At 42.8% G+C, this 143,159-nt stretch overlaps 3 protein-coding genes across 11 annotated transcripts in view; 1 reads left to right on the top strand and 2 right to left on the bottom strand.

The window, feature by feature from the left end:
- The window catches only part of FZD7 (frizzled class receptor 7), a 10,534-nt gene extending 9,594 nt beyond the window's left edge, over positions 1-940 (bottom strand). For both annotated transcript variants that reach the window (XR_011680349.1, XM_071434666.1), the window contains exon 1: positions 1-940. This exon is cut by the window's left edge. Coding sequence is in view for 1 of the 2 variants with exons in the window: in XM_071434666.1 (XP_071290767.1) it covers positions 1-292 (292 nt within the window). In the remaining variant the exon portion in view is untranslated.
- A 59,194-nt stretch (positions 941-60,134) lies between these two features.
- CDK15 (cyclin dependent kinase 15) lies at positions 60,135-100,512 on the bottom strand. 5 transcript variants are annotated; one of them, XM_071434661.1, is made up of 13 exons: positions 100,339-100,512; positions 99,070-99,167; positions 98,425-98,504; positions 95,137-95,231; positions 94,287-94,349; positions 92,174-92,297; positions 91,488-91,608; positions 86,447-86,540; positions 81,494-81,557; positions 74,461-74,509; positions 71,703-71,842; positions 66,264-66,401; positions 60,135-63,929 (listed from the first exon to the last, which is right to left on the bottom strand). In XM_071434661.1, the coding sequence occupies exons 1-12, from the start codon at positions 100,456-100,458 to the stop codon at positions 66,292-66,294; spliced, it is 1,158 nt and encodes a 385-aa protein (XP_071290762.1). In that variant the 5' UTR covers positions 100,459-100,512; the 3' UTR covers positions 60,135-63,929; positions 66,264-66,291. The 5 variants fall into 5 exon arrangements, with proteins under 5 accessions (XP_071290762.1, XP_071290764.1, XP_071290763.1 ...); XM_071434663.1 differs by having other exon boundaries at positions 92,198-92,297; XM_071434662.1 differs by lacking the exon at positions 66,264-66,401.
- Positions 100,513-101,951: 1,439 nt separating this feature from the next.
- On the top strand, positions 101,952-139,068 carry ALS2 (alsin Rho guanine nucleotide exchange factor ALS2). Of its 4 annotated transcripts, none has more exons than XM_071434660.1 (34): positions 101,952-102,074; positions 106,224-106,313; positions 108,218-108,372; positions 108,847-109,763; positions 112,103-112,463; positions 113,321-113,489; positions 113,952-114,048; positions 114,449-114,526; positions 115,483-115,659; positions 117,246-117,417; positions 117,798-117,978; positions 119,699-119,764; positions 122,208-122,370; positions 123,161-123,292; positions 123,528-123,656; positions 123,956-124,026; positions 124,381-124,447; positions 124,736-124,938; positions 125,079-125,144; positions 126,544-126,642; positions 127,140-127,304; positions 129,437-129,548; positions 129,845-129,922; positions 130,035-130,168; positions 132,088-132,255; positions 132,518-132,635; positions 133,163-133,320; positions 134,056-134,178; positions 134,675-134,851; positions 135,235-135,280; positions 135,783-135,844; positions 136,455-136,604; positions 136,864-136,960; positions 138,329-139,068. In XM_071434660.1, the coding sequence occupies exons 2-34, from the start codon at positions 106,294-106,296 to the stop codon at positions 138,365-138,367; spliced, it is 4,950 nt and encodes a 1,649-aa protein (XP_071290761.1). In that variant the 5' UTR covers positions 101,952-102,074; positions 106,224-106,293; the 3' UTR covers positions 138,368-139,068. The 4 variants fall into 4 exon arrangements, with proteins under 4 accessions (XP_071290761.1, XP_071290757.1, XP_071290759.1 ...); XM_071434656.1 differs by having other exon boundaries at positions 132,067-132,255; XM_071434658.1 differs by lacking the exon at positions 101,952-102,074 and adding an exon at positions 102,111-102,372 and having other exon boundaries at positions 132,067-132,255.
- Positions 139,069-143,159: the final 4,091 nt, after the last annotated feature.

Raw genomic sequence — 143,159 nt, 5'->3', positions numbered from 1 at the left:
ACTGCACCTTGACCAGCGGGTAGAACTGGTGCACCTCCAGCCCTGCGTCCTCCTGGTTGGTGTGGCCCAGCAGGTTGGGCAGGATGGTCTGGTTGTAGGCGATATCCGTGCAGAGCGGGATGGAGATGGGTTGGCAGAAACCGTGGTCCGGCACGGAGATGCCCTTCTCGCCGTGGTACTGCTGCGCCGTGGCACCCGCGGGGGTCCCCAGCAGGGCGGCCAGCAGCGCGGCCAGCCCCAGCAAGGGGCAGCCGGCGGCAGCCGCTCCGCCGCATTCTCGTCCAGCCTGCATCGCCGGGGCGGCCGGAGGCCTGAGGAGCCTCGGGGAGTCTTTCAGAGCCGGCCGGCGCGGCGCCCCAGGGGCATCAGCGACCAGAGGGCGGAGGCGGGGCCCCTTCGGTGGGGCAGGAGCGCGGCGACGGGAGGAACGCGGCTCCGCGCTGGACCTCCGCGACTTTTTTCCTCGGCTCCGACGCGGTGGCGCTCACAGAGCGGCGGCGGCGCTAGTCTAGGCGAAAGTTTCCGGAGCTGCTCTCCCCGGAGAAGGCGGCGGCGGCGAAACAGGAGGCGCGAGTGTAGCCCGGCGACGGCTCTGGCCAGCTCCGCGCAGGGTCCCGCGGCGGCGGCGGCGAGGCGGAGGCGCTGCTCCCTGCACGACTGCACGGCCCCGGGGATTTAGGTTACGGCTAAATGGATTATTACCGCGCCCGGCTGAGCCGTGTATTTTACTTCGGGGCTTAAATAACTTTCAAAATCCAATTACTGCGCGATCCTCCCCGCGGCTTGGCTGCGCTCCGCTCCCGACGGACACCGCTGCGGGCTGTGCGTCCGGGGTAGCCGTGCGCCTCCCGGTTCGGCTCGTTTGGCTCCGCTCCGCCCGCGGCCCCGCCGACACCACCCGCTCCGCGACTCTCGGCCCGCGGCCGCCGGCACACAAAAAAGGCGCAGCTCCGCGCGGGCCCCGCCCCCGCCGCCGGCCCCATTCACAAACCGCGCCGGGGGCGGGGCCCCGCGGCGCCCGCCCGCCAATCCGCGCGGGGGGGGCGGGGCCGTGCTGGGGGAGGGGAGGGGGAGGAGCTCGCACCAAGGGGGGAAAAAAAGTTGGGAACAACTTTTCCCATCCCCGCCGGGCCCGGCCGGGAGGAGCCGCCCGGGGCCCCCACCCCCCGCGCTGCCCCGCACAGCCGGGAAGGCGGGGGGTGGGCAGCTCGCTCAGGGTGGCCCGAGCGAACTAAAATTAACTGGCTGCTTTCTGAGCAGGCTTTGAAAATGCGAACAGCTGCCTGTGCCCGGAGTTATTAAAAAAGAAGGAAAAAAAATAGAGTAAGGGAAAAAAAACCTCCAAACGCAGCGCCCGAGTACATTTGCAGAATGATCCTGTTGCGTAGTTGGGATGTTCGTGTCTGTGCGCCATCGCCTCCCCAGCGTGGGGGGTTTGATTTGTTATCACAGCATGACCGTTGCTTTTTGCTGGCGAATAAATGCTTTATTCATGCAGATCTAAGCCCTAGCTGGGGGAAGGCAGCTTCTTTTTTAAACGTCCAGTGTTACCTAAGCAAAGAGGAGAAATTTTAAATCCCCACTTGCACTACTGCGATTCTTTAAGAGTCTCAATTAAACAGTGAAAACCCAGGAGTTCCTCTGTGAAAGTACCCTGCCTGCAGGAGAGAAAATGGCATAGGTGGGGAGACCCCTGTTACTGGCCTGCTAGGCCAAGAAGATCTAGAACTAGGCAGCAGCATACATTTGCTAAGGACAGGAATGTGGGGTTTGCAGCATAGCTGTGTTTTGGGGTGCGCTGCCAAAGCACAGGGAGCTGGGACCGTCCAGCCTCTGTGTAGGCAGAGCATGTCTTCGGCAGCACAGTAGGGCTGTGCTTGATAAAAGCTCTGCAACAAGGCCTGCTTCTGCTTCACTGACCCATGAGAGTTTGTGCTCACACACAGGCCCAAGCTAAGTATTATTCCACTTACCCTATCCTTCCCTTTGAGGACAGAGGTCCCCCTGAACTGCAGTACTCAAATTCTTACTTTCACTCCTTTGCTCAGGATTGTGCTTCTGTTAGCAGCTAAGCAAAGACAACGATCCGTACCATCCTCCAGGGCAGTTAAAGAGAGCAGGGTTTGGCTGTTTGGCTCAGGGAGCTCCAACAGCAATTGTTGGACAAATGTTTTCCATATCCTCTACTGCTCATGAACAATGTGTCCTCATGCCAATAAGACCATGGTGCTGCAGCTTTTGTTACATTTCTTAAGAGAAGTTGACAGTTATAAACGGGCTTGCTAAAATGAATTTACTCCTCTTAATGGAGATGTTTTTAAAAATAATACTGTGCATATAAAAAAATATATATGGGAGGGACTAGCTAGTCATGGCTGCAACAGCTCTTTCTGGAAAAGAAACGTCTTCTCCACTCTCTCAGTTTTAGCTGTTTAAGAGTGCCTTAGAGGAACTTCACTTTTTCAGATTTTTAAGGCTTTTTATCAAAATTTCTTGCTTTCCTACACCTATTCACTGAGAATATTTTTGTGATACTCTTCACCTAAATAACCATGCATGGGACATGAATTTGTCTGCTTTGTTGTTTGGTTTTTGGCCACTAGTAGCTTTCAGTAAAATTATTCTTTCCATAGTTTTGTTTGGGGTTTTTTGGGGGTTGGTTGCAGTTTTTTTGTTTTGATCTGGTTTGGCTTGGTTGTTTGGTTTGGTTTTGGTTTGGTTTGGTTTTGTTTTATTTTTTGGTTTTTGTTGGGTCTTTTGTACATTTGTTTGGGTTTTTTTGGTTTGGTTTGACTTCATTTGTTTGCGAGGGGGGGGGGTTGGTTTCCTCCTTTCCCCTTCTACCCCCTCAATCTGTAATAATCACCTAAAAGCCTCTCTTTTTTGCTTTGGTTTATATGACTGTCTTCTTCTACAAAGCATTTTGTGATATTCACTAGGAAAAACATTGGATGATAGATGTTTCACTGGCAGGCAATGACAATGCAGAGAAGGTAAAGCAACCTCTAACTTTCTGCCCCCATGGATTCCTCATTCTGATTTCTGTATGTAAAGAAACTCCTCTCAGCAATGGGGAGACAGTGACAGGAACTATTCAGAGTAAGGTGGGTCAAATCAAGTGGCAAGGCTTTAACTGCACGTTTATTTACAAGACAGGGCAAAGGGCATCAGTGACTCCCTCAGTTTTTGTTTGAGTTGTTCGTCCAAACCATGGAATGACCAAAATGATGACTGTGATCTCTGATACGTGCTACAAACACATCCTTTACACTTATGAATATAATGTAGAATCAAAGTGGAGCAAAAGGGGGAAAAAGTGAAAAGGTAGGCAGAAAGGAAGAAGGATAATGTCCTAGATTATTTCTTAGGGAGAGAAGAGAGTAAACTTTTCACATGGAATGATGCTGCTAGGGCATCCCAGATGGCAGGAATGTGCAACAGGATTTACTAAAATGGATGAAGAAAGTCTCTTGGGTATGTTACCAAATTCCAAGATCTTTTTTCTGTTTAGACCCACGGGGAGATGGGAAACAATCACAGAGAGAGGCAATGGCAGTTGCCTCACAATAACACACTGTGGTATAAGAAAATCCCAAACTCCTATATTGATCTAAGACATCCTGACAGATTTCAGGGGACAATAAAGAGAAGGGAGAAAAGAAAAGAAAAGAAAAGAAAAGAAAAGAAAAGAAAAGAAAAGAAAAGAAAAGAAAAGAAAAGAAAAGAAAAGAATTCATGATTCTGGAACACAGGTTAGTCCAAAGAATCCAGAACCTCTGTAAGTACCATCAACTACAGTTCAAACAGCAACCTGCAAAATTACTTAAATTTTCTCACAACAGGAGGGATCCTCGTCAGCACAGTAAGCACAGCAGCCGGGTTATCAGTCACCCAGAACAAACACACTGCACAAGACTTGCAGCATCTGACAAGTTGTCTATTGCAACCACAGAGCAATTCAGAAAGTTTTCTCTAAAAATCTCCTAACTGCTAATGTTCTAAGTACACTGCATGGTCTGCCAGCAGTAAACCTTCACAAGCAAAATCCTGGCGTGTCCTAGATTCCAGAATAAATTTACAGTCTCTGGTGTTGATACCAGCTCTGGAGTTGTCTGACTAGACTACTGTGCATAGGGAGGAATTGTTAGGAACTAACAATTATCTGTCTTTTTACTCATTTAAAAATAAATCCAGTTCAACTTCCAAGCTAAGTCAAAGTGAGGAGTGGCATCCCTACATGATGTCTTTTCCTGCTCTTTTAAAGCCTCCTTCGATGGTGCCAATATAATTTTCATTGTTTCCTATCCCATCTGATAGAAAACTCTTCCCATGAGGGGAGGGAAATCAAAACAAAACACCCCCTCCCTGCCCCACCACTTATTTTGTGTGCCTGAGGGAGAACATTTTCAGACTACCTGTTGCAAGGCTTTCAGTCCTCCTTGCCCTCAGAAGAACAAAGGCCATGGTTTCCCCTTGTCCTTTCCACCCACTGAAACTTGCTGGACCGAACCTCACTTGACCTCCTGCTAACCAACACTGCCAAAGTGTGGTGCCACCGCCTGAGCTGTGAGATTTGTCCAGTTACTTTTAGTAAATAACTTTTATGACACTTTTAACCTCGACATTTTGAAGCATGCTTACATACAGTCTTACATGATCAGACAGGCTATTGAGCTAAGAACATCAAAATTTGCGCTCCCTAAAGCTTACTGGAGAAATGCCTGGAGCCTGGGGGGGAAATTATGCACTTGCCTATTTTACATAATTATTTGCATAATGAGAAATAAAATAAGTTCACAGTATTATATCTGCTTGCATTTCTATCAGTCTGATAGATTAGTCTAAATTACATCTTGTCGGAGCTCATCAAAGAAATCCAGTCTTTCTGTAGTGAAACGGGAGAGCCTCGTATTTCATGGGCAGGGAGTGGGAAAAGCAAAACCTTGCCGCCCACCACGGAACCCTTAATTTGAAATTAGATGGAAGACATAAGAAACTGATTGAAAAGAACATATGGGGAGGGCACAGGTGACAAAAGGAAGGGGATGCTGCTGGAGGCGATGTGGCTTCCCACAGCGAGAAAGGTAAAAGCCCTTTGCATCACGGATTTATGAAATAATTATTAGTTTATGAAGTAGTATCCCAAAGGATACAGGGAAGTAGCACTGTCTTCCACATTTATGGTCACACGGGGGGGCGGGGGGGGGAAACTTTAGAAAGCATTCACAAGGATGAGCTATCAGGCTGATGATTGCCTTTATCTCTAAGATCCGTGAATAAGAAAACAAAACCTGATCTGCTCATCCCCCACTCAGCAGTTCATTGAGGACATCAGTTACATTTTAACCCTTTCATGATACTTTGAAATCCCCCGTTTCTTTAAACTGAATTTAATGTGCTTTCTCAGGGTTTAGGGCTGCAGAACGCCTTTGGTATAGAGCCCTAGAAATCCCTCCCTATGTCAGTTTCTCAGGCTAGGTGCTTTTTGAACAAGACAAATTCTCTATTGGCAGCAGTATTACCCACCAGGCCCTGTCATCATTATGTCTGGGTGCAATATACAGCAGTATGAAGAAAGGAAGATTCCAGAAACAGTTGGAAAAGATGACATTTGTGTCTGCTGTCGTCTTTCCATCAGCGAGGAAGATCCTGCTTTACAAAATCTGGATGTAGCATAGGCACATGCAAACTTGCTTGCTGATCCTTTAAATCTTAAAAGGTGTTTCTGACCTAGTGTGTTGGCTAGACACTTTCTAGTCTGCTGTAGCTGATTTTGGCCAATTCTGTATGCACTGGGATATGTGATTTATCAGCCTGGGCAGCACCAGGAGAAGAACTGCTTGGGATGGACCTGCCCCAGGCTCCCTGGGCTGGCCACCTCCTCTTGGTTTCTGCAGGAGTCTCAGTCTCATGGATGCTCCAGTTTATCCTGAGCTTCTCCCAGTGTCTGTGAAAATGACTCACAGATATGCAAAGGTCTCTAGCAGAGGCACTCCTTGCTTTATAATTCTAAAACTAATAGAGATCCAAGCAAAAATATATATAGCCATACCTACCTGCTCTCATAGCCATGCAATGTGTTTCAGGATGCTAACTAATGTCTTTGTGGTTGAGGCTCCTCTTCCCAGAACAATATTCCCTCAGATATCTTGTCCATACTATGGATCCTTGACCTAGTCTGGACTATCTATCTAACATCCCTTTTTCCTCCAAAACCCAGTGATTTTGCTCCTTCTGTGCAATTCCACCTTCTATAAACCCCCCTTCAGTTTCTGAGGCCAAAGACAAATGCTAACACTTGATCTCTATGTCCTTCCTGAAGGAGCTGCACCATTACAAAACCCTGCAGAAAAGCTAAAATAAACTGGTTCTCCTTCCCTGGGGCAACCAGTTCCATAGAGCTGTCTCATTTGTCAGCTGCCATTGAGGCAACCAGTCTCTTACCAGGGAGCATTTCTGTGTGCAGCTCTAGCAGTGTAAGGCTGATACAACTGAGGTATGTAAAACTTTAATGAAAAACAGCCAAGTCCCTCAAGTTTATGCATAAATTTTCCCAGCTCACTGCAGATGGTGCCACAATATTTTTGAACACTGAATTGTGTATTGCTTCTAGCCCCATAGCTGGTGTGGACCTAGTGACTGGTTGCTCTGATCACTGTCCTGTTGATAACTTTTGGTTGTTAGGGCTGCTGCAATGGTCAGATGCATTGTGATATGTCTTTTGTCATTCATGCCCAACCTGGGTTTCATTTTGTCTTTCTATAGATTCATCTATTTGAGGTTATATTTTAAATCTTCTTTAATGCACAGACTGAAGGGTTGCAGTTCCTGTTTGAGTTTTCAGTTGTTTCAATGGAAACAGCAGGATACTCATCAAAGCCTGTCTTTGTTGATGTAGGTAGAAGACCTGGATTTAGCCAAAAATAAGAGATGAGAAAGATCCATTATATCTTTTAGGTCCTGCTATTGCTATGATAGTGGTATAATTAGTCTAATTTTAAATGCCTGGAATAATGGTACTCTTGTCATCTCTCTTGGGATGTGGTTCTACCATCTAATAATCATACAGGCAGGAAGCCACTGCCTGATGTTCAAACAAATGGTTTATCTTTGCTTGGTTAAGACTCACTAAAGATGAGTGCAGCCTCCAAAAACATGTTGTTTCCAAAGCTTAGAAAACAAGAGAAGAAGAGCTGTTATTCAATACAGAATCTGCCAGATGTCTAAAGAGGCTGAGGAATTCCTAAGCCTCTGTTTACAAAATCCTGTCTCCTCCCATGAATGCTTAAATTACCAATCACTGCTACCATCCTATGTTTAGGGTGAAATTTCCTTAACGACTCCACTTTCAAAATTGGATTGGAAAGAGAAACAAACATTTTAATTACTTTTCCCTCTTCTTAATGGGCTTGTACAAATGAACCCCTGTTCTCCACAATTACATTAAACTGTTATAAAGAATTATTTTTTCCTTTGGTCGCAGTCATACTTAGAGACCCACTTGCTGTGGTGGTTCTCTGTTTCCAGGGCACTTGAAGGTTGGCTATGTAGGGCTACTGCCTGCTGCATCCCTGCAAAGCCTGGAGATGGATGATGCTGCCATGTGGAGAATTTCCCTTTCCACAGGGGCCCCCAGGCTGCAGTGACCCAACTGCATTTCAGTGTAGAGATGCTGTTTAAGGGCAAGGGGCAGAGGGGCTAACACCAATGTTCACAGACAGCTCTCCTGAGAAACTGGGGGATCCTGGGGTTTATGGTCCAGCATCAAATGCTCTCCTTTACCTTTTTTTTTAATCACTTGCTTTCAAACTATGATTTCTACCATGGTATCAGCCTGCACTGACTGCACTCTCTTGGAGCTGGGACCACTGGTACTGTGACTGGTGCTGGAGATATTCAGCTGATTTCCTTCCATGGAGGAAGGGGAACCAGAAAACAGCGCTTCAAATAAGTTCCCTCCTCATGGAGTCTCTGCAGGGAATGAGGGCCCATTTTCTTAATTACATGTTCATTAGTATGTTTAGTGCTCTCCTCCCTCTCTTCCCCCAGCCCTGCCACCTGGGAGTTCCTACTATGTTACTGGAAAGCCACAGAGGTTTATTTAAATACCACATAGTCAGATTGGAATGAAAAGCTATGAAGCTTCCCCTCTTTAATACTTTTTGAAATTATTTATGGGCTATGCTTCTTGCCTACGTAGAAGGTGCCTTCTAAGATTCCTGCAAGTCAATGCAGAAATAGCTGTTTGAATTGAGCAATAATTAGAAGCAGATGGAGCAAAGCAAAGCATCACAGAAATCCCATTCTGCTAAAGAAACAGTGCTGTCTGAAATAGATTTCCGCTGCATGTAACATTTTCTCATATGGGCTCATATGTCTGGTTTGCACCTACCAAAGCTGGGAAATTCAAAGTAACATCTGCAATTCTGCTCTGAATTCAGTCTCAATCTGCATGCTGTTTGCAACCCTACATCTGCCTGTACCACAGTTACAATTTCTTTTCTTTGCTTGGAACAATGGGCATTCAGTTACTTTTTGTGAATGTGTGTATATTTGTATTAGGTTTTTATCTCAATCTTTGGAGGATTTCGGTGGTTGTTTTGTTGTTTGGGGTTTTTTGTTTTGTTTGTTTGTTTTTAAATTATATAAAATTCTAGGAAAATACTTGTGACTTAAAACACATTACAGTATTTAATAATCCACAGACTCAGTCTGGAGAAGGTAATCAGAGCTCTCAAATCCGAATTTGCTGCCAAATTCTTATGTGCTTGATGTAGTGGATTGTTTCACTCCTGACTTCTAAAAATAACACATCCTGCTCTCATTGCTCTCACAGCTCATGCCCTTAAGTTTAGAGAGAACTGAAAACTCACAGCATCTCAAAGACAGCTGTACAGCTCTCAAGCTCAAATTTTAACTGTTTCTCATTTGCTTTCCTTACATGAGTGCAGCTGGATGTGGTTTGCTGAGGGGCTTTTGTTGAACTATGTTGTTGGGGTGAGCTGATTTTCTTTCAATGATTATAGCTTATTGACCTGATAGAAAGTCATAAAGCCATATATTGGTCAGCTGCTACACATGTCCAGTAAAGCCATGATTTTAATGGTGGACTTGTTCATAATTATATTGAAATTTTCAATAGGCAGGGATCCATACTACAAAGTGAGTCTTCATGAGCCATTTTAGAAAGCAACAGTTTTAAAATTGCAAAGATATGCACTCACTGTCTCTGAAAATATTCATATTGTAGCACTCCAAAGTGTTCTAAGCTTGTGCTACTCGAGAGTATTTAAAAACAGGATTGAGGGTTTCATCTGGAGCCGAAGTTACCCCTAGAAAATTAAAAAGGATTTTGAAGGAAATTATAAAGGTTGGCAGGTTGCTGTTTCCTTTCTGATGTGAGTGAGCAGGCATGTGCTGGTCATGGCAAGGCCGGCGGGAGAGCCTGTCCCCAGTGCCGCTCCCGGGTTCCCGTCCCCAGTGCCGCTCCCGGGGCTGCACTCGAGGGCATCGGGCATGTCGGGCAGGGGCGGGTCTCACCCGTGGGGCGAGGAGTGAGCATCGCGGCCGGACCTGTGCTGTAGGAAGTGGTGCTGGGAACAGCAATATGTGGCATCCCTCTGTTTGACCCTGCCTCCCAGCTCCGTGCTGCTGTAGGTGCAGGATTTTGCCTGGGGTGTGAAAACTGAAATTCCAACTGCTGATAGCTATTAAAGTGCAACTGCTGAAGGAGAAATGTTAATTCTGGTGTCTTTGCCAAACTCCTACTGGTTTATTTTCATAAAGGCTGTTGCTGGGGGGTGGGAGGGAGGGGATAATGTAGGGAAATGAGGTCTAATATTAAAATAATTACTTTCTGGGCAAAGCAAACAAGTCCTCCATTAGCATCCTGAAGCTGCCCCACATGGTGTGTTGGGTGATGGTGAAGGAGTGCTAATTCTGGAAACTCTGTATGGACATTTGTAGGGGAATAGAAACAGGTAAATAAAGGTAGTATAGAAAGTAATCTTATCCCCTAAAGAGTTGCAGCTGGCTTAATTATTAAAGATTAGGAGCAGGCCTGATTTTAACAGGCCACACCTGTTGCCAATAAGAAGAGTGTTATAAAAGAGTAGATTGGTTGGCTGCTGTAAGAAGAAGGAGGAAGAGGCAGGTGCCTAGAGGAGCTGCCTACAAGAAACATCAAGGAGGTATGAAACTAGCAACATGGAACCTTTGCAATGTATGACAACAGACATTGATAATATTTTTTTAAGGTTGCTGATCTCTGGGAATTTGTGGGGTGCTATCAATTGTTTTTACATGAATTTGAATGAGGCAGCATCACACCAGTGGCTCCTGGCTTGGGAGACAGTAGACTTTTAAAATGCACCATTGCATTATTATCATTGTTATTATCCAAGTGCAGTGTCATCTTTGGTGCTTTCCTAGGCACAACAGTAAAGGCATTTTCTGCCTAGTGAGATTTATTAATGCAAGTTATTGTAGAGAACGATGATGATTAATGAAACAGCCTGTGTAAAGATGAAATGGTGACTGTCCCCAGACATCCCTGCCCTGTGCTGGAGATCGCTTTCTCCAGAGTGAGAACATCTATGCTCAGCTCAGAGCCTTTGTAGGACTGTTGTTTTATGCCTCACTGTATTGGAGCAGTTCAGATTTGGCACCAGGTTACTCCCCTTCTTTGAGCTGCAAACTGAGGTGATTCCTGGAACCACATTATTTTTGGCCCAGAGATCCCTGCAAGAGGGGCAGCCACTTGCAGAAGGGGTGGCAGGGCGAGGTGGTAGGAGCTGCAGCAGCCATCTGATTTCCATCTGTGTCTGTGACTCAATACTCTCCCTGACCACAAGGGTCAGCTCTTTGTGAATGAAGTCTATAGGCATTGGTCCCTAGGTATTGCACAGATATGGTGACTCTGGGCTCTCTGAAGCAACCTGAGCAGCTGAATAATAGCTATTCACCAGACCCCAAATTTGCTAAGCAGAATTCCAGAGAAGTGCTCTGTTTACCAAGAATGTTTAGGGTAGTTGGGCTTAAGACATCAAAGATCTAAAAAAATTAGATTTGCTTCAAAAGCATGTCTTAAAACCGGTCCGTTTTTGTTGTTTGTTTTTTTTAGCTAGACCAACTCTCCCTTTAAGATGCTCTCAGATTCTGGGTGCTCACCACCAGGGCTGTGGGTGGTGAGGAAACCTAGGCCACTTCCAAGCTTTTTCAGAGGCACTTACCAGCTCCAGGGAAGCTGCAGCTGAAGCCGGGCAGTTGAGAGCCAGCACAAATGGTATTTTGCTAAATAATTCCCTAGGGTTTGAGAGCTTGTTTCCTAACAGGGCCAGCAAAAAAAATCCAAGAGCTGGCATGGGGGTTGTATAAAAATTTATTATTGCTTTTGTCCATCTTTACAAGTATTGATTTAAAAAAATACGTGGTTTTCATTACATTTTTATCAAAATCACTTTTGAAAAGAATTACTTGTTGAAAGCCTTTTCAAGAAAATTCAGTTTACTGATAGTAATTGAAGTCATCTGTTTTTCAAACATGATGAAAAAAATATAATTGGGATAGGAGCTCATGTGGAAGCATCGTGGGAGAAAACCCGAAATGTTTCTGAAAAATAGTTGAAAGCAGTCTGTATGTGATAGTCTCTTCCTGCTCACTAGCATACAGCTAAAAGAAGAATCAAGTCTATTTTTAATGCAAAGGTGCCAAGTGTTTGCCTCTATAAACAGAAACAAAACCAAAAGCTGGGTAAACCTAAATTGTATAGCCAAGGAACTCAAGCGCCCCTTGCCTAGAGGAGGAATTAGTGGCTTGCATAATCAAGCCTGGGGAGCTCATTTTGTCATGCTCAAAGGGCTGCAATGGTGCAACAGTAGGGGTGGAGGGATCAGCAAGCACCAATAATGAATTCCCTTCATTTTTCCATTTTAAGGCCTGAGTAGAGGAAATGCAAAGCTCTTCTTTTTTGCTCTTTCCCCCCACCTTCTTTTTAAGGGTAGATGAAAAGAATGAAGCAGTAAAGAAGCCAGGTTGACACCTGTATCTGTGACAGCTCAGGCAAGGAAAATAGTGGGAAAGGAACTGCTGGCAGCAATTTGAAACTGTCCCCTTCCTGACTGGGAGGCTTTGACTGATGGTGCAGCTTTGTGCAGCCATATGGTCGAACATCTTGAAGGGCTGGCAAAGAGAAGCTGGTGCCAGCATTGGGAAGGGGAACCAAGTCATTATTGGAAACCAGATCTCAGAGAGAGGAGCCATTAATACCAAATTTTGCTTCATGCTTTACTGTTCTCTCTGTGCATGGGACCCAGTGTAGCGCTGCAGGAAGGCCAGGCCTTGCCTTGGCTGCCAGCCACAGCTGTGCTGAGCCATGGTTAGGAGGAAAAGCTTCTTCCTCAGTGCTTAGTGTGCAGTGTGAGCTCTTCACACTGCAGCGTTTCCCTCTTTGCACACTCATTCACACCCTCCCGCTTTGTTATAAGCTGCCACATTGTTTCTCACTGTGTTGTAGCACCAGGAGGATAAGGTCTGCTCTTCCAGGCTGCAAGAGAGACCCAAGGAGAGCTGAGCTCCCTGACCAGGGCCCCGGGCAGCACTGGTGCCCATTAATGTAAAGCAGCCCCAGGGCCGGCACGATAAGAGTTGTAATGACCACCGTGGGTTCCTGCTTTCCCTTTTATTACTTGGTACATTACATTTGTTTCCAGCAGAGAAGAGTTTGTGTGTGGCTGCATTGGTTGTGTTGGACTGAGCTCCCTACATGGTTATGTGGATGGACTCCAGGGACGGAGCTGCACTTCCCCTTAATAAGCTCCTCGCACCACATTAAAGATAAAAGGGGAAGGGAAATATTTATATTCTGACAAAGCAGCTCTTCCCTTCAGGCTCTTGTTTTATTTATTAGCTTGCTCTGTCCCTCTCTTGCAGTTTTTTCTCTCTGTTTCAGTGCCTGTACTGTCTTTTTCTCCTTTATTCACTAATTTCGTCCCTGGGAGACAGTGACAGTGAAACTTAAGAATCGCTGCCCAAGACATCAGAATCAAATTGTGTAATTCCCAGTTGATAACTACAACTCTCCCCCATCTTTGTTTTTTAACACAAAGTAATGATTTATAGTGCTTAAACAATTGAATACATTATATCTAGTTTACTCCAATTGCTTTAGATGAAACTGTAGAAATAGGGTGAGCTGGGTTTCTGATGGTTATTTGTTTGTTTTTTATTGCATTGCAACACAGATGCTGAATAGCCTCCCTTGTTTGTGTAGGCAGTGGAAACCACTATCATTCTTGTCTGGAGAAGCCCTTACTGAGGCATGACACAGCTACATGGAGACCTTTTTAACCTCATTCATCAAATGCTTCCTTTCCTCTGAGGCCTTATCCTGGGGGACCATTCCTTCAGCTAATATGGCATACAAAAGGAATCTTGGGTAGATTCCTGCATCTCAGTCTAGCTCTGAATTTGTGCAAAGGTTCAAGAAGACAAGCAAAATGTGATATTCTTGTCTTCTACTTCTTTTGCTCCTTCTCTCACATTACAGAAAATAATGATCTAACTTACAATGCCAGGGGACACCAAAGTCCATGTTAAAATTATTTTTAGAGTTTTTTGTTTGGTTGGGGGTTGTTTTGTTTTGGCTTTTTGTTTTTGGTTTTTTGGGGGTTTTTTTTGTGATACAATCAAGTACTCTTCTGCTAAGAGCGAGGCAGCAAAATTAGAGACTTGGTGCCCATAAGCTTCATGTCTCTGACTTTGTTTCAGCCTCTTGTCATAGAACTGCAAAATATCTGCAAAACACAGCCTTTACACCAGATTAAGTGGTGTAAACTGCAAACTGCGGATGAATGAACTGTAGCTGACTGGGAGAGTGAATTGGTTTTTTACTGTTCTCAATGCTGCCTTCCAAAAAGCACCACAGCTCTGTTTCCAGACTGATCAGGAAGGTAAAAGAATTTGTTAATTGATTTTTCTCCCTCCCATATCAATTAATGGAGCCAATCTAGTGAGATGTGTGCTCTTCTTTCTTAGTTAATTAATCCTTTTCCTTTATCTTCACAAATAATGGCAATAAAGCAATTAGCAAAGGATTTACAGGGTGTGGAGTAGTGAGAGATTCCTCTGGCCCCTCTGCAGCTCAAGCTGTTCAGCAGTGCTGCAATTCAGGCTCTCTCTAAAGGGATTTGTGTCCCCCACCCTTTGCGGTGTGGCTGCTGAAAGCCCAGCCTCCTCAAGATGTGAAATCCCCAGCTCGCCATCCCCTCAGGGAGAGTTAACAGCTTCGGTGCCAGTCCCTGGGACAATGGCACCCGGCCTCAAAGGCGGCAGACACCGGCTGCTGGTGGCACCACTGTCTCCATAGCCCCTAAGCCTGTGGCTCCCAGGGAAGGTGTGACGGGGCAGGGAATGCTGAGCAGCTCCATCCCCTCAATCCTGCTAGAAGAGCAGGCCCCGTGCCCTCCCTCTGCTGTCCTGGCCTTGTCCCACACTCCAGGCCATGGCCCTGGCTCCCTGAAAGCCCTCAGTGAGTGGTTCAGCTCTCCCAGCCAGGAGAAGAGGAACCCACCTAAGCTGTAAACCCTGCAGGAGAGGAACACACAGGAGGAGGAGGGAGCTGCCTCTCCTCTCCGTGACAGGGGGGTGTTGAATGGGTTTTGCCATTCTCCCCAGATGTTAGGGCTCATCTGAACAGCTGTCTCCATGCTCCCTGGCACAGCTGCCTGGATGGTGCATGCCTTTAGTGTAAGGACAGCAGCTGCACAGTGGGGTTGCACTGGTGGAGAGAGCAGCATCTCCCTATGGGCTATTCACACCCTGACAAGGCCTCTGTCCCTGAGCTCATCTGCTCAAGATAGCCTTTGTCAGTGACTCTCCTAGGTTGCTTCCTTCCCTTGGAGTGTGCAGCTGAGTCCTGGTCACCTTTGTCCAAGGCACCAATGAAGACCATACAGATTCCAGCCTCAGAGTAGAATAAGGGCATCACTGACAATTTATATTTTGAAATGTTCATGTTCTGGGTGGTTGAGCTAAGGCAAAGCTCCAAGATTTCAAGTACTTTTTAGGCATGATTGGGAACCCGGTGTTTTGTAGTTTTTCTGTGTATTAAGGGTGTTGTGACCTGCTTCTGCTCACTTACCCCTCCACACCCCTATGCAGGACTTGGCATGGAGGGTGTGAGAATTGGGCCCACAGCTGGTAGGACATCACCCTTTACTGGTTTTGATAATTTAATTTAGTGGTTCTGAATTGTCATTTCTTATTATGTCTATAAAAAGAATCATAGAATCCTTTAGATTGGAAAAGACTTTTAAGATCCTAGAGTTCAACCATTACCCTAGCACTACCAAGTCCACTGCTAAACCATGTCTTGAAGTGCTACACTACATGTCTCTTAAATACCTCCAGGGATAGTGACTCCAGCACTTCCCTGGGCAGCCTGTTCCAATCCTTGATAACCCTGTCAAGCAAAGAAATTTTTCCTGATATCCAACCTAAACCCTCTGGTGCAACTAATGTAATTAGTCAAAGAGTAAGTTTGCTGATAATATCTCATTTAAGAGAAGCTTTACAGGGTATTATTTTTTCCTGCTGCTTAAGGAAATTACCAGCATGTGAGAATAAGCAACAAGTCCTGAAGTGCTGCAGCAAGAACCATCCTCGTGTTCAACCTCCTCCTTTCTGCCCACAGTTGCCCCTGTGCCTTCTCATTAGCTGCAGTGATGTGTTGCTGGAAGGCCCATCTCCATCCTCCTGCAGGTACAAAGTGCTGGAGATGAAAATCTCTCTTCTGTGCCTCTAGCTATGGAAAGTGGAAGCCTTTTTGGTTCCCTGAAAGACATGGTGGCCTCAGAAAGGCAAGCAGATCCCAGCAGCCCTGTTTATAGTGGTCAGTCCCTGCTGCGCCTGAGGGAGCAAGCACTGGGTTCTGAGCACCACCAGCCCTTGCTGGCACTCAGGCTTTCGAGACAGAAAGAGGAAAATGTGTGAATTATCTGCAGCCAAACTCTCAGCTGGTGGCCCCTCCTAGGTCTTAGACTAGATGTTGAAAAATGAATCAACTGACTGCAAGAACCTAAAGAAATTGTCTGTGGGTGAAGGAATGTGTTTAGACAGGAAAGTGTCCAGCTGTCCTTCAGCCAAGATGTTTTCCCTCAGTGAAAGGTGTGGCAAGGGCAACATATTTGGTTGCCCCTCAGCCTCCTGTAACCATCCCAGCCAGCCTGGTTACTCTGTGCTGTTGTTGTGTGTCCTGCAGGTTTTGTGAATTGCCAAAAATCTGTGAAAATGTTGGTGAGTCTAGAAAGTGTATTCTCCTCTGGGCTGCTTAATTAGACTAATTTCCTACCTCTCAACTTAGACTCCACAAGAATAATATTTTGATGTAATATATGTGATTTTAACTACAAGCCACTAAATATTTCTGGCTTGGGTCAATCTTTCTGTCACTGTGAAGAAGTGTCTTGGGTTTTTTCCTATTTTGTTGCTTGCTTTCTTGCTCACTGCTGCTGTGCTATCTCTATTTTAAAGTGTAAACTTGCTGTGCCACTGTCGAGTGCCAGTGAAGAGATGTGGATGTTCTGTGTGACAGTGTGTATATAGTAGATGCATATTTGTCCTTAAGGCGAGATGCAATGCTTCATCCCGAGGGAAAGAAGAATGACCTTTAGTCTGTCTGGATATTTTACAATATGTCCTTCCTTTTCTGTTTCCTGTGAGGTTAAAGACCTGCTGGTGATGATTAAAAGTCCTGCAGTTTCTTCTCTCTCTAAGTGGCTTTTTGAGTTATTTCAGAAGCAAGAAAGAGGCTAGAAAGGTTTAGTTGCATCTTCCTTTTCACCCTGATGTCCACCAAAAATCAGATTCTGCAGCATTTTACTTTCTAACAAAAGTGAAACTTGGTAACCTTTTCTTTCTGTTCACATCCATCAGCTAAACATCCCCTATCCATCCCAAACAGATTCCCAGAAGGATATTTTTTGTAGCCTTCATATCAAGCTAGCTTTCATGGTACCAGCATGGGATTTCTAGCCTGAAGCTTCTGGCACTTCTGGGTGCGTATGTACTTACATTGTAGCTGTTAGGACCCAAGCTTAGAAATATTTTCTTAATTATAGCAAAAATAGTGGCCAGGGCTCATATCAGATCTTTTTCCTTGGGCTCTTTTTCTAGTCCAGAACTACTGTATGTATTTCTGCAGAATGCTGGCAAAGTATTGTCAAGAAAAAACATAACAAGATTTTGCCAGAAGATCATCTGTGCATTGCACAGATGGTCTGCACGTGCACCACAAGCCCACTGGTTTGGGAAACATTGAATTTACTTTGCCCTGGCTTCACAGCTGATTCCAACTTGCACCACAAGCCCCTCTGACACTTGTGGGAAGTGTTGGACTCGCTTGCAGGGTCTCCACAGCTGATCTGTGCAGATCCTGTGGAAACATCTGTGGTTTTTGGACACTGAGTTACCTGGGGTTGCTACCACGTAGCAGTTCCAGCTGGGTATTGGACCTGTAGAAATCCCACATAAATGTGATAAAGGTCCTCAGAGTCTCCCTTCCTTCCAGACAAAATCTGTGGGCAGAAGAGGGCATGTCCAATTAAACCCAGACGTGTTAGCCATGCTCTAATCTGTTTGCTGGATGTCTGCAAGATGCAGAGAGATCAGGCAGAAGATGAATGGTGTGGCAGTCTAAAACCACGCTTTGCTGTGAGTAATGTTAGCATATTGATGCAGCCTTTCATTCTCAGTGTTTGTCAAAAGTAATTAGTGTAAAGGTCTTCACAGGATCAACATCTGAAATACTTTTCCCACTCTGTGTTCTCTTTTTTCCCAGTTTATAGTCTCCTCTTAAGTCACTGTGTTTGCTTAGTGGCAAATTTGTATGTAAAAGTTTCATTTATTTGCATTCAAAGTATCTGGGACTCTGAATTCTCTTACTGAAACTGATCGGTTCCAAGTAGCGAGGAGATTGGATCAGGCCAACCACCCAGCATCCCAGCATTGAAACTTCCCTAAATGAGAAGGATTTAAAAAAAAAAAAGGCACTGTCACCTGTCCTGGGCTCCAGGGTAGGGCTTTCGGCTACTCAGTCAGAAGGCACTAAAGGAATCTCATTGGGCTATGGTGTGGCTGCTTGCTGGAATTACAAATCAAACAACAATGACAAAAAAATCAACATTTCCAGCCCGTTGTTGTTCTGCAGTCAGCCTGCAGCCCCACACAGCGACTTGGCTGCCAGAGACAGGGCATTCCTACAGGCTCCCCAAAGTCCTAGCTGCTAACTAGGAGGGGTGAGTACCTTCCCAGGGCTGGAATGCCCTGCTCTTAGTTCATGTCCTCTCAGATAAGTGGTGACATATCACCCACTCAAATTAAAAATCCTGCATGAAATATGTCAAAGAAGAATTTCCTGGTTAAAATGCCTCTGGAAGTCACTACTCCTCTACATTTTACATTCAGATCACAGCTGGGGCTTTCAAAAAAGAGAACTTGAATGAACAGCTGTGGGTCATTCAGAAGGGGAGGGCCTGGCTTTGTGGCTGCTGCCTGGAGCTGGGGTGCCCTAACTTGCCCTTCTTGCCAGAGTGCTGCCAAAGAGGTCCCTGACCCAGACCCCTCCACTGTCTCTGAGGAATGTACCACCTTAAGTCTCTCAGAAACAGAGAAAAATCATATTCCAATTATTAGATTAATTAGTGATCGGGCTGGAAAGGCATTCTGCCTTCAGTCTGTTCCTTCCTCTCTCTGGGCAGCTCTGTTCAGGTGTAAACATTACTTTCTGGTGGAGTTTTGGCTGGCTTTGTTCTGTACGTGATTCATTCACCCAACCTCCCTTTCATCCCTGCAGATGGCTACTCTCAGATCATGAGTGTTCTGCTTTAAGACAATGGAAATAGAGCCTTTTGTTTCTCAGCTTTTCTTCTTTGTAAGAAGGACAGAGGTTTCTGTAGGCAGGAAAAGATGAGGATGATCAGTTCACTGGAGATCACCTTCCAATCAAAAAAATCAAAGTGCTTAGCTAGAGCCCAGCCTCTTACAGAAGTGTGTGGAATTGGAACAAAGCTAAATCTGCATTCCTTTCTCATCCTTGTGTAAAATTGATATCAAGAATTGACCTGCCTTAATGACATTTTGTAGGGACAGCATTATGTTCTCCAGAGTCCATTTTTACATTTTCACACTGCTGGTCACTGGTTGAGTCTATGACATGCAAAGCCCTTGTTGTTCTTGTTGAAATCATCTGGATGTACAGCTTTTCTGCACCAAAGAGAGGGAGGCTCTTGAGTATCAAGATGTACAGACTCATGTGAATGAAGTAACTGTATGTAGCTTAATAGGATCACGTCCCTAGCTCCCTGGGACTGAAAGAACAAGGACTATTATTTTTGATTCTTCAGGTAACGTGTTTATAACAGGTCTCTTACCTGGCTACCATTCTATTGCCTTCCGTTACTGGAATTAAGCTGCTGAAATCTATAATATAAACACACACCTACCTCTGCTATACTATGTAATGTCCCAGCCTTCTAAGAGCAATGTACAGTATAATAATGCAGTAAATATAGGTCATCTTCAGCAGATTGTAGCTTTTAGCAACTGGAACAATCCAATATGCAAAAAAGGAAAAAGAATTCCCTGTGTGGGCATCAGATCTGTTCATGTGGCGTGAACACACATGCTTGAACTGTGTAAACACACAAAATAGTGGGGGTATGATGAAGAACTGCATAATAGCTGAAGAAATATTTGCAGTATTTTGTATTAAATAATAACTGAAGCTAACTGAATTTTCTGGGATGTCTTTATTATCCCATTTATGTAATAATAGTTGGAAGAAAATTCTCTGCCTTCCAGAAGAACAATTCTGTCTCTGGTGCAGTGTTTTACTTTTTACATATAAAGTCTGACATTGACAAGTGACTTCTTTCTAAGTTATGAGAGGGAGGAAAAACAACCATTTTGAGTGTGGACTTGAATGGACTGATCAGCTCTCTGAATCACCACAGGTGCCACAGCACCAGAACCTGTCAAAGACCTTTCCAAGCTGATTTTGAAATCAGCTTTTAAAATCACATTGAATTTCACCTTTTCCTTTTTATTTCATGGCAAAATGATAGTGTTCCACTACTAATCAAACAGAAAATATGCAGCAAAACTCTAATTTTAATAAATTTATTCAGGATTGGCAAAACATGAAAAGCCAATAAGAATGCATTATCTGTTTTCATAATATGACCAAAACCTTGTGGGTTTAAGTGAAAACTTTTTATCACATCAGTTCTTTGTTCAGTCTATAGTTTGGAAATTAACCTCTGAGTGTCTAATCTGCTGCACTTTTCCTCATGACTTTGTGTAAACACTGATTTATTTGTTATACTTTGGCTGTAGTAATTTGCTGTGAGCTGGAATAACAGCTCTGGAACTGTTCATTAGGGAATAGTAAACACTTGGCATCTTTTGAGTCAGTCAGGCTGTGTCTAAAGTTATTTACTGCAACATGAGTGGATCAGTACACGGAAGCTACTTGGTCCCAAAACCCTTCATCTGACCTGTTGGCAGTTTGGGAGCTTTTCTTTGGATGAGTGGTCTGGTTGCTTGAACCAAATGTTCCCACCAAGGCTGTGTTTTGAAGCTCTCCAAAGAACCATGCATTGACTCAGATGCCCAGGTTTCCATTATGGCCTGCAGCTTATTCAGTTGTGCATCCAAACCAGCTCTGGCTTAGCATTCTCCATGAGCAATTGGGCTGGTGCACACCAAAACTACTCTGCAAAGTAAACCAGTTCCTACTCACTGGGGTGCACAGGGGATTTGCATTTGCTGCTCTGGACCGCTATGCTACCATAGACACTGGAGTATAAATAAAATACAGAAAAAAAAATTTTCCATTTTTCTGTTACCTAAAAGCTGCTTTGGTTGGTTGGTTGGTCTGTTTTGACATAACATTGTAAGTTTTTTGGGGGGTTTTTTTTGTGGTTTTTTTTTTTTTTTTTTTTTTCTGAGAATAGTTCCTTAGTGACAGGATTTTCCAGTGTTGAAAATGAAAATTTTTACACTGGCCAGATTCACAGAAAACCCCCTTGAGGGCTAGTTTTTAAGGAGTCAACATTTCTAGCTAGATCCAGATCCCCAGCCATTCAGATTTTACTTAGTCATGCACCCAAGGCAGCCTCTTTGGTCCATTGCACTGAGCTCTTTTCACCTCACTGCAACTCACACTAAATACTTCAGTATAGCTTGATAAGGATCTTGTCTGGCCACAAGTCCCATGTAAATATATATATTTTTTTGTCTGTGTGTATATTGTTCAGTCAGCTTTGATGATAGTGAGTAAGAAATTTTTGCACCACAATAGGATTTGAATCAGATCTCATGCCTTGGTTCATGCGCCCTCCTGATTTACCAGCTTGTTTAGGCCAGGCTTGTTTGGGTTAACCTAATCTCCCTGTCCTGACTAGAGGCTGGACCACCATCTGTCAGGATGGGTTCAGTTCCTGCTGAAGTTGTGTTGTCTGTGATTACATATAGAGTCCTGAACAATGGTCTATTATCTCTTTGTCTTGTCCTTTGAGTTTCTGCAATTCTTTGTTGGTGACAATTCTTGCAGAACACCACAGCTTTTTTTCACCTGGAAGGAGTCTTCCATGACAGCACTCTCTTTCCCAGGAAGACTTGTGTACTTGGAGGCAGCCTGAGCACAACAGACAACAGCATTCCTGGGAATTTGTTTCAAGTTTCCAAGGTTTCTTTTCTGAACAAGCACAAGAATTGAATGTTTCTCCTGAGACTTCTCTCATGCACAGTCACCAAAATCATCATCTTTTCCTATCAGAGGGAGCTTTCCTTTGTGCCCAAGAAGCATGTGGTAGGAAATAAAAGCTGCAGCTCTTGTTCACACAGCTCTGGCAGAATTCACTCTCCCCAAGCCCCATCTCTCTCTCATTTGTAGCAGCACTCAATTTTTGCTTCTTCAAACTCAGTTCACATATTTGATTTTATCAGATGTTCTTCTAATTGTATCACTTTTAGATATACTGGTATAAGTTGAGATTTCTTCCTAGAATAATTTGTATCAGGCTGAAGTTTTCAGGGAAAGATCTTTACTTCCCCAGAAAAAGGGGTAAAATTCTGTTAGTGTTTTTGTTTAATAATGAGCCAGATACTTGATAAGCCTAAAAAAAAAAGTTTGTGGCAGATACCAGTACACAGACACTACTGAGCGGTTTCTTTTGTTCATGCAAGCAGCTGGCTCAGTATTGCACCTGAAGAGGTAATTATAAAGATAAGTTGGTATACTAATTTGCAACATTCAGGCCTTCCCTGGGAAGGTATTGCCATGACAAAAGAAAATAAAGGAACTCACAGTCAAGAACAGGGGTGCTATCCACCATTTTTCACTCTCACTGGCAGCTCTAGGTAACCTTTAACCTCTTCCCACCAGCCTCCTCAAAGAAGCTACAAGATGCAGGAGAGTAAAGGAAAAGGGTCTGGTCTCCTCACAAAATGCCCTGTGCATTTATTCTTAGAACAAATGTCTTTTGTTCTGATGCCATGTGCTCTGTTGCTCTCAGGTACTCCAACAGCTGAAAAGGAAAAGAAAAACATATTAAATTGCCACCTTGCCAAGAGTAGTTTTCCTTATAAGGACATTAATGAACACATTTGAAATCAGTTGTGTAGATTGCTAGTCAGGAGTATTTTGTTTGGTTAGTGTATTATCATGGATAGTACAGTGCTTGGCTCTGAATCATTTTGCACAGATTAATTAATTTAGTTTTGTAGTACTGCACAGTGAACTTTGCAACTCTGCTTATGAATGCAGAGGCTTATGAATCAGGGCTCGCAGGGAGAGCTACAGCTTAGTGACACCCACACAAAAACAGCCATGACAAGTTGTGTGCTCAGCTTCAGGGGCTGCTGTTGAGATCTCTCCTATTGGGAAGTGGGATTCTCCTGCCTATCATCTCATTCCTGTGATCAAAGCCGGCCTGGCTTGTGCACACTTTGAGACCCTGGAGTGCTTGCACTGGAGCCAGTCACTCCATCAAGAAGACAACTGGACCTTAGAAAAGGAAGCTCTATCAGTAACCTGGAATCAACCAGTATAAAATTTCTCCTTATCTGAAACTCTATTCTTGGGAGAAATATTAAAACTAGCTGTGTGTTAATTGGCAGGAAATTGCTTGCCCTGAGCTCTTTGACAGAGGCCTCCCCCTTCCCTCTGCTCTCCCTGGACTCCCCTCTCTCATACCGCACCACACTCAACATTTGACGGCGCTGAAGGGAGAGACGAATTCTGTGAACAGTATAAAAACAACTTTCCGCTCCATCGCAAGGAGCCAGATGATGGATACTATTTTCAAAGACTTCTTTGTCCATAAGATGGCGTTTGAATTAGGAACTTGTTTAGCCAGATTCTCTTGTTACAATTTACTGATTCATTGGGTGGAGAATGGGAGGGCAGGATGACAGAGCCAGACAGCTTCAATTAATGATCTTTTTAAAAGATCCCGTTCAAACACAAATGCATCTTAAAATATATCCAGAATTGGACAGCAGGAAGAATTATACATTTTAACTTATTTGTGCCTTTAAATTGTCTGCTGAAGGGTAATAAGCTGTTTTAACATCACTACTTTTTGAGAGAAGAATAGTGATGTTTTAACAGATTAAATCTGTGGTCTTTTTCTTAGAAACCAGAGGTGGTGTAGAAGGGTTTTTTTGAGGAAAAGAGTCTTCAAATCACTCCTGATGTCTCAATCTGACCAGAACAACATGGTCTATTAGAGTTAGTAACATGGAAATTAATTTCTGTTTCAGCACGGAAGCAGAGATGGATCAAATTCAGGTCTTCTACCTTCTACTTTCTACCTATCTGTTCTGGCAGATATAATTCCTTTGACAGTTTTCTCTGGATCACCTCAGAATGGATAAATCAGGAATTTGATCCAAGGAGATATGTAGGATACCTTTGTCCCACCTGCACTGGAGGGGCACTTGGGCTCTGACAACACCAGCACTGTGCCTCTTCTTCCCCCGTGCTCCTTCTGCCAGACCTGAGCCATTCACACCCTGTCCGTGTGAAATCCTGGGGTCCTTCTCTCAGCTGCTGGGCACTGGCCATTTTCACAGCTTCTACTTCAATTTGTAAAGTTTCTTGGAAATTGCCTGGGGCTCTCATCTTACTGTTGGGGGAAGGGGAAAGGTCTGGACTGGTCTTGCGTGACCTCAGCCATTTAATTTGTCTGTCATTACTTCATGGGTATAGGTTACCAAGAGCGCAATTCTCAATTTTCTTACAAAAATAGGGTAACGGTCTAAGCTTTTCTTTAGTTACTTGGTTGACAAAAGGAAAATTTCCTTCTGTGGTTGAATCATTTTTCTCTTCAGGAGTCTCTCCCTCTGAACGCAGACACACACATTTGTGTGCATATGTCATTAGAAATATCATGCACACAGCAACTCAACTTTTTTGCAGAAGTTAAGTAGCTAGAGGTATTGAACCCAGAAGACTATGCTATTGATATAAATAATATATACTTTTTATGAAGTCCATTTTCACATCACAGATTTCTTTAGATAAATTTTTCAACTTAAAAGTTCCCTTCTTTTTTTCTCCCATTTACTCCTCTCAAGGCAACATTCAGAATAAGTATTTGTGTGTGGGGAATGGAGACTTCTGAATGAACTTTGGCCAATTTAATAAAACTAGAACAAATCAATAAGCCACCCAGGCATCTAATGCTGTCAGTATTCCCGCTGACTGTTCCACAACATCAAACAGTATGGAAAACATTTTCAAGGTAAGTTCTCAGTATTCTGAAACAGGTCCCTAAAGGCAGAGAGATGGAGGTTTTCTTGGCCTACCTGTTTAAAATGGGTCATGCTCTGCATTCACAATCACCTTGAAGTCAGGTGCAGTTCTTCAAAGCAAGAGCTCCAGCGAGGCGTGCACTGCTTGGGCTGTGAGCACGCTGCAGCCAAGGTCAGGGAGACCCTCCTTTCCCCAGCCATGTTCAGAAAGTTCCTTTCTTCTTAGCCTTGACTGGCATGGTGATAACAACTCCTCTTGGCTGTTATCAAATTCCCATCTCCATGCAATGTCTTCTCATGCGTCATGCCACCTTTAGACCAAATCCTAACCTCACTTCTCTGGCTTCAGTGAGAAACTCTGGGCCTTATTATCTGCTTTATCTGAGTTACTGAAGTTTTGCTACCCAAGCAATGGAAATGAAGCTTCTGACAGTAGATGTCCTTTGCCAATGTGAAATGTTTCAGTTCCCAGGGAAAAGATGCTGTACAGGCAAAACCACTTCTCTTGGTACAGCTATCTCATGGCTTTATCTTCACAAAAGTGCAAAGCTGACATGTTTCCACTGGCAAAATTTTTTAGCTGGATGCTGAAGAGATAGAGGGATATTGCACTGGGTCTTTGGGACAGGGACAGCTGTTGTGGTGAAACTGGTCATTCCTCTCTGCTCCTCTCTTCTTCATTATCCCATCCTTCCCCCAGGTGAAATTGACTGTACTAATCCATTTCACTGTACTTAGTCTAAGGACATCTGTCAAAACAGTGAGATTGATCTGGGATCACAGTTCATCCGAATCCAGCCTGACCCCAGGCCCTGCCAGCAGCTGGCAGCAGAGCTAACCTGGCTCTCAGAGTGTGGCCCTTGCTGCCTTCTGTGAGAGAGGGGTCCCTACACAGGCCACATGCGTTGCCATTCTGATCTGCTAATGCTCTTTTGTTCTGTGGAGGTAAGGGAGAAGGTTACAGTCAGGGTGATGATGCTGTCTTGTTATCCAGACGTGATTTAAGTTGTGCACTGCCATAGTTTGTTCATGATCAGCTCATTTTCAAATGTATGAGCTCACAGGGCTCATTCTTGTCTGCAGGGTCCCTGCTCTGGTGCTCAGTCTGGTGCTGGTTGCATCAGCTGAAGTGTGGCTGTGCCAGGACAGTTTATTTCACTCGGTGCAAGAGAAAATGTCAAATGGTAATGCTCAGCTACTTTGCTACTGCCTTGCTATTATAGGGTCATGAGTACAGATACAAGTTTCTTGCCAAAGAAGTCTGTCAGCTCCTGTGCAAATCCACTTTTGATGTTAGAACTGGAGGTGTAGCACAATCTCCTGTCTCTAAGGAGTTATTAAATAAAGCTGACTTTGCCAAATGAGCTGGTGTATTTTCCCCATGATAGCACAGAAAATAAGAAGTCCTTGCTTATCTTTATAGAGGAGGCTTTGAACCCTTCACTGTACTTTTCAGAAATCATTCTCGGTTCTGGGATCCTTGAACCCAGGTGCTGGTGGAGTTGACAGCAAAAGAACTGAGGATGTCAAGGCGAAGACCATGCTCTGCGCTTTGGCACATGAAAAGCAGCATTTTGAGCTGAATGCCCACAATTCAGAGGCACCACAAAATCAGCATCTGTGTTTGAAAAACTATTCTTCATTTGTGCTTTCTTCATATGCCCATTTTAGATGGGTGTAAAAATCATGGATTTCAGCTAGGTTATCCCAGTTTTCTGGTATAAGTGCAAGGGAACCTGGCCTGCTCTTCCTTGTGCCTCAGTGAATAGAATGCACAGCTCCCACTGGAGAAGGACTAGCAATGACTTTAGAAAACAACCAAACAAGGAAATACATTCAGTTGGCTTACTGGTGGAGGGGATTTATAGCATGTTGTGAACTATCCACTTAGTCCCAGAATTTAAGTGAGGGGCAGGGGTGGGGGTTGAGAGAGCAGGAAAACACAGTTCCCTTGTTAAAATGAAAGAATGAGTTTAATATATACAGGCAGAAAGAGGAGGCAAGTCCTTTCCCTGTTAAATATTTACCATCTGAGCTCTGCTCAGACTCTTGATTTCTGTATCTCTAAAGGTGGTGCTACTTGTGACAGTAGGATATGTTCCTTAATGTATTCCTCCCTCTCAACCCACCTTGCATGGGAAACGACTGCAGTAACAAAAAGCAGACTGTTCCCTTCTCATGAATATTAATCAGTAAACTCCCCCTGCTATTTTAAATCGAAGGCTGGTGCTAAAACCCTTTTTTCCCCCACTCAAGCATCCCCCAAGGAAAACCCTTAAAGTCCTGGGAAAGCCATGCACAGAGGCTGCCGTGACTAGAGGCCTTCTAGGCAGTGACATATAAAACTCTGAGGTCAGGGGGCACAGCAAGAGGAGGAATGAGCTTTGTTTCCGCTATGTGTTGCTGAAAGCTAAACCTTTATGGAACTTTTCTAGCTGCATTTTTGGCTATTTAGCTTTGAAAACAAAAGATTTATTTATTTTTTCCTATTCATCGCAGTTTTTGTCCTAAGTTGACAGCAGTGACATAAGAAGGACCCTCTCTGTTCTGAGTTAGAGCTGTGTATGCTCCTTTGGTCATTACTGCTTAGTACAAATATTATATGACCTTTCAGCAAAGGGAAGAAAACAAACAAACAAAAAGATTGCACATTGCCAATGTAGACACCCATTACCACAATTCATTCTTCTAAATAAGAAAATTAAAACTCTCTTGGCAAGTAAAATACATTGACTGGAGCATGTGTAGTACAAGAGGATGCCCAGAAACCCAGCTGTGTGTCTTCACAATCCACTCAGCTTCAGATCAAGCCAGAGGAATATTCCCAAGGACACAGGGTAATACAGCCGGAGGTTGACTTGCCTCCTAGATAACCCTGAGCAGCGCTGAACAATTCTTTGAACTCAAAGCAAGTTGTGATTGTGTTCAGAAATAACACATAGACTTGCCAAAATCCAAGAGTGTATCAGCAACCAGCGTGTATTTTTCCAGTGCCTGTAGTGATAAGCCGGTGCAGTTTGTTGTTTTCTCTTTGGGCAGTGTTAGCACTTGTGGTGTGTTAGAGGTTGCCCATGCCAAAGATGCAATTCATGTCCTGAAGACTGTTCAGTCAAGAATAATGTTTTAAAATCTTTGACCTTTATCAAAGGATTTGGACAGACTTCAAAGAACATTATTATCCATATCTAACAGCTGGGAAAACTCAGGCAAGGAGGGGTGACATGGCTTTCCCAAGGTGATCTTATGAACTGGTGTCAGACCAGGAGCAAAGTACTGTAGTTCCTGCCTGCTGTATCTCATCAGGTTGTGAAGGTCAGTGCTGGGTGCTATACACTCCAGATCTGATGTACTGACTGAAGACTTTGAGTGAGAGATGCTGCACATCGTTAATGAATGGACAATTGAGGCAGTGGATGGAACACATTCAAGCTGATCACCTGGCCAGACCTGTGTTTGATGGCTGCTGGTGGCAATAGCTAATGGCAGTAAAACTCACAGGACAGGCTCTGGATGGGCATGGAAAAGAACCACCTCAGTATTTGGAAACAATATCTTAGAACATTGCTAGGTCAGAAGGTGGGAGTATGGTGGGTTTTACTGCTGATGGTTTGGTCTCTCCATAGGTTAGAGCAGACATTTGATCCAGATAAGCCATGCCACCCAACTGAACTGGTGATAGATGTTTCCCTAAGTTATTCTGGAAATGTGATGTCTTATTCATGTAGAGGAAGAGTGGCATGAACCAAAAGTACCTGATCCAGCATAAAGCTTGCTCACACAAAGATAAACCTCCGTAAGTCTTCAAACAATTCAGGCTTGAAGATGTAAATTCATGTTAGATCAGCATCTTAAGTTAGGTGGCTGCAGTGGTTTTGGTCCAGAGCCCTAAAACCACATGTACTTCCATATTCTGAGAATAATTCTGAGCTAGGTAAGTGACTGTGTTCAGAGGAAGAGATCTTTAGGCAGAACCTAAACTTTGTGCTTGCAAGATCTGGGTGGAGTGAATGGTTGATGTTAGTACACAGAGATGTGTATTTGCTCTGCAGCAAGGGCTCACCAAAACTCCCAGGAGATAACAGGCGGTTTAAGAGGGTTTGTCAAGCTCCAGTGCTGCTGCTCAGGACTGTGCTGGTGCTCATCACTCCAAGGTGATGGCAGCAGTATAGTTCTTCCAGGACACGAGAATGAGAAGCAGCTGTAGCTAGTAGCTCCAGGTATAAATATGTATCACTAATTAGAGGTAGTTAATAATTTCCTGGCTCTATTAAGTTCTCAAAACTGATATTTACTCCTCATTTTCACTATTCTTTGTGCAGAGCTACAGCTGACTATTCCCAGCTGGTGTTGAACAAGATGGCAGTCGTGTCAGTTAGTTTTCATGGAGTGCTGTAGATGTGTAGAGTGTGAGATTGCAGGTATTTGCTAAAAAACAGGTTGTTTATTTCAACAGAAATATTTGGCTATCAGTGTTTTGAAGACTGTACTGCATGATGACAAAAAAATCCCACAAACTAAACAACCAAAAAAGAGATCAGAATTACTAAAAGTTAAAAAAAAAAAGTTTAGGAAAAAAAAAGAATCCTTCTACCTTCTGGCCAAGAGGCCTTATTTATTATACTAAGAAATGCAGAGAGTCACCACTATATTCACTTGTGATATATTGAGATTAATGGGGCATTTCCAACAGGCAGGGATGGCACCCTGGAGAACATGCAAAGTTGACTCTTGATCTCAAACTCTCAGTTTTTCTGCTACTTGGCCCAGCTGAGCCAGCTGTGCTTGTGCTGAGGGCCTCAGCTTCTCAGTCTTCCAAAAGAAGATAGGAGAGATGAGACATCAGCAGTCAATATTGAAGGTGCAATGCTCTTTTCCCTGACATCATTGAGCTGTGACTGTAGATGCTGGAGCCAAGGTTGGCCATGTTTTGGGGAAGAATGTCCCTGGGCTACTGCACCCAGAGGCTGTACTAGCACTTGAACTCCTTGAGCAGTTCCCAGCAGTGCATATAGGAGCAGAATCCTTATTTCTACTTTTCCTTTGTTAGTCTCCCCACCTACCCTGTGGGCTTCTGCTCTTCAGGAACTTAACAGGGGACATGTCTTTCTTTGTGGCATTCTCTCTATACTTATCTAGGGGTTTGAATACCTCCCAGTTAGTGATTTCTGGCAGAACAATGTACACCATTGATAGTATACAGACTACAGCCAGCTTTCCTTTCAGTTTCCTGTTTGACCTTTTAAACTTTGTTATTTCACAAATATTCAGTCTTGAAATTTTACACACTTAAGGCACCTAAAAGCAAATTCTCCACTGGTAAATTTGTCTAAACAAACTAGCCAAACCTTGAAAGGATATAATTTCCCTTGAAAATACATCCTCACAGATAATTGATAGCATAGCCATCTTTCGGACCAGATGGCTTCTTTTGGATGCTTACACAGAATAAAGTATGAGGAGCAAAGTAGCCTTATACCCTCAGAACAGATCCTGCCATCATTTCTTAGACTAAAATCCACATTCCAGAATGGTATAAGCTAGTAAAAAGAGCCCTTGCATTTCACCTGATAATAATTAGCTTCCTTGCAAGAGAAAAGTAATTTCTATACATTAGTTAGCTCTATCTCTAATATTTATGATTGTATGATATTCAATATGTATTATGAATACATACCTACTAGGCAAGTAATATAGTGCTGCATAAGACATAAATATAAAGGTATATTGCAATTTATACTTACATTTTTCTTCATAGAAATTTGCAAAGGTAAAATCTATGATGTCTTCCATGAAATGCAGGCATTTCTGGAGTTTATGCTGATGTCATAATTGCATCTAATAGCTGAGGCTGGGCGAGTCCAGCCTTGCCTTTTAGGACCCAGGTTGTAACAGTAGAAGAGCACTTGCTTTCTGTATTGAGCATAGGAAGAGACATGGCCTCAACCACCCCTTCCTCCCTTGTGAAAGAGCTGTAAGCTCTTCACAGGCACAGGGAACACTTGTCCTTTACTCCTGAGGTGTTTCTCTGCTCTGCCCAGGCAGCCTGTCCCCCCTCCTCCTCTGGAAAGGCCACAGAACACATGGAACTACCTTGGAAGACAGATCATCTATGGGGTGGATTGGGCTGGTTTAAATCAGTTTAAAAGACATGGGGATTTCAGGGAGGCAGAGAGGAATCTCACATATTGGCATGAGAATGTAACAGGGCATTTTAAAATGAAACCACAAACAAACAAAAAAACACTTCCTGAGGTTGTCTGTGCAATGTGGAGGGAAAACACCACAAAGTTAGTCAGTAGTAGCCCAGCTGGGGGATATCTCAGAAACTGCTTGTTTTTGCTTCTGGTGTGTTCAACCACAGGACTGTTCTCTGCTGAACTGCTGAGTCCAGGATCATGAGAGAAAGGAGGGGATACTTGGGCAGATTAGGAAGGAAAACACATGCCTTCTAAGGAAAAAACACTTGGGCATCCATCACTGGAAATCCTGATGGTTGCAAAATTCTCCTACTTTTTGTCTCCCTTCCATGTGAGCATATGTCAAAAGAGATGGCAAGACTGCAGGGAGAGTTCTGTGGAGGTGATGTGAATGATAAAGTTTTTGAAACCAAAGCAGTATAAGAGGGATTGGTCTACTGTTCTAGCAAGACTGGCAATAATAGTAAATTCAGGGAGTTGTATACCTAAGGACCATACTACATTCCCCTAATTTTTTGTGACAGTTCTATATTTTTAATTATTTTTAAACTTTTATTACTCTTAATGCTTCTAAGAAATTGCCTCATCAGAACTAAGAAGTTGGACAACTGACTCATGTAACACTCATCAGTATGGGCAGCCAGAGTTATGTGTTTCCTGAAATAATTATCCTTGCCATTTCCACTTTTTATTCTAAGCTTGTCTAATGTTGTGTCCAATATGGAAGCAGGGAAGGGTAGGGACCTTGCCAGGTCATGTGTTTGCAGTGTTTTTGTAAGACCCTAGATTTTTTGCCTTTGGGAACAGCATTGGTTGACGGGGTTGTAATCCAGACATGCTTGTGGAGCATGAGAAGAGTTTGTGCTTTGATGGGAGTGCTGTGAACAGGAGGGCTCTTGCCATTGTATTTGTGGAGGGGGTAGTTTCTTCTCAGGAAGTCTGGGTATGCTGGTGGTTCCCAGCCATATGCTTCCCCCAGGTACCAACTGCACTGGCAGAGCTCAGGCTAGGAGAGCACAGGATGTACTTTTGGAAAGGTTCAGTTGCCCCTTCATGTGCCCTTTTGGGCCTCGGGCTAGCCAGGCTTCAGGAAGGGCAGAGAGGAGAAGGTCAGAAGATGAAAGGGTCTTTAGAGTAAAACCCTTTGCTGAGATGCAAGGCAGAATGACTTTGTCACTCAATTACTCTGGACTTTCAAAGCACAGAATGAAGTGTTGGATGTAGCAATGCAGCCCTTGTCAGCACAGTGTGTGGGAGGCAGCCCAGCAAAGGGAAGTGAAGAGGGTTTGTTCAGCAGCTGGCACAGCAGCTGGGCCCTGCCAGCTCCCATCCGACTTGCTTCATCCCTATCAGTGACCAGCTTCTTCTCGGGCTGTGACACTTGGCACTCTGCTAAGCCTGCTCTTCCTAGTGCTCCTTCCCTGGCACAAGGTTCAGCAGCAGACATACACCCTGTGGAAGCAAAGAGCCCAGGACCAGCACAAAGCTTTGTAGGAAAAGGATTTTAAGGCCTGTTTATGTTAAGATATTAAGAAAAAAGAGTTAGTGGCATCTAAACTAGGAGTAGTAGTGGTAAAACTGCTTTGAAAAGCAAACTAGCTTTTAATTATATTATTAAATCCCTGTGACTACTCTGACCTTATGGAATGCCTTGGCTTGAAGGCTGATCTATTTCATGCACCCTTCTGACCAAACCAGTGAGCAGTGTTGGGTAAACAACCCTTGGGAACGTGAGACTCAGAGCCTTCTAAGAGGAAATAGCTCCTTCATAAAAATTATAAGGCCTTTTTACCTGTGCAGAATGGATGTAAATAGGTGTGAGGGTCTTCTTGAGAGGCCTTTCTAACCTAGACTGCCTAGTCTGCCTGGCTAAAGCATTAAATACCATTTGTATCTGTAACTAAGTCATCTGTATAATTTTGGCTTTTCAGTGCTGTATGAACTGCAATGGTGGTCAAGATTTTCCAAAGTCATAGGAATTAAGGTATCTGTAATAGAGCAGGTACCTAAATCCCTGAGTCTTTGTGAAAAGGCAGTCACAAAAGTTGTTATGAGAATCACAGGGAGAATGCCCTGGGGAAGGACCTCAACATTTGTCCTAATTGGAAACACAGATTTCTCATGCAGAGCTTCTGTTTGTAGCATTTTGCTAAATCCTACTGTCATTTAACAGTCTCAGGATGACTCTACAAACCACTCCTTATCACAGCCAGGTCCAAAAACCTGTTCTGCAAAGTCCAGAGTAGTTGGATTTTACAGAGGTGATTCAGGTGATTTCTTCTACTACAGGTATCCTTTCTCCTCAGCCCCACAGCACATCCTGCCTGAATCAAACACTGTATTAGAGCCACTGCTGCTCCTAAAGATTTCTTACAGAAATTGTAAAGATTTCTCCTCTAGGAGTGGAGATCTGGCTACATTTCCAACTCTGTGTGCCACAGGGGAACTGGAGTGTGACTGAGCATCTGTTCCTGTGCTTCTATAGTTTGAGCAAAAAATGTTGCTTTTACCTCTCTGTGTCCTGGGTGACCTGGTGCACCCATGCTGTACTGCTCCAGCCTCTCAGCCCCAGTCACACTGGATACACATCAGTTTGAACCCAGATTCTGCTACCAGGCATCTCTCTTGGCAGGCAAACTAAACAGAGTGTAGGGCTAGGAAGCTCTGCACCATCCAGGCAGCCTGCTTTACTTAGCAAGAACCAGGATGGCTCCATGACAGGTAACAAAGACAGGATAGCCTAAGGAAAGGATGCTCAAAACCAACTGGTTTTGGTTGGTTACTTTGCTGATACCACCCCTCTCATTTTTACTACTGCTGATGTTACTGCAAGTGCTGTAGCATGACAGAGAGAATTGCACCTGCTGCATTTTCTTGAAAGCTGAGCACTGGGTAAGCTGCTGGAAACCCTGAGTCTCAGCAACTCACTTGGGAGTAATCAGTGTAGAAAGCCAGGTTTTCCTGTTTTGTCTCTTGTTAGGTTTTCCAACTGACCAGTTACCACCAGGACTCTGCTATCAGCCCAACATCCATCAGAAAATGAGAACCTGTGTTATTAGAAGGGAAAAAGAGCATGAGCTGCTCTCAGAAAGGGAAAACTGGTGCCAATTTATGGTTTGCTTTCAAAGGGCCTGACAAGTATCTTATTGAAACTGATGGAACAGCTGGCATTGATTATATCGAGTTCAGCTCCAACATGAAATTCTGAGAGCATTTTGCAGCACCTAATGATGGCTTCCTACATAACTGCTGTGGAAACCCAATCTGCTTTCCTTCCAGCCTCATTCCAGTCCAGGTTGGCTTGTGTTTCTTTGTTCACTAAAGCTCTTGTTGGCTAAATTTTTTGGGACAAACATGTAACTGGTGCTTAAATCCCCAGACAAAAGAAAGCACAGATGCCTTTTCTGCTTTGAAATACCGAAGGTCTTTCTCTGCATAGCAAGAATCCATGTCCTGAATGGACTCAGAGGGGGCAGAAAGGGACTTGCTGCCTGTGAGGCTTGGTTAATATGCCTCTGACTGGCTGGCTTTGTGCCTTCTCTTTACCTCCTTGTGATTAAGAATAGCCTGCTGGCAGGTAGCCTAAGGGCTATGGCTGGTTGTGAAAGGGTGAGCTGGGCAACAGGAGCAGGACTAAAAGCAGGGAGTAACCGATGAGAAGAGAGGGCAAACCATTCTAACTGACGAGCACTTTACTGCTGAGACTACATCTTGTAATCTTGTAGCTTTCTCTCTTCCTGACTGCAGCAGATCTCTACGGCACCCACCATCCATCTAATTGATCCTTACCTTCTTGAGAGTTGCTCAGAGGTAGGTTTGGGAGCCAGCCTTGCCTTGCTGATTATTTTCTCAGCTCCCTCAGCACCCCAGGTCTGGGCCTCAAATACTGTATCTGAAGGCAAAGGGTTTAAGATGCCATGTGTCAGTGGCATTGGCAGGACACCCCATGTTGCTGATGTATTTTTCTGGTTTTCAAAGTTCTCAATTGCTTCATTTGCATGACATACACTGTAGGAAGGCTTTTCTGCTGTTTCTGCCCAGCTGTTTGCTGCTAGACTTTGGGTTCTCAGGAACTACCCATTTTAGGAGCTGAAATTTGTTGCAGTTAAAGACAAATATTATAAATCACATATAGAGCCCTCAAAGAGTGCATGCTCTGCTTCAACTCAGCAAGTCTGTTTCCAGCTTCTGGAATTTGCTTCATAAGTGTGATCACAACTGCTAATTCTTTTTATTTCTTTGCATATTTTTGAGTGTGAAAGAAATCTATGGACTTACTCAAACTGGTTTGTAAAATAGTTACTCATTTTTTCCAGGTGGCTTCTAAACACATATTTAGAAATTTCTCTTCTGTCTTACTCTGAAGCCATTAAGCATGTGGAATATGTTCAGCAGCTGTCAAATGTACTGAGATTTAGAAATAATAAGGATAGAAGAAGTCATCCACCAAAATCTAGTAGCTCATGTCAAGGCAACATGGAAAAACATCCAGTGGTCATTCACTGTTAAGCAAGAAGCCTGTCATGGGTTCAGGCTGATTTAAATACAAGAAAAATAAAAGGCAGAAAAAGAAAAGATCACTCACTGAAAAGAAGAAAACCAGGGGAAACAGGATCTAGATGCCATCCAGGACCCCATGTGCACTGTGAGGGGAAACAAAATGAGCTGTGCCTGTGCTGGGCTGTCAGAACCAGGGGCAGAGGGAAGCAATGGGCTAAGATCTTGGTGGTGTTGATTTATCTGATTCATGGAAAATCAGCGCAGCCCTTGTAGCAAGTGTGGGAGCTATCAAGGTAGTACATTTGCCTCAGCAAAATCAAAGCAGTCTTGGTCCCTTGGTAGCTCACAGGAGGCTTCTTCTCCTCTGCTTGGGGCACAGAGCACTGCAAAAAGTTTCCATGGCAGGGACTCAGTGCTCTTCTTCCCACTCCCATGTCTGTAGGAAAAGGACTGTGTGCAAAGGTTAGGAAAGAGTCACTGGAAAGCCTTTGGTCCTTCTTGTCTATTTCTGTCATGCTTTTTAGACTGAGGCAAGGTCCCAGTCATTTAATTTACAAGAAGTATTTCAGGGAGACTTTTCTGTGCTGATTGCCATGCTGTTTACTGCCAGAGAGATGCAGGGTTTATTACTTCATGCACTTTAAAACTGGAGGGTGACAGGGTTTATGATTTAATCTCTGGCAAATGTCTCTTTCTTTGGAGATACGTGAAATGTTGCTATCATCTATTCAAAGGTGGAGTGACAGTTTTTTACTAGAACCCAACTAACTGCATCTCAGAAAAATGCTGATACAATCACACACAAAAACTGGATGAAATGAGACACTTTCCTGCCTATTCCTGTGGCACACAGTGGAAGCTGCTATAGTTGATGAGCAGCAACATGATGCCCTACTGTGATACCCCACCAATGCCAATTGTTTATGCCAAGTCTACTGAGCCACCCACATGCTGAAGAGGCAGAGTCCTGTTTAGCACAAGAAGATCCAGGGATTTGAATGTGTTACAGTGTTAATTGTTGATATTGTTGTTGCCGATGAGAATTTATCTACAGTTTCAGAGAGCAGAAAAGCTCACTCCTAAAAAGAAAAGAATTAGAAAGCAGCTGTTTCTGCATGAGCTGATTCCATCAGGCTCCACACACCCCTGGTGTGCAGAACCAGGATGTGAGCTTAGCCTTGCCTCAGCATCGCAGATTACACTCAAATCCCATTTATCCTCAGTAGCTCTATTGACAACTGCTTTGGGAGACTGCCTTCAAGATGTGTTACCTTAATTCATGGTTTGTCTTGGTTCAGCCACATAAATACCATTACACTTAAGTGGTGTTTTCTCTGCAGCAGGGACGTTCTCAGGCCGTACCAGTGGGCAGGAAGATGGTATTGCAGCTGTGTCCACCACGTGATCTGGATGGGACACTGAACATAAGTTCCTGTCATAATTTTTTTGGCTGCTAATGTAATGATTTTTGGATAGATGCTCTGAGGAGGCAAAGAATCTAAGATGTATCACTTGCTATATGTGCAAGGAGTCCCTCAGATTGACTAGAGAAGCCCTTGCCACAACGGTGTGCTGCCATGGTGGTGGGGTGATTGCTGCGTTTGTTCTGCAGGGCAAAAGGAACATGTCATGCACAGCACACAGGTATCCTGCTCTGGTGTCACTTGGTCTGGAGCAAATGAAGCCAGAGCAGTGGGGGTTGTGTCTTTTAAAATAATGCAGAAATGTAGGGGGAGGGTGTTCAGTGAAGACCTACATTAGTCTTTCCCACCGGTGCCCTGCAGCTTTTAATTAATCAGGTCCAATTATTCAACCTCTATCCATTTGAATGGTGGATAACACTGGAAGGAATTCACTTTCAAAGGGATTTATAGCCCCTTCCCTTAAATAATTTCAGATAAGAGATTGTAAGTGTTATGAAGCCTGCACAGATCAGTATGATCCAAGCAGTTAATGCTGTGATGTATTTGTTCAGGGAACAAATTGGAAATCAGGAGAAGAGGAAACAGTCTTTTAATTTACAGGAAAACAATAATTTATAATTATTTTGCCTTTAAATCTGAGAACAAACACAGCTGTTGTTTGAGGCTCTTAATCTGATTACTGAAGTGCTGGTCTTTCAGTGCAGAGTGAGCCAAGGGGACAAGCACTGCCCTTAGGCAGCAGAGAGCAATTCTCTTCTGCTGAGGAGACTCCGTGAGGAAAGGACTGGACTTGCTTTCAGAACGTGATTAGACCCCTGTGTTTCAGCTTTTCTCAAACGTGTTACTTTCTACCTTCCATTTAACGTATCCCCCACTTAGCTCACACTCCCAAGGTGAAATGGGAACCAATCAGCCGTGGATTTGTGCTGCTGGGAAAGTTCCCAAAGTCTTTTCTCACCTTGCTTCCACCTCCTGCCTCCTCTGTCAACTGCCAAAACATCACACTTGCTAGTGACAGCAAAGGAATCGACGTAGTGTCCCATCTCAGCACAGCTGATAGCAGTGTCTGGAAGCTCCAGGCAGGTTCAGGATGCTGTAATGAAGGGCTGAAGCCTTGCACTGGTCAGAGACAAGGGGCTCTTGAGGGAGGGAGTGAACATTGTCCCACCTTGCCCCAAATCTTCCACCCTGCCCTTCTTGCAAGGATGAGTGAAGGAACACTCACACAGGAACTGGGGCACTGGGGCATAACTTTCTGCCTCTTAGAAATACAAGAGTTACAAAAGAATCATTTAAAAACTAACTGCCTTTCTGAAATGGGGTGGTAATATATTCTCTTTTATTCTCCTAATGGAAACATTAGTGACTGATCAGTTCAAATGAATTTCAGTGTATAATCAATCTATTAATGTAGCTATATCCCATGGCAGCCATCAGTTTGGAGAGGACTCATTTTGGCTTTCATTCATCTGTCTAGGGAAGTTCACTGGGATTTAGATATTTTCACTATCCCTTATCCTCTGTAGTAGACAAAGTGGAACAAATGTCCTTGAGTGCTGGTGATACTTGCAAGGAACAGAGGTGATGAACAGAAAATAGCATGATGAAAAGAGACTATAGGGGACGAATAACAGCATATGTCCTATTTTGCTGCAGGGGCCTTCTGTTTATAGCAAACTCTAGGGTTTGGATGTAGCATTATTCTGCCTATGCAACTGGGTTGTTTTTTTCTCTCTGTGCTTAGTCTTCAGCAGCAGAGATCTCTCAGGTTTCAGAGTCTCTCTGTAATTAGAAAGAACAGCTTAAATCCTGACTTCAAACGAGAAGCCACCAATCTGCTGTGTAAACAGAGAGCTTGAGTGAGCTCCCAGGAGGGTTTTTAAAATATGTTCTGCTAAGCCCCTGGGGGCAGGAGCCAGATCGTGAAGGGGATGAAGCCCTTCATTGCTACCAAGTAATCACACATGTTGGGGACTTTAGGGAGCCCGGGGAAGGAGCCGCCCAGTGCAGCTGCACAGCAGGCAGGTGCTTAGTTTAAGAGCATGGCTGTACCTTCGGTAATGCCTCTCGAGGCTGCACGACTTGCGTCTGCATCAGGAGGGAGCCCAAATGATTTTCTGCCTTGGAAGTTAAATTGCACAGCACGTGGTACTGGCCTCTGTTAGCTGCAGGGAAGGAGGAGGAGGTTTGGGAAATAGTGTAGTACCTGATCCAGCATCAAATCTACAGGGACAAAATTCCCTCTTTTATTTTTTTCTTTCTTTTTTGGGGTAAATTCGAGCTGACAAACAACATCTCAGGTGTTTCTGGTAAATAGTGCTTCACACTAAACTGGCACTGGGCTCCCTCCAGCTGGGTCTGCTTTCCTGTAGAGCCATAGTCCAAGTGGGAGCCTGGATCCTGAAACAACTTCATGGCACAGACTGCAGGGCCTTCCCACAGCTGCTGTAAAGAGCAGTAACATTGTGCACTGTCTTTGTATGGGTATTGAGAACAGACTGAAGTAGACTGAGGTGTGAAAGTCTCACAGACCTTTTACCTTTTGCAGAAGATAAAGGAAATCTGTGGAGGAAATCTATTGTCCCACACTATCTGTCTTATCTGTGCTAATTATTGTTAAGGTGATTTGCATGATAAACAGGAACGTAAACAGGAATCTCTGGAATTCCTTGGTAAACCCATACAGCTGACTTGCTCTGGAAGTTACCAGCAAGTACAGCTAAGGTGCCGCTCAGTTTAGCGGAGTTCACGTGGTCACTTTGGCAGCCCAGGAATTAATGTGATCAATTCCTGCTGGCCCTAACTCTCAGCAAAGACCAAGAAAGCTCCTGACAGCTTAAAAACTGATCAGGAAATGTATGACTGCATAAAGTCACATTTTCCCCCACTTGTGTTGCCTTATTTTGGAATAAGTTGTTCACAGAGTCAGGCTTAGCATTTCAAACCCATGTGTTTCAATTTCTTTACTTGCTTTTAAACCTAGCCATTCTGAAAATACAAAGAGTAGACCCAGAGAAATAATTTTTGCCTGTGTTAGGTCTTTCATTGCACAGCCAGGTGACATTCTCCCCAGGAGCCACACAAGCCGTGACCACAGTACAATTAACTTTCATTTTCAGGAGGAGGAGCCTGCAGGCACCCTGTCAGGCCTCTCAGCCCTGCCCTGCCAGCAGCACAGGTAGCTGATCCTTCTAACTCCTCTGCCTGTCCCAGAACCAATATGCTTTATTACATCTGCAGCAGCTGTTTTACAATACGAACACAACGTTTTGGAGCTTGTATGAAGGATGGGGTGTTTCTTTGATATAAAGGGGATAACATATCTTTGGCTACTGTATGGGCTGGGAAGGATTCTCTTTGTTTCTCAGGGCAAGCATGGTAAGAAAAGAAGGTGATTAGATAACTTGTCCCCTCTGTCATCCCCCATTATTCTTTCACACTGCAGCCAGCTCTCCATCTGATCATTGTATTGTGTGGCTAGGAGGCTCTACCAAACTCTTCACTTCATCTGGGAATGGCACTCCTCCAAGAGCAAGTAAAAGACCCTTATAACATCTCATCCTTTCACAGAATCACATAATATTCTGGAAGGGACCCACAAGGATCATCAAGTCCAACTCTTAAGTGAACAGCCCATATGGGGATCAAACACTGACCATGATGTTATTAGCACTATGCTCTAATCGACTGAGCTAATCTCAGGGTTTCATTGCAACAAAGAGCCAGTCAACAACACAATGAGACAAGTCTCCCACTTCCCTGAAGCCTCCCACTGCTGGTAAGGAGATGTAGGCTGAGATAATTTTGTTATCTGGGTCTAAATCCTGGAAACGCTTGTGCAATATTTTGGGCATCTGGCAAAAAGGCACATGCACTGCAGAGCTAGTTCTGGAAGGGCTTTGTAGGACTAGCCCTGTTTTATAGACTGGATGAAATGTGAAACCTGGAAAGCATGTGATGGAGGTGGACAAGAGCTATGGAGCAGCTCTTACAGACCTTGCTGTGACACTCGTGGGATCTGCCTCCACACTGGCATGGCCACCACTGAAACCAGAAGCAGAGAAGTGGAAAGTCAGGTATGGCTTTGTTTGAACTCCACATTTCCAGTCATTCTGGAAAGCAATTCTCATACTTGGACTGCTGAGTAGAAGTACACTATGTACAGATGGTGTATAAACAGATGGAAATGAAATGCAATATTCTAGGGGGAAAGGTTTCTAGAGGTGCTTGGTACTCAGTCATCTTGTGGGCTCTGTGGGTGGAATTGCACAAATGATATCAGAATGGGGAGTTATGACTGTTCCCTTGAGAAAAATGCCCCAGAAACTGCAAAGATTAGCAACTGGAGCAAGAAGTGGAGTGAGATTTGGCCTGGAATGAAGGTTGGTTAGCCTCAAAAAGACTTATGCCAAACAAAAGGCCAAGTCTTTAACTGATGCAATTCACCATTTCAGTCAGCTGGCCCAGAGTGATTTAGTGGAAGAGGGGCTTGAAAAGCTGTTTTGCTAAAAGAGATGGGAGTGTGATAGTAGACAGCAAATTGAATCATGTGAGTCTACAGTGTGTTATGGTAGGAAAAAAAAAGTAGCCAACAAGATTCTTATCTATGTATGGAAAGGCATCAAACCACAGCTGAGGGAGGCACTGGTTCCTCTCAATGCCTGATGACATCCCAAACAAAATATACTGCTTTCAGTCCTGGGCTGTATCACAGTCGAAAGGTATAGATAAATCCATGAGGATACAGGGGGAGGCTCTGAAATGTAGTACTGTAGGACTGGAGAGGCTGATTGGTGAAGAAAATGACAAAAAAAAGGCAACATAGATAACAAGGAGCCTGAAAAAAAATGAGATTATATATGCCCATGTGCTTGCCAGCTGTGAGTTCCAAAAAGTAGAGGAACAGTTTAGGTGGTTATAACAGGCTATAACCAGAAATAGTGGTTAGCATAAAATTATAAAAGTAATATGAGGTCACTGCTCCCCAGGTTACCCCACATACAAGTGTCTGGGGGAAGTGCTTTTGCATGGCATACACAGCTGGAGAAAGCATCCTTGGCACTGATCTCTTCCATTTTAATGGGTCCAAGTAGCTGCTGCAGTAAGGGTTCGGGTTTTCCTGCTGTTCTTTACCTTTCTGTTATGATAAATATTGATAGCCTTGCCCAGAGCACCTCCCTTCTCCTTGCTCCATGTGGATCCTTAATGTGCAGGTTTGAGCTGTGCTGGGAAGGGTCTTGCTTCAGCTGATCTCTCTCCCTCTCTTGAGAAGCTGTGGTGCTGGGAAAGGGTAGCATTGGAGGGGGATGTGGATAGGTGACTGCCATTAGCAGTCTGTAGGGAGAAAGTTGCCAGCAGTAGGGAAATAATGGTGTGTTGTGCATGTGATCCTTTGCCCTTTTGGCTGATGAAGGAGCCTCAATCAGTCCTACCCCTCTGGGTAGGGGATGGGAGTGCACACTGGGCCCTCTGTTAATAGCTGGGAAGAAATTCAAGCAGTCAGCGCCACCTCCAACACAGGCAGCCCCTCAGTCCGTGGAATAAGCCGTGAGTTTCTCGGCCATAATGAGCTTGTTTTTCCATGAGATTGCTGTAATAAGCTGTAATGAACAAAGAGCTGCAGGATACAGAGTGAGTGGGTGATAGGATGGCAGATGAAATTCCATGTTGATGTATGTAGAAGTAATGTGGGGAAAAACAATGATAAGTGGATGAGTATTTATTAGCTATTACCACCCAGAAGGGAGATTTGGAGCCATCCTGGGGAGGAAAACTGTGCAGCATCAGTCAAACTGGAGGTGGGAGGAGGGAACAGCCGGGAAAGGAACTGGCAGCAAAACAGAAAACATCATTATACTGCTGTATAAATCCATGGTACATATGTGTCTTGAATGCTGCCTGCAGTTGCTCCCTGAGAGAGGACTTAGCGAAATGAGAGAAAGTGTGGCAGTGCTGGCAGAAGTGCTGCAGGGTGACAGGGGCCTTTTGCTGGGGATGAGAGGCAGGGACAGAGCTGGGAGCAGCCACAGGGTGACATTTTGAAGAGCTGTTGGTCTGGAGGGACAAACACTGAGGCAACAGGTAAGAAATTACTCCCCTATGAAGGGACAGTAACGAAGCTCTTCAGCTTGAAACAGTGACAGCTGAGGGGGCTACACTGGAGATCGGTCAAGTTGTGATGTGCACAGAGATGTGAATAAGGAATGATAATTCACTATTTATCACAGCATGGGAGCTAGGGGACAAGGAACAAAGTTATCTTGAAAAAGTTTAAAAGAAAGAAAAAAGAACAGCTTTTTTATCAACACATGCACAAACCTGGAACTGGTTACCACAGGACACAAGTCAGTGACATGTTAATAAATGAGTTCAAAGGGCTTGGAAAAATGAATGTAGTTTAAATAGGGATGCTAAACTGGGATGCAACCTCCAGCTCAAGGCGTTTCTTTGCTCTATATTGCAAGAAACTGGGGGGATTTCCATCCTGTTCCTCTCCCGTGTTTTGCCCTAAGTTGCTACATTGGCTACTGCCCAGACTGGATGCAGAAGAAGACAGACCTAAAGTCCAAGGCAGCAATAGCAGAGGCTATGTTAGGGGTCTAGCTGTGGCTAGGTCAGTGCAGACTCCACATCCTCCAAGAAGCAAAGCCATAGTTAGCAATTAATGTGCTAGTTCTTGTGACTGACACTCTTTCAATACAGTCCTACTCCAGGGAGGAGTTAGCTGTTCAGGAGCATGTGAGATTAATTCCTTACAAAGAATTGTCCAAGCATTTCCTTTAGGGAAGCAGCCACAAGAAGATAGACCTTTGTTCTGCATCACTGACTGCTTTAGGTCATCCCTAGAGATGGATTTAAAGCAAAACCTCTTGAACCCTCTTGAACTTTTAAGGAAAGTCATTCCTGGATCTTCCATCTGGCTGAAAAGCTCTGCAAGGGGCTGAGATTCAAACACCTCTGAACTGAGGGGAAGTCTGGAGCCAGATCCACAGCTGTAGCTCGAGGCCATCCTGAGCTTTTCATGTCAGCTTTCTTTGAGAGCACTGGCTCTGTTCTGCTCTGCACGGTGCAGATGGGCCACAGGCCATGTGGAAGATAGAGTGAGAGGAATTCCTCTCACACACCACTCACACAGAAAATTTACCTTCAGGTAAACTACTTTAAGAAGGCTTCATTATATTGGACAGCTGTTTACTCTATGAAATGTGTGAGGATTTTCTGCTTTTCCAAGACTTTCATCTCTTTTCTCTTTCAGGAAGAGTAGATGTAATAAGATTTAAAGCTCTGCCATGTAATTGTCATGAAGTTTATATCCCATGATTCCTGTTTGTGAGCAGAAATAAATTAAGCACCTGGATAAGCCCTCTTTCTCTCCCCTTTCCTGAGCACCCAATGTGATGAGAAAACTGCTGAGAAACAACCACAATTAACGATGGGGTCACATTTAGTTCAGCACCATCGGCTGGTTAATTGGCAGATTCCATTACAGTTCTCCTTATCTGTGTGCCAACACAGCTTCTAACAAGCTGTTTGCTGGGTAATTAATCCTGTCCAGGGTTTAGATCCTGAAGCTGGGTCTGCTTTAAGGAGCTGTGCCATTACCAACCTTCTGTTAGCAGGGCTTCTTCACTCAGAGCTCCTCCCTGCAGAGCCCGGCTGTAGGTCCAAGTGGCAGAAGGGACAGGTGGAGACATTGTATTCCCTGGAGAAAAGCCAGCCCTTGGTTTTGTGAAAAGAATCCAGAATCCCTGTATTCAGTTTCCTGCTTTTGCTTCATGTTGCTTGGCAGATCTGTAGTGAGGCAATGCCTTGAGAAGTTAACTGGCCCTCCTGCAAATGCAGGTAATGTTATTAAACAAATCCATAACAGGATACAAACTCTGCTAAAAAATTGAAATAATAAGTTTATTAAGTAACCAAACAGTGTCCTGATTGGCAGAAAGAGCAAGAGGAAAATAAAAATAGAGACTGAAAATGAAGATGGAGCTGATCATTGAATTGGTGGGAAGGGCCAGGCTTGGGGGTTCATGCACAGGGAAGAGCAGACAGACACTAGCAGAGTCAGCAAACAAGCACATACCAGGGAGGTCTGTCACCTCTGTCACTGTTGTGCTTTCTGCCACAGATACCCAAGTGGGGTTTTGGGTGTGAGGCATACCCTTGTTTGTTCTGGTGAATGGACTAGACAGAAGTGCTGATCTTATGTGCTCTGATACAGAAAAGTCCTTTCAGCCTCTGAGGTAAGCTGTAAGTGAGGGGGGATTCACCTCAGCCTTCCCCAGTCTCTGTTGTGCTAAGACATGTGCCAGACAGCCAAAAGGAGTGATTAAGGCAAGAAAATTAAAATATGGTGCGGGTGAATGATTGGAAGTATTCATTCATGTAGCCTCTATTCTCTGATTTTTCATGAAAATACTCCTAAAAATGAGTGCATGAACAGTAGGTCAGTTTGTACAGCATTCTTGGAAGCAGGGTCATTGGAGATGCACATGGAGAAGGCATGATGCCAGGATGAGCAGGAATGCAGGCAACTGGATGCTTTGAGCTGTGAGTAAAGGAGAGAGATGCTTGTATATTTACCACCTATTCTCAGCTTTCACTTAGGAGGAGATGGATTACCTCCAGCTTTTTTCATGAGAAACTTTCCTGTATCATGTGGCCTCAGCCCTTGCTTTAACTTGTATCAGCCCAATGTTAAAGTAGTTCAGCAGTTGTTAACAGACAAGTGGTTTTTTTGCTTCTGGAAGTTGGAAAATAAAGGAGATGGTCTTTAAGGCCTTAATGAGATTAATCTTCAGATATTCTGCAGAGCCTGTTTGCAGCTTGCTCAGTGCAGGAGCACCATGAGCTCAGGGATCTCTGTGTGAGTTCTCCCAGCTAAACTGAGTTTTGCTTCAGCCAACAGCCAAGTGAGCTTGCAGTGTGCAGGGCAAGTACCCAGCCTGAAGCCAGCTTCAGAGCAGAAAGAAAAGACATGTACCTCCCAGCCAAACAGAAAGGCTCTGTTAACTGGGCTACCTGGAACACCAGGAGACAGTGGGGCCTGAGACAGCTTCATAATTGTGAGTGTCTGTTGTAATGTACACCCACGCACATTATAAAAAAAAGTCCTCATTATTAATCTTTCCAGAAATCAAATTTGGACATTGGTCTGCACCTATCAATTCAGGCAGGTGAAACAAACACTCAAGAGGCATTTGATAAAGAGAGAGCCTGGCGATGAGAACGGATTGCTTTAAAGAGTGGTGCCCCTGGAGGAGCTGGGGAAGGCTTTGTAGCACTCTGCTGCGGAGGGGAGATCAGCATGATAAAGACAGAATTGCTGAAAGGACACAAAGGAAGCCAGGGAGCAGGAAGGGGAAGGCACTGAACAGGGCATGGGGTCAGCAGTTGAAGTCTGGAAGAAGGACAGATGGAGCGGAGAGAGGGAAGATGAGACTTGTAAAGAAGCAAAGAAGGCAACTGTGTGGTTTGGGTGAACTAGAAAATGGGGAGAGAGGAGATTGCATGGCTGTAGTGAAAGAAAGATGTGGATATGCATGTTCAGGCACTCCCACTCTGCACTCTGACTCTCCGTCAGAGAGCAGACTGGGACCATTGATGTATTTGGTGCCATGTTTTCAAACTGCTGCCTGTTGGGAGCCACATCCATCTGTCTTTAGTTTTTTCTTCCACCAGGATTATGTACTAAGTACCATCTGATTTACTCGTAAAGTATGAAACAACCACTGTTGAAGGGGAAATCTAATGCCATTCAGGTCATGCTAACTTCAATGGATAGGGCACCTGAACTTTGATATTATTACTGAGGATATCAGAACTGGTGAATCTTGAATAACAGTGTTTAGAAATTTGCGAAGTTGCTCAGCTGGAGTGGGAATCGGGTTGATGCAGGAAAATCCTGAGAGCATCAAGAGAGAAGTTAGAAGTTTGATGATGATGATGCTTCTTATTATTATTACCACTCTGCCTTTACAAAGGTACCAATGAGAAATCATATTGGTTTTCCTATACTACTGCATTGCTCAAAAGTGTCTTGAATATCAAATCCAATTTGTTGAAATCCATAGTCCTGATGTTCTGTTAGAAGGGAATGTATTATATCCTATGTGTTGTTTTTTTTTCTTTTTCTTCAGGAGCCCACTGGTAGCCAATGCAATTTTCCTATAAGGAAAAATTTCAAAGGGTCAGGTCCACATATTTCTGATACCATCCATGGAAATTAGCATTTCTGACAGACCAGAGTGCAAATCTATTTTTTGTGTCTGTGAATGCATTGTGGCCTCTGTTTGGTTGTTAGGGGATTTCTTGTTTGCTTTCTAGTGAGCCTAGCTAACATGCAGTTCCTGTTGATCTGCTTATGCTGTGGAAGGTCTGAGCTCTGTGGTGTTGCCTGTACATTATAAATACTGTGCACACATTTTATCCAGATACTGTACAGCCTCGTTAGAGTCCCAGAAGTCCCTGACTATCTCAGATGGGATCATTTGCACTTTGTGGAGTGCAGGACATAAGGAAGATGGGTTAGAGCAATTTTGCTTGCCTTTTTCTGTAGGCTTGTTCTGTGCATCCCTTCTGAGACAGACTGAGCATGCTGTTTATGGATGTGATTTTTTGCTACCAAAACAGTAATGCTATCTCTAGTCCTACTTAGATGTGCTGACACTAATAAGTTTTGTATTCATAAAAAGATATTTCCCTCTAATAAGGAAGGTTTTGTCAAATAAGGATGCTTTTTAACAGTTTTCACGCATGGAAGAGAAAGGGATGGAAAGGAGGAGAGATGTGTTGCTTTAGCTACACTGATCTAGTTAAAGTAGCACCATTTTTGTGTGTAGACAAGAGCTTAGGAAATGTGCAAGTCTTAGTCTGGGGGCAGGACTTTAAAGCACCCATTGAAGTCTAGTGTCAGTTTTCAAGGCTGAAGAATATTATTTTATTTAGGCTTCCAGGCCAGCCTTGCTCCAGGAATGCACTTAGGTTGTTTTTAAAGCAAACATGAAATCAATAGCCTGGTGTTCTGCTCTGCTATTTCTTGCCAGAGCCTAAGGACCACACATGGGTTTTCCCTCCTCTTCGTCACACTGCCAGGCATGCTCTCGGATAACGGCAGGCAGTTCTTGGGGATGAATGCAGAGAGGTTCCAAATGGCCAAACACACACTGGACATCTGGGCAGCTTTTGCTGCAAAGTATTTTCCATCAGGCTTCCCTCCAGATATTGCCATGAAAGGACCAACTCACACCACCCTCTCACAGATTTTATCCAGCCTCTAAGTGGGAGTTTTATCTGAGTACAGCTCAAATAGGAGCCTGGCTTACCTCACCATTTACAATGTTCCTGGTGGAAGCTAGGGCTGAGGGTTTCATTTTGGCCCTGGCAAACACCAGCCCTGAGAGCAATACAGCACGGTGCCCTCCTGCACACCACTCCAGTGATGGGCCTCAACTCACATTTCCCTGCACTCTTGTTTAGTGCAGGAAAATAACTTTCATCCATCCTGTGCAGGGAACAGGGGCTTCACCTGAAGATGCTGAATGGCTGTCCATGTAGGACTGACCTGCAGCTGGGTGCCCATTCCCAACTCCAACCAGCCCACATCCTCATGAGCTAAATAACAGCCTCTGGCCAGCTACTGACCTCTCTGGAGACATGAATGCTCCTTTGGTTTCTAGCAGCTCCTCAGGCCAGGCTAGCTCCTCTCCTGCAGGGTTTGAAGCTGACCCACCGTATGGTACCAAGACAGGTCCCCAGACAGAAATGAAAACACACATTAACTAAGAGGAGAGAAACAGGCTAAAATTGGAAGTGACCATTTTGTGTTTGATGTTATTCAGAGGAGCCTGTTCTTCATTTAGGACATTAATAGTTGTAACAGAAGCTGTAATATTTCAACAACAGTGGTGATTAGGAGCAAAGAGGCAGCTAATCTCCATCTAAAAAGAGCTAACTAGCCCGTCCTTTAGCCCCCACCGCACTGTCACATTTAAATACCATGAATATTCACTGCTTGGCACCCAGCTGGCATCTGAGCTGTTTTGACACAAAAACCTTCAAACTCAAAGAGTTTTTAATCAGTCTGCAAGAGAGAGAAGAAGAAAGTGAGAGAAAGAAATAGGAACAGAGAAAATGAATCAATGAGTTCAACAGAGGGGGGGGGTATCTGAATCCAGTTAACCCTTTCCTTTCTCTGCAGACATAAGTGCTGCCTCTGCAGTTCTGCAGCCCTCTCCCAGGCTGCCGGGGAAAGGAGGAGGAGCACCCCATCCCCTCTGGGCAGCCCCAGACCTCCTGAGTGCTCAATCCTATCCTGGAACCCCATATTCCTGTGTATCCCATCCTAGCTGAGTGCCCATTCTGCCTGGCTGCCCCACTTCCTCCGACTACCCCACCCAAGCCAACATCCCTTGTTTCGGGCACTTCCTCCCACTCACCTTCCCATCCTTAAAACACATCCCCTTCTGCTGCTTGTGCTTGTTTCCTGGCACAAGGAAACAAGTTTCCTGCTTGTGCCTGTTTCCTGCTTGTTTCCTCTCACCTTTGCCTGTGTTTGTGACTGGTTACAATACTCTTGTTGCAGACTGCACAGTTCACTCACGGTATGTGATGTGCTTTAGAGCAGCCAGTCTGCCTGCAAAGAGTTTTCATCTCAGAAGGAGGTTTCTCAATGTTAACAGCTGCCATCTCCAGTATCCCTATTGGAATCTCAAAGTTGCCTACAGCCCACACAAACCTCTTTGCATCAGCTTTTGCAGCAGGATTAGCTGTGCAGCTGCAAACACTGAAAATCATGCCTTGTCCTGCAAGAAATAACCCCACAATGCTCTTAAGGGTGAAGTTTTACCAGCACTGTGGATGTGGGATCTGACATATCACCCAGCAGTCCCCATTTAACCTGGGTCAATCCCATACACACAAGTGCATTTCTGTCAAAGAAATCTAAGCACACAACACAGAATTTATGCAACTTTATGCTGTTATGTCTACTTGTGGTAGACAGTTTTTAGCTGATTTGGCAGGACAGTCATGTGGTGTAGGAACTGGTCTACTCCAACACCTTGTAGTGAAAAAACTGACTGGTCTAAATTTTCTGAATGTGTTTAACTTGCTGGAGTGCTAGATCCATGTTTCATGTCATATGGCTGTAGCATTTTTGATCAATACAGGAACCCCCAAGTCAGATTTATTTTCTAATCAAACTGCAGCCTAAAGCTTGAAACTTTGTGGCCCAGGCTGCAGACCTCAACCACGTGTGGGGAATCTGTACTTGCAACTCAGCTGGCAGCATGTTCAGAGCACAGTGGGGACTTTTCCAGCCTGCTGTGTCTTCGATGAGTCTGTTGTGGGCTTAAACTACACAGAGGTTGTTGTCTCATTTGCCTTCAGGGTCTTTAAAACTGAGATGCACCTCAAAAGCCGCTGTTCCAGTTCTTTTAAGGAAAACTTCTGGCAAAGTGAAGTATAGAAGCCTGGGACTAATTTAGGCAGATTGTTATGATCACTGCAAAGGATACTGGTATCTAAGAAGGTGCTGTTGTGCAGACCTTCCAAGGCCTGTGCTGAGGGGAGGAATTGCAGCTGGAAACAAGAACACAGTGGCTGGAAGTCCAGGGCCAATGATGAAAATAAGCAACTAGCACTGGGGAAGCAAAGCTGCATCCCACTGGCAGTGGAACAGAAGATCTCTTGGGAGAACAAAAGAAAGCATGGTTAGTGAGGAGCCTGAAGGCCCTGCCCGTGGTGTGATGAAAGTGGTGCCACAGAGGAGGGACTGGGAGCAAGGGAGTGGCGATGCTGTGTGAGTCACATCTGCACTACACTGATCTGTCCGGGCTGGAGGTGGAGCCTTATGGATGTCAGGGAAGGACAGCAAGGAGAAATTAATGTAACCAAGATGGGAGATGAGAGTTTGGGAGCAGGTTTTTCCTGTGTGGGTTCTCCAAATCTAAAACCAGTGTAGGATTTATTAGGAGTTACTGAAGGTGGTGACTTCTACTGAATACAGTCTGGGACTCCTTTGGGAGGAAGAAGTAGAAAGACTTGGGTTCCACATTTCCTTAGTGCTCTCAAGATCCTCTGATGCTCTCCAGATACAGAGATCTCACCCAGGACTTTAAAATTTACAAGCATGCACACAATAGCCAAATGTGCTTTGTAATCTCTTCCCAGGCAACAGACGAAGTGGGTTTTGCATAGATTGGTACTTACTCTATTCAAGTTGATAATTATTTTGAATGGAATACTCCCCATGAAGCATGTCTGGAACAGCATCAAACCCTATGTGCTGTGGGAGGCACATCCATCAGCTGCACTCTGGGGTGTATTCTGGAAAAGCTCACAGCTGGATAGGAGGATCTATTTTCCTATATACTTAAATGAGAAAATAGCATGAGCTTTTCTTCAGTCTCTTCTTGCCAACATCTGGCCATGACTTAAAATGAATTTGCACAGTTGCTATGAACTGTATCTGGGCATGCTTCCTTTGCCTACGGAAAAATGTGGGAATCTAATCATACAGTACAAAAAGAAGGTGTTCAAGCTAATATGTGCCTCAAAGACCCTAAGGACATGGATTTGGAATGTTTTCGAGGAGATGGATCAAAAGTATTTTATTTGATATTCACCTACAGTTTTCTGTTGCCTGACTCCATCATATTTGCATGCAGCCAACAGGTTCTGTATTAGGAAAGGAAAATCCAGGCTGAGCTGCAGGCAGCAGAGATGTTGAACTGGCAGCTCCCACCCACCTGAGTCCACTCTCTCCCCGTCCTGTCCCAAGAGGAGCTGCTGTGGTGCTGCTTTGAGGGTGGGGGGCTCAGATAAGATGTAAAACAGAAGCTGTGGCCATCTGTGGCCATTAAAATTCCATGACACCTTTTGGTACTGAAGCAGTTGGTGCTAAAAGTAGCCCACTGCAATGGAAGGCAGACAAGTCTCGTGCAGCCTGGTGAGAAGGTGCCTCATGAGATCTGACCGGGGTTTTTCTGCCTGCAGCGGAGAATGGGGCAGACCCTTACACTCACTGCCAGAAGTCACTAATCCCAGAGCTGGGAGCAGAGCTGCTGCATCCCTGTGACCAGAAACCAAGCTGAAAAGGAAAGAGCTATGTATGGATTGTACAGCATGCTAATAAGAGGGCTCTATTGTTCCTGTGACTGGATTTACACACACAGTGCTGCTAGATGGTGGCACATAGAACCACAGAATAGTTTGGGTTGGAAGGGACTTTTAAAGGCCATATAGTCCAAATCCCCCCCAGAATTTTTTAAGTTTTTGGGATCCTGGGGATTCTTGCAGCAAGCCACACAGTGAGATGTAGCCTGACACTCCAAGGTTGTTATGTGAGATAAGACTCTCAAGCTCTTGTTGTAGTTTGAATCACATATCTGTGACTGTTAGAAAACTAAACTTGGGTGAAAGAAAAGGCCCTAAGTAAAATGAACTGTAATCCACCACACAGAGGAGTAGAAAGCTGCGGTGATGGTGGGGACCTTTACTGACAGTTTACAGATCCCATCCTCAGCACTTGCTCTCATCCCTGAGTCTCCCTGCTGTGCAGTGACCCAGGGCATGAACCAATACAGCTGAAAAATAAACATTTTTTTCCCTAGAGTTGTTTTTTATCTGGATGAGTTCTCTGGTCTCATTCACCATGTGCTACACAGACAGCATGCTGGCATAGCTGGTGGTGCAGGGTATGGCAAGGAAGCAACGGGGAGTGGAAGGGGAGCAGGATAGCTTAAAATTATGTAAGTAGCCCTGATTCCAAAAACACAACCACAGCCTGCCCAGTGTTCTCCTGTATGCCAGGCCTGACCTACAGTTTGCACAGAAGGAGCAAGGGGAATAAATGCCTCTCTCAAAACCCCTTCAGCAATTCTCGAGTAATCAGTGCAAATCATCCCAAAATGCTGCCGCTGGGGTTTTGCAGTTGATGCATAAGGATGCTGGAGCCTTAGGAAACTTACTGTGAGGCATCCTAAAACTGAAAAACAACAGCAGCACTTTATGTCTTGGTTCCTTTCTGTCTATAATAGCTCTCTTGAAGAATCCTGTCGTTCTCTGTGAGGAAAGAAATCTGGTATTTCCCTTTGCTCCTTCCCTGGCACATCCTGTGTGCCTGGGAGCTTGCTCACATTCCTGGTATCCCCTCTGTTAGGAAGGTGTTGTGCCTACAGCCCAGGGGAAAAGCTGCTTGGTCTGGTATCCTCCCCAGGCACCAGCCCACCTGAGCTGCGGCCCGGGGCTGTGAGCCCTGTCTGGCTGCTGTATCCCATCTCTGTGCTGCCCCTTCCCAGGCAGCATGTGATCCTCTGCTGTGCTCTGCCTTCTACAGGGAATGGGTTAATGCTCTAAAATAGTCTTTTAATGGAACCTCTTGGCAATACAGAAAACTTTCCCATTGCCAGGGTGTTCTTTTTATTCAACAATTTGTTCCCAGAAAGCAGCCCATTTAAACAGGTTTTCTCTATTAACAGGCTTCAGCTGCATTTGGGGTTTTTTGAGCTTATTCAGTGTGCTGTAAACTGCAAAATAGTGTCCTACAATAGATTTGTCTGAGGGAACTGAAGTGTGTACTCCTGTGATTCTGCCTACTGTGGGAGCTCCTTGAAAGCAAGATGTCACATCCAAAGAGTAATCTGTGTTTACAAACACATGGCCACACATACTCTACATTTTCAACAGCCACCAAACTGAAATTCAAATCCTGCAATTTTGCTTCTCTACCCACCTGCCCTGCACACAGCCAAAGCAGGAAAAAAAACCTTTCCAAAACTTGGATGGGATCATCTCTTTTATTTAGATGAGGAAAACACACATTGCTGTCTGCAGAGGGCTGAGTTTAACTTCCCAGCTGGGGCCTCTCATCTGTAAATTCTTGCAGACAGAAAAACACCAACTGCTAGCAAGATAATCCAATTTCCCTTCTTTCCCACTCAGAGGAAGACTGCCTGCTCCCCCACTCCATGTGGGTTTCAGTCTGGCAGAACTTCTCCCAACCACTATACCCCGGGCAAGATCCATATCAAAGCTTCAGCCCCCCAGGGATCATTAGAAGGCATTTATTTCTGCATATTCCAGTCAGGGATGCAGAGGCAGGGGTGGAGGAGGCAGATAACTTTATTCACAATGCAAATAGGTTGCCCTTACTTTCAACCTTTTCTTCAAACCTGGAGATATTAAAAAAACATGAGCTCTTCTAAAATAATAAATACACTAATTCTGCTGGATGTTATATTGCTAGTGCCTCCAGAAAAGTGCCCTGGCACCATTTGATGGGAAAAGCCAGTGAAATCTGTTAACTCTGCTCTTGCCCTCACTCCCCAGATTGCTGGTAAAAGTTCAGTCGAGTGGGCTGAACCCATATTAGAGCACTTGGCTCATTTAAGAAAGATCATTAGTAGGTAGTTTTGCACAACAGGACTAAGATGCTTCAAGGACTGAGGGGAAAGTCAACCCAATTCTCTCTGCAAATTTGAAGCACTAGACTGTGATTTACTAATAGGGAGCAGGGAGTTATTAAGCTCATCACAACACAGCATCCTGCTCCTCTAGTCCAGAGGGAGCCAGCTATTTAATAAATCAGAAACCAGTGCTAAGCTACAGGGATAAAAGGATCTACATTAATATGAAAATATTAATATCTGGAAGAGCAGATTATAATCTAAATGGGTTAGAATGAGATAGCACCATTGTTTAGAAGAAACAGCTTGCTCCTAATCTCATTAGAGCTGTAATCATACTAGCAATGGAAGATATCTTCAGACCCTTGAAAGCAGTTTGGAGGCCTGATAAATGTGGTGATCATGCTGGGTGGGTTCAAAAGCCGCCTAAGGCTGCCTTTCAGTGTCAGCTGGATCTGTCTGAAGGAAGCAGAATGTTCAGCTGAAGGGGATGATGTGGCTTTTCCTTCTGAAAGATGGGCAGATTTGCAGAAGTTCTGCACCCCTTGCAAAAGAGAGCATTGCCCAGAGACGCTCACGACTGGGGAGGTTTCTCTGCTCCACTTCCCTCCAAAACTTCACCTGGAGCCACAGGGCAGGCAGGTGGAAATCTGTAAGATGAAGCTATGTTCTCTCTCCCTCACTTTACAAACCAAAGGGGACTTGGCATAGCAGTGCCTGCTATGAAAGGGTACTAAAGGTTGGGGTCAAAGGGGCTGTTTCCGCCCCAGGCCACGGCCCCAGAGTAGCCCCTTCAGGGTCCTGTCTCTGCAGTTGCCTCAGGCACTGCTGGATGTGAAGGGTCCAACCCTCACTGCTCATGGACTGCTTCCCTCCAGGCCTCCCATTTTTTCCTCACCTGTATTAAGGGAGCAAGCCTGCCGTGGCAGAGACTGTGATGCAGCCTGGCACATGCAGGCAGCTCCCTGAAGACATGGTGATGGCTAGCAACCTGACTGCCTGCATTGGTCATGTCCAAATGATAGAGGTTCCTCCTCTGCCAGTGGGGCAGCTGCTTTCCTGGGTTTCTCTCTGCCACCTTCAAAGACATTCTCAGATTGCCTCCTCACTCAGCCCCCAAAGCATCCTTATTCTGCTTCCAGGAGCCTCAAACATGGTCCCAAGCTTGGGGCTCACAGCTATCTCCAATCATCTTTCATCTCTTTTTGCACAGGATCTGCAATGGATGGTCAGCATCCCTGCTCCCAGGTCTCTTGCAGACCATCTTCTTTCAATGTCATTAAATCTTTCGGGTCTGTGTCCAGCTGAATGGCTCTGAGAGGGTTTTGTATAAAACAGACATCTAATCAAGTGGGAAGCCTCCAGCATTTTCCCATTGAAGCATGGTGTGGTTTATCTAGGGGCTTTTCACCAACAGCAGCGTGAAGGTCCTGCAGCTCAGCCCTCAGCTCACCAGCATCTCATGGTAATCTGTGCAGCAGCATCATGTTTGGCTCATAAGAATTGTTCCCAGACTTCATCATGGGGTTAGTTGACCTTGGCACTAGTGTCACATGGTGATAAACCCAAGAGCTCTGTTCAGAGACATAATTTTTTTCAACCTTTTTGTTTTGAATCCAGTCAAAGTGTGAAATGGTCCAGATTTAATTAGCAGAGAAAATTCTGCAAAGAAAATGCAACGGGTATTACTGAGGAGAAGGGTGAAACCAAAGTGAGACTGCATTGTTAAGAGTTGTTGTTTTCCTCTGGCAGCTGTGACACTTCCAGCCTTAGTCACTGAAATAAATTTTCCAGCACATCCTTCAGGGAAGTGCCCAGTCAGGCCAGCAGTCTGGCTTATGCTTGCCTCATTACAGACTCTGCCATGAGACACTGCAAACAGACAAACTATGGCCCAGCTGCCCAGCCAAGGCTGGCACACAGGGCCTAATCCACTCAAAATATGAAGGACCTTCCATAACACATGGTTTTGATTTTCACAAATATTGAGACTATTCTTTGCATTAATGATAAAGTGGATTAAGCATGCCCCATTTTCCTAGATAATGCCCCTCTGGAGTTTCACTGGGACCAAAGTGGATCTGGCATTTAAACTAAAGAAATCCCTGTTTAGCGTGTGGGAGTCTCTGGAGAGGCCTCAGATCTGCACTGCAGCTGTGAAATAAAGCATCTCCTCTGTTGCTTATCAGAGATCTATGTTTCTCCTGGGAAAATTTTGCCCAAAGGATTCAGCCCTTGCCAAATTTTCTACTAGAATTTGTTTGTTTATTTTAAATTTCTTTTTAAACATCTGAAACCAACAAACTTAAAATATGCTCTAAATCTATCAACTTGAGTTAATCTCTTAAAATAAAATTATTAAAAAATTAATTCCTTCAGGCTGCCAACTTCTATTTCTAAGACTTAATCTAAAATAGATTTAAATGACTGAAATTCTAAACCCAGGAAATATGAGGTTTAATTGGAAAGAATCACAGTTTTTCTTTTCTCCTGTGCTACTACACCTGCTCTTGACACCTGATTCTCCTGAATTTTAAAATGGTCCATCTCAAACAGGCATGTGTATATATAATGCTGTTCTTTTGACCCCTGTGCCCACTTTGCAGCCACAAGGAAATACATGTACCCAAGGAACAAGTCACTCAGGGACAGCTCTGCCTCATCTCCTCCTCACTCAATCCTCCAAGACAGCTTTCCCCTTTTCTATGCTCTCTTCCTTCTTTGTGTCTATACTCATTTGTCATGCAAAAAATATCAGGGCAGGAATGGAGCCAGATATTTTAGGTCCAGTACATCACCTAATGTTTTCCATGGTTTCTACCATGCTGAAAGGCAGAATTCTGCCATGATGCTGTGTTGACCCTGGAGATGGCATTTGATTGTGAATGCAGCAACATCTCCCACAAGCTTCAGAGGTGTTCCAAGCAAGTGGGTGGGCTGGGATCTATAAATACTGATCCAAACTTCATTTTATAGGGAGGGATGGTAGAAAACACACAACTACAATTTGTTCTGAGAATTTATTAATATTAAATCCTCAGGAGGTATCTCTGCTTACTTCACAAACATCTGTTTGTTGGAAATACCATTCTGATAAACAATTTTCTCAGCCTCAGCACTATAGCAGTACAGATGTTACAGGTGAAGATGATCATATGGTCCTTTTGGTCTTTGTGCAGGGTTGCTCTCCCCAGTACAAAGGTGTGGGACCACAGTTCTTTTCTCACAGCTGCACCATACATAGACATCTGCAATACATGAAGCACTTGAGCATCAGCAATCATAATCAAACCCCCAAAGTGAAACTTCAAGGAAAGGTACTCCCCAGGGACCCCCAGTCCTCTGGGTAAGATGCATTTTGAACTCTAGTGATGCTAGATGGAGAACTTCCAGTGTATCTCAGCATTAAATATGTTTGTCCTGGAAATAGCTTCAACTGCATATTTTGAATGAAGTCTGTTTGCTCTGGAGAGAGCTAATGGCCAACTACCTGTAGGTATTTTTCCCATGTCATCATCCAGAATCCTGTTGACCAGTAACATACAGAGCTGTCTGATGTAAAGTATGGCCAAGAATGGAGAATCCCAAGTTTCTGCCTGTTTCTGGTGGCTATCCAGGGCATATGGAGAACAACCTCCTAATAAAAAGTGAATTCTGATGTTTGTATCCGCATTCAAACTGTTGCAGTGTATACAATGACTTGTATTTTAAGAGCCTGGCTACTCTGTCTCACTACCCTGGAAAAGACTTTGGAATATTAAATAGAGAACAGTCCCACTATCAGCAAATATTCCTCTAAGAGATAAATACAGTAAAAGAGTCATACTTGTCTTTCTTAGCCAATATTGATATAATCTCAATTCCATAGGGTATTTCAATTGAAGAACTATTCTGGAATTATTCAGAGAACATACATGTGATGGGGTAAATGAGTAGAATATGATTTACCTTTAAAAGGTCAGGCTGTGTACCAGTACATATTGCTAAAAAGTGTATTTCATCGTATGACCAGCTGGTTGGATGTCTTACCCTGATACAGCAGCATCGTGGTACTGTACATTTTGAAGACAGTGCTAAATTCAGATCCTGGCTCCCGCTGGAGGGCTCAGGATGCCATGACTTGCTGTTTGGGGCACTTGCTGAAGAGGAAAGCAAAGTTCAGGGTTGGATCAGACAGAGAGCCCTAGAGTCTCTATTTTCCTGCCGCCAGGAGTGCTAGTTTTGGCTTACTTGCTTGACTAGGAATGAATGGGACTGGTTTGGTTTTCTTCCAGATGGGTTTTACTTTGCCTCATTATAAACTTCACCATGCACTGTCCTTTCCCCTGCCTTATCTCAGTCTCCTTCAAGGGCAAAGCTGGAATGTAAGAGGGGTGCTTTTGCTGGGAGCTGTTCTGAGCTGAGAGGACAGGCAAAAGTGACCCTTTATCCTGCTTGGTGTTTCAAACAGCTTCCGCCTGCGGGGAGGGGATGTATTGAGAATGTGTGAGAGAAAACACTGAAAAGGGAAAAGAGGCACAAAAAGGGAGGAGAAAAAAAGTACAGCAAGGAAGCTAGAGACAAACTTCAAGTTGTGGATTATTTCTCACCCAGGCTCTAATTAGGAAGCCTCTTATGGGACTGTGAAGCTGTCAGGCTGCCAAATGTCAGCGTGTTTATCGGAGATCAGGCGAGTCTCCTGTCTGCAGCAGCGAGTTTGGTGCCGTGATCCTCCTGGGTCCTTGCAGCGTGTGTGACTCACTCGGCACCGGCACCTCCGGGGGCTGCGAGGCGCAGTGGAGGGCTCCTTCTTCTCCTTTAAAAACCCAAAAATAATCCCTTTCCTGGGATTTGGCCTCTTCATGCTGGCTCTGCATGGAGAGGGTTAATCATACAGTGCAGAGCAGCTTCAGCGTATGTGACTCAGATTCCCGGGGAAATCCCCAGCTTATCTGATGGAGCCTGTTAGTCTGCTAATTGAATAAGCTCCTATTAAAAGTGCAATGTTTTTTAATGACTGCTAACAACGGGGGCCAGATTCTGATCTGATCTTTTCGCTTGGGATGGTTTTTGCTGCTGGTCGGGCCCAGTCCCTGATTGCAACCTGGCCCCCAGCCCCACTGGCCCCAGCGGAGCTACAGCCGGGCACTGAGGCTCCAGGGCAGCCTTTTGGGGTGCGGGTGAGCCACCGGCCGGTGTAACAGGCAGGAAGATTTATTTGGCATCTCTAGGAAGAGGCAGGATGCTGCAGTGCAGCCAGCAGAGGAAAGCATTTGTTGGGAGGCTACCAAGGATTTCATGTAACATAATTGCTGCAAATATTTTTTAGTGATTCGAGCCATGCTATGAGTAATTAACTTTCCCGGTGTTGAAATCAGGTTGATTTGTTGATTCTGCACATAAGATGTTGTCTGTGTTTGCCTAGGAAAAATATTGCGTATGGCTCTGCATAGGCACATTCAATTTTAATTATACACATAATTCTAATTTTAATTAGAATTATGTGTATAATATCTGTATCTCCTTTTTCACAACAGGAATTGATTTTGAGAGGGTATTTGCCTAACAGGAAAATTTAAAAAAATGTGATTAGCATTTAAAGTTACTCAGTGGGTTCCAGGGTACTTCCGAAGGAGACCATAACACCTCTGATTTCAGCTAGGCTCAGGGTGGGGTTGAGCTCTTTTGCATTACCCTGTGACCACATTTGCCTTCCTTTTCGTACCTGGAATTCCCAGTGGGTTACCCAAGCCTACTTGACATCAGAACCGTGTCAGGTTTTCTAATAAGACTTTTTTTTTGCTTCTTCTTGCAAGCCAGGAATGAGATCTGACCACCTTCACCCCCACACATCTCCACACCTACTCATCTCCTTTGTGTCCTTTTTGCTTTTCTCCTAGGAAAGTTTCTATTAAAATGCAGGAGCTTCTTTTAGGAGGTCCCACACATTCACACTGGCACTGAGCTGCTGCTTTAGAAGTTTCATAGCAACCGTAAGTTGTGTTTTTTTCCACACAATAACAATAACGAAGTGTCAAAAATCTCAAGCTGCTGTTATCAGAGTCTAAACTCCATTTCTCAGCCTGTTTTCTATTCCCCACTCCCGAGTTGTCAGATGCTGTGACATGGCTCCATCACACCACGACTAGCAGTCCCAACAAACAGAAAATGATTTCCAACTGGCAAACACGCTGTTTACTTTCCAGAAAAATTGCACTTTCCCATCTGACAGCTGATCAAGGGATCTCCTGCTGCTGTCAGCATGAAGAAGTGTTTAAACACGGGGATGGAAGTTTAAACATTTTCTCATTATCACAGAATAAAAAAAAATTAAAAAATAATAAAAAATAAAGGCATTGAGTCTCTCCGACCACCTGCTGTGCCAGTAATGAAGCGATGTCACATGACCAGCCGGCGAGCACTTTTATCTCTGCCCCAATATCATTACTGAAGTGACACCTGTCACATGACCCGCATCAGAGCTTTCATCTGGGCTCCCCAAATGCAGTTCTGGCTTGTGAGGGGGATTTTCCTGGCATTTCCCTCCCCCACACACACTTTAAAGAGCATTGCCCACTTGCACCATTGCAGACGGGGGTTTGCTAGTTTTAAAGCCCTTGGATCTTTTCTTGGACATATATAATTTGGCCAACAAACTTGCTCCAGGCTGAAACAAAACAGAATCCTTGCCTGGGAAAGAAGTTATTTCATTTACTTCCAGATGTTTTTAAACCAAATATTTAAGTCTGATGTTAAATTCTCTTAACATAAAGGAGGATGTTAAAGGATTTCTCAAAAACCTCAGATTTGTTTTTGGGTTTTTATTAGGTGATGAGAAGGAACAGTTTGATGACCCTTAAGCACAATGATCTCCATTTACATGCACTTTATAAACTCTCACCTGCTTTACCAAAGCATCTTGCCCCTGCCAAAAGAAAATATTTTCTGGGGAAAAAAAAAAAAAAGGTAAAGGTCAGTCCTGCACCTCTCTGCTAATGTCTGGGACTTCTTGTGAGGTATTCAACAGCAAACATTTGGATTTGAGGTGGGCCCACATAAATGACAGCAGTACTGAGCACTTACTTGCCAGAACCCATTCAGTTGTCTCAAAACAACATCAGACATTCAAATGTGACAGGGGATGATCACACTACAGGAACTAGATGTGAGCAGGTTGGAGATAAGAGAATATGAACTTTATGGATTTTTCCACCTCCTCCTTTCTGACTCCCCACTCATCCATGATTAAGTCTCGTAATTTCCTCCCTGCATAATCTGATTCAGCTCACTCAAACAATGAAAAACTAACTCAGCAAAAGAGTTCATAGTCTTCCATCTGTTTAGTGAATTAAATCAGTTCTTCAAGGGCTTACAAAGGTGACAGAGAGAAAAAGAGAAAGACTGTAAAGCTTGAAGCAGGGAGGGAAACGGGGGAAGCAGAAGTGCCTTTTTGGGTGGCACTAACTGGGTACATGGACTCAGACATGTTTCTTGTTTCCTACTCTTTCTGACTCATTACAACACTACAGCCATTTTCCCCGAAGGCTGTTGCCCCTGAGATTGTGCAGGCCAGGGGATGGAAAATCTACTGAGACAGTACTCCTGATGTAAATAGTATTCTCATTAGTTGAGGAGAGGAGTGGTTTGGAGTCAGTTTCTCTCTGATCTGGCATATTTTAGGCATTGGGCCTACAATGTTGAGTTAATGAACAGAAGACTGCTGGGTTGCAGCATATCCAGGGTGGTTCTGGCTTTCTGCCCCTCTAGATACAGAATTATAAGGTATCATTTGACTCTTTGGCAATTTAGCATATGGCTAAATTTAGCAATGGCATGGCCATTATGGGGTGGCAGCTATGTAAAACAGCAAAGCCATTCTGCCCCACTGCTTCAGGGCAGAAGAAATTTACAATTGATGCTCTGGATAGGCCATGAGGAAAAGTGACTCAGTTCTCATCATTAGATTCCTCACTGCCCATGCATAACAAATCCTTTAATTTAACATATCTTGAACATTTAGTTGCTCTCAATTAGGAGCAGACATTCAGCCACAACCAGCCCAGTGCAGACCATGGAGACCCTGCTTCTTCACTGCTCTTAGTCCAGACATCTCCAAGAATGCGAAAGCAATGTAAAACAACCTCTATCCCAACTTGGGCATCATGTACAGCTGCTCTGTTCAGTATTGCAAAGAGAGGTCAGGTCATTGAGAGTGGCTGATCCAAGTTTGGGAGATCCAAGTCCATGCAATCTACAGGTAGAAAGACTTTTGGGACATAGCTTGCCTTTGCATCAAGGCAGAGAATTTTAAGGAACATAACCTAAGGAAAATTTTGTCCTCTTAACTGAGCAGTGCCTGCAGACAGTCTATGTCCCCCTTAATATAGCTAATCTATACATTCCTGTAGCAAGGGCAAAGGGGAACATAAACTGTTGTGATGCTTCCTGCCCAGATCTGCAGTGTGTGTTTGGTAAATGATGGACTGGAGTGGGGCTGGAGATGCAGCTCTCTTAACTAAAAGCTCCTTTCAGCTTTTCACCTTTCAGCTGTTTCTATGGCTGCCACTCATGGCTCCTTGACTGGTTTTGTTCCAGTGCCTCAAAGCTCTGCATAATTCTTGCTCAGAGTTCTTCCAGCCATGCCAGTGACACACTACTCAGATGAATAAAAATATCCAAGAAGGTTTATATGTCTGCACCTCGGCAATTTATCTTTGTCTTCCTTTTCTTCCCAGATGTACTATGAGGTTACACCAAGGCTACTGGTTTCTATGTCCCAGAGCTAAGAAAAAGTATCTGAGAAAACTGAAACCAAGCAGACTAGTACTTGAACACAGTAAATTACTTGCTTTCCCAATTCTTCCAGGAAGAATTCTATGAGAAATTTCACAGTAACTGCAGTTGGGAAAGAGGTCTCTGATTTCCCCATGTATCCCCATCAGCACTCACCTCAGATTAGCTTTCCTTCTTATGGTCTGTCAGCAGCCTTGAGATCAAGGAGATTAAAACACTGTGGAAACTCATTAATGAGCCAGGACTCTCTGTAACAGCTGGACCAAAAATGGACTGCATTTGGCTGCATCTTAATTCTCTGCCATCTCCCCTCTGCTCATCAACACCTGCACACATTTGGGATGCTGTATAAGACCCCTGAATTCAGCTCTAAGCAACCAGTCTGCAATGCACATGTCTAATGCTCTGCTGGTGTGGAACCAGTATGCTGGTAATCCTGTTAGTAATGGCAGAAGCTCCCTCTAGGAAATTATCACAAATAGTCTTAAACAATTCCTTTTGTTGACAACTCTATCCAAGAAACCATCTTCCCTGGAGACTTCACTCAACTTTTGACTAATCCCCTCCTTCCCTCAGGAGCTCTTTTGTTGAAGGAGATTGTAGGCATACCCCAGGAATGACAGGTCTCTGTAAGCCTTGGATGAGCCTCTACATTCTTTCAATTGTCAGTCCCCATCTGTCCTGTTTGTACATCGATCTTCTGGTCCAGGGAGCTCTCTATTAAGTGACACATGGCTGAGTATATTCTGCAAGTCCAGTGTCCAGACTGTGCTGTTGCTTCTTCGTTGCCAAGTCAGTCCTTCTGACATTGCTTTCTGAAAAACAAAAGGCAGGACATCTGCACAATTTCATTCCCTTCTACTGAAAGGTGACTTTTGAAAAACACACACCCCACCCCTCAAACTGTGTCCTTGTTTTATAATCTCAAAGACTTTTCTTCATTTTCTCAACATAAGGAGTTATTTCAAAGGTCTTTGGTGTAAGGGAGGGTACAATCTGCCCCTATTGCAGAGGAACTAACTCTATGAGGGGAAAGATCCATGGCCTAAGTCCTGAATCAAAAAGAAAAATAAATCCCAATTACAAATATTCTTCAGGGCTAGTGCCTTCAGTTATTCTGCTTGTCAACAGTTGGTTTAAAACAGGCTTTTCTCTTCCTGTAGATTCAACTACACTTAGCTGGTACAGTATCACACACATGTAGGAGGTGCAGCATTAGATATCTGAATATTTATTTTGAGAGGCAGAATGAGAACAGTAGCAGATTCCAATGACCCATATGTTCCTCCTCAGCAGGTAGAGGGAAAGTGGTGGGTGGAATAGGGCAGAAAATGGGTGGAGTGTTGGCATGGAGTATATATCACCCTGGGATAGACAACTGACAGTATCTCATCTTTTCCTGAAACCAGAAGGAGAACAAGGAGGAGTCTGTGATGATGTTTAGTCCCTTGTTGTGTTGCTCAGGGTCCATGGATTCAAGATGGAGCCTAGTATGTTTAGTTTTTTGGTTTTGTCTATTTTTGTAACTTAAGTTAGGTTGGCAAAGGAAGGAAGGCTGGCCAATTTCATTATGTTCCCAGGAAATTCCATTCTCTCATGTGCCAGCGTGAGGCTGTTGTGCTTTAGATGCCTATCTGCCTCTCATTAGATTTGAAAAAGCATACAGAAGCCCCCACTTTCCATTGGTAGCCTATTAAAATGACAGAAAAAAATACTGTAACCTTGCTTGCATGTCTGAATCTAGATACCTTTTTTAAAAAGAGAATTAATAATATGAACACCATCACATATAGAATGTTTTCCTGCAATGAACTGCAGAAGAAAACTTGAGTTGACATTTAAGCTTGTCTAGCATGCTTTGTAAGCAGCTAAAAAAAAGGGACACAATCATTTTGAGGACAGGTTAATATATAACAAAAAATGTTAAGAGTTTCTCCTACTATTGCAAGCTTTCATTATTTTAAATGATATATTTGTGAGATGCTCTCTAAATCATTTAAAATGGGCCAAATCCAAGTTCATAGAACATTGATGCATGAGTGCCCTCCTCAAGTGAGTTGCCCCAGAAGCCTTAGTGGAACTGACAGCCAGCTTTTCTGGCAGGATTAGTTCCTCTCTGATCACAGAGAGGGAAAAGCAATCCTGTCTGCACACAGTTGAGCAGGTGAGCAGGGAAGGCATTCAAGCTGCTTCCAAAACACAGTCTGGTCACAGCACTGGCAATGTCAGGTCTTTCTTCAAAGGATTCCAGACTGGCCCCTCTGCCTGCTGTTGTCTACATGGTGTGGGCAGAAGGGGTAGAGAGGCTGTGAGACCAGGCACTGTGTGCTGGGACCTGATCCTATAGCAGGTACATCATCTACATGCATTTGAAAGCACAGATGGGTAGCTGAGGTGTGTCCTGCTATCCTAAGGCTGCCTCTTAGCTTGGCAGACAATAACACAGTCAAACTAATTTGGCCTCAAAATCAGTTTCCAGGTCTGCCCTGCAAGCACAGACCCAGCAGTGGCACTGACAGGACACACGCTGCTAACAAATGCACAAAGTAAACAAAGAGACAGGATATAATAAAAGGATATTTTCTGGTAATTTCTTTTAATAACAGTGATTTTAAGCGACCTTTAGGTCTTCTGTAACAAAAAGATGAAAAATATTGATGCTGAAGCATAATTTTGAAACCTGACATTAAAATAGTGATTAATTAAAACCAAAGATATTACAAGATAAGGAGATTTTGCCTAGCTCCACTCAAGTTCCAATGTGTGTGAAATCAAAACAAGTAAGGTATGAAATGTGAACTCAGTAGGCAAGGACAAAGGAGAACAAAGCAATTTGGTCAGTTTAAGCAATGGGGAAATGAAGCAATACTTTGACTGGAGAGGCATTGGAGGAAAGGGCACTGGTCTGAGACTTGGCAATATGACAAAACAAATCCAAACCTCCCATGATACCACTGAACACTGTTCATTGGGAGCCATTGGCTTGCTGATCTCTTCTCTCTGAATATGAAATTTCCCACTTTGTTCTCACTCTGGATGTGATCATCGAGCCCTGAGTATCAAATCAGTTTTCCCACCTTCAATACACGAAGGAATTCATGTCCTAAGGGTGATGGCAGCAGCTTTGACAATGGCAACTACATGCTTACCCAACAATTATTCAATCATCCATGGTTTCTACCAAAACTTGCTCAAACCTCCTGAGACACGGCCTTTTCCATAAGAAGCAAACAGGTCACAGATTTCAGGTTGCAGTCTCACCCCTGGAACTGTGAGCACTGATTGTCCTGTGGAAAAATCAGGTTAAAGAGAAAGCTGCAAAAGGGTCCTTTTCCTTCATTGTGCTACTTTCTTAATGCTCTCCTGTGACATTAGCTGCAATATAAACGAATTCATTTCTTACAGCTGCATTCCTTCTGATTGTTTTTGGAAAATTATTTCTTTAATCTAGACACTCTTCTCTAGAAATCTCATCTGCAGTTTCTTTTCTTTTTTCTTTTTCTTTTTCTTGGAGCAACCAGCAAAATACTATTTGGTAGAACAGTGGTAGGAAGGCAACCCACTAATCAAAAGGATTCAAATGGATCTGCGCACTGCCAAGCTCTCTCCTTCCCACCCAGCAGAGGGGAAAAAAAGAAAAAGAAAAAAGAGATAGAGCAAAGGCACAGAGCTTCTCTCCTTCAGCAATCTCACAAATGCAAAACCTTCCACTCCAGTGACTCCTCATTAACTTACCAAATCTGACAGTCTAATTATCGTAGCTGCTTCACGCTTAGAATAAATAAATACTAAAGTGGGTGTTTAAAGAAATTGAGCAGTGAAATTCAGTCATCTAGACAGTCAATAGAGAGTTTATTTTAAATTTTTATATTCTTATGTATTTATATCATTTTAGGAAAGATAATGAGATAGTTGTCTTTCAGGCTAATTGAGTTCCTATGCTCATGGTTGCTTGCTGTCACAATCTCAAACTTAGCTTTAACTTTTGTGCCTTAGAAATCTGATCACTACCTCCCTATTTACTCTTTTCTGCTGATAACTGGGTGAAGTCACAAGTGCACCTGAGGATGGGAAATGACTATGTGAGACTTCCAGTCTGGATGTCTTTTCACAGCAAACAAGACAACTAAATCTTTTCAGATTTGCATTTAAGAGTGTTAAAGGGAAAAATGGAAGTTAAAGAAACCTCAGCTATAACTTGCAATTAGACAAAACACAGAAAAACATCTGCTAACCTCTGATGCAATAGTGTCTGCCTCCACGAACGGTATTAACAGCACTCCCCCCAAGAGTGGTTTGTCTCCCTGAACAATAAGACCTTTATAGAGATTCTCTGGCCTGAGATCAATGGGAGTCAGAGCATTTGATCCATGTCTGTAGGACTTTGTTTCCACAAGTCATGTGGGCCAAACTTTGCGCCAGTTGCTTTTGCAAGAGCAGGAGCTGGGGAGTGAGCAAAGGAAATTTTCCTTTTCCCATCTTCCCCTTTGCTCCGTGCTCCTAAACAGTGCCCAACACAATGGCTGCCCCAGGACAGCATGCAGGGAAAAGCTTCAACAGGGCAACATGTCCAGGGCCCTGTGCACTTGGCAAGCATCTGCTGTGATGTTGCAACAGCTCTTTCCTAGGGTGGTGGCTTAATGACACAATACAAAACTTTCATGTCCTGTCAGTATGAAGGCAAGCACATCTTCCACTGTGGGGATCACACCAGGTGAAGGGGGGTGGTTTCCTGAGTTAAGTGAAGATTTGTTTTATCACCTCACAGATAAGAATGCTTCTGGCTTAGGAGGGGCAGCTGATTTCCTGCTCATCACCAGCTTTGGTTTATTCCCATATTAAAACACATTATAAACCAGACTCATACACCTGGTAGGAACTTTCTAGGTGTCTGTATCTGACTTACAGTGAAGGATATCTGTTTGCTGTGTACAGAGGTCACAAAGCAAAGTGGTAAAAAAAATCAAGTATGAACTGTATGAACCTTTTAGCTATGTAGGAGAACCGAGGGAAACCAGCCAACCCAAACAAGAGATGATGAAAGCCAGCTCTTCTTTATATGTCCCCTGCGATAACATTTCCCAGTGCTGGCTAATCCCAACAGTAATGGGATTTTTAGTAGGCAATGGCTTGCAGCCTTAACCTCCTCATTGCCCAAACTTAATGACTTGCTTTGTCTTAGTTTAGATGCAACAGACATTAAAATGACTGTCAACATCAAGCCTCCCTCCTCCTCCTCCTTGTCCCTGAAAGGCTGAATAGTGGGCTGTTTCAGGAGAAATGGTATAGTGTCTTCATCACCTGGTGCACTGATTTCGTGTTGCTGGGGCGATAACAATTAGAGACCAATTGTACCCAAAAGAGCAAGTACCTCCTAGTCAAAGCCAAGATCCCATCCATGCAACACACAGTCCTGATGGAGCATGTACTGAAATTTACTGACTGCTGTGCTGAGGGTACAGCCAGGGTTGAGCATCTCCTACACTGAGAGAAAGGTCTCTCGTGAGACTGGGCATTGGTCTGGTGGGGAAAGGATCTGAGCTGCCAGCTCAGGCCTCCCTGGCCCCTGTGCCTGGGAGGTTTGGCCAGAGCTCTTCTTGCAGTGTGTTTTCTTGGGAGTGCATTGTTGATAACCCCAAATCCCACTGCTTACCTTCCCTTCTTGCAAGTCTGCTCTAAAGCATTGGAGGGAAAAAGAGAGGGAAAATAAACCTAATCTATAACTAAGAATAATAAGCTGCAGTTGTTACTGTGTCTGACCTGTCTGACAACAGAGTGAGATACCTCCTCAGAAGGCCCTTTTGCACTTCAGGACTGACACTGAGTTGAGAGCACTGCTCATGCTTTCTTGATTCAAGGATCTCATCTTTCTTCCAGGAGGGATTAATTGGACAGAAAACATTCTGCTTTAGCAGGTGGCAAAGGGTTAGAATGAAGTTTTATCAGAGCTGCTGCAATGCAGGGCTGCACTGCACAAAGATAATTGTCTCAGGATTGGCTCTGGCCAGAAAAAGGACAGCAAATGCTCCGGTTTTACAAAGGTCATCACTGCCACCCCTTAGGCTACTAGCCTAAAGGAAAGGAAGCTGAAGAAACCCCTGCACCTCTCTCTCTTTTTATATGCAGAGGTGCTGGTGGCACATGTAGAATTAAGGCCACTGAGATGATGAGCAAGGTTTGAACCTGGACCTCAGGAATCCCCTCCTAGAGCTACAGGCACAGGAATGAGCAGCTGTGGGAGAGGCCCATCTATGGGCCAGTCCCACTCAGAGGACAGAGAACCTTCTTCTTCCCTTAGAGCACGGGCTACTCTTTTTTCCCAGCACTTTGTGCTCAGATGAGCATAGCAACAGCAACCTGTTCCACTCTGTAGGAGCTGCTCTCGAGGAAGCAAAGAGCCCTGTGCTCCCTCTCCCCATTCCCAGGGGCAGCAGCCAGCCTCACCATTAACATTCTCCCTAGGAATCAGAAACCTGCTATTTGGAGGGGTACTTAACTTCAAAACAGTGATTTCTCCAATTATTTTTTCCCAGGAACTGACCTTTGAAAAATATCCTCTAGCTTCCAGCTTGTCATAACAACTTATAAAAAGGACAGTTATGGATACAATTATTTCATAAAAACAGAGAATAATTTTTTAAGAGAACCTTTTATTTTTTCAAACCTTGTTTCCCTCTTACTCTCTTACACACCTTGGGATTAAACCCCTCTTCTTTCACCTTTCATCTCCAGATCACATTCTGCCTTCTGCTTTAACTTTCCCTTTCAGAGGATGGCAACTAGTAGCCAGCATCCTCCAGAACAAAGTTGAACAGAATATATTTAAAATCTGCACTGTTATCATAGCAACAATAATTTTAAAATTATACAGTTAAATTCCAAAAGAGTGTTATGCCAAAGTGACACAAGAGAGCAAATGTCTTAAACAATTATGGCAATTGGAATGGCTACATGGGGAATTATTCAGAATAGCCTAAATTTTACAGGCTTAATGAGTCACTCATGAATATGGTCTTGCATGATCGTACTGTACTTGTTTCAGCCCTGTGCACTTTGATTCTGTTCTCAGCACATTGGTTGCTATGATAACACCATGCAGTTTCCTGTCCACACGACACTTCTTGCTGCAATATGGGGGATAATAAATATGGGACGGTGCCTAAACCCAGGTGAAAGGAATCTGTGCCCTCACTGGCAGCATATCGGAGAGATTGACACATTATGCCAATCTGTTTTCTCATTCCTTCTCTTTCTCCTCACTCTCTCCCTTTCTCTCACACTGTCTGTCTCTGTACCTGTTTTTTTCCTCTCTCTCTCTCTCTCTCCCTCTTTCTCTCTCTCTCAGCACTGACACTTTCATCTTCTCCCTTGGGGATTGGAGATGTCACTGCGGGAAGTGCTTGTCCGCCTCTCTGGCAGCAGCAGAGCCCTGTGGCTTTGACAAACCTCATTTAATTGGGAGGAAGCCAGGAGGGTTTGAAAGAACTGAAACATCCACGAAACTCCTTTTATCAGGCATAATTTAAACTCTGCATGGAAAAAACCCTATATGTATAAAGAAAAGTCAACTTCCCTCCTGCTGTGCGTGCTCCCCTCCTCCCCCCCCGGCACAGGCAGGCTCCTGTGAGATTCCATCTTTTCATTTTTCTAAAAGTGTCAAAGTAGATTTGTGCTCTGTGGCTGGGTGAACAGAAAAGGAATGCAGATGTCTCTCACTCAAGCACATACACACACAGAGCACCTTCTGAAGGGCAGCAGTTTGGGGGACTGGGAGAGATGCTAGCTGGCTGCTTCTCCACTTGGGATGTGTCGCAGGAGCCAGAAATTTGGTTTTCCAATAGCTTGACAACACAGTCCATGAAGGCTTTTTCTTAATTGCCCCTATCTTTAAAAACACCACCAAAGTAACTAGTGTACAGGGTGCCCAGGAGGCACCTGGGAATGCAAGGTCCCTTTGGACCTTGCTTTCCCTCGTGAGGAGCCGAACTGCAGCTTGGAGACCCTGTATTTTTTGTCAGCTCAGGCCAGGAGAGGCACAGCTGTGTGTGCAGCTGTGTGCTTAAGAGAAGGGAGCAAGGTAAAACTGAGGGAGAGCTGGTGTGACAGGGTACAAGGAACAGCTGTCTCAACATCAAAAGGGAGTGGGAGGAGCAGTCCGAGGGAATTGGGGCTAGCACACCATGCTGAGCAGATGGGAATTCAGGACATCAGGAGGGACCAGTGGGTGAATTACACTGAACACACAGTGTGAGCTGAGAAATGTCCAGGCCCTTGGGGTTACAGAATGGGGGAGAGATAACCTGTCAAAGCATATACACCTCTGCTTTGCAGAGCACCATGGTAGCAGCCCATCAAGGTCTCCTTCTAGTATTAACACAGTGGTCAAGTAGAAGAAAACAGAAAAACAAGTTGTCAAATTTGGCACAGGATATAAACTTTGCAGCTTATAGGAGTGGGGAGGGAGTGCAGGCAGAAAAGAGAGACATCCAGGTGAATGACAGAGACTTTCAAAAATAGAGAGGAAACTCACAGTAAATAGCACGTGCAGCAGCTCTTTCTTGGTGAGATGAAATAGAGAGTTAACTTACCAGCAGGAACCTGGTAGAGATGAGGAGGCAGAGGGCTGAAGAAGCTATGAAGAAGCGCATCTTGTGCAGAGATTCGGCCTCGAGGGAAGGCTGTGAGCATCCTGGAGGCCAAATTCTCTGCTGCTGGCACCCTGCTCATCCTAGGGAAACAGAAGAAAAAATAGCACAGGAGATGAGGATGAGCCAGAAAGCTGGAACCAGAACATGACCCAGCCCTTCTCAGCTTGAGGCGAAGATAGTGGAGGGACACAGGGGAGCTGGATAAACCCACCCCAGCTACACAGCTTTGCAGGACATTTGCTTTTCCATCTGAGTTTGACTACGTTGGGGCATATGCATTCAGCTCAAACTCATGTTTACAGACAAATTTTGAAAACCAATTTCTGGTTTTTAAAAAGAAAGTTGTAAGTGAAAGGGGAAATGATGCTGAAGAGACTATATTTTACATGTTGTAACTGTAATATCAGAGTTTGGTGGTATCAGTTTACAGTGACAATACAAATGTAAAAAAATAACGTGACTGGCCCAATGAGAAGACTAGAGGTCAAACCTAATAAACCTAAAGAAAATACCATTTCCTCTTCTCCTACCCCAGTACCAGTAGTGCAGCTGGTTGTAAATTGTGTTGGGGATTCACAGAGAAGAATCTGTTTCTCAGAATGAGTGCTTAAAATAAATGTAATACACATATGCTCCATGCCCAGCAAACACCAATGCCAAGTGGCTGCTCCCTAGAGGAGCACACAGCTGGGGACAAGGAAGTGGAAGAGCAAAAACAAACCAACAAGGAAACAAATAAAAATAGTCATTTAGTTTTACAGCTTTTACTTTGTTTGTTTGTTCTGATCACATTTCAGCTTCAGAGCATGGCCTGTTGTGCTTCCTCCCTTGCCCCCAGCGGTGCTTCCCCTCCAAGTGACATCAGGAGCTGGGATCCCCCTGCTCCTGCACTCCCCCTCCCTATACAGGACATTTGATATGCTGACATTTTTGTTTTGAGGAGATAAAATGTAAAATATAAAAGAAGAGGAAAAAACACCAAGACAGAAGGAGAAAAAGAGACCCTGAGAAACAAATTTGTAGAAGGTATCTGGCCTCACTGTGGTAGATAATCGCTGAATTTTCACCTCCAGAAAAACAACTCAAGTTCCCCTTCCTTGGGGACCAGGGATGGGACAGGGAGCCAAAGCATCCTGTCTGAGGCCTCTTGCTAGAGTGCATGACAGGCTGCCCTTGCCCTGGCAGGGTCTTGCTGGAGACCTTCTGCCCCCTGGTCTCTGCTGCTGCAGGCTCCCACTCTGGGCAGCAACACAGTTCTGTGCCTCCCACCATGGCTCAGGCTTCCTGGTGGTGGCCAAGCTCTGTGGAGAGCTCCCTTTTGATTTCTTAATTGTCCATGGAGAGTCATGGCTGAGCAGTCTGTATGAAGCAGCTCTTTCCTTCTCCCAAGCTGAGCATTCCAAGGCAGTTATTTGGCCATGGCAGCACCAGGACTCTAAGGCAGAGCTGGAGCTGGCCCATATTCAGCCCAGAGCTCTGCCATGGAGGTGCTAGGCCAGCCCCTTGGTTTGACCTGAAATGGGGTCTGTCAAAGGATTATGGCCAAAAAGCAGAAGTGCAGTATAGCACAGTCACAAGGAATATACTTATTTCTTTGTTCAGGCTGAGAGAGAATTTGTTCTGTTCCAGGACCTGCATTATAAGGGTTTGGGACATATTGAGCTTTCTGTGTTTCTCAAGCTGTGCGTGACAATGGCTGGCATTTCAGTAACCTGTGCTTTGCTGAAAACTTTAGCATGTTTGTTCAGCCATTTAGAACAGCATCTGGGAAATCCTGCTCTGAAGAGCAGCACACTTCCCTCCTAGCAGGGCTGGAGCCCAAGCAATCAGCTGAACAGATAATAAACAGCAATGAAAAATGTGGTTATGTCCTCAAAGGATATTTGATTATTGGCATCTTCATGTACACAATCTTGAGGACAAATCCTGCCTTGTCTTTTCCTACATATCTATAAAACCTGCTGTGTGCCTCAAAGTCAGTTTAGGGGGATTTGATTGGAATGACTCCCTTTAGCTAGGTTAGGGCACTTTGTCTGATTATAAATTTCTTTCAGTGATACATATATACATTCTCTCTGTGTGTGTGTGTGTGTGTGTGTGTGTGTCTGTATGTGCCTGAAAAAACACTCCTTTCCCTTAGCATACTAGGGAGTGATTCAGCAGTGCTGGTGTCTCTGGTCAAGCTGTGAGTGTAACCATGGCCTTCATCTCATAGCTTTGGCCACTAAGAATGTGATTTTCCCCCTCCTAGCTAATCACAACATTATTTCATTGTCTCATAAAAATGCTGTCCTAGCATGTCTTCCTTACTGCTGTTGAGCAACATTCCTACAGTCTGTTTTCAAAAATGAAAATTGGGACAGTGTGAAGTCTGTCCTCAGTCTGGGCAAGAGAGCCTGGGAAAGTATGACCTTCTCAATCGAACTGTGCCCCACAGAAAGCTGCACACAAAGTCACTGAATCACTGCTTATCTCAGAATAATCACTACTCCTCTGAGAATAATAAACCCACTATGTGTCTACCTTTGCTGAGATCTCTCAAAATCAGTTGCTTAACTGATGTTAGATCTGCTTGTTACTACAGAGCCACCCTGCTCTTCCTGAGCTTGCCAAAAGAGCTCATTTCAAGTTAAATGATTGCACAAAGAAACAAATAAACCCAGAGGCAATTTTGACATTGCTGTTATAGGTAGCTTACCTGTCACAGATGACTCGGAGTCTCTGAGGTCTCCTGGAAGCAACCAGTTCTAGAAAGTGTAATATGCAATCACAAGATTAAATGAAAATCAAGCCAAAACCCATTCTCTGAGCCCCTACAAAAAAATGTGCTCAGAATTTCAAAGGGCCCTATAGAATCTATCATCTTATTGTTTATAAATATACATTATTCCTATAGGACTTGAATACCTGCATTGATCTTAATAAGGCTGTTCCAGTTCTGGGACCCTTTCATATATCTGTGAGTATAGGCCTTGGACCTCCTCCTGTTACAGTGTGAGTCTTAGCTTTGACATCAATAAAAGCAGTATCAGTCCCTAAAGCCTTCACACAAAGGAAGCAAAAAGAAGTTTGCAGGCCTGAATCCCCAGTCAATTGTCTTGACTTTCCAAGGGGCTGCTGAGCTTCACATATTGCCCCCATGGGTACATGGGGCTTTTCTACATGGATGCAGCAGTAACACTGGGGATGGAGATGAAGCACTTTGATCCCACTCTCTTCTTGCCCACAGCCCTCACTGTGTTTGTGGTTTGCCCAGTTAACCATGCTCATGGAGGCTTTGTACTCACTGATTATTGTGATCTCTATTAGACTGGAACTTAGCAGAGTTTGAAGTTTTGTGAAGTCTGTGTTCTTGATATTTTTCAAGGACATATTTCTAAACATTGTGGTAAATATAGAGGAATACATTCCTCAAAAGCTTTATTGTAAAGCATGAGTTTTCTCAGGCTTAGATATGAATGAATGGCTTAAGCCTGGAAAATTTCCCCGTGGAGATGATGAACAGAGATTTTTTTTTGCAATCAGAAAGGCTGCAATTTCTACCCACCTACATTTTCCTGAGCACTGTTTCTGACAGCAGAGAATGAACAGTCTCTAGTCATGAGAAGGAGAGCAGGATGGGTGGTGTCCACCTCTCTTCCAGCTCAGCCTGGACAAGCACTCCCCACAGCAGGGAGACCACCAGGAGGCAAGCACCACTGGTCTGCTGCCAGCAGCCTCAGAGCTTGGCTGGGGTTAATGCTGCACCTTTCCAGAGCATCTGCCCTCCCTGCCTGCCAGGAAGCAGCAGGCACTTCATTCAGGGACAGGAGCTGCCTGCTGCAGTCCAGGTGGGAGTCCCCTCTGCTTTTGCCTGCACGGCCATTTCCAGAGTGCCAGACCCTATGTCTGACTTGATGCACAAACAACTTGAAAAAGTGCAAATGACTGAACTTCCAGCCCTTGACCTTTCCAGCAGCAATCTTGCACCATTAAACCAGGCAAGCCAGGTTGTTAAACCTCTCACAGGGTAAGTAACAGTTCAGAATTGAATTGTTCTCCTACACCCAAATACTAAGGTAATTTCTAGAGTAGTAAATGGGAATATAACTTAGGATGAGATTTATGGCTGTTTATGTGCCACAGCACTGGAATATCACCAATATATAGAAGTTATATATTAGCATCTTGAATACTCCCTTCCTAAATAAGTCACCAAGACTGGCAGAACATTGCTCTTGGATCACTAGTAACATTTTCACTGATCATCTTTCCTTTTTTTTTGCCCCCTTGACTGTAACAAAAGTGTAAAAGTAAATTACCCATGTAAAGTTTCCAGACAGAGTAGAAGAAAAACAATTTTAAAAGTGGTTTGGAAAGGCAAAAAAATTATCTGTGTGAGGTACAAATTTTTATCTCTTCACAGAGCTGGCCAAAAACTTTCAGATGTGGTAACTTTCTGTCAGAAAAATTTGATTTGTGAGATAAAAACATTTTATGACAATATATCTATTTCATTAAATATTAGTAAAAATGCCAAGATTATTTAAGTACTGTACTGAAATCTTTTAACATTAATATTCTTTAATGAGTTTAACACAGAATTTTAAAAATGCATGTTGAGTTGGTAACAGCAGGGCAAAACGTTTCAATGATATCTTAGTGAAATGTCGCTTTGTTTTTGCAGAGTGTATTTTCAGGATTAACATTCCAAAAAGGAAATAGAGTTGTCTCAGAAATAGAAATATCAGCTTGCTTACTGGGAACTGGAAGGAATCCCTGAATTAGAGTTTGCTGTCTTGAGCAAGCCTCTTGACTTAAATTTATCTTTTATGTAACCTGGAGATTAATAATTATCTGCAAGGGGTAGCGTAAGAGCCAGCGAGCCAACTACTCCTGTCCCTGTCCAAACTCATCTCTCAGTGAAGAATTCAGCTTGAGTGAGGACTGCCAAATTTGCCACTTTGAGTATACAGAGCTTTGATTATAAATGGAAGATATGGGTAAGAAAACTGTGTGTCTCTGCTCAAGGACTTAATGCAGTTAACTAATGCAGTTTAAATCAGTTCAGATTAATCTCCTGACTGACCCCATATAGACAAATCCTTAGAGAATGCCGAGGCCCCATTGTGTTGAGCAGGGTAAAAACAGGGCTGTAAATATTTTCCCTACTGTAAGATTAAGAGCAATCTAAAATTGTAAAACACTGTAAACAGCTACTCCATAAAGGTAAGAGATAAAGAATATTTAGATCATTCAAAAAAATGGATGAACTACTGATTTAATCATCTCACAATGATGATGTAGACATAAAATGATGCGATTGTGTAGAGCTGATTGGCTTTTTTAACAGTATGAGTAGATCTGAAAGGTAGCACGGTAGGTTTGTTATTTTCTATCCTTATGCAAGGTAGAGTGTGCTAATGAGGAAATACCTTCCTATTTGAAAACCCAGGTGGAAGTGGCTAATGAACTGATAATGAGGCAAGCAAGCCAGAGGACAAAAGTTAAACTTTCCTAATTGATGAAGAGAGAGAAAAGGGATGCCAAGTGCTGCTGGATGAAGGCAGTGGGGTTGCAGGCTCACAGAGAAAATTTCTCTCATTAGTGAAATCTCTGTGGCTTCAGGACAGGAGCAGAGCTCTGTCTGTGTGGCAGGCTGGAAACTGCAGGCTGTGCCCATTGCCACACAGATGGGAAGTTTCCCTACACCCTGGCTAGCATACATTGCACATTAGTTACAGTGCTGCTCTTCCCTTTGAGATCAAAGCCACATGCAGTTTATTATGACAATAAAAATTTTATCGTTTTAGAATTCAGTTTTCAACTATCCCATGTGTTAAATGAAACATCAACATAAAAAGTGAGATTACAAAAAAACCCCAAAGCACTCGGAATGCAGACTTCATCTGCATTTTCACAAATGACATGGGAAGTTTGTATTTCAGGGCGTGCTGCTTGTTGCCTCCATCTGCTGGTGACATTTTGGAAACGCAGCAGATACTGAAAACATACCTGGAACCACAAGTTGACTCTGGAAAGCTTCTAAATCTCATTCAGCACACCAAAGCCGGCAGAAAAATTAAAAACTAGGTTTTATTTGAAAGTCATTGATGCATCTGAAAAGGCCTTGTGTGAAACCTGCATCTGCTCTGTGAGGTGATATTACCTGGCACAGGCAAGTTCATCATTCAGGCTGTGCAATAAATCAAGGAGTAAAGCTCACTCTCAGTTCATCAGGTTATAGATAGGTATGCACTGCTTCCCATTCTTTGGAATCCAAATTTCAGGAAAAGGAAATAAAAACTAACTTGGTACATTGGGCGCTCCAGCATTCCCAGTTTGGCAAAAGCACTAGCTTAATGTCATGGGCTGTGATTCCTAATCCTTTCCTGCCCTTGACCCCTGCTGTCTAGATTCAAACTTGTAACCATTAATGGGGCTGGATCAAAACACTGGCCTTCTGGTGTCACCAATGGTGTTTAGAGGGGATTTAAACTCACTGCTTTTCAGCGCAGTGAAATGAACACAGCAGTAGATTAATGCAAGGATTTGAGCTCACTCAGCATGAGAGCTTTCAAAAATAGTGTTAACAGAGCTGCAACTGCCTCTTTCAGGGGAAGCAAAATGAGGGAACAGAACAAATGAACAAACACAGGGCAAAGCCTTGTCACTATGGGTAGGGCTGGTAAGCCCGGGGAGCCAGGGAGACAGCCAGCAACTGTGCTGAGATGTGGGGCAGGAGCTCTCCCAGTCCTTCCTGTTCTCCAGGGAATGGCTCTCCAACCTGCTCGCAGGCCCTATGACTGCACATAATTCCCTATCCCAAGTGCCACTCCTGCAGAGAGCAGGTGACATCACAAGCTGTAGGGCTGGCCACAAACAGGTTACTCACCCATCCTTCCCATTCACCTGGAGTCAGGTTGAGACTTTGGCAAACTGTAGGGAATGGGCATGAGGGTGTTCTTGAACGTTGTGCAAGACACCAGGGCACAGGGCAGTCAAAAACGCCTTTGCACATTCCATCCCTTGCCAGCTGCCCATAGAGGAGGCAGAGGAGCTGCTTTTCCTCCAGCTGCCCTGTGTGTGCCTGACTCACAGAGCCCATGCTGTATCCTTTCCAGACTGCAGCAGGATGTGCTCAAGCCCACAGCAGTGACAGGAAAACATCTAAAGGTTTCCAGCTTTCATTTCAAAGATTCCTACTAACCCACCTGGCCCAGGAACCCTTCCAGTAACAGTCTCAGTCTGGGGCTGCGCCTACTGCTGCTGAATCCAGTGGGAGTTTTACCATCAACTTCAATGAGAATAGGATCACACCTCAGTGCTTTGTTTTGCCCGTGTTCATTCCTTGCCGCGGGCAGGAACCTGTTTGTTTGTTTGCTGCCTGTGCTCAGTGTGAACATCAATAGGACTAGCTAAAAGAATTCAAACCATCAGATTTGGAGAAGAGCTCCAAAGTTTGTTTGCTTATCTGAACCAACCCAGGCACCCAGATTCGCACAAATGGTCTGGGAAAAACCTCAGGAGAGAAGGTTTGCTCAGGCTGACTCCACAGACGGTATTGGGGCTGAGCATGTCCTGGGGGAGGGGGGGAACAGCATTTGTGCTTCAGGGAAGAGAGGGGAAGTGCCCAGAAGCATATAAATGGCATTTTACTTTAAACAAAGAGACTAATTGTCTTTTTACCAGCAGTCTCATCAAAAAGTGAATTGATTTAGTTCATGAGTAGGGCAAATAGTCCAACTTCAGCCTAGCCTTCCTCTTCCAGACTGGCTTGTGTAATCCAGGTGTGAGCCAAGTGCTTGGCTCCCATATGTGGCTGGAACAGCTCGCAGCCCCTTAGGCTCTCAAGAGGGGAAAGGGATATTGCCTCTCCAGCTAACACAGCTTTGCCCCGAACATTGACAGAGCATCTTCCATGTGTTTGCCAGCTCTGTGGGGTGCTCCAACAGAAGTGTCCTCTGAGTCCTGCATTTCTGCCTGGTCCTGCCACAAAGGCACCAGCATTCCAGTATCACAGCACAGCACAGGTCAATTCTGGCCCTCTGGAGTCCTCTAGGGAAACTTTCTATCAAGTCTGAAAGCAAGTCAGGCTTGAAAACTGCTTATGATGTCTCAGCTTCACTGGGGTTGTTGCCCTGCTGTCCAGGTGCCTGTCCTCTCCTTCCCAGCCCTGCCATTGGCACCCTCCAGAGCAGCAGAGGACAGCACTGCTACTCAGACAAAACAGAGCTGAGGGAATCACTACTCAGAGCAGTTCTAGGCTTTCACATTCTTTGTTGTCTGTGCAAGTTTCTTTGGTAACATAGCCTGAATGCTTGCATTTCCAGGTTGTGCCTCTACCTAGCACCAGGATACCTAACCATCATCACTCAGAGTTTGTATGTTTGAGGCTTTGTATTAGCAGATGGCTGGCATAAAAAACTTCTTGATAAGTTCCTCCCACACATGAGCATTTCTGTATCTCCCAGACTACTCTTCTCAACTTGTAGACTATCCAGCCAGGCCTTCTACAACTTAGAGAAGAAAATGCTTCCTCCAGCTGTCTGCTCTGTGCTTGCTTGCTATCCAAATTAAACTTGCTGTGGACAGCGACACATTCCCATTTCACGCTGGTTTGATTAATGTGTCTCAGCTAATTGTGTGAAAGATTCCAGTCCTTTCGACTGTGAGACCAGGTTATTGTTCAGCCAATCTCGGCTACCATGTGAAAATGGGGGCTGTTTAGTGTTCATGCACCAGAATCAAAGGAGGGGCATCTTGGACTGGGTCACAGAGCAACACCCACTTCTTTGAAAAGATGTTACTATGCTCTACTAAACCTGTAAACCTCTTGCTCAAAGCACGTCTTCTCCCTCCTCCTCTCCCCCCTGTTCTTTTTTTCCCTGTCCAGATAGACAGGCTCCCCCCACCACTCTCCTATGGTATAAGTGAGTGAGAATGGCTAGATTTGGATGGCTGAATTTCACATTCTAGGGTTTTTAATATTTCACTTTAATATTTCTCTTACAGAATGATCCTGCTGAGAGGCTGAGAATCAGTGCTCATCATTTTCCCCTCACTGACACTTGAATATATTTTCCCAGGAGAAAACATTAAACAAAAAGAGAAAGAGAGAAAGGGAGAGAGAGAGAGAGGGAGAGGGAGAGTGACTGAGCTAGCTTTTCAAAGCATACTTCTCAACCTGCCCACATCAAAATAAGAGACAACTGGCCCTTTGAAGTTCAGGACACAGACTTCTCTACCAGCTCATGTGGAAATAAAAGAATCCAGCTTTGTAAATCACACAGATTTCTCACCTTGCCGACATCAAAATCAGGGACAGTGACCTTTAAAGCTGAGGTTTAAAGGTCCCCAAACCAATCTCCATAAAAATAAGGAAAGTTCAGATAAACTGTATCTCCAGGTGCTTGTCAACTTTTCCAGTCTAAACCAGGAGACATTGGTCCTTTGCTCCACTCCACTGAGGAGTGGAGACTAAATACACTGTAAGACTTGGAGCACTGAAATCTTCCATTAGACTTACATACACCAGCACTCAGTGAAGCAATTTTGGCACACACATACCTCTGTTTGTAAACTAAGCCAGTCCCAGTCCTGTTGTAGGTCCTACACCACTGTCATTACGTAGCTCAAGGGATTTAGTAACAGCGAAGCACAGGATTTTTCATAATAAGAATTACTGACCCAACAATGGAGTGGCTAGTGGCTCTGAGAAAAAGCTGGCCTTCTCATGAGTTAAATCCTACCTGGGTTATAGTTGGGGAGCTTGGAAAATCCTGGCCAGGTGTCTTCAGTTGGGACCCCCAATACCTGCAAAAGGAGTGAGAAGGACAATGACCTCTTTTTGCCCATTTTGGCCTTGGTGTGGAGTTGGAGGAATCATTCTCAGTGGAGAGTGACTGGCCTTCCCTGTAAAGCAGAATCACACTGCCCTGGCTGGTGCTGGATCTACCACTGTGCATAAAGGGCACTGACATTTTAGCACTTGATTATGTAGCAGAAAGGCTCCTGCTGAGATTGAATGCTCTTGCTCCTGGGAACATCAGTGAAGGCATATGCAGCTTCACTGCCAGGTGTCACTGCTGCTTGTGTTTGCCAGCCCAGGGGTCACACAGTTGAGCCTTTTTCAGTGCTGAAGGTGTCCTGCCACACCAGAGCTGCACTGGGGACTTACTGTGCCCACTTGCACTGGCAGCAGCTGGTATGTTCAGCAGCAGCACAGGCTCTGAGCTCTGAGAGAAACCCTTGCCTTCTGAGGTAAAAAAGTAAAGCTGGCAGACAGGTCTAGTAGCTGGAGCTAGAAAGCAGTGCAGAGCCTCACTCTGAAGGATACAGAGCTTCAGCAGTGTCTTTGGCTTTTATTGATGATTGTGGGCTCCAGCAGCAGCTGCTCACTGAGCAAAGTCTGGGCCAGTAAAGCCTCCTTCAAGTTCATTTTAGTTGCTGAAATGTGTGACACATCCAGATTTCTGCAATTGCAGATGTTTAGTGTTGTTGTTATTATTATTAGTTAATGCATGCAAAGTGCCCTGTGCCTATTGATGATGTGTGCTAAAGCAGTAAAGCCACATATTTAAGAAGAGTTCACAGCATGTGCCTTGGTAGTATAAATCAGTACTGCTAGCTCCAAGCATTCAAAGCTTTCATCCAGACAACACCCAGAATTATCAGGTTTCCTTAAAAAGCAGTGAAATTTTAACATGAAAAGTTTCAGGGTTTTTATTTACTTTCTATTCTCCAACACTAGATTTGTCTCACATTAGTTACCCTTTGCATATGATAGACAATTCCTGTTTCTTAAAGTGTGAGCTGAGATATATGACATGGGGAACTTGGCCTCCCCAAAATTTGTATTAAGATTGCAAGAAAACAGGCATCAGTGAAAAAACACATTAAAGAAGGAAGAACTATAAAGCCAGCTTGTGGCAGTTGTAAAGCATCAGGTAGTTGATTATTTTTCTCACTCACAGCTGGGAAGCAGCTGTGACAATTGCAGCTGCCTGGAGAAGACAGCCACAAACAGGGTGTGCATCTCATCACTGGCACACGTTAGCACGGCATGCAGTTGCTGTGGCCCATGGTTCCAAACTGTTCATGGGCTCAGTCTGCCACAGCAAAGACTAAGGGGGATGATCCTTGTCTCTGCTCACCTGTAAAATCACCTTGGAAGCTTGAAAGCTCCCCAAAGAGAAGGTGTCGTGCAGTGTTCAGCCAGCTGGGGACGTTGGAAGCTGATTTGCACCATGGGTAATTTGGCAGCCCTGGGTGAGGATGCCTTTTTGACTGGTATATTATGTGACTAGGACAAGTCTGCCCAAAGCAAACTCTGTATGCACAGGAAAGAGAGAGTTGGAATTTGAACTTGAATCCAGAATTTGCTTTCTTTTTGCTATCCTGTTAGCTTTCCAGGAAGCCCTGCTCAGTGGGCCCTCATTCTTCAAGGTTTCTTGTGAGCTGTCAAACATCAGTTCTACAGGCATCAGAGGAAACTGGGTAAGTTCAGTGCATGGTAAAATCATACTTGACAGGGTCAGCTCAGCATTCTGATTCTTTTGGTGAAGAATTTAAACAAATAATTATTTGTGTGTGCTTATACTTTTCTACATAAGGATTACAGCAAATGTTACATTTTACTGCATTGGGGAGTGAAATTGTTCAGAGCACCAATCACTCAGTGCCATATGAATGTATATTTGCATTTTCTGATCCTTTTCATTACAAAAGATACTTTTCCAACCTGTAAACTTGCATCTCTTTTTGTTTTCCAATGGAAAACAAATGGGGCAAATGATTTAATTTCTCTTCTCTTCTCTTCTCTTCTCTTCTCTTCTCTTCTCTTCTCTTCTCTTTTTTCCCACCCTGGACCTTTAGTGAGATTCCTTACCAAATCAGACAATGTGTTACAATTATTTATTTGAAATTAATTATACTCTGACAATTGTTTTACCTGTTGTGTATCCACCCTAAATCTAGATGTTAACTCTCTTGTCCATGTCATCAGAAAAAACAAAACAACTTCTCTACACTTTATAGTGAAATGTCTTGGTGCAGGTCAGTTCAGACCACTGGGGAAGAAACAGTTTCAGCCAGAAACATTTTTACAGTGCTTGTATTTCAGCAAGAGCTTTAAGATGGTGTAAATCATTATTCTTTCTCTCTGCCCTCTAACTGCTTGCTTCTCTTGTGATGACTTAGCTGAAGGAATCAACTTAGCTGATTTTGTTTAATTTTGTTGGGAAGTCTTATTGTATGTTTTGTGTTGAGGAGCCTTGTAGTCATTCATTTGGCACAATGTTTGGCTCAGCAGCAGAAGCACCCTGGTGCCATTCTGTAGCCTAATCCAGCCCTCATGAAGTCCAGCTCAGCATGATGTTAATCAATAAGATGGAGCTTTTGCATGCAAATCCTATGCCCGGCCTCTTAAAATTTGAGTAATGAATCTTGAGTTGGTCAGGTTTGCTTGCTCTCCATGCCATGAGCAAACTGGAGATGCTGGAGTTCCTGTTCACTCATGCCACACTTCCATAACCAACACTGCCAGCCTTCTCTTCACGTTTGGCCCTGCTCCTGGGCCATGCCTTCATGAGTACCAGTGCTCATTAGGGCTACTGTTTGTGCAGCCAGAGGATGAGAAGGGCAAAGAAGCTGTTCTCATTTAGAGTAAGCCAGGCAGGAAACAAAGTTGCAGAGTCCCCAGTTCATGTAGCCCCACAAGTGAGAGGTGACACAGACCAGCAATGAGCAGCCAGGGATAGAGATGGGAGATGGAGACTGCTTTAGGTGGCACTTGCCTCTAGAACAATTTTTGGTAAAATGACAGCCAGTCAGTCCTGATGATTCAACAGGACAAACACATTTCACAGAATGGGGATTTTCCAACCATGTATCTATATGGTGTGTAAACCAACAGTCCCACATGGAGATGAGCATACTGGGTGATAGAGACTCATGCACATAAATGCAGATGGTCTCTCTACCAGTGCAGGGTGCCTCTACTAGTAGTACATGAAAGGAGCTGACTATGAGAAAACAGTAGGAATTTCCATTCTGAACCTCACACTCAGCAAAATTTCTCATGCTAGACATCGAAAGCCTCTAAGGAGCTTTGAAATCTTGGTCTAACACAGAGTCTCATTCCAGGCTGTATAATATCATAAAACCTCCTGTGAAAAGCACTAATTATTTCATAGCTCTTTAAACTTCCTCAGGACTTTTAAATAAGGGGTTTTTTTGCCTTCTGTGGCACAAATCCTGTTAATCATGGTATTAGTTATAATACCAGAGAAATTACGATAATGCTATAATCCTCTAATGCAAACCCACAGGAAATGTATCCAGAGATTTCAGAGACATAAGTGTAAGGATAGCCTTCATTCACACTCTGAGAAGCTGGACCCTGCCCTGGCTTTGAACCTTGTTAGTTGGCCAAGTATGGATTTCCCCCCCCTCCAATAATTCTTTTTCCCCCCCACTCTCTATGAAAGAGAAATTCAGCGTTTATTTAAATGGACTGAACTCAAGTCTAAAAATCTGACTTATGCAGTCTAATGGCTATGAAGTAATTTCTCATTATTTTAATGAATTTTATTTTTTCTGTACTTTCTCCTTTAAAAACCCATGTTTCAGAAACACAATGATCATTGAGTCTAATTCCTGGCCCTGCACAGGACACCTCAAGAATTCCATTGTGTGCTTGACAGTGTGGTCCAAAAACTTCTTGAGCTCTGGCAGTCTTGGCTGCAGCCACTTCCCTGGAGAGCCTGTTCCAGTGCCCAGCCACCCTCTGGGTGAATAGCCTTTTTGTAACATCCAACCTAAACCTCCCCTGACATAACTCCAGGCCATTCCCTCTGGTCCTGTCACTGGTCACTACAGAGCAGACATCAGTGCCTGCCCCTCCTCTTCCCCTCACAGGGAAGTTGTGACTGCAGTGAGGTCTCCCCTCAGACTCCTCTTGTCCAGGCTGAGCAGACCAAGTGATAGCTACAGCAAGACCTAAGATGAATGCTTAGGATGACCTTGCTGTTGAGTCAGTAAAAGGGTCAGCACGAGTGGCCAGGAGTGCACAGAACCTGTCAGTGCTGCTGACTGCCTCAGTTCTGCCACCTGCCCTTGGAATGTGCCTCTGTGTTGCTGCTTCCCCAGCAGGGAAAACAACTTAGGAAGGTCCCAAATACGTTGCTCTCACTCACTGCTACCTTTATAAAGTCATTTCACGCTTTCCATTATGCCAAATCGGTCTCTAGAGCCGTACCATGAACTGGATGATACAAAATGTGCCAAGTTAAAATGAAGAAGGATCTCTGACAAACCTCAGGGTCTTGCTATTTTCAAGGTAATTCTGGAGCAGTATTAGAGAATGTGGTGTCCTGTATCCTACAGTAAGTAAAGGATTTAAAAAGAAGCAACAGAATTTGCAGTACCTGCCCACCTTTTATGCCTTTTCCAATTTGATGTCACTTTAATTGGCTTTAAATTTTTGATGAGATGACAAACATCAAAAGGAAGTAATTTGATTTACTCCTAAGTCTGTAAGAAAGTTGACAAATATAAAATGGGTTACAAAGTCTGCTATGAATTTGGCAGATTAGATGAAATTATTTCTGCTATTCACAGGACCTGTGCTTAGGACTTCAAAATTAACTAGGCTGGAGCAATGGATTCCTTTTCTCTTCCATTTCAGAGTGTATTTTACTCACCGCCCAGATCTTCTCCAGTTGTTCATGAGTACCAGAAGTTGCTGCAAATATTGGCTGACCCTGGATCATTTCCACAAATATACAGCCTGCACTCCTGCAAGAAACCCAAGGTATTAACTCATTCACATAAATGATATATATATTATGATTGTTAGGATGGGCAGGGAGAGAGGCAGAGATAATTGTTGGAATGGAAATTTAGGAATTCTGATTTGTAAATGCAGAAATCTTGATACAAGTGCACAAGAGAAACAGGAAGGGAGCAGACCAAAGATAAGTTACATTCACATGCCTCCAGGATTTCAAAACCCAAAGGGGTCAAGGTTCCATACATGTCTGTTTCCATCTCCTTTTTCTCATCAGCACCACCCACTAAAAAAAAAAAATAAATTCACTTTTCACCATCAAGACAAGACAGGTGATATCCTTGGAAAAGAAGCCCACTAAGCACTATCTTTCTTTTCCAGTACCAAAAAATGGTTTCAGGTCTCTGTCCATTAATCCTGTTACAAACTATGTGAAAAAAGGATCATGGCAGAAGCCTGTGCATGGACTTTCCATGAGAAAAGGGTACACAACTGGAGTACTTACAGTAGGAAAGATAAACAGGGAGGTACTACACATTTCATGGGCTTGAAGGATATATTAGATGCAGAAAGAACTGAGAGGCACTCACTACTATAGCCATTTTCCTTCAGAAGCAATTAGCTCTTCATTGGAAAGCTGAAGGTAAGATTTCATAGCAAAAAAAAACTGGTCATAACAGCAAGTTAAAATATTCTTATTTTTATGTCATCCCCTGCTCTACACTTGCTCTAAAACAAACTAGACAGCTTAAAAAAACCCAACACCTGCCAGATTGCTTCGTTTTGCTAAGGTGGATTAGTCCTCATGGCATTAAAGATGAAATAGTTGTGATCAAGGTAGAATTGCCTATTTGCAACTATTCTCATCACTTACTATATGGTGTAAAACTGCACTCATTTACTTTTTAATAATTTCCTTCAATTTTTTTCTACGTTTTCTGTCTTTTCACTAAGCTCCATTGAACTCTTCAGGTTTCAGTCTCATTCTTCTTTGGTTATATCATATTTGAGTCCTTTAGGCTCAACTCTTGACAACCCAGCTTTGTCTTACAAGCTCTGAAAGTATTATTTTCACTTGCTTAGCAATAACTGGTAATCTGTTCTGGTCGCCTGTACTCCTGTGTTACCCTTTGCACCTTGTTTTTGCAATACTGTAGTTGCTTTTCCCACCTGGCTGTGGTCAGTTGAAACCCTGGCACGGAATTCATCTGCGGTATTTATTTTGGTCATCCTTGCACACCAGGTGGTGCCAAGCCTGTTTGCAGATCCATATCTAACACTGTTTTCATAAACATCTCTGCTGCATTTTCCCTTAGCTTCCTGTGCTCTAACCTTGGCAAGACTTGTGACATGAGCTTCTTTGCTTGTCTAATATCCTCTTACAGAGTCCAGGCATCATGAAACTTAAATCCACAGCTTTTGCAACAAAGAGTTTTCCTGGTGTTTCACAGCACTACCACATGATTAGACATTACTTTGGAGCCCACAGATAGATTCTACTGAGCCCAGTGGCATACCAAGACTGTTTTCACAGCTGATGGATGTGTCCAAGTGGCTCACCCTATTTTGCAACCCCAGGGGCTGCTGTAATCGGCTGATTGCATTGCACAAGTTCAACTGTGCATGGTCAAAGCAATTTGGGTACTCTTGATTTGGAGGGGGAAGAGAAACAACTGTCTGTGTTTTTGGAACAAGTGATGCTGATGTTCTACCACAGTTTGCATTCTGATATCCTAGCTAGAAAGGGCCATTAGACTGGCAAGAGCAGGAACTTTGGAAAGTAATGGTACTCATATTAGCCTTGCAGTAGAGGCCTCAGCTTTCCCTCTGAGAGTGACAGTTACAGCTCTGATGGCATTATGAGGATCCTTCTGATAATGAGGATGATTCAAAAGCATTTAATTTTAAATGTTTCTAAATACTTAGACCTGGGGTTGTTTTGCTTTCCCCTTTTCCTTCTTTCTCCTCTAATATTAATTTCTCAAGTCTTCTTACTCCTTCCAGTCTATAAGTTTTTAAGAGGGTCTCAGTTCTATAAAACTGCCTTGGGAAGAGATAGGGCAGAGGGAGGGGTCTTTTGGGAAGATGCCTAGACATGATATTTTAGCAAGTGCCAGATATGCATATGAATCAAAACAGTGACAGTTAAAATAGTAGGAGAAGTTACAGAGATATTCAGGGAGCATAAGCAGAGCTGATTCAGACAGTACAGTTGTATCCACCTGCAATCCCCGGGGAAGGTCTGAACACTGCACTTTGCCCTCAGTCTGCAGTGCTGCATCACACAGCGGAAAGGTGCTCATCAGGATTAAGATTTAAGATATCTCTACGGCATCCCACAGCTCCCCCTCCATGTTTGGGAGTTTTTGTTGGCACTAGGAGATGGCAATTTTATATTCAACCAGAAATATATCGTTCCTCTTGTTCATCACCAAGCCTGCTCTGTACAGTGGAGCCCTTAGCCAATATCTCCCAGTTTGCCATAGTGGGGCACTGTGAACCAGGCTGAGGAGAAAGCTGTAGTGAGCCTGGCAGGTCCATGTTAAATGACTGCATGTAAACTCCTATTCTACCTGAATCTACCAGGGAAGACCACTGTGATTTTTTTTTTCTCTCTTTTTTTTTTTAATGGAAGATTATACAAGGAAAGACTGACTGAAAAGACATTTTAAGGCACTCATGATGTTTGCAGCCATTAATGTGGCTGTATATAAAGCACTTGGTGTTTTTCAACAAAAGAAAGAAAAGTCCTTCTGATATGCAGTGTAATCTCCCTGAAATCCCTTAATTGAATCTTCTAAAGTCCTGAAGAGATAGTGAGGGAGAAAGAAAGAGAAAAGAGATACAGAGAGATTAAAGCAGCTTTTCTAGTTAGTCCAAGAGCGACCAAGTCTCCCTCTATATCTCTTTCTTCATCTATTCAAGGCCTCATTCACTTCCTATGTGCCTCCCACTGACAGTATTGCTGCTCAAGCACACTATGCATGAATTGCAATAATGTTTTATTTTGTTATAATTGGTTTCTTTAAACCAAGGCTTTGACACCCACTGTCTCATGCCATTACCAAGGGCATTCTGACCTGCCTTCATGTAAATTGCAGCATCCAAAGGACATAGGGTTTTTTTCCTTTCTTCCCAATAGACAAGTAACATCTGTGTGAATTCACATTATTTCCTAATAGACAAAAATTGAACTTAAATGCAGTGTACATCAAGATAATAAATGACTCTTGTTAGAGGAAGTTACTGAATAGAGCTCACTGAAGTACTCTCTATTCTCTCAGCGTGACATCTTTCTTCAGGGCAAACACTTGGAATGTTGTTATTATAAGGAGGCGTTATAACAAAGGTGCCCATAGTGTGGATGTAGTTCAGTGAGACGGAGAGCACTGTGCTGCTGGGGCTGGGATCTTTGTACACCACTCCTACGTTGCTATTCATTACACCAGAGCACAGTTATGCAGTGAGGATGTTGGTTTTGCATAGGCAGAAATGACATGTTTTCTGTGCATAGCTGCCTTTGGACAGGGTCAGCTTTCAGGGAAAAAAACCAACAGGCTTATGCCTGACACAAGCCCTCTAATCTGCTAGGCAGACATGTTCTTCAAACTCAGCAGACATTTCTGAGAGACTGTCTGGAGGGAAAAATGACAGGTAGTGGGGGTAGTAGACAGGACTATTTAGACTGGCTTAGCAGCTGGAAGCCATTAGAATTTAGCAAGGTTTTCCTCCTTAGAGAAGTCTTTAAATAATTAAATTAGCAGCAGTCCTAGGGAAGTAAACAATCTAAAAACTTCCGTTTCCCTGACCTACCCTCCAGACTTGGGTCACTGCAGTGTCTGATAAGCTGCAGACCTCTGGAGGGAGATACAGCCTGTGAAGACCTGGAGCTTTGCTGTTTGTAAACTTAGCCAGCCATCTTGCACATTCTTCAGCCTGCTGCACTCCTACCCTTTCCCAGCCTTTGACTCTGCAGTAGTTAAGAGTAAGTCCTGGTGGGACAGGTACAAGCAGAAGATTAACTGTCTGAAGAAAGGATGAAGCAGCAATACCTTCTACAGATGTAAAATTGCCAGAATAAGGAAGGTCTCCTGCAACTTCATGAGTTGCACGCTGCCCATGAGCATGTCAGGACTGTGTTGTTGGAAGTGGGCTCAGGTGGTGCAGAAGTAAGCCAGAAGGTTGATGAACCTTACAGTTAGCCCAGCTACCATCCAAGGCAGTCCAAAAGACCACTGGGACCCTGCAAAGCCTTCATCCTGCTATTTTCTGCCCACTCTCAGAGACTCCTCTCCCATCTATGAATGTGCAGCTTGTTTCCTTTTGATTCCCAAACACATCAAGATTTTTGGGTAGAGCTCATAAGGAAATAAGGCTTTAACAGACACAGCCCTTCTTCTGAGTGAAATACAGACTGCATCTGAGACATGGTCTTTGAGAAGAAGGACACAGTATCACAGAAAAAATTAAAATCTCAGACACCTTTCTATCTCCAGACTCATCGAGAAACCCTTTAATGCCACATTCTGTTACCAAGGCCTAAGTAATTGATGGTGCAGTTGTGGATCCATTGTTTTCACACAAAGCCATTTCTGCAGAGAGTTACTACTGGCTCAGCTGACTACATAGATACAATTGTATTGAGCAAAATGTTCTGTTGCAAGACACAAAAATGCTCCATACATGTTACCAGACAAGATGCATATCTCTAATAAATATTATCAGATGAGGTTTGTATCAATCCATAGCTGAGATGTAGTGACATAATTCCTAAAAACTTCTATGAACCCTCTATGAAACTTCTACAAAACTCCACACTGCTCACAAATTTACTGCTCAGAAGTGTTAATTCCTCTACTTACAACCGTAACTAGTGTAACTTTGGCTGATTTAATTTAATTCAGATAAAAATATTTTTTCCTAGGGAACCCCAGAGCTTTGATATCGGTCAGTACCAGATATCTATATCAGAAGAATAAGCTGTAGCTCCAAGCAACACATCAGGAGGACGGTACCAGAGTGTCACAACTTCAGAGGAGTATGTCTGTCTGGGGATGGACTGGGCACGAGCAAGGCCTGCAAAAAAATCCCCAACAAACCAACAAAAAATGTGTTAGGACAGTCCTTCTACCTGTAGAGTGCATAGATGATAATAATTGGAAACAGGACATCATTTTCTCTTTAAACACAAGTAATCTCAATGCAGCTTATAAGCAATTGACAAAGAAAGTGTTTCTTGAATATACCCCTGGGGCAGATCAAATCAAGTAATAGGCTGTGTTTTGCAGGGCTTTATCATTTGAGACTGAAGCAGCTATCCCAAACCAATGCCAAGAAAGCTTTTTGGGTCACACATTGCTGTGGACTCCACACATTACATTATTTTCTGAAGAGAGAGGGGCTGATTCTTTGTTTTCTTGAACGAGTTTTACATGGCAGTAATTGCTCTGACTTAAATGAGTTTAATCCCTGCACCTATCAGTATAAATACAAGAAAAGCTGGACTGACCACAGAAATAGTTTCCTGAAGTTCAAGCAAAGGTTATGTTTCTCTGCCTTAATTGGCTGTGGATACAGATCTATATGCATGCTACAGCTTTGGTCTGAGCAGATATACAGCTGTATCCAAACTGTGACTCACCAAAGTCGGCTAATTTGAGCTCACCGAGGCAACTGATGAGCAAGTTCTGGGGTTTCAGATCTCGGTGAAGAATGTGTTGTTGGTGGATGTAAGCCAGGCCACGCAAAAGCTGGAACATGAAGAGCTGGAAAAAGCCAACAAAAAAACTGAAATGATTTTGTGTGACTTTGCATTGATAGATTAACTCTGAACTTTAGGAGAACCCTGGAACAAAGCAGAGAAAAAGCAAGTAAGAAACCAGTAAAAATCCCAAAAATGAGTAGAGCTGGCTGAGGAGGAGAAAATTGTGGTGGGTTATGACTGCCCTACAGCTTTCTGAGGTTTTCAGGGTGGAATATTTGGCCAGGAGGGCAGTTTAACTGCAGTCCATAAATGCTCATTTTGGAAATTTAACTTTTCTTTAGAAATGGACTGTTGATTGCAGGAGCGAGGTCAGCTTGCCAAAACACAGACCCCAGCTTTCAGAACAGCAGCTGTGCTGGTTGCAGTGCTCAAGACAAAGACACAAAGACACACAGCCAAACAAAATGAAAACCTAAGGAGCTGAAGGTTTGCCCCCTTGAGCCACATGGTACCAGCTGACTGGTTCCATGGCCACTGCACATGCCAGCAGTGGAGCAGGGAACTGACTGACCTGGCAATGGGAACTGTTGGCTTCAAGCTGGGAGATAACACGAGGAGGACCTGATTTTAAAAATACAGCAAATCAGATATGATGAACAAAGCAAGCAAGGAAGAAGGAAACCAAGGAAGAAAGGAAGCCAAGAAATAAATATCTAACCCCCACCATCATGGTAGTCTAAATAAGCCTGGGGTAAAATAAGTTGGGCTGAAACAAGGTATGAAGTTTGACAGTGGATAGAAAGCAAAAGTAGTAAGACTTCACCAGAGAAAAGATATTTTTCACCAGAGGTTTAACCTGAAGAGGAGGAAAAACAGTGACACCCATAGGTCATTTTTGTACCAGACAATTGTCCCTGTAACATACTGCATACTTATATTCCATAGGAATCACTCAGAAAAAACAAACTGCATTTGCCAGCAAAAATGAAGCAAGCTAGATGACCCTCCTGAAGGAGCAGTAAATAATTTGCAGTTCAGTTCCTGCTGACAGTGAGTATTCCGGACAGGAAAGCAGAGCAGCTGGCTAGTGTTTATTCACAGAAATGCCAGGGAGTACATATTACAGCCATGTGCTCCATGTGCTTTATGAGCATGTCTGGTAGCAGAACCCTTGAGAACTGTGCCAAAACTACTACACTGCATCTCAGATGTAGCTGAGCTTTAAGGATGTTTAAAATCTGAGGCCCCAAAAAACTTCATCAGAATTGGTGTTGCTTAACAACTATCTGGAAAAAGATGTGAACAATGTGGCAACATTTGAAGATGACAGAAGTATTTAGATTAGTTGTGATAACAAGTGACAGTGAGGAACTTCAGAGAGATCTGACAAAGCCAGATGAATAGGCAGTTTGATAAGATACAAAGTTATTGTTGACAGCTGTAAGATAAATTAACTGAAGCTGCTCAGGAAAAGGGCCCAGGCATTCACTGAGGACATCTGCACTGAAACCTTAAGCCAGCATGCAGCAGCAGTCCTGAAAGTTAATTAAATGTGAAGATGCATACAAGGGAGAGCAGGATACTATTATAACATCAGTCTATAAAGTAAGGGTACATGTTTGGCCGTGTTCAGATCCAGTCAATCACAAAAGGTATGGGAGATACAAAAGGGACTTAAATGACTGCAAATATGAAGATATTTCCAAATGAGAAGAGAGTGAGATGTGAGAGTTTTTAATTAGAGAGATTAATTATGTGTTGTAACGATAAAAGGACAAAAAATTGTGTAGAGAGAGGTTTCTTTGCCACAAGATGTCGTTGTTCTCAAAAGCTGAATGCCTGCTTGTTGGCTCAGAAAATAGGAAGAGGAGCTAACTGAAAAAAGGTTTGGAGACTGAGAGGGAGCTTGTTATATCATCAAAGGTAGATTTTCTCCCAAGTTTTTGTCATACATGTAACAAATATTAGTAAGTAATTTACAGTGACCATACATAGTGGAAAATAACTCTTCCTCATGCCTTAAGGGATACAAGTCTTCTAAGGAACTCACCATAACATTGCATGAATGGAGTCCTCCAGGATGCTGGCCCATGTACTGTGCTAGATCTGTGTGCTAAATAAAAGAGAAAAACTTGAGGCAAAGCTTCTGCTGTAAAATGCCGCTACCAACAATGCCGCTTCTGTAAAAGGAAAAATATGCAACTGCTAGAAAGCTGCCTATTTCACGTGGGTGAACATCTGGTCTGATGCAGCCCACAAGCATGTGCTTAAGTTCTGGGCCACACCAGGGACCTGGCTGACCTGTTATCTCACCCAGCACTTGTGACCTGAAGCTGCTGGTTAACAGAATTCATACTTGTGCCAGAACTAACCATAAAGCTGCAATAAGAAGACATAGCCTCTGTATTTTCTTTATCATTTGTTCGACTATCTGCAAAAGCAGGAGAAGTAGCAAGATTCAAGTGGAGAATTTTATTGGTATCCTGGTCTCCCCATGAGAGCAATCCACAGCTTGGTCATGGTAAGCCACAGGGGTCAGTGCCAAATCTGACCCCAGCTGGGATGTGAGCTCATATCATTATTTCCTATCCTTGCTGTGGCTGAAAAACAGTACTTTTATTGTGTTAGCAAGGCAGAAATGGAGGTAAATAATGTCTGTCACCCCAGTGGACACAAGACATGGAATTATTTTTGCATACAGCTGTCGCATATGCAGAAAGAAAAGAGTAAGGCTGTGTGGCTGGAAAGCAGGAGATCAAGAAGGAAAATCAATCATTGCACTACAGCATTACAACTTGTTTCTTTGTAGATGTCTCATAGAGCAGTAAATTCATTCTGCAGCCACTTCCCAATACTTCCCAGTACTAGCTCCACAGGAAGCTAGAAAAACATGAACTCACCATGTACTCAAAGACAAATGTTAGTGTCTCCTTCGTCTGGATAATGTCATGAAGCAGTACAATGTTGGCATGTTTCAAACACTTGAGAAGAGAAGCTGGGAAAACACAAAAGGAAGATCAACTTTACTGCTGATGGAAGTGGAAGGAGATTGTGCACAAAACAAGGCAGCGAAAATAAAAAAACTGGGGAGCAATAGTCCAGACTTGGCAGTTCTGTAATAAGTGGCAGCTACTGAGCCTGAAGGAGGATGGAACAGCTCTGCAGAGAAGCAAGCATCAGTGCTCCAGGCTTGGCAGAAGCCCATCCATCTCTCAGAGGTGGGATCTTGCCTCTGTCAGAAAGAGCAGGTAACAGTTCCCATGTGTCAGTTTATAAGTTGAGGAGATGTAATTTTTTCAAAGCAAATGCTGAGAGGGAGGACCTGGGAGTTCCCAGAGCCAGAATGCAGCAGAATGAAGTTACTGATTGAATAGTAACTTGTATGTATTTATAAAACTTAGGCACACTTTTCTTTCAGCCTAACTATCAAAAGCATCATTGCAACTCTGTGTCCCTGGTCCTTAGGTCCTGACATGCCTTTGCCAAGCCTTGTCACATCCGGGGTGTGGTGGTGCAGGGGGCAGCACTTGGAAGACTCTCTGGCCCCATATAGACCACAGAGCACTGACTTGTGCTAAGGCAGGAGCTGCAGCCTTCTGGGCCTTATGGCTGTGCATTGGGCTTGCTATGTTAGAGCAGGCTCCAGGCAGAACACGTATGAAAGGAGCTTCTCAGCAGAAACTCAGCTTCTCAGGGTGCACAGCTTAATCATTTGCTACCTTAGGGGTGAGACAATATAGCAGTAACTGTACAGAGGAGGAATGTGGGGAGGAGGTGAAGCTGGGGTTACTTTGCCTGTAGGTCACTGGCACAACTGAATAATCTGACCCAGATGTTCACAGACAGGGAACACAAACTACACAGAGAGAAGCCCCAAAGCCCCAAAAAAGCAGATGTCCCTGACTTGAGATTTTAGTTCTGCTTCTGACATAGCAGAATAGCCTCAGAGCTATTCCAGACCCACTTTTTGCTGCTGATTAAAACCAAATTAGTTTGCTGTCAGACCACGCAGTGCTACAAATTTCATTCAAATAAGGCACGGCATACAATCTTGTTTCAGCTGAATTAGCTGAAGCACACAATACAGAGCATGGGCCAGCTGTGGGAGGCATAGTTTTGGTCACAATTAAAAGCTGCTTTTTTGTTTTTCACACAAGATGAGATATTTGAAGAGTTTCATGCAGGTAAAACAAATTTATACTGGATTAGCACTTTGACTTTTGTGACTGTAACAATCTCACCTGGTTCTAAAAGCCCTACTGCCAGAGTTACACTGTGTGACACAGCTGTGGCCCAAGCCTGTGTCACTGCTGAGACTACTGAGCAGTAAGGGATGCCTGATTCAGCACCACTACTGGATTGCAAAGTAGTTCTTGCACAGAGCTTGGTGTTGCTGCAGTTAAACTGCCTCTGCCACTGATATTAGTCCATTTAGTTACCACCAGTATGTTCCCAGTGCATAGCAGTATGGACCTTAAACATGCTTCACACTTGCCTATGAATCTAGTAAAAATACTCTGGCTAGAGCCATCTGCTACAGAACATGATAATCTGACTCTGTGATACCTCAAAAATTCCATATGACCGGAGTTATTGCTCCAGAGGGGCAGCACAGAGAGTCCACAGTAAAATGGAGGATTCAGCGCCTGTGCCTCAATCAGGCTTCTGGGAACTGCTCCTCACTTTGTTGCTTCTACAACCCCCTGCTGGGGTGTCAGGTGCTACTGCCAGAACCGAGCTTTAAACGCATTTTGTCTCTGCGGGGCTTCCTGGGGTGAAGCGTCTCTTTGACAGGGGAGCACATTCCTCCAGGGTAGCAGAGACTGCGCCGCCTTAATAAATCTTGTGCTTTGTTTTTGCTACTGACTTACATTGTAAATTTGAGGTGTCAGATGCTGCAAAGCTCAGCAGTGCACAAAAGACCTACTTAAAGCAGACCCTTCACAGGATCACCCTTGTTTCCTCTCATAATGAATGAAGTTAAGGCTCTCAGCCTGTCCAGTAGAGCATGTTAAAGGGGTGCTGATCTTTGGTGCATCATTAGTTCAATGCAGATAAAGCTTTTAAGGTTTATTTTACTGGTGGGCTACAAGTGTAAATGCAGAGCAAAAGCACCACAGCAAATGAGGAAACGTAACACAAGCCATTTTTTAAATAGGCATATTTACGTGTGTCTCTGCTTTCACACAGAATTGGACTAAGGACTTTCTTGTCTTAATTACAGTTATAAACCTGGAGTGGATTCAGTAACCTCTCTCATTATTCTGAGTTGACTGCTATGAGAGTCCTCCTTTGCTGGTGCTGCTCTGTGAAAGCTGGCACTTCTGGTCCCTGACTCTTCATCCCTGTCACAAGATTAACCCTAGTTTCACAAGTGCAGTAAGAAATGAAAAAACCTTCATGTGTGTCATCCTACATGGATAGCTTTCACTAATACCATAAAACAGACTGGCACAAAGTTGCATATTTCTGTGCATGGAAGAAAACAGATTATGGTCTTCTTGGGATTGTACAGCAGATGAAAATAGAAGCCTCAGTCAAGCAGGCTTGTGAACTTATTCTGTAGGGAAGTGTAAATACTTTCAGCCAAAATCAAGTACTTGCACAAAAGCATTTCTTTCTCCAAGAAATTGAGAAATCTGCCCAGTGCTCTACAAAGTTGACTGATAAGAAGAATTTCTCACTGGACTGAAATAACAGATGTTATTACACATCAGTTTTATTGAAAGTATCTCTCTTCAGGCTGGGATCTGTGATGCTCCAGGAATTGGCTAGGAAAATGTTATGGCAGTAGTAACAAGTCTACAACTGCCCAGTGCAGCAGTGGCAAAGGCTGTGTAGTTTCTAGAGGGAGAGAGAAAGCAGCTGTGAAGAAGGCAGCAAGCAGAAGGTGCAAGGGGGCCCTGACACTGCTAGAAAGAATATGCTCTGGCTGCAGCTGGCACTTTGCTTATCACAGGCATGGGTGCATCTCTCACAAGTGCATACACTAGAGATTCCTTCTCTGTCCTTTGCATGCCTGTCCAGCCCAGCATGAAGACATCCTCCATGAGAGGATAAGGAAACAGAATTTTGGGAGAAGGACAGCTGGCACACTGAATAAGCAAGAAAGGACTGAGGGAGACATCATGGAGCTTTTCCAGGTTAAAACAAATGCTCTTCAAGAGTGATGTTCCTCTATGTCTTACCTTCCCGAATGGCTGTAAAGGGCACTCCCTCCTCTGCCTCCAGCTTGATCACTTTCAGTGCCACCACCTGGCTGTTGATCCTGTCAGGTCATAGTAGAAAGTCACATGAAGCTTCTCAGTGCTTGGCATGATAACACTAACCACCTCCCAAGCAAACACCCAAGCAAAATTTCTGGGGCTTGCTGACCCACCCAGGCCAAACTTGAAGGTAATTACAGACCTCCTCCATCCTGTGTTCCTTAGCAGTGAGCTGAGAGCCAGCCCACCTGGCTAAAGGAGCACTGTGCTGTTGTCCAGGTATTGCTAGAGCATGGCTTTGAGCAGTGGCCCCACTCCACCTTTTCACAGCTTTCCTGTCCCTCTGTGATGCCAGCATGAGCTCATGCCCAATTTTTCAACTATGCAGAGATCACTCACTTCAAGGAAAACCTTTGCTCCCTCCCTGGTTCAGCCAGACAATCTCCTGGCACAATGCTATGGATCAAAGAGTCTTTGTGATGCCTCCATGGCTGCAGTGGAGGAGTTCCTGAAAATGGGGATGAGGCTTTGCAAATATCACGTTAAAGGCAAAACTAGACTTTTGATTTGCCTTTGTCTGCCATAGGAGGTGTTTTCAGCAAGCACTGGGAAGGCAGTATTGCTCACCTGCTGATCCCCTTGTACACAGTTGCACAGGATCCTTCACACAGCTTCTCTAGATGTATATAGGATGTGGCAGCTCCAAATGGGATGCCTTGTCTCTGCTTCATGAAGAAATTGGTATGTGTTTTAGATTGCTGGGTACAACAAGAAGCTACCAGCAGGTCATTCAGTAATTAAGGACTGATTAATGGCTGGAATAACCATTGGATAAAATATCTCCTTTCTGGCTCTGTGGATGCTGCACCCCACCCATTTGAACCCCTCCACAACATCCTGCTCCTGGAAAGAATCAGTGTAACTCCAAGGTCCCTGTGTGCTGTACCTCCAGCACTGGAGGCTGTGGAGCTACAGGGGCTGCAGAGGAGGTAGAGAAAGGGATGCTCTGGTTACATCTAACAGCTGGCACAGGAAAAGGGGACAAAACTGTGTCACTGGCAAGCTCCATTCTACTGATGAGTTTCTTTTCTTTCTCCTTGACTGCAGTGACTTTGAGCAATGCACATCATTTTCATCTCTCTCTCTATCAGTCATAGATCTCCAGTACTGGCTGTAAGGGGAGCAACTGCCTGTGTGTTCCTGTGTTGGTAGATGGTAGCACCCACTCAGAACACACAAAGATAAAGCTGCCTTAACTGCAGAGGGTACTTCTGCCAGCATCATGCTAAATGCATGTTATTCCCCCTCACCCTGCATTAATTCATCTCTAAATAACCTGTTAGGGCAGGGACCAAAACTCAAACGCAGGAGTGAAATTTCAGGAAGTTTACATTTATGTATTCTCCTCCCCCTTAATCCCTCACCCCTCACCTCCTTCCTCACCACTGTATAATTTACACAGCCTGTTAATTTGGCCCACACAGCATAACAGTGCTGTACACTACTCAACCATAAAAAGGTAGCAGTGAATGGCAAGCAGGCTTCAAGCTCTCCCAAGCAGCTCTATTGAATGGATTATAATTTGTCAACACAGGATTTGCAATCTGTGGCATGCTGCCTCCTCCAGAACTGTAGGTTGTTGGCTGCCTCCCTGTTGTACAATCTCTCATTGGCATAGAACTTGCTGGAGTGCAATCTTCTCTCCCTGCTCATCACATCAAAGGCATTTATTGTCATCTAAGGTAGATTCCTCTTTCAGTAGCTTCACAAGCCTGAAGCTGCAAAGTTTGATGCTGTCTGGTTAAAAGCAAATGTGTCAGCTTTGCACTCCCACAAGTGGAAGCACCCAGGCTTACCCTATCTCAATGCAGAAGTATGACAATATGGCATAAATACCTCTGCTGTAGTCACTGCTTCCACGTGCTGAAGGCCTTGGATTTGTTGGGAGCTCCTTCTCTCTGAACAGCAGCTGCTGCATCCTGGTCTGACAGCACTTACACATAGCATGTCTCCCATGTTGTCCTGTTTAATTAAACTGTATCTCTTTTTTTCTTCTTGTTCCTCCTCATCCCTCTGTGTCTGTAATAACAGCTCATATGACTTGCATGAGGTCTCTGCCTCAAAGAGTCTTGTGATTTCTGAAAGTCCAAATGCACCTCTGGAGTAGTTCCATTGATTTCAATTCCTTTGGTACATGCCCTCCAAAAACAGCCAACATTTTTCATACCTGCAGATGGAGAATTAATAAATCCAAACTTTCTGCTTGTACACATTTCTTTCAGTTAAGCAACTCTCAGTGTAGTGAGTTGGATAATGAAGGGATAGGTTTCACACAGGAGCAGACCTTGACTTCCCTCCCTGCCTGTAGCAGTTCTAGGCTTCAGACTTCAGCTTCTGGGGTCTTGGGTGAGCTTTCTGAGCACTGTGGCTGAGCTGTGCTTTCTGCAGGAGCTGTACATTGACTGCCCTTGCTTTGGCATTTCCATCAGCATGGGGACCTGTCTGTCCCTGCTGGATTATGCATCCAAGGGATGCAATGAGCTGTAGCTGATGGTCTCGTCCATATGTCAGAATAACCAGAGCAAAGTGATCAATCCTGCCCACTGTAGAGCAGGGAATGCACAGTGGATTTACTCTGGATGTGGATGGCCAAAAATCCCCTTCTTACGGTCCTGCATGAGCAGGACTCACTGTGCAGCTTCCTAGGACTAACACCCAACCCACACGGGGAAAATGACAAGGGCTGAGGGAGCAGACATCGTCCTGTGGTATTTTTATGCTGACCTATTAGGTCCTTCAGTTTTCATTTGAATGTATCACATGAAATCTTCCCTTTGCTTCACTGTTTAGATGTCCAAGAATAACACTTTTTGCTTTAGCACAATTATTTCTTTAAAATGAAAATGTCTTGGGAAGGCAGGAACAATTCCTGTGTCTTGTTGCAACCAAACTACCCAGCCTTTGCAAGTTGGGTAATAGAATGGAAATACTGTCACAAAGACAAGTAATCCAACTTTTGACAGGTAGCCAGAGATGATAAATGAAGAAAGCATGCTCATACTTGCTGATTGTTGTTATTAAAAAAAAGAAAAAGTGTATATATATATATATATATAGCATGTGTGTATATACACACATAGGTGTATATACATATTGCATATATACAGGTATTGGTCTATTTATGTGTACATATTTAAATGTATTGTGTGCAATCTATGTTTATAGAAAAGCACACCTAGGTGTGTGTGCATGGCTCGCACAAACACCTGGCAGCGCAGCTATTCACACCTGGCTGCTCCACGTTGGGCCTGGGGCAGCTGTGACGCAGACCCGCTCCCCGCTAAATAGCGGTGTCGGGTGGGTTTGCAGAGCAGGGAGGGCTAGGCGGGCGCTGTCACTGTCACCGATCCCGCATGGGCCGGCCCCAAGCTCTTTATTTGCGCCTCGAATATTTCCCGACACACAACCACGTGTCGCTCCGGTCTCTGCCTGTTTTGTCCTGGGCAGGCACCCGTCGGCGTTCGCGCGGCGCTGGCACCGCCCCCTGCGCGTCGTGCGCCCCCGCGTGAGTCAGCCGGGCGGCGCGAGGGGCTGCGGGCAGCGCGCGGCTGCGGGCGGCGCAGCGGCAACAGGTGCGGGGCTGCGCGCGGGGCTGCGCGCGGGGCTGCGCGCGGGGCTGCGCGCGGGGCTGCGCGCGGTAGCCGCGCCTGAGGGGGGAGCCGCGCCTGAGGGCGACCGCGCTCCCCGCGTCTGCCGCACCTGCGCTGCGGGACGGGAGCGGCCGGCGGCACCGGAGACACACGGGACAGGCCCTGCACTGCCCCCGGCTGCGCCCTGGGACTTGGGGAGAAGCCGAAGAGCAACTCTGACCGACCCTGGGTGTCCAACTCCAACCGCGCTGTGATGGGCTGGTACAGCACAGATATCGAGGTGTATTTCTGTCGGGTCTGAAAGGTCCCCTCCCTCTTGGTGGAAAGAGACCCCGAACTGTAACTGACATGCCCTTCATCTCCTCCCACTTGCGTTTAAAGGTCCTGTCCCTACGCGTGCCTTGCTTGCTCGGGGGTTAATGCAGTTCGGCTTTTGGAGTGTATTGGGTGATGGTACTGCTGCGGCTGCAGCATCCTGTACAGGTGACATGGTGTCCTGGCACTGTCACAGGCCTCCTCTTCCAGAACGAAAACAGGGAGCAACCGGAATGGTCGGAGATGATTTGTAGTTAATCACTGCTGTTGTAGGGCAGCAGCTTATGTAAAGTAGCTGTACTTACCACTTTCAGTTTCTGCACAGTGAACCGTCTTCAGACAGGGAAGCACATGGGAATGTGCAAAATTAAGGTATAATTTTGAAAGAAAAAGGGGCAGAAGGAGATTCAGATTTTTTTTTGTCTCTTTACGAGTGTTGTAAATTTTAAATTTTTAATTGCATGCTGTAGCAGATAATTTTCACCTGTGTTAGTTTTTTTTTTTCCCCTGGCTCCTTTACTGCTTTATTTTGCTACCATCCTGTATTCACTGGACCTGGCGTTAAAAGCTCTGCACCCTCATCCAAAGGGATCTCTACTGTCTCTCAGTAGCCCGTTGTTCTGTTTTGTTCTGAGCAGATCTTAATCACACAATGTTAAAAGCAGTGGTTAATGCTGACCAAAACACAAGGGCTTCTTTAACTAGTCACACGTTGTATGTAAGCCGCAGTTGCCAACGGTAAATAATGTTGACAACTCTGTTTTGAATGAGGAAGCTTGGAGATCACCTCTTCAGAACCTGAGTAGGTAATTCTGTATGACAAACGTGCAGTCTTGGTCCTGCAAGTTATTGCTAAATGTGATGCAACAAATGTATTAAAAACGTGCTTGGAAATACGTAAGTAAACATGTACGAAAGCTGTAGAAATATTTGCAGTGTTTATTGGCTAGAAGGCAAATAAGCACATGAGGCTCATGAGAGTTCTAGTGTTGCTCAAAGTCAGGGGCATACCAGCAGTTGCTGTTCAGCAGTGAGTGTGAGGTTACCTTCATATCTGTGGTGCTTGCTTAAAACTGGTCAGCGAAGAGCGCAGTCCATGATAATGAGAGAAGTGTTTGCTCCACATCATTCCCAACCGTGGCAGTTGTTACGATGTGGCAGCGTTGGATTTCTGGAGAATTAGCCTTTAACTTTGGAAGTGGAGAGTATGACATCAGAGTCATGCCAGTGACCATCTGTCTGTAGCACAAATCCATTTCGTAATTGGCACTCCTTGCTGCTTTCCACTTGCAGCGTTGAAAGAAAAATGTAACACTAAAAGTATGGGCCGAGCAGTGAAGGTGCTGGTATCACACTGAGCTTCTGTGCACCAGGGTTGTTTGTGCCTGGGTGTTCACCTCCATGAGTGCTACAGCTAATAACAATTCAGGTAAACCCAGTGGAAAGGAAACAATGTAGAAGTGATGTGAGAGTAAGCAAGGAAAACGACATGTTTCTGTTGGGAGGAAGAAACCGTCTATTACAATTACTTTACTTAGTTTGTAGCTGTGGCAAAGTAACTTGCATTTTGCATTAGCTGTGAAATGGGAATAATGTTGTGCTGTCCTAGGAGGGAATAAGAACTTGAACTGAACTTGAAAGTGATTTCAAAATGCCTTAAATATGTTGCATCTGTGGAAAGAAGACAGTTTGACTCTTGTTTTCCCTTATATGCAGAAGTGCTTGGTAATGCAACCCGAAGTATGAGCTTCTGTAAAGAAAAGAATATCTATCATGCTCTTAGTTTCTAATTTGCCACTGTTGCAGCTTTGTTACTTAAGAATTATGTAAATAGTTTTTCAATTTAGCTTTGAAGGGAGATCTTGCATAACAGCTAATCAAATGCCTGTCTTTATTTTGTTACAATCAGAAGGTTTCATGACAACTACAATACATTTTTTTTGCAGTTGAGGCTCATGAAAATGAAAAAAATTCTTTGAGTCCTTAAAAAAGTCCATGAATTCTAGAAGTCAAGAATTTTAGGCCTCAGTTCCTTTACCTCAAATAACTATATGCTATGTAAATGGTATATTTGTTGATACTTCAATTACTCTATCAAATGTTCATCTCTTTGATTCAGTGATCCACTGAGTCATTTTATTTGAAGCTAGAGTCCTTCACAAAGGTGAGGTGCTAGCATTTTCAAGAGAATGAATTGTAGAGTTAGGTGGTTTTGAGTGGGCTAAAGAAAACCCTAAATTTACTTGCTCTGAGCAAGAACATTATGATTCCCAATTCACTTCCATTTTCCTTTGATGTTTCATCAACACCTCTGCTGCTGAAGCATCACAAGACAGTTCCCTTGTATTTGTGAGACTCCTTTGTTAATATTTTAAAAGTTAACTTTTACAATTGTAAGTGGTTTTGTAGTTGAGGAAGGAGAGGCTGTCTTGAAAGCAGTACCTTTCTGGTGACTCGTGTGTCTGTGTTCCTAGAAAGTATGCTCTGGTTTTTGGGGGTTTTTTTAGAGCAGGGTGCATATGACTTATCACAATACCATGTTATCAAGTCTTTATCTTTTTGAGGTCTGTTCTTTGCCAGCTCTGAAGCCCAAATCACTCTTTTTAGGGTCCTATATCTGAAGGACTGGAATTGTTTGTATGCTGTGTTGTTTCTATATGTAAAGGTCTCCTTGGTAATTCATTATTCACACCACTCCACTGAAAGTGTTGGAGGTTTTGTTAATTATTTTAATGATTTATCAACTTGATGATTACTGTTTCCAAGTGTGCTCTGAAACTTCTGTATGAGAGTTACAGGTCTGAATATGTTTTGTCTCTTGCATTCATGACTGGCCATATATATTTCTGCATACAAAAGCTTCAGATGACTTATTCTGGGTCTTAATTCTTATACTATGTTATTTGTTTTCTGATTTTGTTACAGTGTATATCAGACACAACTATAATAAAGCAACAGCTCTAAAGCATTTATATGTGAAACTTTGAATAAATGTGATTATACACATGCATTAACGTAACTAAAATTTGAAATACTTCATATAGTAAGGCAGTAGATCAAGACAAATCACAGTTCTTTTAATACTAAAAGAAACCAAACAGCTCATAGGAAACAAAGATTAACTGTAGCTTTGTTTTGTTCCAAGAAAAGTAGTACAAAGTTATCTTCATGAGGATGGAAAGGTGCGATGGTGAACTTGCAAAATGCAAAATCTGAAAGGATGAAATTGTAGCTAGAGCAGCCACTTTTTTCCCCTTGCCTTCCACGGTTGTCTTTATCTCCATGGGTACTCTGCTACCAGTTTGCATGAAGAAATGTTTTGGACTCTGCTTTCTGCATTTCTGCTCAGGCACTATTGCACCTGCTAATGGTGATGTGTGATTTGGTTCAGGAATTAAGTTACAAATTCAACTCCTAATCATTTTCTGCTCATGCAAATCTGTTCACCTTAAATTTAGCTGAGTATTGAATTCTATCTTATGACTGAAAATGAATCAATTTGGTGTTTTTTGAGTAGTGTAATGAGAATTGTATAGAGAGATTGATGTGAATTTTTGCCTTTGAATAAGGTTTTGTTCATTCTGTCCTTACAATAGAGCCATTGTGAGCTGAGTAGTTAGGACAAGTCTGGCTGTTTAGCTTCTGTCTGCCAACTCAGTGTGAGTGAACTAAATATAAATACTTGAACCGCTCTGGCAGTGTGGAAGTGTTTATTTATTGAATGCAGGAGCTAAACCTTTGGAGGTTTTTGGGGGTTTGTTGTTGTTATTGTTTTATGTTCTTTGTGATTAAATAGCTGGTTTTTATGTTTTTCAGTTTGTGAAGATTATATTGTTCCTTTTGAAAGAGGAGCAATTTGGTGGTGATGGAGTGCTGCCACTGACAGATGGACTCACAGGAAAGAAGGTGAGAATGAGCAGCTAGGTGAAACCATAGAGGCTCCCTGGAATAGAGCAGCTCATGGCCATCCTGGAAAATTAGGTGATATCAGCATACTCTTTATGTAACTTGTACTGAAACTTCCACTAAAGGGAAGATTATTATCTTCGCTTCAGTTGTGTCTGGAACACTAAAGTTGCTACAACTCCAACTTCTTTTTTAAGCTGATGGTTGTAATTTCTGGAGCCATAGCCACAGGCTACAAACTTGAAAGTAACAGTCCCAAGTGAACAGTATATCCTGTCTGGTACCTGCCCCTGTGAATTTTGATTCTGGATCAGTAGCCCTCCAGTAGACTTTTCTTGCACTGAGATACCTGGTAGAGGTCAGATCTTTTTGTCCAGATTTGTTTTACACTGTTTTCTGAAGACCTGTTAAACAGATAAAAGCACAAATATCAGGTATTGAACTGATCTGATGTACAATATGTCGATGAAAATTCTCAATATTATAATTTTGTGTCCTTTGGAGTGCTTTGCCCATCTGTGTAAAATCTGTATTTTTATCTTAGGTGAAATATCCTTATATTGTTATTAAAACTTTTAACCTTTTTTTTTCTTTGTGTATATATTCCTTGATTGGTTCCTTTTAAATTTACTTCTATTCTAAACACAAGTCCTATGTATTTGAAGTGCAAGGTGGACTCTGCATTTTAAATCTGTTTGCTTTATGGACTATTTACTTGAATTCTAGAAGAGTTCTAGACTGTCACCTTTTCAATTTTTTTCTTTCTTTTCTTTCTATTTTATAGAAAAATAAAGATATTTGGGATGGACACTGGAGCTAGGAGAGATAATTTGGTTTCTTAGCTATTCTTAACTTGAATGTTTCAGAGGCAGATTGCATAAAGATGTTCATCCTGTGCACCACAGTTAACAAAATACATAGTTTAACAAATCCATGGCCTGCAGGAATAAGGCTACTTGCATGAGTTTGCCTGCAGTGTGGTGTATCAGAATAGCTTTTTTATGGGTTTGCTACAGGTTTGGAGTACATTTTATTTCTTGTGCCTTTTCTTCTAGACAAAGACTGTAATCCTGTCAAAGCTTCCCTTGCCATCTTAATATATTTAATTCCACAAGTTCACGTCAAGCTGCAAGAGCTGATTTATGCAGGGAGTGAGTGACTTGGCTGTTGTCTAATTAGGATCTAAACCTATTATTTTCTTTCTGAGTAGATAACAGTCCAGTCTATATAAAATTCTAAGGAATTAAGCATGACTCAAGTTTAAGTCTAGTCTTAATTTAAGCAAGTCTATATTGGTGCTTAACATAACTTTTTGTATTTAAATCAAGGGATTTTGCAAATTGTTAAAACTGTGGGCTTGTCAAAATTCTGAGGAATTTCTTTGTGCTGAGTTGGAGAAGTTGCTGACTGAGCATTCAAACCACAGTGTGTTGAAGTTTGCATAGTTCCAGTCACTCCTGCAAGCCCTGATAATTGCACACTATTTCAGGATATTTGTTTTTTCATGATTCAGTTGATTTGAATAGCTGGCTCATTTGAATCTGGGACACTCATTAAGAATTTACAAAGAAGGAAAAAACCCCAAACAATCAAAACCTCGTTTTTATCTCTAGAGGTAGAAATGAAAGTGTATAAAGGATGAACTCCTACAGGTGTAATGTTTTAAACACACTATTAATGGGAGCAATTGGTCAAGTACAAATGAGAAAAAAGCTTATGGTTTCAAACAGAAGACACCTTTTCATTTAAATAGCATTTACTTTACAAATTGATAATAGTAATTTAAATATGTTGGCTTGAAAGTAAAGCTAATGTCTGAACTACCAAGCCTTTCCTACAGAGGCATTACTGATCCATGGAAAACTTCATCCTGATTGTGTTGCAATTTCATGCAATCTTTGTAGCTCTGAAGAGGCAGAAGGAGCCAAAGAGAGAGGCCTGGTCTATGTTTGGAAGGCTGGTTCCTGCTCTGTGACTCCAGAAAGGCTTCCAGGCCTCAGTGGAAAGACAGTGTTACAGGCAGCCCTTGGAATCCATCATGGGTTACTTCTAACAGAAGGTAATAAACACCTTGATTGTAATGATCTGGGGCAGTAACAATCTTCAGTTATTGTCAAGTTTTTTTCTTTTAGAAGTGATACTAGATCTGTGTTTGGAAAGATGAGGACTGTACTTTATGCTTTTCATATGCATTTGTATGTCCTTTAGTATGTTCTTAAATTAGAAAGGACCAACGAAACCACTTAACTCACTTGACTGGAGTATAATCGAATTTTTAGCAGAAAAGCATTACTTACTTTAACAGTGCATGCATGCCCAGGGTAACATTAATGTGAGGTGTAGAACTTAACAACAGCAATTGCAGAGAGCAACCAGCAGCCTTCTTATATCAATAGCTATAGTTTTGCCGAGCTTGGACTAAGCTAGGAATTCATGTCCGTTTGTCTGAAGCAGTCTTCATATTTTTGCATTGGTTTAACAATTGGTTTCACACTCATACTAGGATTTGTTTTTCTTTTTTCCACCCTCCCAGGTGGAGAGGTCTACAGTTTTGGAAAGCTGCCTTGGAGATCAGGACCTGAGGAATGTGTTAACAGTCCTATCTTGGAGAGTACTTTGCTTGGCCATCGTATAATTACAGTGGCAGCCGGCAGCTTCCACAATGGAGCGGTGACAGAGAGCGGTGTGGTGTACATGTGGGGGGACAACTCTGCTGGCCAGTGTGCAGCTGCCAATCAGCCCTGTGTGCCCCAGCCCCAGCTGGTCAGTATCTGTGACTCTGAAACCAGCCCTCTGCTGTCCGTGCGGATTTTGCAGCTGGCATGTGGAGAGGAGCACACGCTGGCACTGTCGCTGAGCAGAGAGATATGGGCCTGGGGGAGTGGCTGCCAGCTCGGCCTCATAACAACAACTTTCCCAGTGACAAAGCCACAGAAGGTAGAGCACCTGGCAGGACGTGTGGTGCTCCAGATTGCTTGTGGAGCCTACCACAGCCTGGCTCTGGTACAATGTCTCCCCGTGCAGGAAATGAAGCCTATCCCAGAGAGATGCAATCACTGCAGTCAGCCTCTCATTACCATGACAGACAAGGAAGATCATGTCATCATTTCAGATAGTCACTGCTGCCCACTGGGGGTAGCACTGTCTGATAACCAGCCAGAAAACCACATTTTCTGTCCCTCATCGGACACCCCTGGAGGCAAAAGTGTAACAGCTGGCCAAAGTGAAAACTGTCAGAAACAACTTGTGGAACAACACAGGCTTGTGGATTTAGAATCTGATGGACCAAGTGGCCTTTCCAGCAGCGATGGACGGGAAGATAGTGGAATTTCAAGTTCAGGAAATACTCTGTTCTCAGACAAAAAAGAAGGGAAAGAGTACTTAATTGGTTTGTCAGATAACTCATTAAATGAGAGCCTGAATAAAAACATCTCTACAGAGCCTGAACAGGTTGGTACCTAATCACAAATCACAGCACAGTTATAATTTGCAATAACTTCTCTTGCATGTGTGACAACATTACTCTTTTTACAAATGAAAAATTTACTTTAATATAGTTATGGTATTTTTATAGTTTCCAAGTGGCTTTTTCACTGATGGTCCTCAGCTTTTAAGTGGAAGATTTTTTTGTTCTCCACTGTTGTTCAATTGTGAGCCTTCATTGTGGGCAGCCTTGACAGTGCTTTAATCTCTCCTCCTCATGGTCTGCAGTACCAGAACCACATAAGCCAATTTCCATGCTCTGTTTCCTGATGCATGGGTTTCCATTTGTGTGGGGCAGAAAGATTCAGTGGATCTTACTGGTACGCATCCCATTTACCTTTAAGGTAAAGGTTTAATTTCTGTACCTGGAACAAATCCCTCACAAATCCATCTAATTTCTCAATCAGTTTAAAATTCTGGATTGCAGATTGCTAAAAGGTTTGACCAAAAGGTTTCTAATGGTAATAATGTAGGGGTGGCACAAACTCGTAAGTGGTGGGAGATGTGTAAGTACTACTCTGCAGTGTGGAAAATGATTTAACAACACTGTTTTGATGCTATAGCAGAACAGTCAAGTACTCATCTCTTAGTAAGCTTCAGAAAATGCTTGACATGATGGTTTAAGAGCTTTGTGGCTCCCTAACAAAATACTGTTTTCTGGTTTTTAGAGAGGGGAAAAAAAATAGAAAATGTAATTAGAGGCAAAGGGAAGAAGATAGAACCCAAAAGTTACTAGACAGAAAACTAATCCAGAGTCTCACAGTGCAGTCTGGCAGTCCTTACTTAACTGCTGTCCTGTGAGGAGCCCTGCTGCTCTGTGGCCTAATTTGCAAAACTGACACTGAAAATTTCTTTTGTCATTTAAAGTGTTGTGCAGACATAAATTTAATTACTTTTTTAGTAGTTGCAGTAAAGTATTCTCCACAGTGGTTCTGGGAAATAAATTTCACAATACCTAAAAAATAATTGATTTTTGTTACTGCCTCTGATGGCAACAAAACCACATAGTTTTAAAATCTGTCCAGTAACTTAGTAGTTCAGCAAATTATGCTTTTTTACTCTGAGAAAAACTTCCTTTAGGGAAATGAATGTTGTGTAAATACATTTGCTCTTTCTTTTGCTTTTTGCTATTATGAATGCATTCTAGCAGTTATGGGCTCCTCAGACTCTTGCAAGAGCTCCAGCATTGAGAAATGACTGAAACACATAGTTTCATGCTTCCTTTCTCAGTTCCTTGTTCCTGGCATATTTCCAGAGCACTGTTTTCCTTGCACAGTTTCAGGAATCAAGACTGGAATTGATTCACTGAATCTTCCACTATTGACATAAAGGTGAAGAGCAGAGATGAGGTCTAATGTAACGTTTCAGCATTAGTAAAATCCTTCATTTTTCTTTGCTTTCCTACACAAAAGAAGTTTTCCTTCCTGTTTTGCTTAGGTATACCTTTTAGAAATAGAATGAAGTAAATAGAACCAATCTCAGTCATTTAACCTAAACTTTAAAGTCAAAGATTGTTTTTATTTTGGCAGAAGAAAATGAGCTGTAGTACTTGCAATAATACCATTTTCCACTGTGCATTAGATGGGAAAATGGGACTTTGCTGTCTTTGTTTTAATATTCAAACTATTTGTCAGAGGTCATTTTGGGCATTGTTTATTTGGTGGGTCAGGCAATTACAGGTAATGGTGTGCTGGGGCTAATAATTGCCTTCAGTCAGTTTGTCCCTTGTGTGACCTGATGGTTATTGACTAAGCTTTATATGGATACAACAATGGTGTAAGGAGACACAGCCCAGTCTGGTTTTAAGATAGGCCTTGCAAAATGAATCCATGAATTGCTGTTTACCTTTTACCGTATTGAAAAGAGAACTTGAATCTCTCAAAATGGAGCGTGCTCACGGATGCACTTTCATTGGGGGCAGAGAAGTTGGTAGTAAGCTTAACATTATATCCCTTCTTATATTTGTGTGCAAAGATCCTTTTTTTGTTGGTATTTAAAAACCCCAGACTTACAGTCTCTTACAGATGAGCTACAAGGCAGGTGCAACAGACAAAGCTGAGTCCTTTTAGAAATGGTGCTTGGTGCTACCTTTAAAAAATCATTCTGAGCAATAGATGTACACCTAAGCACAAAAAACCTAGATAATTTATATTATATACAGTTAAAATACATCTATAATTTACAGTAAACATCTATAATAGATACTATATGGTGTTCAGTCTGGCCCATGGTTTGAATAGTGAATGTGTATCATCATCCTACTGTGCTGCCTGCTCTGATAGTTTCCCACTTCCTTTTGGTTTTAGCCATCTCAAGAGGAGCAGCTCAGTGCTTGTATCCCTGGCCCCCCGGGTAGCAGCACATCCACCCTGAACAGCCTGGTGGCCTCGTGTGCCTCAGCAGTTGGGGTCAGAGTTGCTGCCACCTACGAGGCTGGAGCCTTGTCCCTGAAGAAAGTCATGAACTTCTATGGCACATCCTCGAGTGAGCCGGGATCTCAGTCGGGCAGCAGATCCCCGGGGCCTGAAGCTCTGAAGGACAGTCGAGAAGAGCAAGTCAGGCTGGAATCCATGCAGGGGAAGAAGAGTTCCAGTTTAGTAGATATTAGAGAAGAGGAATCTGAAGGAGGGAGTCGAAGGCTTTCCCTGCCTGGCTTGTTGTCGCAAGGTAAACAAGCATGTTGGGGGAAAAAACACTGGAAAACTTATAATAATGTGGAGGTTTGTAAGTGAAAAAAACCCCAAATATTTATTAAACACAAATCCAATGATCTCTCAAAGGTGTGTATGAAATTCTAAATGATACCTTAAGGCTTGAAAGCAGTGGAGAGAGTGAAGACTAGCAGATACTGCATGCTAAAAAAACGAAAAACAGTGGGTCTACAAATAGTCTTTCTTGTTAAAATAAGGTAAAGTGAGCACATTGGAGGAGTCATCTTGCCAAATGATCTTTCATGGTGGTTTTGTAGCCAAAGATAAAAATCTGTGGTCTGTAATCTGCACTGCACTGAGCTGGTTTTGAGCCAGAGACCTATAAGTATTCCAGTTCCCACTGCTGAACTTCAAAGTTAATGACTTTGTTCCCTCACAGAATTTAGTGCTGTTAATTGCTCTGAATGTATATATGGTTTAGTTCTATATTGATCTTGGATTTGAGGGGAGGTTTAGGAAGGATTGAAGTCTTCTGTTCACTCCAAGGATATATTTTTTTTCAGAACACTTTAATGTATAGTTTGTTTTGGTTCCTTTGCTTCATTATAACTGCACGGTTTTCATATGTCTGCTATACTTTTGAAGATGGTAAAAACTACTTGATATCTACCTGGTTTTAGCATCTGTGGTACCTCTTTGTATCCATAACCTATTGTCTTACCTGTCAACCTTTGTTCTCAGGCTTGAATTAAAACTGCTTCAAGAAGTTTTGATCACTTGCTATTAAGTAGTGCTGTTACTGTGTAATGCACAATCTGAGTGATACATTTACCAAAATGATCAGAAATTTTTCTCATTCTTGCCTCCGCTCAGTTTCCCCAAGGCTCTTACGGAAGGTAGGACGGGCAAAAATGAGGACTGTGGCTCTGACTCCAACCTACAGTGGTGAAGCTGATGCTCTTTTGCCCTCTCTAAGAACAGAGGTGTGGAGCTGGGGGAAGGGCAAGGAAGGACAGCTAGGGCATGGTGATGTTCTGCCAAGGTGAGATTTCTTTGAAAAATATTTTTTTATTCAGTAGATTGCTAGAAAATTTTGAGTATTGGACACTCAGCTTCTCAAATTTAAACATCTGCCATGCAGTGTCTGCTTGTTCTTTCAGGTGTTGTGATCTAAGTTTCTCCAAGTCACATGTTTTATGCTGTATTGTTACTGAGCATCAATCAATTCCAATTTTACCCTTTGTAATCAGTAACAGTTTTGATGATATTTTGGCTTTGTCCAAATTGGGGTGAGGTCTGTCATCAACTTTTGCCCTTCCTGATCATTTTGACTAAGCTGGTTTATTGCCAGAAGGTTCCATATATCTTTGTTTTTTCTAATTTGTTTTGGGGAAGCAAATAAAACCTTGAGTGTTTCCACATTAACAGTACCTCTGATAATATTTTTTCTTTTTCCCACATTCTACCCCTCTTCCCTCACCTTATGGGTTCTGGGGAATGACAGGCTTCAGCCACTGTGTGTGAAAAGCCTTGATGGTAAGGAAGTGATTCACCTCTCTGCTGGTGGCCATCATTCCTTAGCACTCACTGCCAAATCCCAGGTACAAGTCACTGTTACCATTTATTGTTTCTCTGACATAATTATCATGTTTGGTCTTTTCTAGTTTTTAGTTTCTTTTGCTTCTAAACTTTTGTTCCTGTTTGTGGGAGGCAGCATGGAAGTGTTGTGGAATGTAAATTGTATTTCTGCCCAAGTTCTGCATGTACCATCAACATTATGTTTAAAGATTGCTGTGAGTTGATTTGATGCATTCTATTTCTGAATGTGAGAAGACAATCTCAGAATGTAGGAAGGCAGTGAAAATGAAGGAAATGCTTCTCAGTACATGACTCCTATAGCCTTGACTTGTGTGTTTGCACTTGATGTGTTGTACTACCATAGTTCAGTATGTTTCCATGTATAGAAATGTACGTTCTGATGTTCAGCACTGCTTCTTGCAGGTGTATTCCTGGGGCAGTAATATCTCTGGCCAGCTTGGTCACTTGAACTCCCCAACAACCGTCCCTCGTCTTGCAAAGGTACTTTGTTTTCTCTGGTTTTCTTCTTTCAGTTTAGGGTCTCTTCTTGTACAAGTGAATGCAGAATAATTTTGAGAAGGACCTGTTCATGGATCTATGTGCTATTTAATAATAGAGCCCTTGATTTTCTTTGGCTTATGCTGTGAAATGATCTTTAGGTGAGCTTGTGAAAATCTACCCAGGAAATAATTTTCACAGACTTCCTCTGGTTTTTGACCACAGCGAAGTTCTAGAACTGAGAAATGTGACTGTTGTATCTTCCTATCAGATTTCACTTTTACCTTATGTTTGATTTCTCTGATATTGATGTTGCAGTGTTGAAACTTCTGAATACTTCAGAACTCTGTTTTTATTCTAAACAATCGTTTCTAGTGTTTTTAGCTTGGCTGGACCACAGCCCCATTTGTTGTTCGTTTCCTTATTTCCGGAGCTTTGCAGAATTTTGGCAGTGGGTTTTCTCTTTGTTTGGAACTTTTCACCACATTAAGTGAATAGCAAAGTAACAATTTTTGGGTTAGACCACAGCCTTTCCCATGTTTTCTAGTGCTTATCTTAATGGAAAGCTAGCTGCATAATTTTTCTGCTTAGGCTTAATGGAAATTAATGTACAGCAGACTGTCTCCCAAGTTTATATAGATATCCCAGTTAAATGTAGAGGGGAGAATAGTGTTCCACTTTAATCAAACTGACTTGATGCCCATTTAAAAATAAAACTGATTTGTAACTGAAAGGCAAAAAAAATCAGCCATTAGAAAGAAAACTGGAAAGAGTTTTCAGTATATGTGCTAAGAGTTTATTTGTTATGAGACACTGAAGCTGAAAAATTGGCTGGTTATTGCAGTAGTTTGTCTTGGCAGGTGTATTATGTACATGTGTGACTAGAAGAGTTATATACTTTTCTCTCCTTCCAGCTTTGGGTGATGATTTTTAATGTCTTCCTTCCTCCCGAATTTTAGGTGTGCGGTGATGGTATTTGGACTACAGCAGCAGGACTAGATTATTCTATCTTCTTAGCAGATGAGAAAGACTTCCAGCCTGGATTATATTACTGTGGCCAGGAGACATCAACAGAAAATAATTTGAATGAAAATAGCTGTACTAAGAGTCCAGTTTTGTTAGTAGCTTGTAGTAAGGTGAGTGTTATTTCCTTTAAGTCAGTACAGATCATACTTGGTGCTCTGCTCTGAAACAGCACGGTGCGGGTGGCTTGATGAGCTGTAAGGGTGTCAAGCCACATGGTTGGTTCCTAGTAGTCGAACGAGGAGCACATTGGATGGGGGGCAGAGGGGAGGTTGAGTTAGTATTGTTGTCTCCCCTGCCTGTTTCTTGGCCTTCCCTTCTGTGTGAAGGACAAGGAGGTGTTTCTAGTGTGTTAATCCATTTCCTTCCATCTGTGTGTGCTGCAGAAATGCACACTTTTACTGTGGTCTGCTTCACCAGTCTTTGTGTCCAGGCTTCACTGCTACTGCTCTTCACTTGCTTGTCTCTCAACTGGCTGAGGCCGCGGGCTGCTCTGTTCTGTAACTCCATTCTGCCTCTTGTTTGTGACTGGGCAGAAGGTCCCCATGAATTCTGCACCTTCTCCTTCCCTACCCTTCCCTTTCACATAAGTGCAAAGGGGGAACTGAGCAAAAATGTGCATTTGATGTCAATGGGAGACAGGAGGTGCCCCTCACAGCTTTTTTCATGAAGCTGAATCTTACATGTGCCTTGAGGTTGGCATGAGGTAGCAGTGTGAACTGTGATTACATGTCCTCTTCCAGTTTGTGTATGGTTTCAAACCAACACGAGTTTAAGATAACAAAAAGAGAATTGTGAGGGTAGAGAGTGTCTCTGCCTTAGCTCCTCTGGGTATGACTGCTATTTCCCTAAATTGAGCAGAAAAGCTGTTTGGGAAGTGTTTTGAGGGGGGACAGAGACTTAGACACAGGGTCTATGTCTGTGCATGCAGACACACACACCTGTATGCCTTCTGTAAGATTGTTGCTAGCCATTCCCTTCTCTTCAAGGGTGACTGGCAGGCTCTTGCATATAAGAATTGGTTGCCTGTAGAACAACTTTGGCTCAGTGTTTCTTTGGCTCAGGATTCAAAGGAATCCTCTATTTAGCAATCAAGGAAATAAAAGTAGAGTTCAAACTCTGAATTACTCACTTTTGCATGTGAGCCAAAATTCATGAGGCACCACAATGCATCAGTGGCACTTGTGCTGACCCTAGATAAGAATTCTGCTTTGAACTACTGTGGAAAGCAAGTACTACTATTAGGAATATTGCACTATCAATAAACTGGACTCTTATCAATAAATTGGCATATTCTGGGTCCAGAAAGGACCTGTCTAGAGCACAGTCATAGTTCTAATAAATTGTATTCTTTGTATTTCATAGAAGAAATGTATGATGTACAGAATTGAAGGTCACTGTCTCTTAAACATGGAATGGTTGTATGAGCCACCTTAAAAGGTGATTTATGTATTTATTGTCTTTTGGTTTTGTCAGAGTCAGGAAAATGAACAGCAGTGGCTATAAATGTATCTTCAACTTTTGTCATTCCTGTATTGAATGGGTTGTTTGTCACTGAAGGTAATTAATGCTTACCATCAATTACTACCACTTAGCTCTTCAAAATATGCTCTATTTGCATTACTCTATTTTTAAATTGGGGTGTAAAAAGAAAAACATTAAAGCTGCTGTTTTTTCTTTTCTCTTTTTCATCTTTCAGATAGGGTACATAAGCAATGTGATAGCTGGTGGTGACAACTGTCTGGCCTTAGTTGACAAAAACGTAATGGGATATATTGCCAGTTTGCATGAGTTGGCTGCTACTGAGAGAAGGTTTTATTTCAGACTGAGTGAGATCAAATCTCAGGTTCTTAGACCTCTTTTAGGTTTAGGTAAGACCTTATTTTAATGTTTTCCTTGATATTGTTCCCCCTACAGTTTCTGTTATGCAAAATTTAAACCTAATAAGATATTTTCAAGACAAAACTAAGCTCTTGCTTTCTCCCCTGTTTGGATGAAGAGGTGAAAGACAGTTGCATTTTGACAGTGTTCATTCTGTTAATATTTGCACTTTCCTGATGGTTTCACCTGAAATACCTTCATTATTTGATCTGTATTTAGTCCAAAACTGTTGAATTTCTGATTCTGGATAATGTATCCATGAGATGAAAGTGTTGATAAAACATCTAAACAGCACCATGTTGAGATTCTCTCTGTTAATGGGTGCTGCTCTTTCATAAGGTAAGCTAAATTGCTTTCTGGTCTGTTACAGATAATTTGGGCAATGCAAATACAATCCAGTTGTTGCAGGAAATGGCAAGCAGGTTCAGCAAGCTGTGCTATCTCATTGGTCAACATGGAGCTTCTTTAAGTAGTTTTCTTCATGGAGTAAAAGAAGCCAGGAGCTTGGCCATCCTGAAGCATTCCAGTCTCTTTTTGGATAGTTACACTGAGCAAGTATCCAATTCCCTCTCATCTTGAGTCTCTGCAGGCTTAATCTACTGACTGCAACAAGCCCTGAGTTAAGGGAAAGTAGGTCACAAGGAAAGCTATGTGACTGTTGCATTGTTGTGATTTAGAAATGTGTGGAGTTTTACACAAATGGATTCATTTTGTAGTGAGATGTATTTCCCAGTCTTCACCAGTGGAGCACATGAACAGCATCACCTTCCTTTGTGTAAAACTCTGGGTACAGACTCTTCTTTGGTTGCTGCCTATAAGCCTAAATATTCATCTCTTATTAAGAACCTTGTAGTATAATGTGATAAGACTTACCATTGCTAGGCTGCTAATTCAAGCTACCTGTGGGGATTTATTGAGCTTACAAAATGCTTTTTCAATAGTCATTAACTAAAGATTGTCTTCCAGATGAAAATTCTTCTGTCCTCATGCCTGCTAAACAGCTGACATTACACCTGTCACCCAAAAGCTGGAGCTGCTTTAGTACTGAGAATTAAGTCTGGATTTTCCTAGTTACTGTTTTTATTGGCTTAATGCATTTGGGAGAGAAGATCTGTGCAGTCAGCCTGTTCTCTGTCTTTCCCGTCAGTAACTTCTAGTTTCTGGACAATTTTATTTAAATGTGACAGAAGCCTCATCATACTTAATAATTACAGTTTTTTGTGAAAAATAATGGTTTAACAGAAAGTTTAAAAGTGTTGTATCTGAATGTAGCCTTGGTTACCAGATATCTGAAAATATCTAAGGAAACAAATTTTTGAGATTATCTACTTCAGTTGTTATGCAGTAGTTGTCAACTTTGTTATGCAGTAGCAGTTTGATGGACAACTATTTGCATGTTTTTTGAACACAGTCACAACCAAGAACATTTTTGCTAGGTCAGTGACAAACTTATGCTGTATCACCCTAAAAGAAGCTTCCATCTTTATCATATAGATTGTTCATAATTCTAAATATGTGTTTTCTCATTTTCTTACTTAGTCTTCAACTTGAATTTTTCTTGTAACCTAGATTTTCAAAATTGGTTCTCATTACTCAGAATAGAAGGTTTTAATTTTTTCTTCCTCAAAGACTGAAGTACCTAATCTCTGTTCTCATTACTGCTTGTCTTCTGCTCTCCCCCTTTGCTCCCTACTGCTTACATGTTTTTATGTGTATGGCATCAGAGCCTTGGTGTTACACCATGAGTATCTTTCAAGGATCAGTCAGGCAACACAAGTATAATCTGTTAAATGGGCTAAGCAGAGACCTCTTCCCTTGGAGGAAGGTGGTTTTGTTTTGTTTTTCTAATGGTGGTGGAGAGAAGTCATAGAATGTTAAATAGCAGGAAAAGAGAAAATTCCTCTCTTGAAATTTCAGTCCTGACTGTAATTAGAAGCTAGTAGTACTAAATGGTTCAAACTAGAAGCTAGTAGTACTAAATGGTTCAAACAGGTAGTTTATTCTGTACACACACAAATCTGAGAGAAACAAAAATAAAATTCAAGTAAGCCCTCTGCATTGTGCTAATGGCAGCAGAAATGTGTAGTAGTGCATGTTCAGTGCTCCATGTGGAAGGTGAATGCCAAGTGTTCAGTAACAGAGTATTGCTCCAGTACTGTGTAACTTGTGTAGTAAAAGATATTACAGAGGTCATCAGAAACATTTCAACAGTTGCTGCTTTCTGGGATGTTTTCACTTTCTAATTGAAAATCTTTTTCTTCCCTATATTAGGTATTGTACTTCAGTAACAAACTTCCTTGTAATGGGAGGATTTATGCTCCTTGCAAAGCCAGCAATGTAAGCAAACCTTTACCATTTTTTGAACATTTTTATCAATTAACTGTAAAGAATGGAGAGTGTATGTGTGTAGTAATGACCATGCAGATACTTGCTCTCAGCATACTTAAGTACACTAATTCCTTTTCCTTCAAATAAAGAGAAAGCTACCTCCTCTTAACTGTGATAAAGAATTTAGGTTAAAATGCTGCTGAGTTCATTTAGTTCATCTTGAAGGTGGAGAAAGGAGGAAAAACAAGCTTGTTATTGGGAGGTCCTTCAAAGAAACAGAGTTCAGATCACGATTTTTTAAAACTTTAGATAAATGAGGTTAAATGTTCATCATTATTCAGTGTTAGTGTTTATTCTTTCAAATGTTGCTGTCAAGAAAATACCAAAGAAAATTAGCTCCAGTAGATTAGATGAATTAATTTCATTTGAATTCTTTAAGTTTATGGAAGTGCTTTAAAATGATGCAAAAATATTTCTGCATGTGCATCTTCTCTGCCTCTCAAGGTTTCTTTGCCCTATTTCATGCATAGATGCTGTAAATGTGAGGAAGGAATTGTATTTTAAGGCCTGAGACAGTACAGTTGAGATTTCCAGATCCTGAAGCTTTTTTCTTATTTCTGTAGAGTTTTTGCCTAGGAAATAAAGTAATCACACTGGGTCTCTCACCCTAGTGCTTTGAAAAAGTTGTACAGAGGGTAATTTTTAATTTGTCTGTGGAATTGCTGCCTTTCCTTCACAAATTCTATATCTGGGACTAATTCGGTTAACGTTTATGGAGCGCTCTGAATGCAGTGTAAATTATGGGACTGGAAGTTATTGGAAATGCTGGTACCCAGGACGAAGAAGATTCTGCAAAGTCTAAATACAGAATCACCCTGCTGAGAGACACTGAGAATCTTTTTTCATTGGCCAGGAATTAAGGGTGACTTAGAGGAAATCTTAGTTCAAGTATAAGCTTGTTTATAATTCATACTGAAATCACCCAGTGCTGAATTCATCACATCAGTTGTCACTGCTGGGTGTCACAGCTTCTCCTACTGCAACCAGGGTCTCATTAGGTAAATAACACTTCAGGGAAGAGATGTGTGCAAGTTTTGTCCTGCTTCTTGCAAAGGAAAGTTAAGAATATTTTTGCTGCTAATGATGAATTTCCCACCACTCCTTCCCTGAGGGGTACTGTCTTAAGTAAATGGTTAATGGTGTCAGCCCATCTTTTATGGATGTTCTGCAGCATGAATGCATTAGATGTAGTCCTGACTTTAAAAAAGGTGCCAGCTTCAATGGAAGTCTCCATAGTTGGCAGGTTTTTGAGAAGTCCTCTAAAAGAGTAGACAAGCTGTAATGAGTGTTGTCTGTTATTATTTGATGCTTTTCAACAGAGAAACCTCCATGTGAGGATCTCAAAATTAAAAATAGCAAGCTGTCCAGAGGCATAAATTTAAAATTAGGAAAAACAGTCTTTTCTCAAAGGAGGACTTTATTCCTAAGGCTTGTTCAGTAACAGAGTTTTTAAGTACCACTAGCAGACCTGGACAAGGCACAGTAGTTAGTGTGAGATGGCATCTCACTAATCCTGTAGCATTCTTAGGGAGTCTGCTGTGAACTCTGATCTGTTTTGCTGTCCCTGGGGCCTGCTTTCTCAGCCTCACCTGATTCTTGCAACTTGTGGTTTAACTGTTTCCCAGCTGGACGTGTTTCAGTGCACCTGTCCTGTGTGCCAGCACTGGTGAGCACACACCTACAGCAAAGGAGAGGGAAAAATAGGTGTGCTTTCCTTTTAATGAGGAAATCCTGGGTTTGTGTGCTAATGTATTTTCTTCAGAATCATTTCCCTCTTCTTCTCTGAACTAGATTAGTTCTCCCTCTTGGAAATCAGACTGAGGATTGAACAGATTTCCTGTCTTTCTCTGAGGGAAGGATGTAATTTCTGTAGTTAGGGGAAGAACTGCTCAGTTGCCTTGAACAACAGAGGGAGAAGAAATTATTTCAGTACATTCAGGGAAGTGCACTAGAGCAAAGTTAGGATTCTTTCAGGCCTTCTTGCATGAATCAAGAGCATTAGAAACTTACTCCTCTAAAAGCAATGGGGATGTCTTTCCCACCTGTTTGTTCTTTACTCATCAAGTGGTAAAGAGGAAAAAGGCAATTGGTTATACTCCAAGTGAGCAACATAGTCAACTTCCTTCAGCTAGTTTGATGACTGAGCATATGAAATTAGAAGTAAAAAACAAGTCTTGTGTTGCAGTTTTAGCTACATATCTTTACTGCTGTACTTCCTCAAACTAAATTGTAAATAGATGAATAAGCAGTGTGCATTTGCCCTTACAATTTTTATTGGTTTATGATAATTCAAAAAGGGGAAATCTGGGCTCATTTACATAAAACATCACTGATGTCTTAATGTCTTTTTTCTTCTCTCATCCCTCTGTTTCCCAATGGTCCCATCATTTAGGGACTTCTTGAGTAAAAACCAGGAGTTGTTACAGAAACTGTCTGAGAAGAATGAGGAAAACCTCCAGCTAGTAGAAGTTTTGAATGCTCTGTTTTTCATGCCATTTGGACGACTTCATAATTATGCCAGAACTTTGCTAAAGCTTGCCACGTGTTTTGAAGTGGTAGGATGGTTTTTCTATCTATAGTGCAATAAATAAACACATGAAACTTATAGCTTGGAAGTAACTGTGTGAAGCAAATGCCAGGTAATTAAAACCAGTTTATTCCTCAGAGGAGCTACTTCAAACTTGTATTTGCTGCAGGGAAGATCTTGTAGATTTATTTGCATAATCTTACACCACCTGCACAAATCACATGACAGGTAGAAACTTGTTATTCTACCAGAGCTTGTTTGTGTGCCTGAGTGCTTAATTGCAAATACATTGTTTTGATGTTTGCCTGTTGCTTTTCAGTTTCATCTGGCATCATTGCAGCTACCCTTGGCTGTAATACTCTACAAAAAACACTACATATATATTAGGTAGACTTTTACCACCCATTTAGATGTGTATAATTACTTTGTTTTGAAATAAAAGATGACTAAACAGGCACAGTAACTACTTGTACATTTAGCCCAATATTGTAATTAGTAATTTGGAGTATTTTTCCTGCAATTATGAGCACTACTTCTGGGACAGGTTGTTAAGCTGCAAGAAAGTAGATCATGTAATTGTGTATTAATCATTCTCCTTGTAACATTCAGGGACCTTCTTGTGATTTTTAAGAACTATCAGGACACTAACAGAACACGTGACCAAAAAAATCACTGTCTGCTCTGCTTATTACCCAGACCAACTGTCATGCCCTTAATGCAGATTTAATAAAATGAGCAGTTGTGCTGCAGCTTGGTTGGTGGTGTTGGTACAGGGGATCAGCAGCACCCTCAGCTCTGCCTTACCTTGTGCCCTACAGGCATCTCCAGAATACCAGAAGCTGCAGGATTCTAGTTCGTGTTATGAGAACCTTGCTGTCCATCTTAGCAGAAAAATGAAAGAAGCAGAATACACCCTTGGCTTCTGGAAGACCTTTCCTGGGAAAATGACGGTATGGTGATCATTTCCGGTCCATCTACAGCTTGAATCTCTTGCTTTTAGTGCCTGTGTCTATTAGTGATGCTGCTGTCCCAGTTGCACTTGCTGTGTTTTCCAGCTGGTGTTGCTGTAGGGTTCTTTACTTTGGAAAGGTTTGGAAAGCTTTACTGTGAAAGACTAAAGCACCAGCCTTCAGTCACAGTCAGTGAGAAGTGGGATTGTGTCACTTTGTGTTGACCTCCCTGCAGGACTCCTTGCGGAAGCCAGAGCGGCGTTTGATCTGTGAGAGCAGCAATCGGGCCCTGTCCCTGCAGCACGCGGGAAGGTTCTCTGTGAACTGGTTCATCCTCTTCAATGATGCTCTGGTACATGCTCAGGTGAGCCAGCTTGCAGCCAGCAACAAAACAACACCACATATTTTTCATATAGTGAAGTTTTTCCAGTGTAAAAATAAATCTGACATTATGTGTCTTTTTAACATTTGATTGCATTGCCCTGTGGTGTGGCTGGCATGGTTTCTGTTGGCTGTTGCTTGAAGCAAAGTGGTGGAAAGAGTCCCTAATGCTCGGTTTTTCCTAGTTCTCAAACAAAGGGGAAAAAATAAACCATTTGGAAAAAAATGGGGCCGGGTTAATGGATCAGTAACTGGTGATGTTTCCCTTCTCCTTTCCTACAGTTCTCAACACACCATATCTTTCCTTTGTCCACACTGTGGGTAGAAGCTCTTTCAGAAGAGGCTGGTAATGTGTGAGTATTCTTGCTTGTGATGCTGAAACAGTCTGATCTTTTGGGAGAGAAGATGAGCATTTTGTAACCAATTACTGTGAACTTGGAGTGGAATGCAGTGATTGCAGCCATATCTACCCTTTTTTCTTGTTTCAGAAAATGTATTTCTGTGTCTTAAAAAAAAGTTGTGTAAACATCAGAAAGAATAAGGTGGTCAAGAAGGAAGCAAGTCTTCTTTCTGCTGCTTCTTTTTATTGCTGACTTAAAGGGAATGCTAGCTGGGGTAGGGAAGAGAAAACACAATATCAATGCTCTAAGAAACCTTGGGGTTTCAGGATGGAATTTCACAGATTAAAGTACTTTTTCCCTGTGTAGGAACGGGTTGAAGATTACAACACCTGAAGAGCAATTTGTTCTTGTTTCTTCAACTCCACAGGAAAAGGTGGGCATTTCTACAATTTAACAGAGCTTTAGTGATACAGATGAGGCTTTTTCCCCTGCTGTGAAATCAAACTTGGAGAAGGATTGCCTGAGTATTCCCCAGTAATGAAATGTTTCTGCAGCTGAGTGTGCAGGCTGGCTGTACATGGTGCCTGAGTGTAGCAGTTGTTACAGTGCACAGCACTGTGCTGAGCAGTGCCAGTGGCATGATTGTGCTTGCTGTGAAGGTGAGAGCCGGTGCAAAGACAGGTGCTGGCTAAATTCTGTCATGAACCACTTTCTGTTTCAGACCAAGTGGCTGAGGGCAATAAGCCAAGCAGTGGATCAGGCCCTTAGAGGGACTTCTGACATGATCCTGTATGGAGCTGGTGGGAATGTGCCAAGACAGGAACCTCCCATTTCTCGTAGTGCCAAATACACCTTCTACAAGGACCCTCGATTCAAGGATGCTGTTTATGATGGGAGGTGGCTTTCAGGAAAACCCCATGGAAGGTAAAAGCTTTGGAATGGAGCTGTTGAAACCAAAATGAAGTGGTTGCTGTAGCAATAAGTAGGCTCACTCACAGAAGGTATCTGTAAAGTGCAAAATGAACAGATTATCTCACATATTTGCATGGGTTTGTATTTTCCAGAGGGATCCTAAAATGGGCAGATGGACGAATGTACTCTGGGACTTTCCGGACTGGGCTGGAGGATGGGTAAGATATCCCAAGTATTTGTGGAGCCAAGCAAGAAATACTTTTTGTTTTAGGAGCAAACAACAAAACCTTTTTAATTAAAGGTTTTGCAGTGAATCTTACTGGCCTGTCTTACAACATAGTGATGCATCTTCTCTAGTGTTTTCTTAGCTATATTTCTGGTAGAGCAAAGGTTTAGTAATTTTGCAAAGAGACAAAATCTTGAATTGAGACTTCAGGGTTTGGGTGAAAACTAATGAGAATATGTGATCTTGATGATGAAGATAACTAGTACAGAGGAGACTAAAAATAGGCTGAATGGAAGGTCTGAACGTTATCATGTTATCTGGTGAAACAAATAAAACCACTTGAAAATAACTCAATATATTACACAGCTTTGAATTAATCTGTGGACTTCATTGCTAAGAATCTGCTTAGAACACCGTTGAGGCTGAGAGATTAACTTATTTTCAAAGGCATTTTTATATGCATCTTGTGAGCAGACATGGCTGTATTGGGCAGGATAAAAATATGTGAGAAGTCTTACTGGCTTTGAGATGTATTTTCAAAATACTGGGTTGGAGGGGAAATTGAAATGGGGTCTGACTGCAGACTGCTTTTTAGAATTCCTCTGGCCTATTGGTGTAATGTCAAACTATAAAACAAGATTAGAGCTTTGGTCATTTGTAACTAAGTAACTAATCCTGGAGATTTTAGGGTTGTTGGAGATGGAAATACTGCAAACAAGTCCCAGCCAGAAAGAAATGGATTAGTATTTAGCTGTAATTGCTGAAATTATCAAATGTATATACTTGTATTTCAGCATGCATGTTATAGTCCCAGCAGTTAACAGCAGTGTCATATTGGGAGGACATGTTCTGAGGAGAACCTTCAGAACTGGATTTTGATCTCCTCAGGAGATGAAAATCAATAAATACAGTTGTGTATCTCATTCTTTTCAGGCATACTGAAACTGTGAATAATTCCTTGTCACTGAGCATTATTGGAAGCTAGCATATTTTGAAAAAATCTTTTCTATAGTAATACATGCCCTTATCTTTCCCTGGAATAGAGTGTACTCGAATTATCAAGAGCTGAAGAAAATAATAAAGGTAGAAGCAGTCTTATGATTTGAAAAGACTCATGGCCTGAGAAAAACACTGCGTTGTGGCTGTGAGAGCAGTATTTATAACATGTCACAATCAAACAGGAGAGAGCAGTATGGACTAAATTGACCATCTAGTGATGCTGAATTCTTACCTTCTCTTGTAAAAACTATCATCTATGACTGCTGTAGTTAAAGATGCACAAAAATGAGAGAGAGCGTTCTGATTTTAGAATGGCTCTGTGATGTGTATCTGCTCTGTTAATGAAATGTGCTGGTGTTACAGCTGCTTGTGTTCCATCTCTGCCCTGGCAGGTATGGGGAGTACAGAGTGCCTAACAAAGCACTGAATAAAGAGGACCATTATGTGGGATACTGGAAAGAAGGCAAAATGTGTGGGCATGGAGTGTACAGGTAACTTGTGGCACGTGTGTTGCTGGCACTGCATGGCTGCAGGAGAGCAGGGCTGATGCCCTGACCAAGGCTCTGTGTGTAGCTTTCTGACATTGCAGACTTGTGGTTGTAGTTAGTGTAGCTTATGTTCTGCTTTGCTCACAAATGCAACCTGTACAGTGGTCAGTTATTAATGTCTGCTCTAATGTTGCTGCCACCTGGCAATAAGAGAGGATTCTTTACTCTGAGAGATAAGTATCACCTCCAGTGGCCTTGCTTGTTGGGCAGAGAGTGGCTTTAAAACAATAAAGCATCCAAAGACTTGTATTCAAGGATCACTTTTATCCCAAACATACTTGAACTGTAGTTGCTGTTTGGTGTGGATGTAATGCAATTCCTAGAAGGAAAAAGAGAGGGTTTATCTGTTTGGGGGAAGCACCCAAGAACTCCCAAACCAGCCCCCCAGCAGAGCAGTAGCTGAAGGACTCTTAGCTGTTGCTGTGTTGTTGCTGTTGCAGCTATGCCACGGGTGAGGTGTATGAAGGGTGTTTCCAGGATAACATGCGGCACGGGCACGGGCTGCTGCGCAGTGGGAAGCTGACCTCTTCTTCTCCCAGTATGTTCATTGGACAGTGGATAATGGACAAGAAGAGTGGTTATGGAGTTTTTGATGATATCACAAGGTAATGCTTCTGGAAATCCTTAAAACTCGGGTATGCAATTGCAAAAAGAGTAGGAAAGGATTTGATTTGTGAGTACCAGGAATACTGCATGTCTTTTTCTTTCTTCTTAATTGCTGGGCTTTCTGGGCTGATGGTATAAAGAAATGAGTCTAGGAACTGCTTTTTGGTGCTGCTTCTGGAGTGAGTGGTGGAGGGATTGCACTGTTTTTTTCTGTCTTGTTTTCTCTCGTACTCCTGCCTGAAAACTAGCTCTGAGTATGGTGTCTTACTGAGGCGTTGTGTTGTGCATGTGCTGAAAGTGTTAAGAATTCATGTGAGGAGTATTCTTTCATCTCAGGCCTATGAGACTGGGTTGTTCAGTGGCAGATAATGGTGCTCATGAACTTCAACTCATGCTCAGGTTTTCCATTGGCTTATTCTGCCAATGCAGTGGAGGGAAGATGCTTCCTCTCAGGGCAGATTACTGAAATGATGGTCTCAGAGACAGACTCGCACTAAATATGTGCAGTAAATCAACCCTGAGCACACATCAATATAATCTGTCTTTCTGTCACCAATTTAATGGTTGTTTTTCTGGAAAGAGCTTTTGGTGGATGCCCAGGGAACTGTTGTTGGTTAACTGAATGCCCACTTGAAAACCCAAGCAGGCAAAAATCTGGAGTGTAAAGGGGAGATGTTTTTCTGGAACAGAGCTGTTGTAACATCTCTAGGTATTTCCTCATGTTGGTTTTGCACTTAGTCTTGCTCAGGGCTGGTGGTTGTTCTTATTCTGTGGTGCCAAGACGTGTCTGCGTACTTTCTTTAGTCATTTATTTTCTTAGGACAAATAGATACCAGCTTTTCTTGCAAATCCTCTCACCTCCAGAATTTGTAAATGCAACGTTAGTTCATGGTGAAGGAGGAGTGTGGCATTTGCTTTTCACTCCAGAACTACTCAAACATGAGTGAGCTGCCCTGATGTAGTTTTGCTTCTGGTCTCAGGGAGGTAATCTGTGTATCTTTGTGTCCTCAGGATTTGTTTTCTGCACTTGTTCTGCAGCCCAGACAAAAAAGGAATATCTGCAGATACTATTGCCTGCTGTCATTTTTGCAAAACAGTTATTTGAACAAGTGGGACTTTGAGTTTCCATCCCAGTAGCTGAGCATGCAGAATCTCTCCAAGGGGCCTTCACCCAGCAGAGGCCTCTGTAGCTGGCAGGATGAATCATCAGAGAAGCTTCCTGCCACCCTATGGGGCCAGTCAGCTGGGAAACACTCCTGAGCTTAGTTTAATAGTTGGCTTACTTTCTTTACTATAAACATAGTTTTTCCTGGGTACATTTAAAGGAAAATGCTTGGTAACAAGCAGAATTGTATCAAATCAATTACTAGTTTCCCTCTAAAAGCAGAAAAAAAGGCCTTGAGAAGTTAATTTTTTATTAATTGCATGGGGAAAAAGTCACATTCTTTTTCAGAACAACTGGAAAAATAGGTTGTTTGGAAGTATTTGAGACTTGCACTAAGTTTTAAATAACTCTAGCCTGACATCTATGCACTTATAAAGAAAAAAAAGTATTTTAAATAGTCTGAAAGAGTATGATGTTTATTTGTAAGCAATCTTTAATTGTATAATAAATTTTTTATGTTGTGACCTTTGTTAGGCTGTTATATAGAAACTTGGTACAATATGATGTGTTTCTTTACAATATTTGTCCTCTTAATATTTCAAAAACATCATGTATGACTTTCTAGGTCTCCCTCCTATTCCCCAAGAAGAATAGCTTGGTTTCTTTTGATTTTTTTATTCTCTTCAGTTTGAGCCATCAGACTTGAGGTAAAAGAAATAAAAACTTTGGCAAAACAAGCTGCTCAAGTTCCTTGGGGTGTGCAGTGGGCTTAACAGGGCTGCAGCACTGTTTCAGCTTATCAGCTTGCTTGGATATGGCCAATTTGAAATGTGAATTGGGAAAGAAAGTTCACTCTAATTTATTTGTATCAAAAAGAGTCTGGTGAACCTCAACTGACAGACCCAAAGCAAGTGCTCTATGATGCTCTTCTGATGATTTCTGTAATGGTCATTGTGGCTGTAAAGCCAAAGAAAGACTAGAGATGTACTATTTAAGCTCTGTTTTTCCCACTTCATTTTTCTTCAGAGGAGAAAAATATATGGGAATGTGGCAAGATGATGTTTGCCAAGGCAATGGTGTTGTGGTTACTCAGTTTGGACTGTATTACGAAGGAGCCTTCAGCAGCAACAAAATGATGGTGAGTTGGATACCAGACCCTGGGCTTGGGGACTTCTCCTCTAAGTGTGGCAGCTTTCTGAGGCACATGAGCGTGTGTTAGGCTGTGGAAGCTTTCTGTTCTTCCAATCTTCTATTGCCCATGCTTTTAGAATTGCCTTTATTGTCCCTGCTCTTACCTAGGACTACTTCAGAAAGAGCTTAAAAATTACCATTTGCTAAGAATTAATAACAGGTTTTCTAAAGTGCATCTTTAGATCTGTGGTCTGCCCTTCTGTTATAATTACTGCTTTGTGTTCTTTGTGATTCTTTTTGTAGGGGACTGGAATTCTGCTTTCTGAGGATGATACAGTCTATGAGGGGGAATTTTCAGATAACTGGACTCTGAGTGGAAAGGTGAGTATTACAGTTGTCACTTGTAAACTGTTAACCATGAAAGAAAATAAAAAGGTTGGCATTTGGTTCCCAAATGGATTTTAGTTAAATTTTTTTATTATCTTTTCTCAAGGGAACACTGACCTTGCCAAATGGAGATTATATTGAAGGTCTCTTCAGTGGAGAGTGGGGATCTGGAATAAAAATCACAGGAACCTACTTCAAACCTAGTTTGTATGAGAATGAGAAGGACAAGCCTAAAGCACTGTGAGTGTTGAATAATAAATAATTATTATTTTAAATAATAAATATGGTTCAGTATTACTTAGGAACAGAACAATTGTCTTTTTTCAAAGACCGGTCAAAAATACTTCTTCCAAAGAAACAGTGAAAACATTATGAAAACATTTTTCCTCTTTCTTGCTGCTCAAGAAATAAAGTAAGATAAACATACCATTATAGTTATTCTTGTTTTAATTACTACTTGAATATGCAAATGGTGGCATGAAATTACAGGACAGCTGATGTGCTGCTACTGTGCTGTAGCAGTCTAAATGTTTTTTTGTTTATGTTGGAGCTGACTGATAGAACCTGAGTTCACAGCTGCTGCTGACTTCTGAGCTCCTGAGAAACACTTAAGTTCCATTAGAATGGTTAAGTTAATCACAGACCTCCCTGCCTTCTGCCAGTTACTTAGTTAGCAAATTAATGAATTAAGTGTGTCATTTTATAATGCCAGTGGGGATATATTTGGACAGAATTGACTAGATCCTCCACCTCTTCCAAACAGTGTGTAAGAAAATAGAAGGTTGCAGATTTGCTGAAGAGCATTTTAATACCTTGGCAAAGATCACTTTGAAAAGTATCCATAAACCCCTCTGTATAGCAGATGCCTTAGGGCAATTTGCTTAATTATTTCTGGGGGAAAAAACCAAAACATGTTGAAGTTCTAATTGATATATTTTTGAGTAAAAGAAAGCAAAGTAAAGAGTTGATGGTGAGATGTTGCTATGTGGTAGCACCATGTAATGGTTTAGCAATTGCTGTATGGGATTCAGTGTCTTGGAAACATGCTCTGAAATTTCAGATTAAAATGGGAAACACAGCTCTAATATTTTTACATAGATTACTTGTCAGTTGGCTTCCTGAAGCTTTCACTGGTAATTTCTTCTGACAGTGCTGACACCTATAACAGCATGCAAGTTAAGCAGGCCTCCCTGCTGAACTGAACACTTGCAGCTTTTGCAGCTGTCTGCTTTTTACCCCAGTAGGGAGTCTATGAATAAATGTATATACATATTTTTGAGGATTGCTTGTGAAATAAGGGTTTCATCTATCCTCTTCTGACTGTCTTCAAGTTGAAAATCTTCTGGTATAATTTCTGAAAAGGCTTAGAGCCTACGTTTTCTGCTTTGTGAAACTGGCAGCATGGGGAAATTACCTGTGTTGCTAGTTCTCATCTCAAATACACTGGAAGAAATATTAATGAGAGATCTGACAATTTCTGACACTTGATTTAAATCAAGATGGACCTGTTAACCCTGACAGCACTTGTTTCGAGAAAGCTTTTCAAAGCCGTAAATTTCATTATATGTCTGAGATATCTTTATATACATGCAAAGAAGAGCTCTTGCTTTCTTCTGGCTATAGATGATCCCTGAGCATGGTCTGGCAGTGAAAGGATGCCTGAGCTGGTTTTGCTCTCTATCAGCACATCCCTAACATGCCCTGCAGCATTATGTGTAGCTACTACTTTAGGGTCAGAAGCTGTGTAGCCATCCTTGGTATTTATGTGGGTAGCTGTGCTACTTGTACACTCCAGGACAGAGAGATACTTGGGACTTACTTGTGCTGTGTCCTTGCTGTACAAATGTGTCCTGAGACTTCTGAATGAATACCAGTGATAAAGATAAGCACCAGCCCTTTGTTGTACCATTTCCTGGAAGGCTGCAAGAAAGAGTAAAACTAACAAGGCTCATAGCTGTCCTCTAATGTAGGTATTAGTAGTAGGCTCTAACTTTATTCTTAGTGATAAAACTTGGTTCACAGTAGAGTCTGTTAAGTTTCTCAGCTTTTGGTAAAACGGTGTGAGAGATGAGATTGCCATTAGCCATGGGTGGTTTTCAAGCTCAATGTGTTGTTTCATTGCTATTTGATTTTAACAGACCCACTGGTCATTTTATTAGGCGGAAACTTGGGATCCTGGCAGTGTCCCCTGATGAGAAATGGAAGGCAGTATTTGAAGAGTGCTGGAACCAGCTTGGCTGTGAGAGCCCTGGCCAGGGGGACAGATGGAAGGCTTGGGACAACATTGCGGTGGCTCTGACCACCAACCGACGGCAGCACAAAGACAGGTTGGCTCCTAGAGAATGTGTCACCAAGCAAAAGAGGATGGACAGGGAAACTGCAATTGCACTCAGCTCTAAACTTGAAACTGGCTGTAAAGTTTTAGTTAAAACAGCAGCAAATCCCAAGTGAAATCATAACCTTACTGCTCTGCACTACAAACCCTTTCAGGGACATACTGATGTTTATTACTAGTTGAGTTGTTAATGTCAGGGGTTTTTCCCCATTGTGTGTCTCAACCTGTACAATGTCTGTCTTTTTAAACTGCAGCCCAGAATTACTGAGCCGCTCACATACTCAGACACTGGAAAGTTTGGAGTTCATTCCACAACACATTGGTGCCTTCACCCTGGAAAAATATGAAAATATAAAAAAATATTTGATAAAGGTATTGTGACTGAAATGCTCACATAATAAGGCATGACAAGCTCACTTTGTAATAGCTTTCCTAATTCCATATTTGCACTCTTGTAATCCATAGTTCATGTTTGCTCATCACTTAATGTATTGAAGTCCACAACTAAGACTAAAATAATTGAATACCTAATGAATGATCTCTTAAAGTCACTTTCCGTTCAGTTACTGTTTTCATTCTTTAATGTTGGATCCCAGCAAAGCATCTTGAAATACTTGCTAATTTTTGCATGTTGATTTTAAGAGTACTGGGCAGATGACTAGTCCAAGTAGTAGCACAAGTTCTTGTACTGTCTTGACTCCTATAAATTGTGTTTAGATGACATAGAAATTTTATAATCCAAATGGCAATTTGTTAAATATAGCTCATTTTTGAGATACTTGTAATATTTTCTTGAAAGCCTGTTGTTGGATCTTTTACCCATCTGTCTTGGATTCCATTTTTTTAAACTTGTTTGCCATTGACCTATCTGACTGGCCAATTAATATTCATTGTCTCAGGCTTGTGATACTCCTCTGCATCCCTTGGGCAAGCTGGTGGAAACTCTGGTGGCTGTCTACAGAATGACCTATGTTGGTGTAGGAGCCAATCGACGACTGCTGCAGGAGGCTGTAAGGGAGATCAAGTCCTACCTCAAACGCATCTTCCAGTTGGTCAGGTAATGAGACTCATTTCCAAGTCAAACTGCTGCTGAATTCATGAAAGCTGCCCCATGTACTGAAGCTGTCTAGTGTTGTACAGTTCAAAGGTGCTGGCATTGTTACTTTATTTTGGGGGTTGCTTGTATTTTCCTATCTTTCTAAGGAGTCTTGAATATTTTGTCGAAAATGGAAAAACTAAACTCTTTACACCTAGTGTGTTACATCGTACATTGTATTTCAAAATGTGGCTGTAAGCAGCTCACCTGGAGTATGGATTTACAGTTTAGTGTCTGTGGATATTGGTGATGTGCAAAGACAGTGTTCAAAGGGTATAGAACACTAGTGAGGATAGGGAATCCCAGTGTATTCCATGAAGTTCTTAGCAATATGGCATTACAGTTCTTAACAATGGATGAACAGTCTTCCTATGAAGAGCTGGCTTAGATTCTTGAGAATAATTACAGCTTTAATTGTGTCCTGCCAATCTGAAAGCAGAAATACTCCAAATTACTAACAATTAGAAGCCTCATCTGGAGGGAAGTGATGTTAATGTAGGAAAGGTGTCCTTGTAGGGGTTGGCCTTCCTACGTTTTCCTCCAGGAAACTGGTACTCTGTGTGTGTTACCTGTGCTGTCTTAGCCCACCATATATTATTTTTGCTGTCTTTTTTCTCTCCAGTCTTGCCTTTGTGCTGAGATCTGTGGAATCGTGTTGATGTGACCTCAAATGCTTGTACGTGTGTTGCCTTTTAGGTTCTTGTTTCCTGATCTCCCGGAAGAGGGCAGCACAATTCCATTTCTGACAACGGAGCCAAAAGGAAGGCGATCGTTTTGCAGTGGGAAATCTGATTCCAGATCAGAATCTCCTGAGCCAGGGTACATAAAGCAAAAACAAATAAAAACTAACAAAGCCTTTATTTTATTTGTTGCCTTTTTTTTCATCTTTGGGGGAAGAAAGATAAACAATAATTCAACTGATGGATCTAAGCAGTGGTTTTTCTTCCCCTTGGGTTCTGATGACATTCTGATAAGCAAACTTCCATGTTATGATTGTAATAAGCATTTCGTGTTTGTCCGTGCAGTGGTTCTTTACCTAAAACAAAATTTGCTTTTATCTGTTATGGGTAAGCAAGTTAAGGCTTGGGCCTGGGCTTCAGAAAAGCATTTTGGATAAGAGCACTGGAGATAATTTACAATCTTATCAGAGTTGCTATTTGATGGATTTGTACTTATTTTTTTACTCTTATCCCTCATAGAATAGGCTTGTGCTACATGAAAGATTTGTTCCAATGATTTTCATTCAATTTTTATAGATAATTAGGTTTTTTATGTCTTCCTTTGCAAACCACCCCTTGTGGCTTTTTTGTTGCAGCTATGTGGTAACCAGTTTTGGCTTGCTGCTCCCTGTTTTACTGCCACGCCTCTATCCCCCTCTGTTTATGCTGTATGCCTTGGACAACGAGCGTGAGGAGGACATTTACTGGGAATGCGTTTTGCGCCTAAACAAACAAACTGATCTGGCCCTTCTCAGCTTCCTGGGGGTGCAAGCGTGAGTACAGCAAAACAGAAACTGGAACAGGTTATGGCACGTTATTAGGTAAAGCAACTAAAACAAAGCCCCAGCTTTCTAAAGTATTTTCTCTGATTTAAATGCATCTAGACACATCTTCAAGCTAATTAGAAGGGTTGACAGTGAATCAGACCTTCCCTCTTCCAAAACAGGGAGGTGGAAGGGATGAGAAGGAGGTAAAGATTGACGTTGCTCCCAAATCAGAGACATTTCAAATTACAGCTTCCTGGGTACCTGTGGGAGGTGTAGTTGATCCTGGAGGAAGGGCTGTTGTGTCTCAGAACATGATGACTTCATTCCTCTAATGCGAAAAATACGTTAAGACTACGTTTTCTCAGTGGACTCTGTTCGGTTTTTTGCAGGAAGTTTTGGCCAGGAACTGTGTCCATCCTTGGAGAGAGTAGAAAGGTATGTTCATTGGGTCTTGTTTACATGTTTTGCCCGGTGCTTCTTTCAAGAAACTGAAATCATCAAAGTGATCAAAGAATTTTTGGCCAGGCTCTTTGCTTAAGATATGCCATGTTATTATATTTCCCTTAAGTTTGCCTACTATTTAAATACTATAGTAATGACTTAGCAGGGACACTGGACTGGATGATCTCCAGAGGTCCCTTCCAGCCCCAGCCATTCTGATTTCTTACAGTGGCCATCAGGCCAGCTTTGTCACTCACTCACTGACTTGGTAATGAATTCAAGAGACCTTTGCTTGGTCTCCAGTTATGAAAGTGAGAATGAAAGTCTAGCTAGGAGATTTTCAAGCTGCTTAATTAAGACAGTTATATCATTATATACTTTCTAATTAGAAAAAATGTATAGTTTACATTCTTAATCATTATCTTGTTGAAAGAGGCTCAACACTGAACAGTGGGAGTGCTGAACCTGTCTGATAAGTCTTACCATGATTACACAGGTATCATCAAACACAAAAGATGCCTGCTTTGCCTCTGCTGTTGAATGTTTACAGCAAATCAGGTAATTCTTTGTAATTTGTCTCTCAGTGTTTCACTGTTCCTGCTACAGTAGCATCTGGTTTATTGACTGGGATCCTTTACATGTCACCCTTTTTTGTTCACCTTTGTAAGAGAAGTCACTAAGACATTTTCCAGTTCTGAGTAAAGATGCAATTTCTCCTGCTGGGGAATGAAGTGTTGCCTCATGAACATGACTGAAAGTGGTGTGTAGGGCACCATTTAGAATCAAAGGCATAAGGATGTCTATCAAATACACATGTGAATTTCCAAAAAGCTATAGTCAAGTGACCTGAGCATGGAAGGCTTTTCTGTGTCTGCTCTGCAGACACAGAAAATTAGGAATATTTTAGAAAGGAATTTTTCCCCTTTTACTACTATATTAAAACACCATAAAAATGTGAAGAGAGTCTCCCTTGCAGTAGTTTGCCTTGGTGTGGTGCTTGTAACATGGGTCCTGTGCAGCCTCGGCAGCCCTGGCTGCTGCAGTGTCAATGTCTGACTGACCTCCATGGGCACAGGGAGGGCCACGCTGGCCAGCAAACCCTTCCTAATTTAGATGCAGATCTCTCACTTCTTACTGTTATCCTGATTTGCTTTTGCTCTCCAAACAGTACCACATTTACCCCAGCTGACAAACTGAAGGTGATCCAGCAGACTTTTGAAGAGATCTCCCAGAGTGTACTTGAGACCCTTCAGGAAGATTTTCTGTGGTCCATGGATGACTTATTTCCTGTTTTCCTCTATGTGGTGCTACGAGCCAGGTAGGCACCAAGGGTGGCATCAGTCATAAGTGGTGAGCATAGGCAGTACAAGGACTTCTGTGTTAAACACTCCTGCTGCTTGTTATAGGATTAGTTACTGGCTTTTTGTAACTATAAATTCTCTGATTTCACTGTTTGCTTTGGTCTGAAAAAGTCTTGAGCAGTCTTTATTGTGAAAAGGCCCTGAATTCAGAATTAAGAAGCATTATACCGGCAACTTGTGTTCCCATGTTCACTTTCCCACTCTCACATGTGGCAGGATAAGGAATTTGGGGTCTGAGGTGCACTTAATCGAAGACCTGATGGATCCCTATCTCCAGCATGGGGAGCAAGGCATCATGTTCACTACCTTGAAGGTATGAAAATTATTCAGAGTTATTAAAGGCTTTCTTTGGAAATAATCAGCTTTTAGCAATGAAGATCAGCTTAGGACAATTATATGAACATTAGGCTATAACTTCTTCGATTTTAATTGAAATTTTTTACTAGGATAGGCAAGGAAATTTAATGTAAAGTTTTGGCTAACCTCCTAATTGCAGGTACCTCTAAGAAAAATGGTGTAATGTGCAAATGTGGATTACTCAAAAGTCATATTGGTTACTGCTGGAGTGTTCTAAATGCTCACTTGTCATTCCCCTGTAACTTACCAAGCCTTACTCTCCCTATAAAAATTGAAATGAAGTGTTTCTTTGGAGATTAGCCATTCCATTAAAGTTTAAGTCTAACATTACATCAAGACTTTCCAGGAATGCAGTTTTAGGGGGAAAAAATCCACTCTGTCACTCTCCACATTTTATTAAGTATTCTTATCTTTTTAAGTATGGGAAAAGGAAGAGAGTGTGTTTGGAAGAATATCCTCTTATACACTAAGACATTCATAATAGAAATACATTATTTTGGTACCTCAAAACTGTTTATCATGTGGATCTTGGGACAAGTCAGCAGTGTGGAGCCTTTTAGTGGTGTTGTTTTGGAGGGAGGCTGTTAATCTCAAGTTTAAGGAAAAATCTTAAACTGAAGTGTTAGGTTATCATGATTGTATTTTCTGTCTGTGCAAACTCAAAAAAGTTGAGTTCCAGAGGATTTTTTTAAAGACCTATTAGTTTCATAATGTGACCAAAAAGGAAGGTTTGCATTGGTTCAAATTTACTAAGGAACCTGCATGGTGGAAGCCGAAGTACAATCTACTTCGCCATGAGTGCAAATGTTGTCTGAGACATTATATTAAGTTTCTGATCCTGGCTGACCTGACCCAGTGCATATTTGAGCCAGCATCAAGAAGTGAATAACTCTCAACAGGCAGTCAGGGTGATGGAAACCTTTGCTTTTCACTCTGAGTGCTTTTGAAATGCTTCATCCCTGCATCCTTGTCCTGTAAAAAATATTTTCTATTTTTGAGTCCTTCTGTCAAAGGGCAAAGAGAGACTTGTAACCAAAAATATGCTTTCATCTTGGCATAGTGGGAGCTGTGAAAGTATTAAGTCCCAAATCATGCTATCTTGCTTGATTAGGTGTTGGATGTAATTTGTAACTTAGTCTCTTGTTGCTCATTTTGCTAGCTCACGTATCAGAAGGTTCTCATGTGTTGAGTGCCACTGTAGCATCACTGCTTGTAGAGAGCCTTGTCCTCCGTTTTCTTGCATAGAAAAAAAATCAACCTTTTTGTGTGTGATGCTCTGCTGTGAACTGGCAATTGTGCTAATCTGAACTTTGTTTTAATTCAGGCATGTTACTACCAGATTCAACACGAAAAGCTTACCTAGACCATCATTCACAACCTGCCTCTGTGGGATAATCTGCTCAGTGGAACTTCACTAATAACCACTTCTTTCCTGAAATGGCCCTTAGAAATTACTTGGTTATAGTTTTGCTGCTACAGATGAAAATATTCAGTTATTTCTTCTGAACTCTCAGTTCTAAGATTCAACTGAATCAAGACTGCAGCCAGAAGCTTTCTGTGAAGTGGTGATGAAGTTAAAGACTTGGTTTGTCAAGTACCTACCAAGAAGAAATACTTTCCTATTCTAACAGAAAGATAATTTACTCCTTTTACATTAACCGTGCTGCACAAAGGCATGGCATCTACATAGAACACATGTGAGAGTCTGGACCGCATGGCTTCCAAAGCAGTGGGTTTGTTTTTATTATTCCTGGTTTGTCAGCAGAAATGTTTAAAGGGAATGAATTGCACCACAGAACCATTTGGTCTTCCTGAATTAAGTTGTATGTTTGTTTATTTAAGAAAATAGAAATATGTTAGTATTTATAATGGGTACCTATAGTCTGTTTGGCGATAACGGTTTTGAGGTATCTGTGTTGAACAGCATTGCTGAATGCAGTATTCATGTGCTGTTGTGGAAATAATCACACTGTTATGGACTTCCCTATTTACTAGAATTGTAAATATACAGGCATTTACCATTCTTTCTGTTTATGAAATAAATAAAAGGCACTGACCACTTCAGATTTTGGCACTGAATGAAATGCTGTGCAGTGTTCAGTTTGCTTACCCTGAGGACAGACGCTGTCCCTGTCAGCCCTTGTGGGCTGAGGGAGAGGTGAGAAGGGTGAAGGGTGCTCTTACACAGATTTGCTGGGTTAGCCTTGGTTAACACCAGGTGCCCACCAGGCTCCTCTCTCACTCCCCTCCTCAGCAGCAGGTGATGTCCGGTCCCTTCCTGGGAAGCAGGGCTTAGCATGCAGAGCTGTTGCCTCAGAAGCGAACTCCTGGCACCAATGCCAAGCTCTTCCACTGCAGGGAAGCTCCTGGGCAGTTCACCCTGCAGGCTGCATTGGGGTGGCTGCTCCAGTGGGTTTGGAACTCTGCTGTCACTCCTGGTTCTGCCTGTGCCGAGCCAGAGCTGCCTCTGAGGCAGAGCTTCAGTGCTTCCATGCTTCCCACTCGGAGCAGGACACACTAGGCTGTCTCTCCTGGCACTAATTACAAGGTGTTCCCCTTTGGGAAAGGTCCCTGCAGTCCCTTAGCACGATCCTGATCACACCTGCTGGAGCACTTCACCTCGGAGGCTGCAGAGAAGAAGTCGTTTCCCTGGGGAATCTGTGAGTGTGTGTGTGTGTGTTCTGTGGTTTATGGCTAACTTCACTCATACCAATAACACTGGTGGATAGCTAGAGTATTGGAGGTGCCAGGACTGACTCAAAAAAATAAAAAACGGAGGGGAAATGTAGATTACAGAATGTTATAATAGCTTAAGTTATGTTAGACTCCATAGATAATGCTTATCATATTTTGAAGTAGTGGTCATGGCTTGTATATTGGCATCCAAATGGAAAGAACCCGTATGCCAAAATACTGTTGTGTTGAACAACAGCTGCAATGTAGCAGTTTTCATAATAAAGTAAAAGTAGTTGGTCTTTTCAAAATTATTTCTAGTTTTATCAGAGAAGGGGAAAGGGTAATTCTGGAATGATGATATTTAAAACTACTGTTAGGTTGCAACAGACTATAGTGATGAGAAAATACAGAGTGGATTTCATGTTTACAAACAACTTAGTGTTGGCTTAATCTTATTTTTTAAATTATACTGAATAATTCAAGGAGAGATAAGCAATAATATGAATAAAAGGGATGCTATAAAAAGCTAACTTGAGAAGGGGGGAAGACACAACTAGAGGTGAAGAGCATAATGAAGGATAAGGCAGAATTCAAACACTTCATCTTGCACTAGATTTAGCCTTTCCATGCAATCATCTCTTGTAACTCCATGTAAAAAAATATTAACTGAAGCCTGTAGGAGCAGACCTGCCCTTTAAAATGGGGCTATGCTGAACAGCTGAGTAAAGCAATGGCAATTTTCATCTGTAGAAGATCTGAGTTCAGGATTTATTTTGCCTTTTGTGGGAGTCATAACCATGAAAAACAGATTTGGAATTGGTTTTTTCCCCTGTAACTGCTTTGAATTAGCTTTTTTTTTTTATTTGGATATTTCAGAAGAAAGGATTTTAATATTACATTTTGTTTCATATGAAGTCCCAGATTGATTTTGTGCCTTAAACAAAAAATGTAACTAGAAATGAGAAATTCTTCCATATTATTTCTGCTTTTCAAGAACAAGGTGTAGCTATGAATATGTAGCAACTTAAATGGTGTAACTTCATTGGCTGTGAATGGTGCAAAGCTGAGAACTACAAAACCCAACGGCTACATCTGCCTTTACATATATAAACACAGAGAGGGGTATGTATGTATATGCTCAATCTCTTAGAAAAAGTAGTGGTATCACGTATGAATTGAGCTTGGCTGAATTAGAGAAGCAGACAGTCTGGGCTGGATTATTTTTGGTCCTTCTGATATATAGCTCAGTTATTAGCTGAAGAGAATCCCTGGATTAAATGTGCTTCTGACACAGATTCCACTTTACAGCCGATCTGGGCTGGGATGCGTTAGGAAATCAGTACAGAGCAGCTTTGATTTGTGTATTGCTGTAACTAACAAAGAAATTAGTTAACCTGCAGGACCTTTCCAGCTGGATTGCTTCAGGGTAATTACTTTTTTCTCTTTTTTTTTTCCTCTTTAATGGAAAGCCAGGTATTTCCTGTGCTGCAGCAGAAATCCTGTAACCAGCCATAGAAGATCAACCCTGGTGTTGCAGATTCTCACTGCAATCACAGGCATAGTAGCTGCAGACAGACCCCAAGTGATGAGCACCCTATTGACTGGGAAAGTTGATGAGAATAAGAAGCTATTTAGGTGAGAGACGATGTACAGTAGTTTTTTATGCAAGAAAAGGGTTAAGGGGATTTGTTCTCTTCTCCCTGGTAATGAGTAGTTCTAAGGTTAGGTTTCTGCGGATTAGAAAGGAGAGGATGTCCATAGATTAGCTGGGGCAGTGAGGTTACTTGCTGTACTAACATCCAACAAATACTCTTTCCCTCTGGAAATTCTACATGAGCTGAACATGGCGTATTCTGTGGGGTTTGCAGGTAAGAAAATTTGCACTGTACTGAAACCATTGTTCTGCAAGGATGCATTTTCCACATGTAAATGTGAAATTAGTTTCCTCTCATAGCTATAGCAAAGCTATTTAAACTTCTGATACCTGTTTAATTCTTGTTAACTAAACATTATAGGGGTGTATGAATGTGGAGCAGGAGCTTGAAAGGGAATTTTTTCCTCAGTCCTAATCTTCACAAAACCATACTTGTTTTTAGAAACAGGTTAGGAAACTACCTGTTCTGGCATGTTGAGAGATAATGTAGAAAAATGTGCGACTGATACGGGACTGTAAAACAAATCCTTTTTTGAACAACCTAGCTGTGTACTTCTAAGTTGATCTAATATCAATACAGTGGTTGGTTGTTTATTTAGGGGGCTTTTGGTAGTTTGATTTCTCTTCTGTAAGCCCAAGCTGTTGGCAGTAAATATCTGGAGGTAAAGCTGACTGCCCCTCTTGACTGCATCCAAGTGTTGTCTGAGTGCTGCTCTTTTGGGGAGCGATGTTTTGGCAGCTCTTAGCCCATGTAAACAAGGCACTCTCCCCTCCACTGCAGCTCTAAGATTGTTGGAGGGAGGCAGAATGAACCACCACTGAATAGATCGGGGTACAGAGAGAAACAGCACAAATTACCTCACACGTGCAGGTGTGATTCTCTGAAATCTCACTGAATGCCTGGTGTGCACATAACATTTTTTCAGGTGTTTTTTTACAAAACTCTATGCCTCTGACTTCTGTTAAGAGGTACTTGGGTATGAGATAAGGATAAATCGTTTCAAAGGCTTGTGTCAATTTATTCCATTAATATTTGGGGTTGCTGCTTTAGCTAAAACATTTTAGTGTCTCAAAAAGTATACAAAAAGCAAAATGGTTCTTTACACTGACTAGAAAAGAAGCAGTCAGACTTCAGTAATGATACTGGCCTAATTAAGCTTATTTAATGCAGAACAAAAAAGTCCCGAACCAGGCATGTGGTTTGAGTTGTTGAATCTTTCCCTCCATTTTTTGCCTACTCAGTTTGCTGATTTAAAGTGGCAACAAAAGCTTTCAAAAGTTTCCTTCCCTCAAGCTAATTTGCAGTCTTCAATATACCAAATCATTAATTTTGGCAAATGTAAAGATAGGAGTAGTTTTCCTTGTAAAAGGCTGAAGTTTAACATATTAACTAAAGCAGTGTATAAGAGCAGGGGTGTGATGTTCTGGATGTCAGGTTCTCTGGTGTTGTCCCCTTCAGAGGCTTGACGAGATGCAAAATTGTCTGCTTAAAGACAATTCTGAAACTTTATTAAAACAGGACTTAGGTTCCCTTGCAGCTCCAACCTTGTATCAATAAGACCTTCTTGTCTGTCTGACAATTAGGGTCAAGGAATTTTATACTCTGCTGCTGAAGGAGTAGCTCAGCTTTGGGATAACTGATGTTTGCAGACTTGAGATGACGGACTCATTTTGACTCAAATTCTGGCACACTCAGTGTGGATATCCAGTTCTTTCTCTACCAACAGGCAAAGAGAAATGTTTTCTATTAATGAGCGTCTGTAGTTGCATGCTATACACGTGAATGGGAAGGCCCTTATACTGCCTGGGAGATTAGTCAGGTAAG

The sequence above is a fragment of the Agelaius tricolor genome, unplaced genomic scaffold, assembly GCF_023055355.1.
Source record: "Agelaius tricolor isolate 1412-34295 unplaced genomic scaffold, bAgeTri1.0.p SCAF_10, whole genome shotgun sequence".
In the NCBI taxonomy this organism is placed as follows: Eukaryota; Metazoa; Chordata; class Aves; order Passeriformes; family Icteridae; genus Agelaius; species Agelaius tricolor.
Note: the sequence above shows the minus strand (reverse complement) of the source record. Positions and strands in the feature narration are given on the sequence as shown.

What these genes read in the sequence shown, in the direction of transcription:
- CDK15 (XM_071434661.1), bottom strand. Translation starts at nt 100,458, where the DNA reads ATGGGAGACATGCTATGTGTAAGTGCTGTCAGACCAGGATGCAGCAGC. An exon ending in TCTTCTGATATAGATATCTG is followed by an intron (nt 86,541 to 91,487) that starts GTACTGACCGAT and finishes GGTTTCTTGCAG; the next exon opens with GAGTGCAGGCTGTATATTTG. An exon ending in CTCCGAGTCATCTGTGACAG is followed by an intron (nt 71,843 to 74,460) that starts GTAAGCTACCTA and finishes CTGTTTCCCTAG; the next exon opens with GATGAGCAGGGTGCCAGCAG.
- ALS2 (XM_071434656.1), top strand. Translation starts at nt 106,294, where the DNA reads ATGGACTCACAGGAAAGAAG. An exon ending in TCAGGAAAACCCCATGGAAG is followed by an intron (nt 124,939 to 125,078) that starts GTAAAAGCTTTG and finishes TGTATTTTCCAG; the next exon opens with AGGGATCCTAAAATGGGCAG. An exon ending in CGGACTGGGCTGGAGGATGG is followed by an intron (nt 125,145 to 126,543) that starts GTAAGATATCCC and finishes CTGCCCTGGCAG; the next exon opens with GTATGGGGAGTACAGAGTGC.